Source organism: Glycine max, chromosome 8, assembly GCF_000004515.6.
Source record: "Glycine max cultivar Williams 82 chromosome 8, Glycine_max_v4.0, whole genome shotgun sequence".
Classification (NCBI taxonomy): domain Eukaryota; kingdom Viridiplantae; phylum Streptophyta; class Magnoliopsida; order Fabales; family Fabaceae; genus Glycine; species Glycine max.
In genome coordinates, this window is record NC_038244.2 from 5,109,946 (window position 1) to 5,254,124 (window position 144,179).

General features: G+C 31.3%; 16 protein-coding genes across 30 annotated transcripts; 6 read left to right on the plus strand and 10 right to left on the minus strand.

Moving 5' to 3' along the window:
- Positions 1-1,053: 1,053 nt before the first annotated feature.
- Positions 1,054-4,579, minus strand: LOC100812073 (zinc finger protein 385B). Its single transcript, XM_003530963.5, has 7 exons — positions 4,344-4,579; positions 4,101-4,127; positions 3,838-3,960; positions 2,914-3,160; positions 2,727-2,816; positions 2,520-2,606; positions 1,054-1,744 (listed from the first exon to the last, which is right to left on the minus strand). The coding sequence occupies exons 1-7, from the start codon at positions 4,397-4,399 to the stop codon at positions 1,214-1,216; spliced, it is 1,161 nt and encodes a 386-aa protein (XP_003531011.1). The 5' UTR covers positions 4,400-4,579; the 3' UTR covers positions 1,054-1,213.
- A 3,695-nt stretch (positions 4,580-8,274) lies between these two features.
- UGT78K2 (UDP-glucose:flavonoid 3-O-glucosyltransferase) lies at positions 8,275-9,860 on the minus strand. The gene has a single exon (NM_001253137.2). The coding sequence runs from the start codon at positions 9,782-9,784 to the stop codon at positions 8,441-8,443; it is 1,344 nt and encodes a 447-aa protein (NP_001240066.1). The 5' UTR covers positions 9,785-9,860; the 3' UTR covers positions 8,275-8,440.
- A 9,089-nt stretch (positions 9,861-18,949) lies between these two features.
- Positions 18,950-21,924, plus strand: LOC100813163 (gamma-glutamyl peptidase 5). Its single transcript, XM_014778725.3, has 4 exons — positions 18,950-19,582; positions 20,836-20,991; positions 21,126-21,293; positions 21,548-21,924. The coding sequence occupies exons 1-4, from the start codon at positions 19,274-19,276 to the stop codon at positions 21,647-21,649; spliced, it is 735 nt and encodes a 244-aa protein (XP_014634211.1). The 5' UTR covers positions 18,950-19,273; the 3' UTR covers positions 21,650-21,924.
- An 11,377-nt stretch (positions 21,925-33,301) lies between these two features.
- LOC100500139 (uncharacterized) lies at positions 33,302-36,441 on the minus strand. Its single transcript, NM_001250453.2, is given in 5 exon segments — positions 33,302-33,610; positions 34,376-34,551; positions 34,647-34,727; positions 34,868-34,915; positions 36,346-36,441. Coding segments are annotated over 5 exon segments (426 nt in total). The 5' UTR covers positions 36,368-36,441; the 3' UTR covers positions 33,302-33,511.
- Positions 36,442-38,476: 2,035 nt separating this feature from the next.
- Positions 38,477-47,968, minus strand: LOC100785014 (dynamin-related protein 3A). Its single transcript, XM_003532549.5, has 20 exons — positions 47,419-47,968; positions 47,048-47,330; positions 46,924-46,952; positions 46,724-46,825; positions 46,508-46,576; positions 46,373-46,432; positions 46,067-46,180; positions 45,906-45,954; positions 45,673-45,782; positions 45,112-45,204; positions 44,889-44,981; positions 44,668-44,805; positions 42,794-42,907; positions 42,583-42,678; positions 42,374-42,416; positions 42,055-42,203; positions 41,818-41,964; positions 40,307-40,359; positions 40,096-40,195; positions 38,477-39,171 (listed from the first exon to the last, which is right to left on the minus strand). The coding sequence occupies exons 1-20, from the start codon at positions 47,749-47,751 to the stop codon at positions 38,902-38,904; spliced, it is 2,445 nt and encodes an 814-aa protein (XP_003532597.1). The 5' UTR covers positions 47,752-47,968; the 3' UTR covers positions 38,477-38,901.
- A 2,150-nt stretch (positions 47,969-50,118) lies between these two features.
- On the minus strand, positions 50,119-55,551 carry LOC100785549 (GATA transcription factor 24). Its single transcript, XM_003532550.5, has 11 exons — positions 55,137-55,551; positions 54,285-54,380; positions 54,059-54,192; positions 53,027-53,128; positions 52,792-52,906; positions 51,991-52,047; positions 51,491-51,559; positions 51,069-51,137; positions 50,715-50,795; positions 50,524-50,592; positions 50,119-50,398 (listed from the first exon to the last, which is right to left on the minus strand). Exons 1-11 carry the CDS (start codon positions 55,377-55,379, stop codon positions 50,357-50,359), a joined length of 1,077 nt encoding a protein of 358 aa, XP_003532598.1. The 5' UTR covers positions 55,380-55,551; the 3' UTR covers positions 50,119-50,356.
- Positions 55,552-57,232: 1,681 nt separating this feature from the next.
- Positions 57,233-58,881, plus strand: LOC100813695 (costars family protein). Its single transcript, XM_003530966.5, has 2 exons — positions 57,233-57,431; positions 58,437-58,881. The coding sequence occupies exons 1-2, from the start codon at positions 57,351-57,353 to the stop codon at positions 58,629-58,631; spliced, it is 276 nt and encodes a 91-aa protein (XP_003531014.1). The 5' UTR covers positions 57,233-57,350; the 3' UTR covers positions 58,632-58,881.
- A 565-nt stretch (positions 58,882-59,446) lies between these two features.
- On the minus strand, positions 59,447-65,399 carry LOC100786076 (KH domain-containing protein HEN4). 2 transcript variants are annotated; one of them, XM_003532551.5, is made up of 7 exons: positions 64,842-65,399; positions 62,403-62,867; positions 62,017-62,292; positions 61,184-61,378; positions 61,027-61,109; positions 60,288-60,399; positions 59,447-59,963 (listed from the first exon to the last, which is right to left on the minus strand). In XM_003532551.5, exons 1-7 carry the CDS (start codon positions 65,334-65,336, stop codon positions 59,826-59,828), a joined length of 1,764 nt encoding a protein of 587 aa, XP_003532599.2. In that variant the 5' UTR covers positions 65,337-65,399; the 3' UTR covers positions 59,447-59,825. The 2 variants fall into 2 exon arrangements, with proteins under 2 accessions (XP_003532599.2, XP_006584955.1); XM_006584892.4 differs by lacking the exon at positions 60,288-60,399 and having other exon boundaries at positions 64,842-65,390.
- Positions 65,400-67,088: 1,689 nt separating this feature from the next.
- Positions 67,089-69,797, minus strand: LOC100787135 (fructose-1,6-bisphosphatase, chloroplastic). Its single transcript, XM_003532553.5, has 3 exons — positions 69,282-69,797; positions 68,002-68,398; positions 67,089-67,575 (listed from the first exon to the last, which is right to left on the minus strand). The coding sequence occupies exons 1-3, from the start codon at positions 69,684-69,686 to the stop codon at positions 67,175-67,177; spliced, it is 1,203 nt and encodes a 400-aa protein (XP_003532601.1). The 5' UTR covers positions 69,687-69,797; the 3' UTR covers positions 67,089-67,174.
- A 1,105-nt stretch (positions 69,798-70,902) lies between these two features.
- Positions 70,903-73,691, plus strand: LOC100814228 (cysteine hydrolases superfamily protein). The gene is made up of 5 exons (NM_001255553.2): positions 70,903-71,116; positions 71,426-71,609; positions 72,322-72,455; positions 72,567-72,752; positions 73,060-73,691. Exons 1-5 carry the CDS (start codon positions 70,976-70,978, stop codon positions 73,150-73,152), a joined length of 738 nt encoding a protein of 245 aa, NP_001242482.2. The 5' UTR covers positions 70,903-70,975; the 3' UTR covers positions 73,153-73,691.
- An 842-nt stretch (positions 73,692-74,533) lies between these two features.
- LOC100787668 (protein EXECUTER 1, chloroplastic) lies at positions 74,534-85,386 on the minus strand. Of its 2 annotated transcripts, XR_415405.4 has the most exons (13): positions 82,516-85,385; positions 81,904-82,020; positions 81,701-81,766; positions 81,004-81,110; positions 79,648-79,729; positions 77,842-78,576; positions 77,619-77,742; positions 77,326-77,495; positions 76,172-76,246; positions 75,930-76,022; positions 75,660-75,804; positions 74,919-74,993; positions 74,534-74,804 (listed from the first exon to the last, which is right to left on the minus strand). XR_415405.4 is itself a non-coding variant. In XM_003532554.5 (11 exons), exons 1-11 carry the CDS (start codon positions 82,951-82,953, stop codon positions 75,712-75,714), a joined length of 2,100 nt encoding a protein of 699 aa, XP_003532602.2. In that variant the 5' UTR covers positions 82,954-85,386; the 3' UTR covers positions 75,491-75,711. The 2 variants fall into 2 exon arrangements, 1 of the variants encoding a protein (XP_003532602.2); XM_003532554.5 differs by lacking the exons at positions 74,534-74,804; positions 74,919-74,993 and having other exon boundaries at positions 75,491-75,804; positions 82,516-85,386.
- Positions 85,387-99,538: 14,152 nt separating this feature from the next.
- LOC100306208 (uncharacterized) lies at positions 99,539-104,313 on the plus strand. Of its 2 annotated transcripts, XM_006584425.4 has the most exons (7): positions 99,539-99,905; positions 99,992-100,087; positions 100,177-100,217; positions 101,188-101,305; positions 101,828-101,908; positions 102,485-102,581; positions 103,973-104,313. In XM_006584425.4, the coding sequence occupies exons 1-6, from the start codon at positions 99,711-99,713 to the stop codon at positions 102,539-102,541; spliced, it is 588 nt and encodes a 195-aa protein (XP_006584488.1). In that variant the 5' UTR covers positions 99,539-99,710; the 3' UTR covers positions 102,542-102,581; positions 103,973-104,313. The 2 variants fall into 2 exon arrangements, with proteins under 2 accessions (XP_006584488.1, NP_001235433.2); NM_001248504.2 differs by lacking the exon at positions 103,973-104,313 and having other exon boundaries at positions 99,618-99,905; positions 102,485-102,813.
- A 1,807-nt stretch (positions 104,314-106,120) lies between these two features.
- Positions 106,121-109,567, plus strand: LOC100814758 (ycf20-like protein-like). The gene is given in 3 exon segments (NM_001254213.2): positions 106,121-106,408; positions 108,581-108,794; positions 108,909-109,567. Coding segments are annotated over 2 exon segments (624 nt in total). The 5' UTR covers positions 106,121-106,408; positions 108,581-108,615; the 3' UTR covers positions 109,354-109,567.
- Positions 109,568-110,214: 647 nt separating this feature from the next.
- On the minus strand, positions 110,215-118,543 carry LOC100815284 (guanosine nucleotide diphosphate dissociation inhibitor At5g09550). 4 transcript variants are annotated; one of them, XM_006584900.3, is made up of 14 exons: positions 118,432-118,514; positions 116,712-116,761; positions 115,951-116,013; positions 115,742-115,825; positions 115,033-115,140; positions 114,737-114,909; positions 114,237-114,348; positions 113,434-113,514; positions 113,297-113,359; positions 112,737-112,838; positions 112,444-112,568; positions 111,451-111,661; positions 110,698-110,772; positions 110,215-110,455 (listed from the first exon to the last, which is right to left on the minus strand). In XM_006584900.3, exons 1-14 carry the CDS (start codon positions 118,484-118,486, stop codon positions 110,402-110,404), a joined length of 1,356 nt encoding a protein of 451 aa, XP_006584963.1. In that variant the 5' UTR covers positions 118,487-118,514; the 3' UTR covers positions 110,215-110,401. The 4 variants fall into 4 exon arrangements, with proteins under 4 accessions (XP_006584963.1, XP_006584964.1, XP_003531017.1 ...); XM_006584901.3 differs by lacking the exon at positions 116,712-116,761 and having other exon boundaries at positions 118,432-118,543; XM_003530969.5 differs by lacking the exon at positions 118,432-118,514 and having other exon boundaries at positions 116,712-117,165.
- Positions 118,544-118,556: 13 nt separating this feature from the next.
- On the minus strand, positions 118,557-128,942 carry LOC100815814 (MADS-box protein SVP). 9 transcript variants are annotated; one of them, XM_041017991.1, is made up of 9 exons: positions 128,795-128,942; positions 128,031-128,216; positions 126,583-126,658; positions 123,527-123,588; positions 123,331-123,430; positions 123,050-123,091; positions 120,179-120,217; positions 119,953-120,056; positions 118,557-118,870 (listed from the first exon to the last, which is right to left on the minus strand). In XM_041017991.1, the coding sequence occupies exons 2-9, from the start codon at positions 128,210-128,212 to the stop codon at positions 118,861-118,863; spliced, it is 615 nt and encodes a 204-aa protein (XP_040873925.1). In that variant the 5' UTR covers positions 128,213-128,216; positions 128,795-128,942; the 3' UTR covers positions 118,557-118,860. The 9 variants fall into 9 exon arrangements, with proteins under 9 accessions (XP_040873925.1, XP_006584958.1, XP_040873927.1 ...); XM_006584895.3 differs by having other exon boundaries at positions 120,176-120,217; positions 128,795-128,941; XM_041017993.1 differs by having other exon boundaries at positions 128,827-128,939.
- Positions 128,943-135,943: 7,001 nt separating this feature from the next.
- LOC100788733 (uncharacterized) lies at positions 135,944-139,104 on the plus strand. Its single transcript, XM_003532555.5, has 2 exons — positions 135,944-137,792; positions 138,537-139,104. The coding sequence occupies exons 1-2, from the start codon at positions 136,431-136,433 to the stop codon at positions 138,540-138,542; spliced, it is 1,368 nt and encodes a 455-aa protein (XP_003532603.2). The 5' UTR covers positions 135,944-136,430; the 3' UTR covers positions 138,543-139,104.
- Positions 139,105-144,179: the final 5,075 nt, after the last annotated feature.

Sequence of the window (144,179 nt, forward strand, 5' to 3'; positions counted from 1 at the left end):
TTTTGAGAATAAGAAAGGGTGGTGATGTGCAAAAAAAACTGGTCCATACCGAATAACTTTGTAACTAAACTGAAATTGAATTGGTTTTTATTGGAACCGGATCCAAAAAAATTACTTTGTTTTACAAAAGTGATTTGATTCATCGAATTATTTTTACAAAATTGTTTCGGTGAATCAAATCGGTTTTCACCCAAATCAATTTTTTTCCAAAAATATAAATAGGTGGAAAGTCAATTTAAAATTGGTTTGGTTCTTAAAACTGGTTTAAATCCAGTTTGGTATCGAATTGGTTTACAAAAACACTTTGGCAAATTAGATTTTAAATCGAACTAATTAAAATGACTCAAAATTAATTTAGTTCAGTATACAGAACCGAACCAATTCAAAAACAAAACTGAAAATGATCCAAGAAATCCAAGAAACTGATTACATATCAAAATTGATATATTTTTTTTGGATCTATTTTTCCTGAAACCAAGCAGGTTCGATTTTTGGTTTGAAATTTTGGAACCGAACCGAACCACTAAGTGCTAGTGTATTATGCTGTTGCTGTGTGTGAGTGGCATGTCCAATATACGACACATTGTTTCAAAGAAAACCACACCCACTAAAGAGTCTTTAGTGAGCATCAGACCTCATCCTCAACCTCTCGAGTCGCGTGTGCCTCTACTATCTCCCCCTGAACGCCGAACAGACCACTCTGGTGAATTTGTGATGCCTCATGGTATTAAATCTAAACTTTGTCCTATTTGATATACGCCTCCAACACAGAGGCTCATGGCTTTGAAACCCCACAAGGGCAGCAATAAAAACTAAAACAAAGAGAAATTATACTTATGCAACAAATTGTATAACAAAATATAGCGAAAGAAAAATTGAATGTAACTTGGGTAAAGGGAGATAGACATCATAAATGATGTCATATAAATTGTATGTGTATCACTTCTCCTAAATAAATATACTGCAATGTCCTTGTGAAGCAAAAATGAATGAGTTAATAAAAGATAAAATGTTGAACACCGAACATCCAGTAAAAAGAAAACAAAGTATGTGTGGAAGTAGAGAACGTGCTCAATAATTCACTATCTCCAGCAAAAGTACACTGAACTTGTGAAAAAAAATTTCAAACTAGATACCAAATTAAGCATTCTCTATGTCCAAACTTCCTACCAAATTTCAATGTAAACTCGTATACCTGTTACAAATATACACTTCAGATTGAAGTTTTAATTTTAGCCAAATGCTTCTTCCCATTTTTGTGTGAGGCCAAAGCAATCTCGCAAGGGCAATAGACATTACAGACTTCACACAGAAATTTGGAATTACTCGTCCCAGCAGGTTCATATAGTTTCTTTTGCAGTTTCTGCACCTTATGGTCCATGGCTTCTTTTCCTACCTTCTCTCCACTCTTGGTCTTGGAATTTATCTGATAGATAACGTTCTTTTGCTTCAAATCATCTTTGGACTGATCACTTTTCACCTTATGTGGCACAGGTTGATTTTGTGCTTTCAGAGATTCACAAGTTGCCTTGTGTTTCCTCCCATGAAGGTGGTCAATCAAGGTTTTCTCGCTAGATGTCGTTACATGACATAAAGCGCATGTCCACTCTTTCTGCACTTCCTTATGTGTAGAACTCTCGGGAAGCTCTCCACTAGCTGTGTCTTTCCCCACTAATATTTTAGTTTCCACCATGGCTGGTGAAGCATTCTGACTTGGCACAAGGTTAGGCACAACAGAAATATCCTGCAACATTCAAGATTAGCATAGATTAGAATTTATAAGTACTTATTGTAACCAGAAGAAGATCCAATGTGATTAGAAGAATACGTATTACTGAAAACAAATTACTCCATATATCACTACAGTTGCTCATGCATTTAAGGGAGGGATAATTCAAACTTGACCTCTTTTGAGTTCTGAGAAGAGGTGCAAAAATTATTAAGCTAAACTAAATTATTATCCTTTCATTATCTAAAGATAACCAACCAACTTCAAAAGTGTTGAATGATTTGTAAGTTGCTCACATTTGTCACCACTCGTTTCCTATAATTTACCTTTTCTTTCCAAAAAAAGAAAATGAATAAAAGAAAGCACACTGCACTCAAACATCCAGAGTTAAGAACGAAACAATCATAATCACATTATAATCAATGAAAACGTAGAAGGAAAAACAAAAGAAAATATAACTGATCCATGCATTTTAAAGAAATACCCTCAACTCTCAAGTCCGGGGACACTATGTTTTTACTATGTGAGGACTGAGGAGCGAGTGTTACACACAGAAAGAGATGGATAACTGTTATTTAAATATAAGATTATGACAATATTGTTAAAGGAAAATGCCTAATTTCATCACCGCCAGCAAATATGATTATCAAGATGACCATATCCACATAATTCAAGTGTACTTCATAAGCCAAAATCCTTAACAATGACCTCTTAGCATGGCCTCAAGTCTAAAATTATAACTTGTCCTTGAGAGATTCCTATTTTGAGTGAATATAATAAGAAATCTTACTTGCTTGCCTGCAAGAATTTCTTTTTTCTCAATCACCTCCAAATCTTTGATGGTTTTTTGCTGTGTTTGGAGTTTTGTCTCATTTGTCTGCACAAGATGCTCTTTCAATAATCACTTTCACAAGAAGACTATGATGGGTGTCATATAAGAACTTGTAACAACAATTATATTAATGTCATAACTGCAATAGTAAGATAAAAACTTCACCTGTTGCGTTTCATTATTATCAGTTGCTATAATTGCATTTGTTGCTTCTGCATCAGGTTTATAAGTTGTGTTCTTCAATAGGTTGGTGTTCTTCGTTAGGAGAAAAGGAGAATTAGCTTCAATTTTCAATTTCCAAAGCCAGGCATTTCTTATGGCTACACAAACTTAGAGCAATGTAGATGTTTACCTTGCTAGCAATGAGTTTCTCTAAGGCTTCAGTTCCATTCTCGTTTAGATATCTCTCTACATGCAGTAAAAAGTCATCTTTCTTGACAAAAAACTTCCTCCAGTTATTTAACCTACATATGATTGCTTGTGGATTTAAGGAGATGCAAGTGCGGATAAGGTTATTATAGGCATAAGAAGCTCGTCCAAAGTCTGGCGTGACAAGGCAGAAGATGATCATAAGCTTAATGTAAGGCCAAAACTGGAACCTGATGTTGGACATGGGAATGAAAAAATTAACCAAATTTATGAATTGATTACAAAAAGAATATGAAAATAAAAACCATTTGCTACAACTAACTTTATTTAATATAATAATCACATTGATACAATTCCAACTATAAGGAGCCATTAGATGATAAAAACAGTATAAATATGGTTATGGCTCAATGCAATGAAGAGAAATTTGCTTTGACTAAATTGCACTCTAGGATCAACCAACTCAGATCTCAAATTGCTTACTATTTGCAGAACCGATGTTCTTGGAGTAACAGAGAGAGTAAACTAAAATATAAATGGTTTTTGAAGCAACATTTCATTTCTTAAGGAGCAAAAGCCTGGAAGAGGCAAAACCCATTATGGTAATCTCTACGCCTTGAATGAACTAATCTTCTGCCGTCAATTTAGGAATACCCTTAGAATACACCAATGAAGAAAAAGAAAACAGAGTCCTAGAAGGAATTCCATACCCTATATCTATAATTCTATATTAAAAAAATAGAAAATTTCTATGACACATTGGAAGTGCATTGATTGGTCCTTCCACATTGATCATAGAGTTCAATCAGGTCCTCAATCCCAGTCAAAGAAAAAATTTCAATTCCACTATTGGGAAAGAAGAAAAATAAATTATCTTACCATATTACAAGGTGAAATATTGACTTACCATTGAAGAATCCTCGAAAATGCATACTCAAAGAGGTATATTAACGAGAGAAGTATCCAATACGAGATCAAATCCCTAGTTTCTTTATTGGAATCAGTCTCAATTGCTTGTACGGAAGCACATCTGTTAAATTAAAAACACAGAAAACCATGATCACAAACAACAAAAGCAGCGTCCCAAAACAAAAGCAACAACCTTTTTAGCACCCCAAACACCCAATGAAGCAAAAACATCAATTGAATAAATAGCTCTTAGAAACTTACAGAGGATACCCCAAAGCAAGAAGAGGCCTGTAAAAAAAAAGAAAAAAAGAACAGTTGATTAGCAAGCAATAGCATTGAAATGGAGTCCAGGGGGATCAAGAATAACCACTTTACTTTATAGTATGATACCATTCACAACATTGAACAAGTAATACGAAGAAAAAAAAAGTGAAAGATAAGTTTTTCATGTGTGATCATCAAAGTAATGAAGCAATAAAGAAAAAGCATGCATTGCATAAATACCATGCGAGGTGATCAAGGCATTTGAGGGACAGTTTAAGGAACCAGAGAGAAGACATCGCTTGTGAGAGTCAATTGTTGGTGTTGTGTTTTCTTCTTAGGACAGAGGAAGAGGAAGAAAGAGAGAATATGAGAAAGGTTGGAGCAGAGAAAGAACATGAATCGGTAAAATAAAGATAGAGACGGAAGGAAGTCTTCGTGAGGAAGTCAAGCGCTGGCAAAGTGGAAAACCAAGGGACAAGTCACAACTTAGTACGGTCTCGCAATACTTTAATCATATTTTGGTAACAAAGATTTATTTTTTATTATTTTAATCCTTTGGTTCATTTGAAAAAAAAATAACTTACACTAATTCGAAGTTCCATAGGTAAGTAAAGGCAAAAATTTTGAGGAGTCTTACCAATAATTAACATGGACACCTTCTAACTTTATTTTTTTTATTATTGAAATAATTTAAAAATATACTCTCTTTTTTCTTGCACACTTTCCTTTATTAATTCAAATTCATTAAAAATTATAATTAAATTTATTGAATAAAAAACGAGATTTACGTTATTTTAGAATTTGTGATAAATTAATAAATTTAAAAAGTGAATTAGAAAATATTGTTAACAATTTTCAATAAATAATTTGTTCTCTTTTTTTCCTTTATTTTTTGTTTTTCTTTCCAAAATTAAAGTCGATATTTTTTTTAAAAAAAAATAGTGTTTTTTCAAATTATCATTTTATTGTTTTTTTTACATGAAAAATATTAAAAAAAAGGATTTGATTTCCTCGTATTTCATTCCACGCCTTTTAATTCAAGTTTATTTGTTTTTTCAAAATGGTAATGGATTAGAAATTATTTTGAATATATTTTTAAAAATAGCTATTACAAAATAAATAATTTTATTATATGTTATATTTTATAACTTAACAATAATATACAATATTTTTACATTTGTTGTATATTTTTATTAATTTTTTATATTTATATTATCTTTTAAACTTAATTTATGATTTAAATTGATTTTCTTTATATAACGTATATAAAATTAACATATTAAGTATAATTTTTATTGGTATAAATAAAAATATCGGTAATTACGACTACAAAATTTGATTTATGAAAGGAAAAAGAAACTAGATAAAGTTCTTTTAAGTGTAATTAGTGTTGCTTTTCTATAAGAAGTAGAATTTCATCTTGATAACAGATAATTTGTATGATAAAGATGTGAGATGTCCATTAAAAGATAGATAAATTATTAAGATGAAATTTTAATTCTAATTGGAGTAATACCAAAAATATTCAAGGAATTGTATTTTTTTTGGTGTATTTTTTTTCTCGGGAATAAGGAATTGTATATCTAAGTTTTGTCTAAAACTAATAACATGGTTAACAAATTAGTTTTTAGATTTAACTACAATACATAGTACAAAACTTATATTGAGAAAAAATAAAATAAATAAATACTTAATTTCAATTTTAAATTTGTAAGAATGTGACAGTGTAATTTTTAAAAGATAAAAAATTAAAATTTTATCTTTTGAATTTGAATTTGTAAATAAATTTATTCTACCGTTCATCTGGAAAAAGTACGACTAAAATGTGATATGCAATCTTGGATTTTTACTAACTAATTCATAACCGTTGGATTTATTAATTAACGACTAGATTTGTTTCCTTTCTTTTTTCTTTTTTTTTACTTTTCCATCTCTACCCCTATCTCTTCTCCGAATTCTTATCCTCTCCTTCCTCCTTATCTCCTTCTTGAACCTGTTGCGCTTCAAAAGGTTCTCAAACCTCAGTCGATCAACAGCAACGAACTTCACATCTTGCTTTGATTTCGTCTTTTGGGTTTTAGATTCTACCCCACACTTTGTTTCTAATCTTCTTCTTTTTGCTGCTTTCAGCTACAACATAATAATCACCTAAGCCTCCTCTGTTCATTGCTCAATTGCTTCCCTCACAGTCACATTCTCATTTTAATCTCAACAAAATCTATAATGCGTAGGTTTTTTTTTCTCTGTCACAAGTCACAACAGATCACAATGACTCTGCATGTTTATTGATAAGGGTAACATTCAGATTTTAAGCTAAGACATGACTTATTCTTATAAGATGAAAATTGTCACATACTTATATATTTTAATTTAGAAAGTGCTTTGAAGTGAAAAGAAATGACTTCTTCTCATTTATATTTTACACTCTCAATTTAGTTCTTGTTTACGTCATTTTTATCCTGGTTCCACATGCTCACATGAATGAGAATGAGCAATTTGGAGCAGCGTGAGCTACTTTGAGGACAAGGTTGAAGAGAGACATAACATGGGTGCCAAAGGAGAAAGGAAAGACTGCTACATGTTTATTTTCCATTGAGTTTGACATATAATTGTTGAGGTAAAACTGAGTGGAGAAAGATCAATAAAATCAGTAGAAGGCAAATGTAGACAGAGATTTCTTGTGTTGGTATCCTAGGCTAGACAAAGATTAATCTTTTCATGTACCCAGGTTCATGTAAGAGACTAATTTTTCTTCATATATCTTATTTCATATACACAAATTTGAAAATCAAATCTTTAATAGCATATTTGAAAATATAGTTATCTCTAGACCATACTATTTATGATGATAAATAAGGAAAGATATATTGAAGGATCTTATTTGTATAGGTGATCACGAGATTAACACTGGGGCAATGAGGAAATAAATAGAATGAATGAAATTAAGATAAATAATTGGTTATATTGGGTATCCACGTTGCCTTTAGGACAAAAAAGGGTTAGTTTAGAAAAATGACGATCGTTTACAAATTTCAAGCGTATATCTCTTCTCATCATATAAGCAAGGAAATTAGTCGTGGTGGATCCACTCTCTCCACTTAATTTTCAGACTGTTTCCAAAGTGGTACCAAAAAGAGTAAATTCATTTTGTTCATTAAAGGCGTGTCGAGTTCCTAGCGTTGTATTCTAGTTAGTTGTAGCCACTTCCAAAGCCATCAATTTAATCAAATGCGCAACACCTAGCTGCTGCTAGATTCAACACATACCTTTTATGTCTACGTAAGAAATGGGTCCAATGTTCTAGTCTTCTAGATAGGTATGTATTTTTGCATTCGTTAAATAATAATAATAATAATAATAATAATAATGAGTTTTTTTAAAAAAAAAATAGCAAATGATATTTTTACTAAGTAAAAAAAATATTTGCTTTATGTTTTAATTCATAATTTTGTAAAATTATACTTTAATATTTAAAAATTAGTTGTAGTATGAAATAAGTTAATTCAAACATACTTGTAACCTTACCAAGTTTAATGAAATTACTCATTTTTTATTCATATAAATTAAAAACACTATTAAAGGATTTATATAATCTTATTTATACATTTTATTCAACCAATTAAGTTAAATTATCTTTATAACAAAATTACTTGTTTAAATATTTAATACTCCATTTGGACTAAAATACAAGAAAAAAAGCATGTCATGAACTAAAATATATACAAAATTTAAGCAACTTCCTCCTATTTAATGGCAACACCTCCAAAATTCCTTCATTTAAGTAAAGTTTTATTTCCATCAACCTTTTTTTTTCCTATACAATTAAATTTAAATGGAATTTAGGAACTAATTTTTTTTATCAAGACTATTAAAATTAAATGATATTAGTTTATTTTTTTTAATAAGCATGAATCCTTTTTCTTTTTTTCTTTTTATATTTCAAATGGATTACTTATTTGTTAAAAAATTATTTCTCGATCAATGAATAGTGTCATTATATTTAATCACTACTAATTAAACTAATTAATTCTATGAGTATTTTTTGAATAAAATTTAAATTTATGATAATATTACTTTAAATAAATTAATTTAACTATTTGTATTATACTTGATCAATTTTATATTTGTTTATCTATATATATACAAATGGCCGACTTATTTTAGGTTCTTGTTAGGGAACTAATCGAATCATTCCATTGATATTCATGTGAAAAAACACACACACACACACACAAAACATAAAAGTTAACTACAATAACAACTTACCCGATAATTTATTCAAGTTATACATCATTTTAATATTTTTGAAATAAAATAACCCACGTAAAAAAATATTTTTAAGATCTAGAAATTACTTCCACCAGAGTGTCGAAATCCTGTGCAGCTTGCCCCTCAGGCCTACCTGCATCTTCCACAGTCTTCTTCACCTTAAGAGCATTGTCTCTAATCTTCTTCCCCTCTTGATGCACCAAAATCAAATCCAAGCTTTTCACCAATCCATTTTTTGTGAACACCTTACCTTCCATTATGACACCAATCTCCCAAACATCTTCTATCACTCTTGCAGCCACAACTTGATCCCCAAAGAATGGCTTGCAGATCATAGGAACACCACTGGAAACACTCTCAATAACAGAGTTAGCTCCACAGTGAGTCACAAAGACTCCTACAGAATCATGTGCCAAAACTTGTGTCTGTGGAGCCCAAGACACTATTTTCCCATGCTTTTTGGTTCTCTCAACAAATCCATTTGGCAAAAGACCAATTAGACCTTCCTTCAGTGACCAAAGAAATGGAAATCCACTTTCTTCGAGTGCCTCTGCCACTGCCACAAGCTCGTGTGGAGGAGGTGCCACCACAGTCCCAAAGCAAACATAAGCCACTGATTTAGAATTCTTCGTATCCAACCATGACAAGCATCCACTTGAATCTGTGTCAGATGGTGGCAATAACGTGGAAGGAAGTGGAACAACATAAAGCAAAGATTGCAACTTGGATCTCATGTCTTGAACAAACAAAGGTGGCTCCAACTCCTCAAAGAAATTCATAACTACTACCTTAGCTTGAGGTAGCACCTTACCTAGTGAATTTAGTTCCCTTGCAAAAACTGTTTCTTTTTCTCCCACATCGAGCAGATCCTGTGGCATGTCTTCAACACGCAGCTTCGACAACCCGGGAAGGAAATCCAAGGTTGTGTTCCCAGCATGGTTTGCACAGTGCTGACGTATCAATTCAGTGTAGAAATATAGAGAGAGTGAGCATGAATTGGGAAGCCAAAGTGCAATCCAAGGAACATTGAGGGTCTGAGCCACAAAGAGAGAAGAGGTTACAAAAGCATCTGCAACGATGCATGTGACTCTCTTCTTTGTCTCTGCTTCCGCAAGTTCTATACCTTTGTGCAAGTTCTCAGGACCAGTTTGGAGAAAAAGATTCAACTTTTCAGTTGGGTTTTTGCCTAGGACGTGACCCTCTGGGATTCCATCGCTTATGCTATAGGCCTTGATGTTATTTGGGATGTGGGGTTTTGGGAAAAGGATTGCATTGGATTTGTCTGTGCCAATGAATGAGAATGAACAATTTGGAAGGGAATGAGCTAGTTTGAGGACAAGGTTTAAGAGAGGCATAAGGTGGCTGCCAAAGGGGAAAGCAAAGACTGCTACGTGTTTGTTTTGATGATCCATTTGAGGTTTGGTACACTTTGCAAGGTGAAGGTTAAGATAGAGAAAGATGAAGGCAAATTAATGTTGAAATTGTGGTGTTGGAATTCAACCAAAGGGGGGGATTTTATTTGTTTCTGAAACTGAATCACAGCAACAATTACGAACCTTTGCCCTCATGTACTAACTGACGGTAACGATAAACTAACACTTTTAACCAAAGACTATCTCAATTTTAAATATTTTAAAAGTTATAAAAACCTAATTAAATTTTTATTACAATAATATTATTAAAATAAAACTAAGAAATTACCTAACGGGTAAATCAACTTACATTAGATTATCCTAATTTTTAAGTTAAAGTCCTAGATATAAAAAGAATTTATCAACTTACAGTGATCTCTTAAAACTCAAATATAATTGTTACATGATCTATAAAATAAAGTAAAACTCAAAAAATAATAGTAAAAATATGGAAAGTATTACACATTTTTTATCATAAAAATAGATTTTAAAGATGATATAATTATTTTATATTAAATTTTACTTAATTTAACTTTTTTATAATTTTGACTCAATTTTAATTCTTTAATATACTAGTAATATTTAATTATTAGTATTTGTTTGACTACAGCTCTACAAACGCGAATGAAGAATCATAAATTCGTGGCTTTAAGTAACGCTACGATTAGAACAAAACCATAATGGAACAGTGAATCAGTGAATGCCAACCCTCGCTGAATCGCAGTACTCACCACCGCATGTAGTAGACTTGTACGTCTAACGTGAAACCAACCACCATTCTCACATAAATCACGTTGGATACTTACCTCTCGACGATTTTGTTTGTTAATTAATATTTATTAATTATTTAAATTAAATACTTTAAACTATAAATATAGTTTCCGTAGAGATTATAAATTTAATCATAATATTTGACTAGTTGATAGAATTGTGTAATAACAACTTTTATTTTAAATGACATTATCTAGTTTTTTAATTTTCATGACAAAAGAAACACAAATAAAAAGTATTAGGCTGATAATATAGTTGAGTCCAATTATCAAGTACTCCAAGTTACTTTGGGACTTAAATATAAATAAAAATAATTAATTTTACGTTGATTTAGAAAATTAGTCAATATTATTTAATTTTATTAATCACATTTAAAAATAGTTTTTTTTATTGAAATTTGATATAAAAATAAAAATGATTTATTGCAATTAGAATCACAATAAATTCAAGCTATTTATGGGATGATATCATTAAATAGAACTAAAGGAGTTAAAATTTACTTATATTTAAATAAATTTTTTTTTATTGTTTGCATTAAGGTTGGAAAGTAATATATACTAGTACTATATAAAAAGATCTTTTTATTGCTTAATTTTTCATTAACACGTTGACCTTTTTATTGCTTAATTTTTCATTAACACGTTGACCTTTTTATTGCTTAATTTTTCATTAACACGTTGGTCATGACATATCAATTAAAGTGTCAAAGGAAAAGGATGAGGGTCTGGAAACTAGAAGTTCCACCGTGTTGGGATCCCTTCTTAATTGGAGAGGTTTTAGAAAATTCTAGAACTTTTTAGAAAAATGTAGAATTTTCTAGAATGTTCTAAAGAACTCTAGAGTAGTGGATAACTCTCTAGAAGCTTGTGGAAGAATGTGAAAACCTCTAAAATATTATGGAGATGTGTGGAACCTTCTGAAACCCTATGAAAGAATATGAAAGAGAGGAGAAGAGTGTAGAGACTCCTAGAATGTGTGGAGCATTCTATGATACAAGTAATCTCTACCATTCATTGTGGATGTGAAGTGGTATAAATAAGGGTAGGAGCCTTTATTCCTATCCATCCAAGACAAAAGTGAATCCACTTCTTAGAGTGAAAAAACTAAAAAGTTAGAGAGATTCTTTGAGACAGAAGATAAATAACTTGGAAAGTCTCTATCCTCAAACTTGAGTGAGCCACCATAAAGTGAGTCAATTTTATAAATACATCCTTATAACTCTACTATCATTTTGTATAGTGGAAGAATCTCCATATCGGAGAATTATAATCGTGAGCTCCCATTACTATTTTAAATTACTAAGTGTCTATCTTAAACTTCACTAAGCGAGAAAGTCTAAGTTTTTCCAACACATCAAAAGAAAAAAAAAACTTTCTTTGGTGAATGTGTAGAGGCAAAACCTTCAATGACGTGGGATTGCAGATGTTGGTCTTTGCTTTGTGTGGGTTTTTGCCTAAGGGATGACAAGGGTAATTTTGTGTTCGTTGCAAGTAAATGAAGGAGAGGCGTTGGCTCTCATTGATATGGACATTCAAGATGTATTGTCAGCAGCTGTTTTCGTGTGTTAATAGAAATCATTATAGTTTGATTCTTTATCTACTAAACTTTAAAGTTTGTGCTGTTAGGAGATAAACAAATTTTGTAACTCATAACCTAGCTAGGACTGCAATTGGTCCCCGATTTTTTACTTCTGCACCTCATTGTATTGCTGATCAGATTCCTAAAGAAATAATGAGTCTTCTTCTAATATATATATATATATATATAAAAGAAGACCTTTATTATATTGAGCTAATGAGTTATATCAAGGAGTTTCATCATATATGTGCAAGCAAACCTTAGAGGTCAAAGACAGGACAATCATTCTTACATTGCCAATTTTCCCCATATATCTCTTAAAAAAGAGAACGTTTCTCCTTAACTATATATATAATTTAATCCAAAAGAGCTACTTGAATGAAATAAGACAAACATTTGTATCTAACAAAAAAAGCATACATTCGATACCTCATTCGTTTTTTAGAGTGAGATAAATAAAAGTATTTTAATAAACACTCTCTAAACCTGAATTAAAGATTTTCCTACTTGCACTAGGACATGATTTCCTCTTCTAAATTATCTTCAACAAAGAAAAAAATACACAATTTTAGTATTAATTTTACTTTAATTCATAAGGAAACACTTAAAAAAATGAAAAGGAAGCATATTACACTCCATGTAAGTATCTTATGAATTTCATTTCATATATAGAAAATCAGAGAGTGAACGAATCATAAATTCATAGCTTTACCGAATAACAACCAGTATATCATTGGATTTTATGCATTTATGGTTTCATAAGACAAGTAACTTCACAATTGAATGGGAACATTTAATGGCGAATGTAGAGGAAAGTAGGGCAACGAGGCAACCACCATTTGAAGAGAATGAGTGGGATACTTACCGTAATCAACAACCATTCTCATATGAAACACGTTCGATACTTACCTCTGGACCATACTTCCCATTTCCAACTCCAGATCAAAGAGGTAATTAATAAAAAAGATTAAGCAAAGAAGGAATCACGCCGTCGCCCGCTACTTTCAATAAATCTGCCATAATTGTACATTAATTCTAGATTTTAGATTACCTTAATGACCCACAAGTTGAACTCAGTTAATTAAACAGTGATACCAGTTATTGTAAATCTTTTATATATTCGATCTTTATAAATAAAATAAATTTACCTTAATGGATATTTTTTTTTTGTATAACAAATTAAATTGCCAACATAAAAAATTGTATGATTGCCTAATACATCATATATTTAATTTTGTTAGTGTACAAAATATGCATTACATTATTAATATAAATCTTAAATATTTATATTAACAGTTTAATTTTCCTTTGACGATATTATATTAATAAAGACAATTCTAACATTTAAGTATCTATAGAAAAAGAACAAACTAAATTTTAAAGAATAATATTATTATTCTTATTTCGCATTCATAATAATATTTAAAATAAGTAATATAATTACTAATTAATGAGGATTGGTCTAGCAAAAGATGTTAGTGTCTCATGTGACAGACCAAAGTTCAAAATTTTGCTAGGAAAGCTATCCACATTTAGTACTTTAGTACTTGATTAGTTAATGTGAAAAATAAGGATTATATATATATATATACCGAATAAGGATTGTATGTTTAGACTATATATCAAATCGTATTTGAATGATCATTATTTTTTAAAAATGAACATTACCTTTTTTTCAGTAGTCAAGTGACAATATTATAATATTGATCATCTTAAAGATATGATTGTATAGTCTAAATTGATATTTTTTATTTCTTACAAAAAAAAGAAACAGAAAAGACATTGGACTGAGAATAGTAGTTGGGTCCAATTATCAAATACGTATATTTGCTAAGTATACCTCTCCCTTCCCTTTATATTTTTTATTACCAATTATACCCTTTTATTTATTGAAATACAGTTCTGAAAATTAATTTTCAGAACAAGATATGACAATTCTGAAAAGTAATTTTTGGAATCATGTTTTAACAAATACATAGTTCTAGAATTTACTTTGTAAAACAACATATATCAATTCTAGAAATTAATTTTTGGAATTATGTGTATCTTGTTAAAATATAGTTGTGAAAATTACTTTCCAACACAACATATATAAATTCTGGAAAGTAATTTCTACAACTGATATATATTGTTTTCAAAAGTGATTTTTGGTAGTCATAAACAAACTCAAATATAAGATATCAAACGTATCTCTCATAAATGCTTAAAATCAGTTACTTACTCTCATCCCTAATTCCTTGTAGACAAGGAGGGATAATCACTTCCAACATTTTAGCCAAACAATCAGCGATCTTGTATCTGTTTAAGGCCCAACTCGATCACCATAAGCAACTGAGCGTGGACCATGAACTCACTAAATACTCTATCTTACTTGGGACAATTGCTTCCTGCACCTTCAGACTTGTTTCCTTGGTCACCTTCAGACCAGGAAGCAATTTCCTTGGTCATTATTCCTAGACAAATATATTTACATTTCAAAATATTTGTATATCGGATGACCTTAAACATTGTTCCACTCTAAACCCATAAAATACTAAACTGGTTTTGCCAATTGATAAAATTATCAGGTAATTTGTTTCACATAACTACCTAATGTTTAACCCTTTTTTTTTATGAATCACAGAAAGCATAAAACAAAAGAGAAACTATTGCACTAACACTCTATTTGAAACAACTAAGTTTAGAAGAAAGGATAACAAAAAGAACATAAAACGAGACTTTTTTTTACTTTCTTTCCACGGTTTGAAACACTAGATAAAGTGAAGGAGGACTAAAATATATTAATAGTCCCTTAACTTGTTTTCTTTAAATTAGTTTTATAATTTTTAAAAATTCTAAAAATATAATGTTAGGCTAACAAATAACTTATTTGTCGGCCAACATTATATTTTTGAGATTAATGCCTATGGTGTAAAAACATATATACAGTGCATAATTGTTGAGATGAGTTGTTTATCATAATTTTGTAAGTCTTAGAATTTTATATAAATTTAAACATTCTACATGAAAATTCATTCAAATGTAAAGGTTATTGAAGTGAGTGATTAATTTAATTCTACAGGTCTTATAATACTTAAAAAACATTCTATTTATGATATTAATCTATTAAGCAAAGTCAAGTCATCTCCTCCCGTGGAGAAAAAAATTAAACAATATTGTTTACAAATTAAACACTCATATAAACACTGTCAATGAAGATATTTTAAAATAATTTTATATCGTAATCTATCTATTTTTTTATTATCAACCCTTAATATCTATATTAATAGGATAATTTTATTAGATAAAAGATATCTATAAGATAAACTTTAAACCTAATATGTGATTTTTTTAGTCGAGATATATAATAAATTATTATTGTATATTTATGAGCAAATTAAACTAATCACATTTGAGGTTTTATATACAAACATGATCTATTTTTTAACCATCACAATAACCTTGTAGGCAGTGTTAGCGTGTAATATATAAGAGAATATAAGTGTAAAAACAAAATCACCCGTCTCACTCTTCATGTCTCACTTAGTGTCCACCAATTAAAACTTGCCGCATCAATTAAAAACTACACATGCTTTCACTTGAATTAGTTCTATACAGTGACTTTGGGGGCACCAGCTGCAGTTATCTATCTATCAGTGAAGATAAGGCATTGTTTGTATCCCAAAAGCCTTCTGATTCAGGCATGTGAATGAAGTTCTGCCATTGACATTAATTTGATAATGTAATTCGATATATATAAGATAATTTATTTGACAACGGACAAAACTAAATAGTTAATTTGATGAAAACTTTGCAGAGTTTTGCACAACATTCTTTATCACATCATTATGCCAGGAAAAGACACCAAAGATCATCTATCATCAAAAGGACAAATTTTGTATAAACGGGTTGATGATATCAGGAACCTTGAACTTAATTTCATTTTTTTTTTTTATTTGAAACATTTGTTTGTGTTTCAATGTTTGATGAGAAAAAAACAGAGTAGTCAGTAGGTTTGGGGTTGGAGAAGTTGGAGTCATGGAGGGAGTAGAGGGGAAGAGAGCGACAACAGTACCAGCAGAAGAAATTAGGACAAATGGGATGAGAATGAAAAAGAACAAGTCTTGTGAAAGTCAAGTGTAGATTTTAATTGACAGTAAATGAGAAAGGAAAAGTGAAATTGGTAATTTCGCTAAGTGTTAACATATAAGAAGATGTAAGTGTTTCAAACATAAATGATTTTAGTGTAAGAAATATGAATAGAAAAAACAACAATGTTATATATAATTTGAAAAAAAAAAACTCAAGAGAGGAGAATCGAGTATAATTTATTATATATTTATATATAAAAATCAGAATTTTTATACAATTTTAAAAAAGAGTGTATTTTTTTTGGAAGGAGGGGGCCTGCCTCCCTTGAATCTCCCTTGTCCATGGTATCAAATTCAACCCGGGAGGGATTCGGGAATCTGAAAACAATTGCATTAGGACATCTTCACGTTTATTGCCACTTTTAATTATTTTTTTTTTATGTTTATGTTTATGTTTACTATTTGTTTTTTTTTTAATATTTTGCATATGGTGGAAATAGAATGTAAATTCTTTTGTTAAATAAACTATTTTTACTTATATAAACATAACAGAAACTTATGCTATTATATTAAATCTTTGGACTACAAAACTTTTGCTTTTATTATTACTTCTATTCGGTTAAATTTTGTTTCAATAATGATTGTTAATGAATTATTATACTAATAATCTATTTAAGATGAGATCTCACTCTCCCCAATCCTTAGTTTTGCATATACTTGTCTAGATTCTCTTAATGTTTTGTTAAACATGATTTTTGTAGGTACCTTCGAGTGTAGGTTGTATGTTTCCTAAATGATAAAAAAATAGTAATAGTCTATCTTGTCTTATTTAATAAATATACTAATCGTTATTTTTGTAAAATTAATTAATTCACGTTAAAAAATGTCTTAATTATCCACAAGAAAAATAGGTAAGCTTGACAAATAAATACGTACTCACATACACCATTTTGATTTTGATGCGAGATTACTTTGAGGGAAAATATGAATACAAGTATAGATATTATATGAGATATTTAAGTGAGAATGATATGAGTATCAAAGTATGCACATACTTGTACCCGTCATATTACATTTTTTTTTAACAATATATATATATATATATATATAATTTTATTATTAACATTTTTGAAAATATAAATCAATTAGATTAATAATTAAATAACAAACTTAAAAATATACATTTAACTAAAATATAATTGAATTCTTAATTTTTTTTAACTTTAATTTATTTCTTATACATTATATTTATATATTGTTTGAATTAAAATATAGTTTAAAACTTAATATATAACTTATTTAAAAATATGTAAGTAAAATAAAAGTATAAAAAAAGAACATAATAGATTATCTCCAAGTATACCCAAACCTAATAAAATTGGACAGGTACAAAGATGAGTATTAAAAATTTTAAATTCATCTATTTTATATTAATACTTGTAGTCGTCAAATCAGCTGTCATCCCTACAAATATAGAATCCAAATATCATAAAAAAGTATTTTCATATTTCTTTTGTATCTGTATAAAATGAAATATACAATAAATATAAATTATTGTTTTTTTTAATAAATATGAGATTCTCTCCTTTTATAGAATGATTATAAACTAGCATCATGAATACGAATAAAAAAAATAAAACTATAATCATGAATTATAGGTAGCAGAGATCCTTTTTTTTTTTGGTACGGACAGAGATCCATATTTTCTAAAGCATCATATTAACATTTAATGATGAGTGAGGTTTTATGAGAAAGAAACGAAAAAAGACAAGTACATTTGCTTTAACGCTTTACAAACTTCCTCTAATTCTGCGTTATTGATTTATAGTAGAAATATATCTTTAAAAACCAAAACGTTACCTTAAGTTCTGCCTTTCGTATACTAATGAGATTGTTAATTAATAAATGTATATCACAGCGAGCATCCCCAAGATCATAATAAATTATAGATTTAAATATATTTTTCATACTTAAAAAATAGATTATTTTTATATTAATAATATCTCAAATTTATTTTTCTTGGTCAATTATTTATGGAGTCATGTCGTTATTTAGTTACCCACCCTGTCAGTGAAGTAGCTTGACTCACTCTTTCTATTTCCAAATCACGTTTTCCACGCCACTCTCTTCCTCTCCAGCCGCTGTCTAAATCCACGATCCAATGCAACGCGCTTCTGGGATACACCCTCAACAGGGACCTCAAAGTCTCCGCATCTCGTACCCCGCCCTCACCTCCACCGGTTCATGCATCGCCGCAGCTGACAAGTTTTTTTTTTTTAATTTTATTAGTTAATGAAAATGATGATTTGATTTTAAAAAAAAACATAAATAATAAATGATATCATGATTTTAATTTGAATACGTGTTAAATAATTACGCTTAATTTCAATCTTACACTGAGGTATGACAAATATTAAATTGAAATATAAAATATTTTTTTTCCTAATTGGTCAAAAATAAATTTAAGGTAATAATTTATTTTTGAAGTATGAAAACCTATATAAGTATGCAAGTGTATATTATAATAAAAAGGCAAAAACCGAAAGATTTGTAACTACTTAAAGTTGAAACAGATCGTCATCCAGTTAAGTTAACAACAAATTCCACATTAGCACCATGGAATATTGTTACTAATTCATATCACTTTCATGAACCCATTCATTAGGAATTTTACCCCGTAGGCCAACATTCCGGGTACATTCATTTTTCTATATATTAATGAAACGAAAAAATCTTTCTCCCTAATTTTAGCATTAGCAACTCAGTTTTGCTAAGGAAAAATGAATATAATTGCAAAAGCCACTTTTTGGTCAAAACCAAGGGTCACTTTGTTGTGACAAAATTAGAGGAAGGACAACCTCGTCATGACACAAAAAACGTTGCCACTGTGGTAACCTCCCACCTCCCTTTATTATAAAACCCACCCAAGTTGTTGTTGGTTCCCACAAACTCACTTCACCTGTTTCGTGCAAAAACAAGTTGTCTCTCTACACTCCCTCATTTTCTCTCTCTAGCTTTTTAGAGAGAGAAAGATCATATCCCAGAAGAAGAAGAAGAAGAGTCTGAAAACATGGAGAAGAAGAGATTTGGTGTGTTGATGTGCGCAGAGGATTCAGAGTACGTGAAGAAAGTGTACGGAGGATATTCTGGAGTTTTCGTGAGAATGCTGGCGGAGGAGGGAGAGACATGGGACGTGTACAAGGTGGCGTGTGGGGATTTTCCTGATGAAGATGACTTGGGTCTCTATGATGGCTTTGTGATCACTGGGAGTTGCAGTGATGCACATGGCAACGACACATGGGTGAATGATCTCCTCAACTTGCTCCGCAAACTCGATTCCATGAACAAGAAAATCCTCGGAATTTGCTTCGGCCACCAGGTACGTTCTTCCTGCATGTTTCAATTTAAGTTAAAAGATCTCAATAGTATTTCTATTCTCAAAACAATCATTTTTTTTATCATAATTTTTCTCTTTTTTTTTAGTATTTCTATCAAGATAATCTTATAATTTCTTTCTAATTTTGTATTGAAGTTCATAATTGTGTATTTGAAAAATACTTTTCATGGCCTGCATTATTTTTGTCCAATCGTGGACTTACATCAAACACCAGCATTTTTTAGTTACACGTTTAATTTTGTCATTTTTAGCCTCGATATAATTGGTTTTTTTATATAATAAAGAAAGTTTAATTAGTTAGAAAATTGGAAGCAATGGATGAACATTTTTTAATTTTTTATTTCTCGATTGTTGAGCTGTGCGTACATTGCGCTAAACCTACGGTACAAGTGGTCCACGAGAAATATATATATATATATATGGGGGCTAAACATATATACCGATTTGAACATATGGTTACTGTAAAGTGCTAGGTCTCACTCACCTTAGGCATTTGTGCTGGTATAAATACTTGAGCCTGATATTTAAAGATTCGATTAATAAAATTTCAACTTGTCCATGTTTTCCATACCATAAGTCATAAGAAATCACCCTTTGAAATTAGCTAATTTGCAAGTAGTTATATCATTCGCGTTGCGGCACTAGACTTGGACTTTTGACCCTTTTTTTTCAAGTTATAAATTTTATATTTATGTCAAACTTTTTCTTATACTCATTACATTTATATATTTATTATTCTTCCTGACTCTTTTTTTAAAGGGTGTACAGTACATATATGCCTTGAAATAATGTCAAAAGATCTTATCTGTACAACACTTTTGTCCTGCATTTCACATCCTTACTAGGCGATATCTCATCTATGTAAGATTTAATTTGTATACTAAAAACTGTCCCAATTGATAAAAGTTGATCTATACTTGACCAAAATAAGAAAGAGTTAATTTGAATAAAAAATAGTGACGATGCAGCGGTTGTCGCCTTGTCGGTTTCTATTTATCTCTATTCTTATTAATGGTTTACTATTGTTTATTTCTCTTGAAGAATGTTTTACCACCTTTCGCAACATCAAATTCTCTGAAAAAAGTGTCATACTCAACAGTGGACCACTATGATGCGATTGTCACATGCATCATTTTAAGATTACCATGTGATATGGCATACATCGCATAATTAATTAATTAGGTGCGTGCGTGTATATAATGAAAATAATTAAAGATGATGTTTATTTTGATCAGATACTTGGGCGTGCATTGGGAGGGAAGGTGACTCGTTCTCCTACTGGATGGGACCTTGGTGTCAGAACCATAACACTGTCACCATCTTTGCCATTTGCTTTGATTTCTCTTGATCTTCCATCAAGGCTTTCCATTATCGAATGCCACAGGGATGAGGTGTGTATCATATTATTAATTTCAATTAATTAAAAATGGTTATATATAACTGCCTCACATTTTTTTTTATATATCGTAACATGATTAATAATTAATTAACCGATGATGATTTTTCCATTGTATCATCAAAATAGATCCGAGAGCTACCTGCCAAGGCAGAGGTGATTGCTTGGTCGGATAAGACTGGAATTGAAATGTTTAGGTATGGAGATCACATTATGGGAATCCAAGGTCACCCTGAGTACTCCAAAGACATTCTTTTTCACCTTATTGATCGTCTCATTCAACGCAATTACATCATAGTATGTCCATCTTCCTCTCACTTCTATTAAAAATTAGATATTACTTACTTAACCAGTAGTTACATATAACTTTCAAAATAGTTAAATTTATAAATTTGCATATATAATAATTTATAATTGATTGAGAGTACTAAAGCATTATACATTTGTTATTTCATATACTATTTTTTCTAAAAGTTATACACAATAAAATTAAGTCCCACGTGACATATTATTGGCTAAGTGCTAAGAGTGGGTCATGTTTTGAATGTCAGGATGCTTTCGGTAAGCAAGCAAGGGACAGGGCTGCATTGTGGGAGCCAGATAGGGAAGCTTGGAAGAAACTCTGTGTCACTTTTTTGAAGGGTCGATTGTGACATAAAAATGGCATTGAAAAGAGGAGTTATAGTTCTGCTAAGAAGCGATAATATTAAAAAGTAGTCGTATGGATGAGGGTGATCGATCTATACATAAAAGTTATAGGTTGGTGGCACTAATGTGATCTGGCATATATATGCACGGCTTTGCACTGTTAATTATTAGATGGCTTTGTTAGGTTGCCAGCCATTAAGTGTTGATGGGGCATTCTATCTAAGCTCAACTAAATCAATGATCAAATAATTATATACAGCAATAAAATGTTTCACTTTTCTCCCCCGTTTAATTGAATTGGAATTCTCTTAGTAATATTTTACAAACACGTGGTGGCTGGTCAAAGCAGAAAAACCGTTGTATGTGAATATTATACGATCGACCTGAAATATTATTATCCATAATTTCAATAAAATGATGCTAGATTTGTGAATTGATTATTTGAATAAAGAAGCACTTGGGGAAGCCAAACTAAACCCCATAAAACAAACTATGTAAACCTGTAAGAGAAGTCTTAATTGTCTATACCCAAGAAAACAAACTGTAAAATTTGACTTACCGATTCATTTTTGTAGAAAATTTCACGTGTTCAATATCTTCAATTGTGCATATTATTGTACAGTAGCTAATGGCTTAGTTTCTTTTCTCTCTGTAACAAAAAAAAAAAAAAAGAATGGTTTAGTATCCTATAATTATTTCACTTTCGAATTTCAAGTTTTGCAAACACTGATAATGATTTGTATATATTATTCCTTTGATTTTTATAGTTGTTTTTTTGTTGAATTATGGTTTAGAGCGAGTAAAGCTCCTTTCTGTAACCTTATGGCAAAATGCTAAATTGCAAGTAATTCTCTTTCTCGTCTTGGTGTGGAATGGGGTGCTTTTGTTTTTGGCCGAAAGCTTTTGATGAGTAACCTTTTTTTGAACGATTTATTTGATGATTAACTTTAATATAGTATAGCTTTTAGGGGCACTCAAAAAAAAAAAAAAAAACAGCTTTCAGGTTTTATTGATTTTTACCTTGCAAACAACTAGCTGCCTATTTAGAGAAGCTTTCTTTCGTCGCAATTACGCATTTTATTAAAGGGTAATTTAACTTTTTTTTTAAAATTGCATTAAACGTCAAAGTGTAGCAATAAGAATTTAGTATAAACAGGCTATAAAAAAGTCTAATTCCGTGTCCACTCATGTAATTCTATCTGTTTCATTTTATTCATAAAATTATCTCTGTACTTTCATTTAATAATTTAATTTTTGAGATAATTGGCTTATGATATGATATTATAATTTTTATGACCAAATAATCTAGAATTTTAATTCTTACTCTGGTTTTCTTAAAAAAATAGTAAAATAATGGAATCATAACAAATTATTCATACTTCAAGCTAAATTAAATTCTCGCATCATCAGCGGGATCTAGACAAATTATATATATATATTAGAGAGAGAGAGAAGGGGAAAAAGGATTTTTTTCTTCAATATGTTCATCTTTTGTTTTTGTCTCTTCACAGGAACAAGCATACTTTATTTCATTCTAAATAAGAGCATCAAATTTTTTGTATATCTATCACAAAATTTGGATATTACACTAAATTAACTCTAAAAAAATATGAAAATCCTTTTATATATATATATATATATATATATATATTATTTTTATTATATCACTCAACTTAGTAGCACAATAACAACAAATTGATATCATAAACTTTTGTTTCATATTATTATTTGAGTTTGAACTTAACTTAAAATTTTAGTCAAAAGTAAAACATTATCTTTTAAGTGTACACACTATTTTACTAATAAATACAAAACTTCTAACTCATCAATATGAGATCTATAATACATTCATTTTATTTGGTGAACAAAGTATGAAATTTATAACAATAAAATATATATGCGTCAAATAACAATAATCCAACCATAATTAGTGGCACAATAACAATAAATTATTACAATAAACTTTTATATCATATTAACATTTGAGTTTGAGTTGAACTTCAACTTAAAAATAACTTAAAGGTTAAACATTTTATGAATATATATTATTTTGACGATAAATACAAAATCTTTAATAAGAATTATAATATTGACTTAATTGTAAAGAAAAAAAAAAGAGAAGGAGAAAACATTGATAGTTTAAATTTCTCATTTTAAAAATTAAGGACTAATATTTATTGATTAATTTTTTTTAACAATATAACTGAATTTTAGCAAATACACATTAACATCTCATTAACATCTGATATGTGGGCTATATATGGGCGGGGAAGTGTGCACATATCACTTGCAATATATATATGTCACATACATGTAATCAATCATATCAAATTATTAATTATAGAGTAGAGCTTGTGTTTACTTTATAAATATAACAAATAAATTTCTAGAAACTTCAATGGGTTAATTTTAAAATTAAGAAAAATCTAGATAAGTGAGAAATTGAATGCATTATTCGATGTACCTTATCTAGACAGCTTGCCCTTTTCAGAATGATAATTAGATGCTTTGTAAAATAGTATTTATCGCCCGACGTAACGTGTCTGTCATTAGCATACAGTCATCTCTTTTTTTTTTTAAAAAAAAGCATACAGTCATTTTATTATAATTCACAATCTTTTTTTTATTAGCTAATGGCCAATAATCTTAGCTCAAGTGGTTCTGAAATGTTGTTTAAGATTATTTTATTCTGACAATAAATCCTATCTAAATTGCTTTGCCTCAAGTAGAACTTATATTCTTTTAGACGACGTAACTCAGTTAATAAATGTGTGCGTAAATTATTATAAATTTTTAGATATTTGTGTTTGATTTTTATAAATAAATAATATAAGAAAAAGACTCCGCGTAATCTTACATTTTGTTATAATTAAGTGCTTACATTATCCTTTCAAATTAAAAAATGTACATACATTAGTTATCATGAGATTGCTCTAACTTAATTTGTTTTTCTGAATAACTGTTTTACCTTAATCAATATATAGTTTTGAGTATAAATCTTAAATACATACGGATGTATTAAATATTTTGAAGTAAAATTTAATCACTTGTAATAATGTTGATAAAAATGACCTTTTGTAGAAGATATGTGATCTCAAACCATAAAACAAATTTCTTGTAATCAAAACCTTTTTTCTCGATTGTTAATTTTTTATTCTTTAATTGTGAGAAATTTCATCATAGTTCAAGTTCATTACTTCAACTTATTCTAACACGTAAGGGAGTTATAAAGTTTAAACTTTAAACTATACACGTAGGTGTTATTTATAATTTTTTTATTACATTCTCTTATAATTTTTATAATAAATAAATATATTTTAATTCTTTAACCAATAAGAACTATTTTTAAGGTAATGGTCAGCGTTAGCAAGACCGTATTTTAGAAACCGTGAATTATGATTATAGTCAAATCATTTAATTCTTGTAATATTGGATGATCTTTTTCAGGAGATATTGATTGTACGCATATTATGAGTGTAGCATTAATATAATATTCCAGAAAAGCCTATAAACGAGACTAAAGTGGAAGAGATCAATCAATTGGGAAAAAATAAATAAAGGTGGTTACGTTTTATAGTAGAACGGAGAAGAAGAAAGTATTGGATGACGATATAAAAATATATATTATTAAGAAACATGAACACCAATGAAAACGTGAAAGTAAAGACGTTGAGTGTTTCTAATAAAATGCCCTATAAGAAGCACCAAGACGACACTAAACTCAACAATTCTAAAGCAAGAGTACTCCACACAAAAAGAAAAAAATAATTGAAGGCGAAACAAAACAACCACTTCCAAATCACTACGCATTAGAGTGAAAAGAGAGGTGAAGATGGCCTCTTTTTGGGGTCCTTTACCTTATTGAGTCCATATCATTATTCATTGGCATGTATATGGACACCAATTCAATTTGATGGGTGCTTTCCACTAAACAAGCACTCAATAGAATTGCACGTAATTTGTGAGGCATCTTACGAAATGAAAATCTAATCCTTCAGGCCTGGAAATAAGTTTTTGTGTTAGTTTCGGGCTTAAACAATGCAAATGTAAAGATAATAAGGGAAGGAACCTACACAAGCTACGCTACATAAACCAATCCAAACAAAACTTGGTAATTCTAATTTCTAAAGCATTCTACGTACAACTGTGAAACTCGTAACACACCCCTTCATTTTTTTTATTAATTGTTAAAAAAAAACTACCAATAAATTAATCTTTTAAAAAATTCACTATTTTAATATTTCATATAATTATATTATTCTCAACAAAATCTTTAATTCAATAAAAAAAATCTTTAATTGGTTTTTCAAAATTGTGTATACAATTAAGAATTTTTCACTACTTTAATATTTTTTTATCAAATTTAATATTTCAAATAATTCATTAAAAATTAATTATTTGACCCTTATACCCATGCATACGAGCAAACTTTTGGTCATTTAGTCCATGTGATGAGTTGCACTATAATATTAAATTTCAGTTGATGTGGCCATGTGGGTCAACCCGTGCACCTTGTTGGCATGCTGAGTTGGTTCATAGATTTAATTTCCCATTCGATTCCTATAGTATTTGCCCAAACTAGTGCCTATATGAGTAACTTTTATTCCTCTTAAAAAAAAAGAGTAACTTTTATGCTTTAGTCTCTATCATCAGTTGCTAATCTGTAACTCCTTTAACTTTAGGTTTTATAATACTGCCACAAAATTAAACGACTCTGTAAAACCATTAAAAACTTTCCAGCCGCTGTTAAACCGCCAAAAATTTAAAAATGAAGATGATTGCATCACGTAAATGAAAATGAAGTTGTGCCTGATGCACCATCGTCTTGAAATATCATATTATGTGTTGCTTAATTTAATGTATACGTTTTATTATCACACTTACAGGGAAGTGAACAAATGTGGACCCAATTTTGGTCATGAATATAATTCCCTTTTTCATGTTTTAGATTTTAGTCCCCTCATCTGGCTTCTCTGATCTCAGACGATGCTAGAGGATGTTTTGTAGCGGTGTGATTACGTTTTTTCAGCTTTACATGCTAATATAAATAACAATAGTTTTTTAGCAACATGTATAAAGAATTGATATTATATGTTAAAATATGTGAAATTATATGCTTATCATATATGATATAATGCATAGTATGTCAAACTAATAAGTTAATTTTTGTGCTGTATGTTTGCAAAACATGTGACTTAAAATATGTGAATATATGATATGACTTTATATCTAAATCTTTAACCTCGACTTTGATGATTTAGGCACGCAACGTGTTTGACAAAATAAAAGTTAGAGATTTCTACACTCAGAATAATTAAGGGGTAGAGTATGAATACAGTGGCAGATTTGTTGAGGCTTTGAGATTTTATGGACAATTAAGGGGGTTGTTGATGGGTATAATGAGTTTAGCTTTGCTTAAATATGGTTTTCATGAAACATGGGTGGCGTTGGTGATGAAAATGGTAACTTCTGTCTCTGATCAACATAAAATCAATGGCTTTGTTATTGCCCATCAAATTATGATTGTTATTAAAACATGCTTGTTTGGTTCATATTCAGTTATGCTGCCTTCTGAAATTTTATTCTTCTAACTATTGTGTCTTTATTTGGTTGAATTCTCATGAATACTTATGCTGCTTCAGGGTGGAAAAGGTAGTGCAAATTTGAAATTTTATGATGAAAAGGAGGTATTTGATTTCCCAGACTTCTCTTGGCTAGAACCACATGAATGAAATCTCTACATATGTAAATGGTTTGTAGAATATGATGTATTTAGCTACATAATGTTTTATTTGCTGGATGCTGCTTTGTAAACATACATGTAGGATACAATTCACATGTCTAACTTCAACATATTTTTGGTACAAAAAGTAGGATGAAAGTGGTTTTGCTGTAGGGGATATGTTTAAAATGTTTGTATTACAAGTCATGACTGGACACAATAATTGAAATTAAATACAATGATCCCAAAAGGTGGGAACAAAATGCTGAATGATAGGTAATTTGCAGAGCTATCAAACTGTTCCATATATATTTAAAAGCTTTCTTTCAAACCCCGACACAATTATTCCTTCAAAATGCAGAAGACAACTGATACTATTGTGAGTCTGACACTTCCAATAGCTGGAAACATTTCTTCTGTGAAATTTGGAAAGATTTTGTAGCATCTCAACTTTGATTCTCCAAGGGGTTTGGAGTCCCTTTCTCATATATGAGCCGCTTCATGTTGATGATGATGCTTTTGATTTACCAAACACCTGAATCAAAATAGAAATGATCGACCTTATTAGGAATGAAACATATTAGGAATGAAAGAAATGGAAGATAGATGAAAAGTAGTTTTAGGATTCATTCAATTCATTCATTCATCAAAGTATTACAAAGTTGATATATTTATACAAAGATAGAAAATAACTAACTTGAATAACCAACACTAACTTACTCAAATAACTTCTAGTAACTATAACTTGAGTAACCAACTAATTTACTCAAATAAATTCTAGTAACTAACTAAATTAATTTTATGTCTAATATTCCCCCGCAAGCTGGAATGTGTTGAAAACACTTCTAGCTTGGAGAATATAATACATTAACATTAAAGAAGAAAGAGAAAAGAAAAGAAAAAAAAAATCTGAAAACATGAAATATAGCGAAACATGTCGGAAATACATTGGTCAAAATAAAAACTTCGAGAAATCTTCGACCAACTTCGACGGATTTCAAGAGTCCAAAGCAAGCATCAAAGCTTGTTGGCAAAAACTTTGGTGATGAAGGACAAGAAATTGTAACCGACACGCTCGAAGAGGTACCACAATGCGGTGGCATAAACGAGCACCGCAACCGCTCCACGCCAATTCATCCACAACACCACATCATATTAGCAACTAAGCCTTTGCCGAGAACACGATGAAAGGATGAGAAACTAAGGTAATGCCAAGATTGTCAGAAGAATGATGAAGGAGTTAGAATCATCAATGGCAGCCATGGCCATGAGAGAGAAAAAAAGAATCAACCAGACATCCGAAAGGTCCCCTTAAAAAATGATTCATAAGGGGGTGGTCTATCCAATTATATAAGAACTTAAGCATCAATGACATCCATGGCCATGAGAGAAAAAAAAGAACCAATCAGGCATCTGAAAGGTTCCCTTAAAAAAACCGATGTATAAGGGTGTGGCCTACCCAGTTATACAAGAACTTAATCATCAATGACATCCATGGCCATAAGAGAAAAAAAAAGAACCAACCAGGCATCCGAAAGGTCCCCTTAAAAAAAACGATGCATAAGGGGGGGGGGTGACCTACCCAGTTATATAAAAACTTAATCATCAATGGCATCCATGGCCATGAGAGAAAAAAAAAACCAATCAGGCATCCGAAAGGTCCCCTTAAAAAATGATTCATAAGGGGGTGGTCTACCTAGTTATATAAGAATTGAATCATCCTCATGAACCACCCGATATGGGACTCACTACATGCCCCCTCGATTCAGGGCTCGGCGCCACAAAGCGAAGGCTAACAGCACTATCCACACCACCGGACAGAACCATAAATAGCTTCAATAGGAAGCAAGAGACACAGAAGCAAAAACTTCTGATACCATATTAGGAATGAAACATATTAGGAATGAAAGAAATGGAAGATAGATGAAAAGTAGTTTTATGATTCATTCAATTCATTCATTCATCAAAGTATTACAAAGTTGATATATTTATACAAAGATAGAAAATAACTAACTTGAATAACCAACACTAACTTACTCAAATAACTTCTAGTAACTATAACTTGAGTAACCAACTAATTTACTCAAATAAATTCTAGTAACTAACTAAATTAATTTTATGTCTAATAGACCTGGTTTCTTATATAAAATAGAAGAAAAAACAAAGAACCAAAACGAAAATCATGTGCTTTCTCAAGAAAAAGAACTACAAAAAAAAATGGCGCATACATAATGTTTTGGTCTGTGTTAAAATCACATGTATTAGATACCAAAAAAGATGCATTTTTAGATTCCTTGTTCTTTTTCTCGATTAGTGATGCTTACTGTAAAAAGTTCTCCTTTACCAACTGCTGCATGCATGAGAGCTTTAAATTAATAAGGGAGAAACTATCTAAGGATATGTATGCAATGAAGGTTGATCAAGTTTATCAAACTTGAGAGTTTATTTAGACTCGTAAGAATTCCATAAATTCAACTCGTGGATCCAATTCGTAAACTTATAAGAATCCACTTCATATAAAAATAATAACAAAATATTTATAAATAACATATCAATTAGCATTTCAACAATATAATAAAGTAAAACAGTAAATCATAAATTTCACAATACTTAAATAATCAAGTTTAGTAATGCATTACTATTGGATAATGACTTGCAGATGTAATAATAGTGGTAGAACATCCCCATCGAGGGTTTGATGTTATTAAAAGTGAATTTTTTGATTCGAGAACAATATACTAAATGGAGGTATGTAACACTAAACAGACAGAAAAAAAATTCAAAATAACTTATGTTTTGGTTTAATTTTTTTAATTTACTGATTTATTAGTTTACTTAGAGTTTATCAAATTTATCTAGAATCTACTAAAAAAAGAATTTACACACAAATCAATTCACAAAAGACAAGTGGACTTGTAAGTTCAAAAGCTTAATAACCATGAGTTGGATATGAAGGTGATTGAAAGTATTTGAGTATGGTCCCCGGGCCAACTAATGGGAGCATGTTCATTGTTCATCCATGCTTAGCAATTACAGAATAAAAAGATCAAATCTCCTTTTGTGAATTTGTAAATTGTAAATGTTGAAAGCATTAAAGGTACTCACTCCATTTCATCAACAAGCACATCAAGCAGTCATAGTATTCATGGTGGGTCAAAAAGCCTTTACATTGCTGCTGCAGGTGTGGTTGGAAACATTTGTATCAATGATTGTACAATACTAATCCTAGAATCCATTGCCCGGACATAAATATGGGAAATGTGAGTTATTTTTGGCCAGTACTCACCAGTTTCCTTTTCACATCGCTTGTGTAACTCAAGGCAACCCCAAATACTCAATGTTTTCAGACTGCTAAGGCTTAGGCTCACTGGAAGACACATAAACTCGAAACAGTGATAAATACTCAATTTGTGAAGCAGGTTTCAATAATTTAGCTTTCAGATAGTGTTAGATACGCTTTGAACTCTATTTTTTGGAACATTTACGCAAAAAACATGTCCAGGAAATTAGTTTTCCAATTATTTTTTAAAAAAAATATAAAAGATGCAAAAGATAGTCATAGAAGGTGTATCTTCTAGTACTTGTCTAAAATTTAAGGTTAAATGTAATTTTCTCTTTATTATGTTTTAATGTTATTTCATTTTAATATACTATATTTCATTTTAATTCTTTATATTTTTAAAAGTTTTATTTTTATCTTTTAAGTTTTTAAAAGTTTCAGTTGTAAGTTAAGTTTTAAAAATTTTATTTTGATTTTTTATATTTTTAAAGTTTTATTTCCTAATTTTTGTTAGTAATTGTTAGTGTGTTGTTAATTTCAAATTTTAAAATAACTAATTTAAAATAAATGACAATTAAATTTTTTAAAATGCATTCAACCATTTTTTTTTAAACTTTTGTTATATTGTAAAGCAAAATCTATAACCACCTCAATATAAACACTAAAATCACCGTCCATTCATATCCACAACACAGAACATTACAAGTTTGCGGGAGAACTGTGGGATATCTTATTCACTTTGGAAAGTATAATCACATCCTCATTGAGTCTGAGTCCATGACAATTGTTCGTTTCATTCAGGAAGGCTGTTTGAAAGTATAATCACATCTGGTCTCTCATCCCGTGGCGAAGTATCGTTTGTTGTTCATGCATGATTCCTTTTCTGGAATTATTTGGGACGCCCAGCATTTTTACTTATACACCTAGCAGTTGTCCAAAATACTGAAAATATTCTTATGTGGGTATTTTTGATAACAAATAACATATTAATTTTTTTTCATTTTTACAGCGTCATTTTTTTCATAAAACTGCACTCTCTTAATATAACTTGCTATCATTAATGTTCTTTTGTGAGTGTTTGTTGTCATCAATGATGCATGTGTATTGTTTACATATATACAATAAAGGTCGGTTGATAATTTTTATTTATTGGGAAAAAATAAATGCGTATTAAGAAAATTCAAAACATAAGGATACAGATTGTTAATCTGTATGTTTTGAATTATTTTTTTAAATTATAATTTTTTATACATTATTTTATTTACAAAATTCAATAATTAAATAAATTTGATATTTAATTGCATGTTATATTTAGATGTTTATTATAATAATTAATAGTCAAATAAATTTAATATTTAATTAAATAATATATTTGAATGTTTATTATAATGATTAAAAATTAAAAAAATATGATATTTAATTGAATGATGTATTTAGATGTTTATTATAACAATTAATAATTAAATGAATTTGGTATTATTTTTTACATATGTAAATTTTTATTAAATCTACGATTTTTATTTAAAATTTATATATATAAACAAATTACTTATTAGATAAAAATTAATTATCACAAAATTTATTATGTAAATTTATATGTGTATTAAATTTATATTAAAAATTTTAATATTATATATAATGATATTAATTATTTTTATAACATGATTGATCTGTTAACTCATTTAGTTAAAGTGTTATACTAATAACATGAAAATCAGATATTTAATTCCTGCTTAGACCATTAATTTTAAATTAATTTCAAAATTATAATCCTCATATGGATTTGGGCCTACAAAAGAATAAAACTGACTATTGGCATGTTATGGTGGGTGCTCCTCCTATCAATTCCTTCCTTCTTCTGCGCACTAAGTGCCGTCTTTTTAAGGACTGTTTAGCCTTCCTTATAACCAAAAAAAAAAAAAATAATACCTTGACTGGACTCTAACCTACCACCATCCACTAAACAACACCATCATAAATCAGAAATGACAGGTCTTGACAATGATGAAAAACTTCAGACATTGGTGATGGGTCTTTGCTTCAACTATTTTAAATTAATTATTTTAAAAATTAAAATAACACTAAAGTTTGTCAATTTTTTTTGAAAAATTCAAAATAAAACTAAAAAAAATATAAAGAATCAAAACGATACTTTTAAAATGCCATGAAAGCGTTGTGAATTAGTTGTTTTAATTTCTTAAATTAAAACATTTATACTATTTTTCATATACAATTTTATGGTTACTTATAACAAAATTCAAAATAATAACACTATTAAATATCTATAATAAAATTCAATTCTTCAAAAAAAAATTTATATCACCATCCAAAGCAACAAATTTCTCCATTTTTTCCTTATTTCCATGTATCCGTACACTTTTCTACACTCATTAGGCACTTTTTTTGAAAATGTTACCAAAGAAAATGCTTTCTAAAACTAAAAAAACATATTTTCAGTCTTCTTTTCTATTTCACCGAAAATGAAGACGGAAAACGAGCACAGTAAACACAAACCTTCTATCCTTTCTTGTTATATGCATTTTTCACAACCAATCCAAGGGGGGAGGGTTGATGCAGGGAACGCTTTCCCCAACAATTCAAGCAAATCCGAACAGCAGATGTAAATGAGCCAAAAAAACAGAGGAAAATGGTATATAATCCAAACAGCCGAAATATTCAGATCAAATACGTTACCAATTATAGGTATCAAATAATAAAGTAACAATTGAAAATGACTTTATATTAGTTTGTATGCATCTTCGGGCAAATGGTATTTTATTCAAATGCAATACCTAGCCACATTAACAGTTCAAACCATAGGAGACAGGGCACTGATGCAAACTCCAAAACAGGCAAATGTAGCAGTTACATGCTCAACGTGGCTCCAGAGTTCTTTCTGCATTCTGCAAGCATATCCATGTAAAACTGGCACTTGCTAATGTCATTCCCATAGCCGTTCAGGCACTGCAACCAGATGTCCATGAGCATCAACTACTAATGTTACATTATCTCAACTAGCAAATTCATATAGACAGTGAATCAAAATTTAATCTAAAACAAAACACAAAAAGACACCACAGATTTCAATTCAAAACCGAGTGCCCAGGGTCTGTCAACTATGATGACTACAATAACTGAAGGTATTGATTCAATGAAGGCTCAGAATCCAACAAAACCACAACAATGCCAACATATTACAATGAATCCCACAACCAGAAGGATCAGGAAACAAAATATGGATGAATGTCCATATAATAATTCAAAATATAATAAATTTGAGTACTTAATGGATTGGAATAATCATTTCAAGATCAGTGGCACAGTCGTACACTAGTAATTTTTATAGAAAATCATCAGCAATTTAAAAACCTCAACAGTATCATATTTATATTTATTAATTATTAATTACATTTTTCTCTTTACATTGCACATCCTAATGTGATATGTCATCCACTATAAGAATCAAAATCCAACTTCCACCCTTCCAAAAGAAAGATTATAACAATATTTTGCTTAGCAGATCAGTTAGTCTTGATTAGTTACCCTACCAAAGAAGATAATTTTTACCTCCCACATCTTTCCAAGCACAAAATATATCCTTAGCTATTTGCATTACAATTATAAATGGCATATGTTAACAAAAAATTACACATTAGTCCAACTAATGAATTAAGTGTTGACTAGAAGATACCAAGAACAATATTCAACAATTAAAGGAGAATAACATACATCCTGGAATGCCTTTGTATGAATGCTGCATGCATCGCCACCAAAAGTATTTGCAGTGGGTGCAGGGGCAGCAGCAGCAGCCTCTGTAACAACTGTTTCATGTTGAATGGTACGAGGACCCATGACTGCATCCACAGCCCTGTGTGCCACTGCACTTCCGGTGCCAAAAGCCATACCTGAAAAAAAAACCCAATAGAAACCAGATAAGATGAAAAATTTTCTTACACAGGATTCCATAAGGAAAATGTAACATTCATCTTCCTTCACATACCTTGAGCTATGGTTGAACCAATGCCACCAAGCATAGATCCACCACCACTCTGAGCAGGGGCTGGAGGAGGAGCATGGTGAACTGCATCAAGAAGTCAATGACAATGTTCATTAGAGGAAAAAGAAATTTGTGTCCCACAATCTCTTGTTGAAAGACTAAAAGTGTATCTTCTCAAAGCTTTAAAGTTTAATAAACCATTTCTGTATTGTATTCATGCATACCTGGAGCAGGACGAGGAGCTGCCCGAGGAGCAGGACGGGCAGATCTTCCTACAGTAAACAATGAATCAATAGGGTCAAATAAATAGGAAAAAACATTACAATGCAGAATAAAGTAAATCCAAGCATTAGTTTACCCAAAATAAACATTACCATATTATGATCCATAAAAAAGTATGGCACATGAAAATTAAAATAAATAATAAAATATTTTATCTTGATTGAAATATCAAAATATTTCAGTATTTGTAACAAAAATGTTTATTGATAATAATTTCCCATTTTTCCTTCCTTTCTTAAGCATTAGAGTCCGGGATTTCTAAGGATTTTGGTTTAGTAGGTAGCTATTTTTGCAGAACTGATCCAATCATGAAGCAGTGGATCAGGTTTGAGAGTTTCTTCAACATGACGCCCACCCCAAATCTACATGAGTAGATTGGTTCGGTTAAACTCTTGGCTTACCATATTGTAGCTCAAAAGCTATTATGCATAAATCAAAGTCTCAATTCAAACACTGCTGAACAAGGTACTCAAAACAGGGAAGATCTATTTTTCAATAACTGATTTGGGAAATCAATGGCTATATACTCATTGGTGCTGCACTATGATCTTCACTACCGTAATATCTAGAACCTATAGATAAATGTGTGGGTACACAAGTAGGGTTAGATTGAGTGTGCGACCTAAGCTTTATAAGTCTGATGCTTTCAGACCTAACCCAACCCCACCCATAATCTGAAATCAGCATACTGGCACCATTTGTTGGTTGGGTTAGGATGGTTCACGGATCATCCTCAACCATGAGAACACCCCAACTTATCATTAACAGCAGAACAGAACACTGCCATGTACAAGGCTAAAACATAACGACTACAATAGCATAACCATCTGCAAATACCAACACTGAAAACAAACATCATACATACAAACATACATACATACATATATATATATATATATATATATATATATATAAATTAAAAGAGTTGTGAATTAAAAAAAAAAACATCAACAATTTCCTAACATCTGGGAGAGAAGCATATAAAATTAATTCGATGGGGAAGTTAGTATTTTAAGCTGCGTTATCTCGCGAAAATCAGGTCTTTTCCGCAGCTATCATTTTCTACTATCTAGACAAGTTCTAGCATCAAAACTTCCAAGATAATGTAATGGTTTTCTGATTTGAAAACCCGAGAAGAAGAAAAAACTAACTAAAAAAAAACAAATAACATGAGGGGAAAACACGGTCATGCAGGAATCAAACTATTCACACGTATATAGAGACACAAAGTTAATAAATCAAGGGGAAATAGCAGGAACTGTGAGAGATTTATCCAAATATCCAAAAGAGGAGAACAAAACTCTAGAAATCATCGAAGGCGAAAAATAGAACAGAACCATGTTATATTATGAATAATGAATAAATAGATCCAGAAGATAAAAAAATAAAAGGAAAATAGAATTGAGATAGGAGATTTTACCACCGGAGCTACGGCGAGGCATGGTTGAAATTAGGGCAACAAAAGGGGCAAAACGAATCGTAGGAGACAGAGAGAGAGAGCGCAGAGGTTTACGGCATATACTATATTCGAAGCGTAATGACCAATTTAAACCCTAAAATCCTTTGAAGTCGATGAGACACGTGTCGCGTTTGCGTTGGTTGTTTACTCGTTTCGTTCGAACAGTCTAGAATTGAACCCATACTATTTGTTGTTTGGGTGTTGCTAGGTGCACCAGCACCCAGCATTACTAAAAATACCAAAACTGTCTCTGTTTTTTTTCCTCATTTGTGATGGATGTGCGTGAGATGGTCCATAAATCGTACGGATCAAGTTGATCCGTTGGTTGATACGGATCAAGTTGATCCGTAAGGTTGATATTAAGCATACGGATCAACTTGATCCGTAAGCCTTTTACGGATCAACTTGATCCGTAAGCCTTTTACAGATCAAGTTGATCCGTAAGGCTTCTACGGATAAAGTTGATTCATAAAAGACTTATGGATCAAGTTGATATGTAAGTCTTTTACGGATCAACTTAAAAGGTTTACAAATCAAGGATATTTTTGTCATTTCATCTTAAGTGCTGGGTGCACCAACAATAATGCTGGGTGCACCTAGCAACACCTTGTTGCAAATTTAAAATAACAATTAAAATATTAAAGTTGATAACACAAATGAAGTCTATTAATAATAAAGATAATATAAATAGTAATTAACTAAATTAAAACAAGTTCAATTTTCAATAAACAAAATGAGCAAGAAGTCTAATTTTTTTCAATAAACAAAAAGAATATGAAAAAACCTTTTGCACTCCCATTGTTGTTTCTGTACTTCCATTATTTTTTCTAATGTGCACAATCCAGTTTGAGTTTTTAAAATCGGTAGGATCATCGAATTTCTACAAAATCAATCGGGTTTGATCGGACCATCCCGGATCACATAATGAGTGATCCAATAATAAAATCGAAATGATTATACCACTAGATCCCAATTGGAATGAATCGGATTTCATAACTATGCATTTAACATAATACTAATGACTAATCTTTTGTAATCCCAATCTCAATATTTTTGGAAAAGTGCTGTCAATTTACACCTTTTTATTTATTTGTCAAAATTTATTTTATTGAAAATAATAATTTTTATGATTCTCATATTATATTTATTAATTTTTTCTTTTAATTTTATATTTTCAACAAACTCTACCAAATTAGAGACTGTGTTTCTGGTGCCGCTCATATATTTAATATTTCTTTTACAGTAAAAAAATACTCCTTTGTAATATCTGTAAAAAATACTTTTAGTTTTACAAAAAAATTAAATTATTTTTAATATATTTTCATATTTTAATTTTCTTAATATGTGTTCACGAATATAAATTTAAAAAATTATATAATTATGTAATAAAAATAATCAAATTTAACGAAGCACGGAAGATTATATTAAGGATAATTCTTAAATAATAAATTATATATTTAACAATTTTTAATATTTTTAGTTTTTCAGATTTTATTTTCATTTTTTATTTATATCCTTATGTTAATGTTATTCAACTTATTATTCCCTATTTTTATTATTTATATACTTATATATGTTGCAATAATTATTATTTATGTTCCCCTTATTAAATTGGATTTAATTAATGGAAAAATGTTTAAACATATATTTACTTTAAATCTTAGTCATCAAAGAACTTGTTATGAAATAATGAATTATTTTCTAAATTCATAAAGTTTATATATTTATTATTGTTGCGCTAATGCTAAGATAATGATTATTATTGTATTTTAATTTTTGAAAATGAAATTTTGACAGTAAAATTAATGAATAATTACATATAAGGTAAAAGATGGAAATTTTCTCTTTGCAATTTAACTTTAATTTAACAAAAGGAACTACTTTTAAAAGAGGTAGATATAGATATTAATCAAAACATATTGAAATTTAGGATATTCGTTTAGAAAAGGTTAAGGGAATTTAAGTACTTTCCCTTTATTATTATTATTATTATTAAAAAATAAGAAATCAATTTATAATTTACAAATAAGTTATTGTAACAAAACACCAGTAACAATAATAAAAAAAAAAAACACGAGTAAAGAAACATGACTAAAAAAAATCAATACTGCCAGCCATTACTAGCTGTTTCATACAGTCAACCTGCTAGTTATTGTGGTGAACAAAAATGAAAAAATGCATCAATCTAGAAAATTGCTATGAACAATAGCTGACTAGCCACCAACAAAAATGGTAATAGTAATATACATGAATACAGTGAAAAAATTCTCTCAACTGAAAAATCATCTGCTCCTATTATTCTTTCCGGAGCCTTGGTAAATAACGCTATATGCGAACAAAAGGGAACTTAGATAAAGAAAGCACCCACCAACACTCAGGACCATTTTAATGGGAAAAATAGTAACTGAATGCAGTCCAGCTCCAGGAGGAGTTGCAAACCTCAAAAATTGCATAAGCATAAACAAATAATTAAACGCTGAGTCAAATTTCTTGGACTAACAAGCACAATCAGCGAGTTCATTCACCAGCCATTGGATAACCTGACGTGTATGGCCCTCCATTTCCGTTTGAATCCTGAAATGGAGATTGGAGTTCCCCAGAATGTGAAGACTTTTTATTTTTAGACTTTGTGTTCTTGGGAGAAGCTTCATAATAGTCTCCCGAACTGCTAGTAGAATACATAGATGAAGTTGGCAATCCACGAATTTTAGGTAAGCCGGTAGTAATTTCAGGCAAACTGTATCCCCTTTCAACTGTTTCAGCTTCAAGAGGCAGTTCGTTCAAGTCCTACCAAAGAGGAATAGTATCATTAGAGTCCAACCATAGTTGCAGCCAATGTAGTGATGTAGATAGTTCATTGATTTCAAGATAAAATAAACATATCTTGGACAATATATACATCTGGAAATCATGAGAAGAATTTGATTCCGTAACAATGATGGATCAAATACATGCAAGTAGGAAAGCATCATGTTACAACCCTTGTGAACGACAGCCTAATTATTCACAAAAAAATATGGTTTTTTATAGAAATTCAACAGAAAACCAATTACCACGTGTTTACCATATGAAAAATAAATATCAATAGTCAACAACTAGGATCAAAGAAAACCAAGTTTGTGTATTACAAAATATAAACTCCATAAGTAGCGAGCAGACTGAAAGGGAGACTTGGTGCAGTGTTGTCACGAGAGGTCACAAATTTGGATGGTGGAATTAGTGCATGTTTGAATTAAAGTTTTTAAACTTAAGTTTGGGTTAAACTTAAGTTTGCAAATTCAGTTTGGAAAAGCAACCCAAGTCTTGCTTCTAGAAAACAGAGTTTGCAAATAAAATTTTAATGTGCAAATATATTTTTGAAGGTAACCAAACATGTCATGAAACTAAGTTTACTCTTCAAACTTGGAGCTCCCCAAACCAAAAACAAAATATAACCGTAGGCTTTTGCAAATAAATGCAAGGCAAGGCTGCCTATTATAGACAGTCACAAAGAATCTAACCCTCCCCTGGACCCCATGCATAAAGGGAGTTTTATAGCACAAGGCTGCCCTTTTTTTATAGGTGAGTAGACCAATGTGAGCAACAAAGATCATGAGCATTTCCACAGGAACTCAAAGGCGTAGAACTACCTTTAAAGGAGAACCAAACTTCATATAAAATAATACAGAACTTCAGCTAGACAATGCTGATTAAAGTATTATAAGCACTCACTTTAAAAGCCTGTTGATAAGCTCGGAGCAGTTCTCGACAGTTTTTTCTTTTCTTGGCTACCTCTTCAGGTTCTTGCAACATCTCTTCAAACAGATCCTCTCTAGTTTAAATGTAACATTCACAGAGCAATAAGCAAGCCACATCAGACAATGTATATAATTCCAGAATAAATATGAATCAGTAGGCTACAATCACTGTTACTATATAATACCTGTATAGTTTTTCAATGAAGACATTGTGAAGCTCTCTCTTTGTGTTATTTACCTAGTTATGAAAAGCATGGAAATTCAGGTATGTTCAACCAATCAAGTAGCATAGAGAATATGGTAAGATATAATGAATGTTAACAGTTAGAATATCTAGAGACATCTCGGTCTCGCAATATCATTGTTGTATAAAATATTTTAGAGTATATCTTAAATAATAACTTAGCAGCAGACAGCAGTTTCATATTTCATATATTTCCATAGTTGTTTCCTTATTTGATTTGATTAAGATCAGGAATTCAGTTGATAGTGGGCTAGGCACTGCCTGGTTGCAATGGAAGAGACATCATATTGTGTCTTTGTGAAGTGGCGAGAGTGGCCTAAATAAACTTCATAATGGCAGTTATTCATAGAAAATAACTTATGGCAATTATGTATTAGGATTATATCTAATATTAGGGTGTATAATTAGGCAAGTGTGCTGATATTTGTAGTTTGTGGGCAGAAAATACTTAGTAGGAGACTTTTGTCTCCAAGACAGCAGGTGTATCGCTGTATTATGTATGATTTTTGTGTTCAGGACTTTATTTTATTAGTTTATCAATTGGTGTTCTATCACAGGTCCATCCCACATTGTTTTGGCTCACCATCCCATGACTGTTCTGCTCCATTAGGATCAAAACAGTAGTGACTTTTCTTCCTGTCAATGATCATTTTGATGGTGACTTCTGACTTATATTGGCTACAACGCACACCAACCTTATCTGTCCCTTAAGCTGCCTAGCCCTATCTCCTCCAGTCCTATAGATGCAATCAGGCCCCATTTCAAGTCTTAAATGTTCTAGCCCCATCTAAACTCTCAGACAATGTCATGTGTTACATTTTTAGTTCATTATTTTTTGGTGTGATTAATTGTAATGAGTTTAATGTTTAGTAAGCTTTAACTTGAGCCTAAGTGTAAAAAAAATCTAGAAAATATCTCATAACATCATTATTGTTAGGCAGTGACGGAAAATCCAAAAACTGGGAGATCTTTAGCAATGATCTATGCAACAAACCACAATAGAAGGCTTGATACTACACCTATACCCAAACCCAAAAAACTTACAGTGGAGACTATATGGCTCTTTTCGCTTATATGGCTCTTACTTAACCCACTCCTAACTAGTGTGAGACTTCATCACTCACTTCAATTTCCAGCAATTGATATCACTTCTAACCATGCAATAGAAAAACTTGTAACCTATGAGCATTAGGCCAAAAACAAGTAGTGGGTTCTAAAATTATTTGTCACACTCCCTCTAGTTTCCATAGGTGACTATATGCATCAGATCTATGTATATTGTCATTTATTTAGATTACTGAACAGATCAGGAAATGGAAATATGTATTTTTGCAACCACACGAATACCACTCAATTTGGAAATTGAAAGCAGATTATTTGTCTAATATTCATCATTTGGGGCATCTAATTGAAAAACAATTTAGCAAAGCCTAGAAGAAGAATATAAAGTACCAAGAAGTGCATAATTGCTTTGGGGACAAGATCCTCAACATTTTTCCTGACAATGTCATAGTATGATTTCAAAAGCAACTTTGTTACTGTGATTTCAACAGCTTCGGTCTCTGAATTGCTCTCCAATGGTCTCAAGACAGAAGGGGGCTACAAAAACCAAAGTACACTAAATAAAATATATACCCATACCATAGGACATAGTGATCTAGCTAATGAAGGTGTCAACCATATATATACCTCTCTCAAATGAATTGTAGAGAATGACTGCACATTATGCATTGGTTCAGTAGTATGTGGTTTACTAGCTGTCATTTCCTTCACAGACACACGGTTATCACCTCCACCGAAAATGGATGAGATCCCCCAACTTGATCCACCTGTGTTTCCTGGGATAAAATATCATGCATTAAAGAGTTAATAATGTACAACACGAATGGTGCTGGCTGATACATCCAAGACACTTGATTGAAAACAACCAATAGAAAAACACAAAATTAAATTCCTAATAAAGCATGTGCCTCAACAAACTCAAACATTAAATAGAATAAAAAATTACCAGAGGTCACTACTTTTTCAACATCTGATGTAGCACGAACACCCTGTTTTTTTGTTTTTTAAAATTCATAACATAAGAATTGAAGAGATCAGAACAAGATAATAATTTAATATCCCTTATTTGATTTCTCTGAGGTATAAACCAAGGTACTACATACATATATATTAGAAAATTTTAGTCAACTAAACAGGATAAAATTACATAAATACCTGATCAGCCACTACTCCATTTGCATGTCTTGCAAGAATAGATCGAGACTTCCCACTTCTCTCAGTAGCTGGTCCCTTATCAGATTCCAGTGCATCCTATTATAAATTAAGAAGAGGATTTAAAACAAAAGATAGAAGAGCATAAATTAGCATTCATGTCTAGCATGAAAAACAGAGCATATAACTGGATTAGAGGCCATAATATGTATACCTTCACCCTAGAAACTGGTAAACCAACTCTAGAAGACCTGGTTTGTTGCACTGCAGCTTCTATTGCCTTACTTCCACCAATAAAATTTGGGTGGGAAGTGTTGATGTAGTCCATCTGTAAATTGGTGTAGTTTGAATAAGAAATTATGGACAAGGAATTGAAGTTTTTCATCAGATAGATTGACATCACTATTGACATTAATAAGCCAAGTCTTGATATATTGATGGTTTCTACTTTCTACTAGATTAGTAGATACCACAAAATTCTCAACATTTTCAAGTCTTTATGGATTTACCTTAATTTCAAGAGAAAGGTCTCATTAATACTTAGACACAGAATACAAAGCCAATGTCAACCAAGTTAGCAAGCAGTATATAGAACACATTTCAGTCTTAGATATGAGGGCTTCACATACCAAACAACTGCATTACAAGCAATTGATTCCTTCTGTATGTGTGAGAAGGAATAAAATTTGTGCTCAATAAAAAAGCGCGAGAGACAGATCAAAGACCATAGATGAAATAGGTAAATAGTACACTCTATAAGGCACCGTGTGGACAAGCATCAATAAAATTACGAGAGATATGTCAAAGTATGAAGTGTGAAACTACTATGAGTTGCATTCCAGCATTAGCTTTCAATGTCAGTTGTTTAATGAATCAGGGTAGCAAAAAATACAATATAGCAGCAGAGTGGCGGTGCTACCACAAGGTACTCCAAGGCTTACATTGTGGAGCATTGTTCTGTCATGGTAGTTGCAACCACAATGTGGACCACTATCATTTACAGTGGTGAAGCACCCTACTTTAACCAACCACCCACCCAAAAAAAAAAAAAATCTGAGCAATCAAACCTAATATTTTGTGATTTGACCTCTTTTTACATCTGAAACATATAGATATAGAATCAATAAATTCAGTAAATTGTTCATTGAAAAAAAAAATAAAGGATCTTAATGCTAAAAGAAAAGCAGTTAAAAATTTCAGAGACAAATATTCATTCGAACACAATGTAAATTTGACCTCTGTTTAAATGAAAAAATACGAAGTATAAACTTTATTCATTTGTGACCACTGACCCACTGCTTGTCGATGTCATTCTGATCAACCCAATATTTTTTACAACCTTACTGCTTCTCAGTGTACAGGCATCGCTGTTCAAAGTTTCTGCCTTTCTTCCTTCAGTCTCTGCTCACATCAGGCATCATAGCTCACGCGTCTGTTCTTTTGTTTTTTGGGGGAGTGGTGTTCTTTCTTTACATTTCACTGTTTGTATTTCCCTAATTTGTCTCTGTTCTTTATTCTTTTATCCAACTCCCTTCCCTCCGTCTCTGACTCTCTGTTCGCATGACATGTTTGATTTTTTCTACTAATTCTCTCTTTTTCTTTCTTTTGCTTCATTCCTACATTCTTATTTCTCTTAGCAGTCATGTCATCATCCACTCAACCACAACCACAATGCTATGTTTTTTTAATTGCCTAGTTAATTATGGCTTAGATTGATGCTTATTACCTGTTTAATTTATAACATTGATTAGTACTTATGAATAATTATTAATTTTGGGTAACTTTAGCATTTATATCTATATTGTATAAACTATTGATCTTGTATCTATAATCTTTGTTATAGTAATCATCCTGCTATCCTCTATTCTACCACAGCATTTTGGGAGACAGGTGCTCCACAGTGACCAGGATTGATAACTAAGGCATAAATCATTATTTTGGTAGGGTTTGTATTGTGCAACCAAGTTTAGACTCCATAACCTTAGCATTCAACTATATTTTTCAGCATCTACTTTTAACATAATTGCAGTAGGAGGAGCAAGCATACATTTATACTTAAAATATCAAATAAGCCAAATCTCAGCATACCTCCATTTCTATGACGTGTGTTATCATAGTCTCCGAGGGTTCTAGGCCTTCTCGTAAAAAGTTCCCAATAACTTCATCCATGCGCTTTCTCAAGAAAGGGAACCGCTGCAATTCAGTGACCATACAGTGATGGCTGATCTGAAGAGAAGAGATTTTAATTTAGCACATATTTGCATGGTGGTGAAGTAAAGAAGCAGAAATAGCAAGTCATAAACCCTTACTTTCATTAACTCGTCATATATAAACCTAGCGCACTGAAGACTTGGATCCAATAGTCGAGATATCTGCCTGCGTACAAGCACTTCAAACGGGACCTAAGTGCATGAAAATAATAGATAAGTATTTTTCAGTTGGTCAAATAATTTACAATATGTGGTAGGATAAGAATGTGGGTTTGACTAAGAAAATATCAGGTGTGTGTAATAAGAGGGTGATAAGACCTACTTCAGGAACAAACAGTGCTGATTTAGGTCCAGTTGCATTCTGTATGGCTGTGCGAATATCATCATCAGTCAAATCTTCGCATGGATCCACCTCCTGTTAGATAAAATTTAATTGCATTATATAATAGGACTCAGGAGCTAGCATTGAAGAAATGAACAGAGCAACATGATCATTGGGTGGTTCAATGGAGTGAAAGTGTAAAACATATATATTTTGCCTGTTGCCTAAAAAATCTACATTATAAAAATGCACTCATATAAAATTAATATATGTTTCCATTTCCCTAGAAATCATTCAATTATATTTCAATTTTATATAATTTACAGTTTGCTTGTACAGAGTTAGACCATTAAAACAAGTGAAAAATGAAGTTTTAGTTCAACACTTACAATCAAATGATCATGTGAATTCAAACATAGTATTTAGCTTATCAAAAACTATTCTTTTGATCAAATTATACTTTCTACTTATTAAATATTATTTATAATCATAATTTTAATCAATTCTAAATAATATTGGGTATATATAAATAAAAGAAAACTATCATATATAAGTGTATGCCTCTAAGCTCTTCACAAAGATGGATTGAAAAATGTAATGAATTCTTGCACCCCCAGACAGCTCAGATGTAGACATCTCCTCATTCTTTCCCTCTACCATGGAGGAGAATGCTGTTTTCAACAAGAAAAAAAGATCGCAATCAAATTTGGAAGGTAGTTATATGTGGAATACCAATAAATGAATATGAAATTAAATAACAGATGTAAAAGTTGAAGAGATAAGAAACTAAGTACCATCACAGTATTTTGAAAGAATATTAAGGAGAAGAGCACCCTGTCCAGCCTACAGGAGACAAAGAATCATGGATAAAATAAGGTAAATGACCAGCCAGAGTAGAAATGTGGCAGTTTAACATTAATAAGTTATAGGGACACATCCAAATATTAACACATGCCTTGGACTCTGTGATTTCTCCATAGCTTGCATGTTCCTTTGCAATAGTGACTAGTGAAGCGCTTATACGTGCTCTCAGCCCTGGTAACACAGACTTGATGTGTTGTGCAAGAATCTGCAGAGATATACAAGTAAATAAACATATGACATGCTTAAATTTCAGATACTGGAATCCTATAAGAATTTGTAATGGTAAGATCTTTCAGGGAATTTCTAAGAAAAAGAGTATGCAGAAGATGCATTTAAGGCCAACATTTGAGACAGTAACAAAAGCTAATTTGTGTTTTCAACATTGCAAATTCTTTACCTTGTTCAACTTCTTTGCCAATTGAGGAACACCGCAACTATCTGCTAGGCCACTGTATATCTTGAATAACATAAATTATATCAGTATATAGACGTGAAAAATATTGATTATTACAAAACAATGGTACTTCCTTACAGGATGAGTGCGGAAAAACTTCTCTTCAGCAACAAGAGCATCCTTTATACTTCGGTTCATTAGAATATCCTAATTTGACGTTAAAACAAACAAGTAAATTTCAGCATTACACATACAATCAGCAAGCCAGCCAACCAACCAATTCTTTAAAAAACAGCAAGCCAGCCAACTAATTTTCCAGCAAGCTATTATGAACTGGTAGGATAACATAATTACCTCTTGACTACGATTCACAACACCGACATAACCAAGTCGGAGGGGAATAACTTTTCCTAGCAACAGATTCCGCGCATCAGTGCCTCTATCCATGATATCCAACTAACACAACACACCCCCACACTTGTCAGTAAACAGAAACACCACAACACACTTCACAAAAACGTTCACACATTAAAAACAGTACTACAACATTATACCTTCGTGATGACACCAATCGTTCTGTTCCCTGCAACACAAATGAAAGACAACAAATTAAAACATCCACCAACCAAAGAGACACAAAATGATCATCACTTCAGGCACAAGGAACAAAAAGTCCACCATCAGGATCGGCAATTCCAGCCATCTGAAGAGCATCCGAGTTCGCCAAATCCGAATTCGCCGGCGTCACAGCGAGAATGACACAGGTTGGAGTTTTGATGTAAGACATGATCATGGTTCTGATTCGAGCCTCGATATCCGAAGGCTGGTCGCCAACGGGAACCTTGGTGATGCCAGGGAGATCCACGAGCGTAATGTCGAGAACATTCGGCGAAAAAATCTTCAAACGAATCTGTTTATCAGACACACCTTTGTTCCCTCCAGCTTCCCTATCAGTCTCAACCTACATCAACAAAAATAAAAATAAAAAATAAAAACAGTGATACGGTACTTGAGAGTAAAGTTCAAATTGAAATTCGATTGAAATTCACCTGAATTTCGGCGCGAATTTGGGAGAAGTCGTGGAACTTGCGGCCAGGCAAGTGGAGGAACTCGCCGAACTCATCCTGAGAAGGGGGTTTGGTTTGGACGAGCTGGAGGACGAGGGGGCGGCGCGTGCAGATGTCGTTGCCGCGAGGGAGGAAGTCACGGCCGACGAGGGCTTCGAGGACGCTGGACTTGCCGCTGCTCTGGCTGCCGACCACCGCAACCTGAGGGAGGTCGATGGCGGAGTGGCTCCCCACGCGACTGAAGATGTCCTGGAGCCGGTTCACCAGCGAGATCACCGACGAGCCGAGAGGAGCGGCGCCGCCCGCCACCGCCATCGGAGCTAGAGCTAGCTAGGGTTTCTTCTGAGATTCGAAAGGAAAGTTTGAGATTCTTCAAAGTAACGAACTAAACTATAACTAACTAACTCCGTTTGTAATGAGTTGTGTTGGAAGTGAGTGATGTTTGAATGAAGGAGAATTATATATCAGAAAGGGCTTTTTCTTGCAGAGTAAGGCGGCGGCGGGGAAATCAGAAATTTCCCTAAATCTGAGTTTTTTTTATATGAATAGTAATAATAATAATTTTATTTGTATCATAACATATGTGATTTTAAGGTTTAATTCAATAATAAATTAATAATGTATTATAACTTATAAGTCTCCTCATTTCTATCAAAAGAAAGTCCTAACAGATAGGAGTGGAGGTGCAATCAATTATTATGGGAAGGAAAAAAAAAAAAAAAACAAAGGATCAGTTGTTTCTTGCTTTACGTAAAACATGAATGAAAAAAACGAAATTAGGTGTAAAATACAAATAAAATGAAAGTGAATTAATAAAACGAGTAAATACCCACATTTAATCCTGGTCCAAAATAGTTTTTTTATACTTTAGTTATCTTCTGTCTGAATGAGTCGTGTCTCTTTTTCCAAAAAAATTGAAAGATTAAAACCAAAAAATAAATAAATAAATAAGATAAAATGGCATTTTTACTAACAAAAAGTTTCTGTTAAAGTGAGTTGATTTTTCAAGAGTCATCAGAATTAAAGTAAGTCTTAAGACTCAACATGCTTAAAAAATACTTATTATTCAGTGATGAAATTTCTACATAAAAAATAAGAATTAAATATAAATCCTTGTGAGATACGAGTTTATTTGTTACTGATTGGAACCATTTTTGTTTGATTATATAAGATATCACACATGCAAAACGACATGTAGATGAAACTAATCCGAGCATCCAATCCTCATCACTTCTGTCCCAGCAACTCTCGACAACCCAAGTTGTTCCCATTGTACGATCCCGTAACACGCCAAACTTGACTCCAAAAAACCTTTATCCACGGCCATTGTAGTTTACAATCAATAAAAATTACCTCAAAAAACTGAAAGTGCCTCCATATTTGAAGCCGATACCAAACATATGGAGAAATTGAAGCATTGAAAACTTTGGCAATAGGGAATGAGGATGGACAAAAGGTGGAGCTTTCTCCTTGGAGGCTAATTAAGGCTAGAAGTAGTTCTCTTGATATAGGGGAAAAAAAATTAAGAGTTGTAATACAAAGAAGGAGCATACGATTACGTGCTCCAATTAAGATGACAAGGAGCATTGTAGTATCCCTGTGCTTTTAGAAACCCAACAACTTCAAAATTTTGACAAAGTGATTTTAAGTGATCAAATACGCAATTGAAGATGTATAAATATACAACAAGACATACTTTGAAGCAGACATATAATACATACATAAACATAATGGATTGCCAATAATAGTGATTGTAGCTTATATAATGTTTCATTAGTAAACAATTCTGTAATTTAAGTTGAAAATGAATAATTAGCTATCTCTAACTAATATAGATGCTGTAAAAAAATTAATATGGATTGATTTTAAAATAGCCAAAGGACAAGCAACTCTGAAAATAGCTCAAACTTAATAAAAAACATCTGAATGTGCTATATTGGAGCAATAAATGCTTGATATAGCAACTCAATGTTTTGTTCAATTCTTGTGTACCATATATTTTTAAAGTACATCATTAGTGGGAAGCTCTCCCACCAAGAGACCGAAAAAAAAATTACTGTGTTTGAACCCCTATAATATAGTTTTTTTTTGTCTTTATAAAAATTGTTCTTGAAATATATAAATATTTTTTTAGTTCTTGTCGATTTTTTTCTTCACAAGGGCTAATTCAAAATTAATTTAACATTATAAAAACAAACAGAAAAATAAAAATATTAGAGGCACTAAAATAAAACAAGAACCAAAATGAAAAGAAAATAAATGAAATTTTAGAAGAACCATTTTGACATTATATTATATATTAGAGATACTAAAATAAAACCAAAAAGGTACAGTTTAAGTTATTATCTTAGAATAAAGAATTAATCAAGTTGCTTGAAGTAATTAAAATGATGTAATATCATGAAGTGTACAACTAAATCAATTTCAATAATTCAAGAGACTTGCTGGGATGAAATTGCCCAAAGACTTCATTCTTTTTTATTATTTCACTGAGTTGTCTTATTCTCATTTTTAATGTGCTCATTTCATGTAAGCAACCGTAATGAGTTATTTTTGGTGTAACAGAGAATTTCACTGAGTCTCTAATTCCGCTTTCTCCCATCCAATTATACCTTACATAGCGTTACCGCAAAGAATACAAAATCAACGTTGAATATAACGCAAAAGGTTAAAAACAAAAAAAAAGACAAAACTGAACTATTCACATTATATAAATGAAATCTGGTCCCAAAGGGATGTACAGGAACTCATGTAAGAAAATTGTAAGTCCACAATCATATAATTCACAGGGCTTCCAGAAATAGTTTGTCTATAAAACATAAACTATTTCTAGAAGTCTAATGTTAGTTGAACCAGCAGTGCACATTTGTTTCCATTGTGAACACAAATCATGCTGATTGTGCATAGCAATATCTCTAGATCACAGCCAATAAGTCCTCATATTGGCATCATCAATGTCAACCTGTATTATACCAGTGATATTCATAAACTTCATCAAAAGTAAATGATAGATAAAGGCTAGTAGGATCAGAGAAGGCTTGGTCCCTTATGTTTCAGGAATTGTGACTAGTTAAAACATGTATATACCTGATCATCAAAACCTGCAGGAATCTCAAATTCGGTCCCAGAAGCATCAGCAAGATCCTCAAGAGTATCCTGCAAATCTCAAAATATATCATACCAATTGTCAAACAAGGTCCTATCACCTCAACCCTTTTCATAGCTTTTCCATCTCAAAGGATAACTAATGGTTGATTAGAGGAAAGCAAAAGGAATACCTGCTCATGTAGAATAAGAGCATGATTCTCCAATCGGACGGACAAGTTGTTAGTAACTGATTCAGCAGTTCCAATAATAAACTGTAAAAAAATTAAATTGAAGGACTATGGATAAGCTTTTAAGGTATATTCTTGAAATAACACCCCAAGTTCCCAAATCAAAATGCCACACAAGCTACACAAACACACCAAAGGACTATGGATAAATGTCATAAAACGAACATCATTATCTACAGCGGGCCTAAAACACACAATGAATATCATAGCTTAAGCAACATTTAGTTCCACTAAATTATATTGAAAAAGAAAATAAATACACTAAATCTAATACAAACAAATATAAATAGATAAAACCTGCTCATTTGTCTTCTCAGGTGACCGTCTGGAATCCATTTGCACAGGCTTAGTTTCTTCAGGGCTTCCCTGATAAATAAATAAATAAATAAGAAATAAAGTCCACGTCAATGAAAGAGTGTCAGGTGACAGCATAAGGATCAGTGTTCCATCATGCAAATGGTACTCAAAAGTCAAATATTTGATAATAATCATCATCAGCAGCAAGCCCAAATTTGAAAAACCAAGCATTTGCCTCATATGGACCCTCAAAACAATATACTAATATAAAACCAAGTTAAAAGAGTTTTCATGCACTTTCATAACCCTTGGTCAAAGGAGACAACTACTGTCACAAAAAAATAAAAAGTTAAAGAAACAGTTACAACATCAACAAAATAAATTTTTTATTAATTTGATAAAGAAAATTTCAACAAAAATACCTCCTTGCCCTGCTTAGCATAAGAATGTTTGGCTTCTGTTGTTGAAGGCTTTATATCAGCTGAAGTATCCTTCAAATAAAGAGAATATTATTAGACTTGAAATTCCAAACATCTTTTGAGCACATATCATATCAGAAATTTCAAATTTGAGACTACTAGGAGCGAAATTGCAGAATAAAGCATGTAGTTTCTTCAGGTTTTGAGGGCTAGTAGTCCTAAGAAAAAAGGGTAGGTAATAGATACAAGCTATTTCTCCATAGGATTTATTGTTAAATAATTTCTATTGCTATAGCCAAAATTTTCATGTTGTCATAGCCGTCTAATCAAATATCATTAACAATAAATGTGTGATGTAGACACGCCTCGGAAGAATTTGTTTATATTCTTTAGATGTAATGCAGGAAGACAATATGTTTTAATCTTGGTTATTTACAATAGGAGAAAGTATGACAATGGAAGAAAAGAAATTGTCCAATGACAATATGAAAAATAAAAAATACCAGTTCATTTTGTTCAAAAGCAATCCTTCCTGCTTTGCTGAGATCTCTCAGAGTTCCCTTCAAATCAACGAGGCATGAAAATGAAGATCAGTAATTGGATACTATAAGATTGCCCTAGTTACTTTAGGCAAGATGGGAACGTGAACTTGTTCAGTTGGTGCTTAGTAATAAACTAGTCTCACATGGCCACAACAATTCAAACATGCAAAATAATAATCCTTTACACAATTCCAGGACTATAATAATAACAAATTGATAACTGCAATAGATAAGATGTTGAATATACAGACCATTGTTATTCTTCTGGTTGAAGCAGAAAGACAGAGCATGTTATAAATAATATTCTTCAGGTTGACACAAAAACCCTATTTTCAAATCATAATTCATAAAGCCATCACTTGTCAGTGATGCCAACTCTTAAGTTTTCCTTTCTTTGACTATGAGACAAAATATGACTATAGTTTTTATTATGAGTTATGACCTTAAAGACCCATCAACTGATTATCACATCTGGAATAGAGATAAATAACAAATCACTAAAGATAAATGTCTTGGCATTAAGAGCAGACACTCAAAGACAAAAAAATTAAAAAAGAAATCTTAGAAAATATTTGTTTACTAAAATCTGACAACATTACAAAAAACAACAGCTACTGTGTTTAAGGCATGGGTTCTAGTTACTCTAAAATAAAGCTACAAATGAGAGACCAACATGCCACATCTAATTCTGGACAGTAACACTTACAACAATAAATAACAAGAAACATACTTTCATGCTAGGCTAAAAGAGATATTAATTACCTTATTTGCCCACATGAGCCCACAGGCATTGCACAGAGATCTTGGACCTGCTGGTCCTCGACGCATAGCTGGAGTAGACTTCTCACTAATTCCACAATGCTGGCATCTACGCTCACTTAGCAATGGCAGAGTTGGAACACAACAATAACATATTAGCAACAACACATTAAAGATTAAGGATAAAAATTATTGCATCCTTGAGTTTCAAACAAAGATATATAACTTTGAAACTCACGTAGAGTCTGGGCAAGGAGTACCATTGCTTGAATCCCAATTTTCAGCAGGAGATTTGTAGTCTTCCTTCAATGATGCAAACTGTCCATTCTTACGATGCATCCTATTAGATAACCAAGTATTGTCAATCTCAAGAAAACCAACCTACGTCTAGACTCTAGAGGACAAACAGAACACCAACATACTAGTGTCAAAAAGAAAAACTCCAATTCTTATTTTGAAAACCAGGACATTGGAATGCTTTGCAAGAAACAGAAGCACAATAATCACCAATGTAGACTCTAAACAACATAAACGCTTACATATGAAAGAGAGAAAGAGGGGGGCAGGGAAGGGGAGAGGGAATGTTACTCACGAAGCACAGATGTGAACCAAGTATTCACTCAATCATAAGTCAGCTCATGAGTTTTAACAAAAAAAAAACTCCTAACAAATGGAGAAAATTTACTCTCCACCTTTGAAAAATGTCTAAATTACATTATCCCCTAAGAGAATTATGTGTTAGTCCAATTGTATGTGAATCGGTTACTGGTGGTGAGCAGCTATAAATAAGAGTTAAGGGTATCTTCTAAGGTCATCAGAAACTTTCCTCCACATTTCAAGTGATGTTTTGCATACTCACATTATTGGCTTTGAAACTTTACTTCAAATCTTTATTTAATAGGGATTCAAAATCAGTAGCCAATAATGTTGAGAGTCAAAACAGGAGAAAAAATGACTAAGAGGCCCATTAACATCAAAATGAACTAAATTGTAGCACATATAAATCTCTTATGAGATAAGTGTACCTTTTAAAATAAGAGGAGTTGGCAATATAATTTAAGCATTTGCCATGGAAGGGGAGAGTAATTCACTATAACACATATGCATTTCTTTTTTAACAATTTATAAATGTTTGTACAGCAATTCATTATATAAAATGAGAAACAAAAAGTGTCAATTTTTTTTGGGGGGGGGGGGCGGGGGGGGGGGCGGGGGGGGGGGGAATATGGCACTATACTTCAGAGTTCCCACTTCCCTATCCACATTCTACCTCTGAGCAACCTCTTTACGGCAAGAGTACCGAATTTTCTTCTCAAAACATCTCTCCTTTCGTTTTTCACGAAACCTAACAAGTGATGCAAATCTTCTTGAAAGCTTTGAACTTCGGGAAGGATCATTTATTTCCTGGCACACAAGTTTTAGAACACTTAATAATATGTTAAAAAACAATTATTGATAAAATATATCAAAGAGGAAAGCAATTCCTAAAGAAATACCCGAATGTCCTGATAGTTTTGCTGCAACAAAAAGTCAGAGGTGGGGGCACTATTTGGCATCTCCTGTGCTCCCAAGAGTAATAATACAGCCTGCACCTGCATTTAAGAAGAAAAATAAAAGGATCATCAAACCCAGAAAATGTGCAACCATTTTATAGAAGTTGTGCAAAACAGGAGGCACATCCAATCCAATGGAATAATTTAACAGGTCACAAAAGATCACTTAAAAATTTAAAAGCTTCACAGTGGATCGGGCATAGATGCCATTCACCTACCAGAGAATCACCATCATTTCATAATCAAGCAATCAAAAACCAACCAAAGGGTCATTTACAGAAAGAGGAAGCAATAGCAAGGCATCAAAGGGAGCAAGACTAAAACCTAGAAAAGCAAGAAAGCTACATTCCTAGCGTCCTACTAGCCCAGAACTACATTGAGAAATCACTTGACACAAATTTTACTCTAGCAAAGCCACAGCTAGGGTAACCTACACTCTCAGCAATGTATTCCCAATATATATATTTTTCTATTAATTCAATATAAGAATATCATCACCGGATACCAATACATGAACTAAAAAAAAAAAAAATCCCTATCTAACACAGTTTTGTCTTCTCTATTTCCCTCAAGCGATTTAGCACACTAAATTCAAACACTTCAATTTCAAATTGGGCAGTGAGACAAGAAACCAAATCGACACCGAGTCATGCCTCTACAACAATTGAGATAAAATTGTTTCTTTTTTCTAATAAAAACCAATCTTTAAAAAAAAAAAAAAAGAAGAAAGAAAAACATGTTCTTGGCAGCGAATTTTTTTTTGAATAAAATGAAAAGAGAAAGAGAAAGGGGAACCTTTTCGGGCGTAACGGCTGGGAAAACATAGACTTCGCCTTCGAAGGAAATGGTGAGTTCGCTAGCTCTGGCGCGCATAGCAGAAGAAGCATTGGCGACTGGAGCAGGAACAGCTTCTTCTCCTTCATCGGAACCGTTGGCGTAATGGAACGGTTGGAAGGAATCAAAGACTTGCATGGGAGCCGGCGGCGGTGGCGGGTCTTCGGCGTTGTCGCCGGGATTGTTCAGGGTGCTGTTATCCATTTGGCAAGAAGGAGAAGAGTGTGTGTTGAGATAAGAGAGTGAGCGTAGAAAGAAAGAAAAGAGTAGAAATGAAGGAATATTGAGAGAGAAAGTGGTGTTTCCTAGACACAACACAAGGAGTCAAGTGCAGACTGCCCTTTCCCACTCAATAAAATATGAAACCCCCACGTTCTCAATGTTTATTTTATGCTCTCTTAGAAACAATGTTTATACTGCTATTTCTCCACCCATTCAACAGATTATCAATGATTATGTTGATTTTTTTTATAAAAAAAATCATTCAAAATTAAATACAAATTTTTACATTAAATAAAAGTTAATATCATATTTTAAATAATTCAAATCAATTTTTAGGTTTAATTCACTCTCGGTCTCTATAGTTAAGTTTTATTATTGTGAAATTTTTTATTTTAATTTTTATTTTCACTAGAGTCTTTTAAAAAAAATTTACACATTTAAAGGATCAAAATTATACAATAACAATTTTTAAAAGAATTAAAATTATACAATCATCAAATTATAAGAATTAAAACTAAAAATCCCACTGGGCTTTACCCAGTGGTAGGAAATTGGAATAAAATAAATGAGTTTATAAGTTTAGACTTTATTACCATTATTATACACCATAACAAACTTAAATTTAAGGTGGGAGGAATGACAACCAAAAGCAAGAAAAATCTTCAAACTTGAAAAAAAAAACTTACACTTACCTCAAGTGATTCTAATTTTTTTAATGCCTCTGATTGGTATTTTAATTCGGTCAAATATCTCAAACAATATTTTTGACCGGGCTTGATTGTTTCAAATATTCTTAATTAATACCACTAGTTGTTATTTTAATTAGGTCAAAATTTTCAAATTAATTTTGAATTCAAAGCTTAATTGTTTCATACAAATTTTATTAATACAACTAATTGTTATTTTAATTCGGTCAAAATTTTCAAATTCTTTTTTAAATAAAAATAATCTTAATTGGATTTTTTATTCTCGTAATTTAATGCAATTTTAACTGTTTAGATTCAATCTTTTATAGTTTTCTAAGAATTCGAGTCTCTCATCTTAAAAAGTTCATCCAATGATTAATAGAAATGTAACAGAAATGTGAGGTGTGATTGATTTATAAAATAAAAAAGAAAATAAATAAATATAGCAAAAGTATTTTTTATACAATTATGTAAGTTTATTAGTTTTTATAATAATTAAAAATCATATGTAAAATGATTTTTGTCTGGTAGACAATAGAAAAATTACACTCACCATGAAACTTAAATTATTTACGTTATTCATCAACATTAGCTAAGGGGGATTTGGCTTCTCTAAGCAGAGCATGGATAAAGTGAGTAATTTGATGTTTTATTTGAATAGATTTCTCAATAAGCATAAATATGAAGAAAAAAAAAATTAAAGGGTTTAGTTAGATTGATTGAACAACATTGTATGAATGTTATCAATTTTTTTAGTACCGTTTTCTTATTGTTACAGATAAAAAATATGAAAATAAAATAAAAGGTAAAATGAATTGATTGTTTCTGATAAGCTAAAATTAAATTATGCACTTAGTACTATAATCGTATAATTATTAAAACATTGGTCTTGAGTAACATTGAACTCAATCACTTAAATAAAGTCCCAATTTAAACCTTTTGAGTAAAAAAAATATATTAAAAGAGAAAAATCTCGCTAAAAATAATAAGTCAATTTACCTATAAATTATTACTCATTCACAAAATCAATATAGTTTATAGCCAGTAGCAATAATATAATAAAAGAAATATAAAAATCAATAAATTTAATGCTTGTAATCGGATGGTAATGTCCGTGCATTATTTATTACTTATTCATACTTTGAAAGGTACAAATCTGCAAATCCAAATATAAAAGTGGTGTTGGAACACTTCACCCCGGGGAACTGGGGAAGGATATTTTCTTCTTTTTTGGTGGTTCTAGTTGTTAAGGGAAGATATTGTAACCATGAATGTTGAAGAAGAGGTTCAGCGTCTCAGCCAAGAAATCAAGAGGCTTGGTAAGGTCCAAGCAGATGGTTCTTACAAGGTATAAATTACAAAAACACTCCTCTTTCTTTCTCTTCTTTTTATCATGTTCCTATGAATCTACACGCACACTAATATATGGTGGTTGCGTCATTCTTATAGATCTAGATCATGAAATCATTAATGGGATCCTGGGTCGTTATCAAAATCGGATCTCAACTTTGTTAACAGGGATCTTACTTTATCTTTGTATATCCGACCCAGGATCTAGGCCTAACTATCAAGTCTAGGATTGAAAACTTAGGGTGAGATAATTGAGTTTTGGTTATGCAATTTGCATATAACCAATTTGTCTTTGCTATGTCAATTGAGTTTTGGTAACCCCAGAAGGAAAATCGTTCCTTTCCTAGAAAAAACTGTGATTCCAATCACCTTGAAGTTTTGCATAGATTAGGATGAATGAAACTTAAGCACCAACATCTGTTATACGGGTGAAATTTCATCAGAAACATTTTTTTATTACCTATATCAGTAGATATAGGCAATTAAAAATTAGAGAGGAGAGATAGTATGTGGGAAACCTTCAAAATACAAAATTGATCAGGACAGTGAAACAGAAGATGGTTGCCCTTTTCAATGTGATGGAAGCATTGAAGTAACAATAACAACCTGTCTAAATTTGTGATTCGAGAGCATCATAAAAATTAAACTTTGGCTATGATGTTCAGATTGTTCAAGGAGGCAGCAAGTAAAATCCGCTGGATCACTGTAATAATGTGTTTGCAGGAAGCTGAGATAGTTTGTTTTGTTCTGTTCACATGCCTTAATATACTTACAAGTACTATAGTAGGAAAACCTATCAATCAAATAGTGCATTGTATTTTTTTTGCTAAGATCTCCATTTAAGTTATGGCAAGTAAATAATTTATTTGCTTGTCCATGAGCATCTGGGTGCAATTTTTAGTTTTCTTCTTTAATCGTCAGGTGGAGTTCTTTTTGCTGATCTTTTATGGCCCTAATAGCTTTTCTTGAATTGATGAACAAAATGTCTTCTTGTATTGCGAAGGTAACATTTGGAACACTATTTAACGATGATGAATGCGCAAATATATTTGAAGCACTTGTTGGAACACTAAGAGCAGCGAAAAAGCGTAAAGTACTGACATACGAGGGTGAGCTACTGCTGCAAGGAGTCCATGATAATGTGGAAATCACTCTTAATCCTGCCCCTGCTGAAGCAGCCGCAGCAGCTGCCAACTGATACAATGGTTACATGCCACACTGTATCCTGTGCAACTTGAACCACCAACTAGTTTTTATGATCCGTGTAATACTATTGTATTATGCATGAATATTATATATATATATATATATATATATATATATATATATATATATATATATGTGTGTGTGTGTGTGAAGACTTCAGAATTTATCTCCTCGTGTCACCATTTGGTTTGAGGTAAATGTTAAAGTATGAACCAGGATTCCTGAGTTGAGGTTTTTATGAATCGTTTTTTCATTGAGTAAAAGCAATTACCTTTGTTTTATTCTCATTACGATGTAGATCCATGCCAATTGAAATTATGCATTATCTAACTGATTTATTTCTTAAGTGTTTCACATATGTTCATGACGGACAATAAAATGTACGTATTTAAAGCGAGTTCATCTAAAATCATATGAAATAGAAATACACCAGTAGTTGAATTAACCTGTCATACAATAGGGTAATTACAGTCTACTGCATCTGACTGTCTAAGAACAAACTGATTTTTGAAGATTATCAATTTTTTGTAATAGAAATTATTAGCAAAATTAAGTTTCTTATATATAGACAAGCGCACTTGTTACATTTGTTTTAACATCTTGATATAAGTCTTCTTGTATTAAGGAGATTTTTTATTTTCTCTAGCTGCGAGGTATGTCCTATTTATTATTGTATCATTTTGGATTTAATATAATTTACATTTTTTCCAAAAAAAGACCTGTCATACGTATCAGGGTAATATTCAAAAAGGAACTAATTGGTAACAAAAATGCTAAAGCTGTTGAACTTAACTTGCTATTACAGTATACCCAAAAGAATCAAGTGACTATTGTTAAATCAGTACACTGTCGTTCTCGTTCTCAGTGAACAACCTATGGAGTGAATTGATTTACCAGTCCATTAAAGGAATGTCTATTGCAACTCTTGCATGCCTGTTGTCACCCACATGTAAATAACTTTTTGTCTACAACAATCTATTTTGTTAGAGAATTTTTCTGAAATTTAAATAAATAAGAGTGACAATGACACATTAGAGTGACAGTAGACACCAAGATTACTAACAGGGAATGGCAAATGGTGTGGATATTTTCCTATATTGTACATGCTTTCAGGTAGGACAAAAAGGATTTTAAAAAATGGTAAAAACTAGTTGAGAATTAATGGGTCATCAGTGAGAGGATATTGTCACGATGATCCAGCAAGAATAAATGCTTGGAGAAGGCTCTGTGCTGCTCGAGTTTCATCGGGTGTACCGGATATGATAATAGTCCTATCACTTGTTCCAGGACGAGGTTCGTGGACAATAACCTTAGCCCCTGATATCTGACAATGTAAACAGAATGAAGTTAAAAGGGAGGATAATAGAGTCTTCCACAGTATTTTTGTAACAAGTTCCATTGTTCATCATAACAATGCCACATATCCAAAAAACAATACAGGAGCACGAGATACTATAATGATTCCAAAGTACCAAGTAACTTCAACATCATCACATAGTTAATTTCTAGTAACAGACATGTGAAAAAATAAACTGATTATGGAATTATATTAGTCAACACACAAGCAAGATCACACAAAAGATTAATGCGAGGAGACTTAAGCAACTAAACAAAGCATATGTACATAAACTTATCCTAGATTGCGTACTTGTCTCAGGCGAGCCAGATTGCTACCATTTTCCCCATATACAGAGCCAATAACATCATCAGGAACCACAATTTGCACAGTTGTATTAGTAACAATGGCAGTTTTACTCCCACTGCAGACCAAAAAGAGTAATAATAAGAACTCAACAGTTTATGACATCTTGCTATATATGCTAGAGTGACTATTTCCACCGCTCATTAAGAAACAAGTTTTTTTCTTCAGGTTTTTGGGGTGGTGAAGAATTTAATAGGGATTACATATTGTTTACTAATAGGACTATAGGAGACTCCTAGATATGAACTCAGGTTATGCAATTGTTAAGGGGAGGAAAGTTAACTAGGTGAACCAAGCCTTGTTGACATCAGAAACCATGTCATAGTAGTCTCAAGACTTCACTCAATGTCAGGGCTCCAAATAATAGCAAATAAACAATGATCCCCATGAAGGTCAATGTTGAATAAACAAAAGATGCCAGCCAAGTGTAATGATCTTCCACCAAACGGCAGAATAATTGGTACAACAGAAATAATTCTCTGTAAGAAAATGTGACAATATGAGTTCGGCACCAACAAGCAATGCCACAAAAATCAACATTGGTTACCAAATCATAAGTAGCATTCCTAGTTATCCAAGTCTTTGATCCTGTAATAGTGCAATACTAAGAAAACCTAAAGTTTGTTTCTCATAAAATCATTGATCTGCATTAAAGCAAGTGTAATTTATTTTGCATATCACCAACCTGATAAGTTCTAAGCCACCTTTTCGAGAAATCAATCCCCGACTAACACCATTGGTGCCTCTGGAATTTATCCCAGCCACTGTCTGCAACCAAATTTAATTACTAGATAGGGAAAACTTGGAAAGGAAAACCAGCAAGCAGAGAGAAAGCAGTATACCTGTGGTGCCTGTAATCCTGGCAAAGAATGTCTATTGAGACTATGAGAAATAGCAAGAGTTGGTTGGCCTCCAGCTAGAACAGAGGAAAGGCTCCTTGCTCCACCACTGTTTTGCGTACTGACAAAAAGATGATCTCGCAGTCTACCAGTTGCATTATGTATTGCAGCTTGAACATTTGAAAACACTCCTGATATCTGAGGTAAAAGTGAACAATGATAGTCATTAATAAATGCCTAAACATCATTGCAAGACTTATCTTGATGACTTAATAAACAAACGTAACGAACTACATATACAAGGAGTTTATGACCTAAATAGACATCCTCTAGGAAATAAGATGTATCTTGTCAACTCTAATCAGTGCATAGGGGTCAGAGTAAATGCTGGGTTCAACAAGAAATAAGGGTTGAATATCATTTGTTATAACCACTATACAAATCATCAAGAAGATCAAGCAAATCATCTTTGGCTAGTCTGAAGATTAGATTTCCAGATCAAACAAACACACGAAGGAAAATTGAGCAGCCCCAACATTGTCTTAATTACTATCATAGGGATAACAGATATTTTTGCAGAATATACCAGGATGAGAGTAGACTTATTATATATTCTTAAAATAACGCCAAATGTCACATGATGAAAAAGGTTGGTGATATTTGCAGAAAAGAAAAGAGGACAGCTGGCACCATTAAACGAGCAAATGGAATGAAAAAACTTTTATAATTTATAATCAATGGGGGAAAAGGTTTCAGATTTGCAGCATAAACAAAATAGATTGTAAAAAAGGCAGCATCTTTTAATTGTAAAAACAAATAAAGAGTAATCTCCACACCTGTACCAATTGGTCATTATCTGATACACACATTGGAACCTGATCATTCCCAATTACTCTTATGTTAGCCCCTGTGGCTTTCCGCATTTCTGAGACTATTGCCCCTCCTTTCCCTAACAAACAACCCACTTGGTTTGATGGGACTACAAGTCGTGCAGTAACATATGGCTCCTTTTTTGATCCCAACTCTAGCCCCTTCTCAACACCAGCCTCAACAGACTTGGAGAAAACAAGCACAACAGCCTTCTGTGCAGGGGAATATGTTGATTCAGGATTCTGCCAAAAATGAAGCCACAAGCCAAAGAAAAATTAATAGTACTAATACATTCATACAAGATGTAGAAGGTAGAACAGAAGTAAAAGCAAAAGGACTACATTTAACAAACCTCTGAAGCAGTAATAGTAACTAGTCGATCCTCGCACTCAACTAATGAAGGACCAACACTTATAATAGCCCCTGATTCGTTCTGAAGAGCTCTTACAATACTGCCACCTTTTCCAATTACGGCACCAACCCTATCATTGGAACAAATAATTCTAAAGGTAACTTCCTGCTGATATGCTTTTGGATCCAGGGCTGAGACTCTATTAACTTCAGCTGATAATTTATGAGCTCCAGAGGCATTGCCATTAGACCTATTGGATAAAGTGGATAATGTAGAGCTCCTTTGCAGATGATGATCTATATGCAGATTAGTTAAAGACTCAAGTGGAACTGAAAATGTCTCAGACTGAACCACTTCATAATGTCTGCTTCCTGTCATCTTTGTTCTATCAGGAGGAGGACAATCTTGAAGCCGATGAGAGACAGCAATGAGTGCCTTCTTTACAGATGTCAGCTGGCCTTCTATCTGATACAACTCCAAACAATCCTTTCTCAGCATTAAAAAAAAAAAAACTTCGTGCCCCATTGCCCAGAGGCTCTTCGCTATGCGAAGGTATGGGGGAGGGATGTTGTACGCAGCCCTTACCCTTGCATATGCAAAGAGGCTGTTTCCGGATTCGAACCCATGACCAACAAGTCACCAAGGCACAACTTTACCGCTGCACCAGGGCTCGCCCTCTTTCTCAGCATTAAAAAAAGAAAAAAAAAAAAAAAAAAAAAAATATATATATATATATATATATATATATATATATATATATATATATATATATATATATATATATATATATTGAACAGAACAAATAAATAGAAGTCCATTTATCATATTCACATGTGCCATAATCATGAGTAGGAAAATGTTCGCAACCTTAAGCATGAAATTCCAGTCTTTTCTTGCATTGCATCCAAGGTATGAAGGTAGTCAAAGGCAAAAGGTTCCCTAACAGCTAAGGCTAAGCAAAATGCACAATAAAGGTCCAGAACGTGTTAGATTGGGGGCCACTTGGAGGACCACATACATAATAAGATATGGGTATGATATGATACAAATATAGGGATATGTGAAATTTTAAAAAAAAACAAGATACAAAATGGCCAAGATACGTTAATGGAAATGTATATACACTATATGTAAGAGACATTCATATTACTAATTCTCATTAATACATAAAATATCAATAGTCAATGATGAACACATTTTACAAAAAAGATACTTGTGATCATAACAAGCATAGTTGCATATCTTTCCCCCACCATATCAAAATATATTTTGTTTAGTGTGAAACATGTCACAAAAATTATACAATTTCCCTGCCCAAGTTAGAATGTCACAAGAAAGTGAAAAACATCATTAGTCAAATCTAAAAGAAGCTTTAATCTAAGAATGACAAGCCCCCTAAGTCATTGTTTGAAAGAGAGATGGTCCATTTTTAACCAAAGACACTATAAATGCCTTTTAACAATAAAAAGCTAAGGTAACTACAGTCTCACTTAGCTACAAGCTCTAATAGTAGTTTGTAAGAGCTATTCAGTACTTGATATTATGCTATAATTCACATCTGTATCCATGGAGTATCACTGTACCAGAGCCATATCAGTCAACTTATTTTTAAACAACAAGAAAAATGGATACTTTATGGATTTGTATCTGACGCTATACTTGTTAGACACCAATAATTTATTTTTTTATTTTTTGAGTATCTCAGTTTCACAGGGGCCCAGGCTAACAGTACAAATTTTTCCTTTAACCAATGAATCTATCTATTTTGTGAAGGCCCAAACATAAAAAAATTCACCCGAGCAGTGCAGACGGCCAACATAGCCAATCATTGTTAGCACATGACGTGGCAGGATTACACACTTGTGAACGACTGGACAAGAAACAAGAAATTATCAGACTGCTAATCGTTGATTTATTCTATTACTTGCCTTTACAACACAGTCTGTTTGGACTCGAGAATTTGTTGGAAAACCTCCACATTTACCATTTTATGCGTTCTTATTCGACCAACTAATCAATGCTCACTCTCTTTCTCTGCTTCCATTTGCATTGAAAGTCAAATTTACCATCTCTATTATAGTCTTTCACGTACGACCATCTTCTGTTTCTCATAACATTTCATTAGCCAGAAAAAAGCAGGGAAGGAAAATACAGCAAGACAATAACCCTTTATTAACTAATGCTATTTCCTCAAAAACCCTTCCACTTCAACTCTATCAACTAAATTGTGAGTAGTTTCACAAATGGATTGACATAATTAATATATGTACAAGTTCAATATAATTTCCATCCAATAAATCAACTTTTCAACTTCAACGTCCAATGCCAAAACCCTAACAACTAGTCCACAGACTAAAACTATCACTATTCACTAACACGGCAGAAATCCAAAGCACCATGCCAGAACGTGAAAAGTTTAAACAAAAAATCTTAACTGACCTCAACGATTTCATCGGAGGGAGCAGTGCCGGCCGGCAAACCTTCATTCAAAACCCTAATCTTACATCCGGTGTCCATCCTGATCTTCTCCACGACCTTCCCGGCCTTGCCGATGACGGCGCCGACCTGCGAAGTTTCGGCCAGAAGCCGGCAAGAGACCACGAGGTCGCCGACTTCGGTGCCGGCGGCGACGTCGAGAACCCGGTCGAAGACCTTGAGCAGCGCCTCCTGCGCCGTGGAGAGCTCACCGTCTTCGGTGACGGAGGGGGCGCTAACGAGGATGACTCGGTCAGGGGAGTCCGGCGGCGCGTCCACGATCCGTATCTTGGCGCCGGTGGCCTCCTGGAGCGACTTGATGAGCACGCCGGACTTGCCGATGATGGCGCCCACGCGCGACGCGTGACAGAGGAGACGGAAGGTCACGTGAGTGGTGTAGTGTCTGGAACGGTTCACGTGAGCGTTAGAGTGGTTAGGATTGGAGTTTGGATCGGCCATGGAAGTGGAATGCTTCAGAGGAAGTTTGTGGTGCTTCTTCCCATAACGCGCGCTTATAAAGATAATTAAATATAAATGCTCCACTCTCCCCACTAATTACTTTTATTATAACTTTTATCTATCTCTCACTTACTTTTACCGTAATGTCAATCTCATATCTTCATTTATTTATGAGTTTAATATAAATAGATAAATATATTATGAATTAAAATAAAAATATTATAAAACATTTTATATTTAATTATATATTTATAAAAGGTATTATTTTTAATTATTATTATTATTCATAACATGTACTATGATAACTAAATTAAAAGATATTATAACATAATTTCTTAATTTATATCTTTAAATTTCAGTTTATTTTTTTGTGTAGTATTATGATATACATAATAATTAATTTTTAGTTAAATAAAAATATTGGGTGAGTCCAAGGTTTACCACTAATCCTTCTGAATATTAGATTTATTTTAAGGATTAATTTTTTTCAAATATTTTTATATAAATACAAAATAGAATTAAGTTCCGATCACATCTTTAAGCTTTAAGGAAAAATGTTATTTATGAATTTTAAACTCAACTACACATTAAATAAAATATTATATATTATTTTAAACTCAACTGCATATCTATAAATAATTACTTTTAATTATTATTAGATTGCGGACACATGTGGTGGAGAGTAATTTTTTTATATACAAATAAATACATTGACAACTTAATTTCTTTTATTGTTGAAAAAACAAAACAAAAAACAGTTAAATTTTTTTGTAGTAAGGAACTTAATTGACTATATTACTATAGAGTCATTGCATATTTTAAAAGAGATATCGTGTTTAAATTTTACATGACCAAACAAAAAAATGCAAATCACATCTTGATAGTCATGTACTTAGAGATGAAATATTATTTTTGTATTCAACTTCATCTTTATTATCCCCGTCATTATCCTATCCACATTTGCAAACTTGTTAATGACGATAAGTTGAATGATTAACTACACAACATGCAAAAAAAAGTTAAGTTTATAAATGCAATCAAATGATGCGTCTTAAACTGAATCATGTGACTCCTTTTCAGCAGACACGTTATCATCAATAGTACATATAAATCTGTCTGGTCGCCAAAAGATTACACATGTCAAGAAGTGATTTTTTTTTTGGTTTTTCATTTCTTTTATCTTTTACATTTTAAAAGAGACACGGAGCATTTTTTTTTACTTTTTGTGGGTGTGCCAATTTTGGTCATTATTTATGGGGCCAATCCCAAAAATGCATCAGAAAACTATATTTGCTTCAGATCAATTTTATCAACTATAAGAAGAAACATCCACAAATCTTAAAAAAGATAGAGTGGATGGAAGCACTTGATAAACATCAACTTATCAGATTTATCAGCGCTTGAAAAGTATTTTTGTTTCATCGGCCAATGTTAGTTTGCTAGTTGTTAATTTTTTGTTAGTATAACTTGAAAAGTATTCAGAATAACAGATTTATTAGAGGATTCAGAGCATAAGATTTTTCAGATATATTGTATTGAGTTAAAAGAATTTTTGCAATGGTTATTCAAAAAACTAATACAGGGCAGCAGCTGAAAAGAATGCGGACTTTTATCAGAGCAAAATCATTTGTATCCATTTTCTCATACAATCTTATCGACATAGAATTTTATTTATATCAGAGCACAAGTATGATCAGAGAATTAAAGCTACGTCAACACAGATGATGGGTAATGCAGTACATAAAACACAAGTGAAGAAGAACACTGAAACAATTAATCAGGCACCATAATGGTTTGAATATTCAAAATTTGTATGCATGAGGCTATACAAAGCAGCATCAAACCTCATAACCAGGATTAACTTTTTGTTGGATATCCCCATAACTTTCTAACTCTTCCATGTCTTCCAAGCTTCCCAAAAATAGAGGAAGTCTTTGGTGAAGTTTAACTGGTTGAAGGGAAAGAATCCTATTTTTGCCATCAGACCCTCTCCCACCAGCCTGCTCTACAATGAAACTAAGAGGGTTTGCTTCATAAACAAGACGAAGATGGTCCCTTGGATTCATTGCCACACCACCATACAACAAAGTCCTGTGGAGATCTGCCACCAGAGAACATATATACCTGGCTGAGTACTTCTTGGGGTATCTACCTTTCCCTTGTCTAACAGTGTCTATATATTGCCTTAAACCTTCAGGCCAGTCAAAATATCGTGCATCATTTACTGAATAAATTTGACCTGACCACACAAGAGAGCAGTCAACAGCATAAACCACAGCTATATACATTCAGAACTAAGTTAACAATGACAATAACCAACTAAAGAAAATTAACCCACTGTAAGATGCTTCCAATCTGGGGTACGTATAGAACAGAAAGATATGTGATATAATGTGTCTACCAGATTAGTTAGGTTAATGTTAAATTTGCAAACATTTAAATTAGAATAAACAATACATGCCCTAACAATATAAAGTTTTTATACTGTTATCCAATCACAAACTTTCATGTATGGTAAGTTTGTTGACTTTTTATAATAACTACTTCAAAATTCATACCAATAATGATTTTTGATTCGCTGACAGTGTGAAGACTCTTACATTGACAATGCATGTCTATTAAACTCTTTAAATTATGTATGGAAAAAGTAAACTGCATATTTTACCACGGGGAGGAATTTTGATGCTTGGATTTGTGAGAATAAAGTCTCCTGTTGAATGATCAAGAGTGAATGCCTGTGTTCCAGAACCAAAGGTGATGCAGAGTATAGTTGCAGAAGAATAGAGAACATAAGCAGCAGCAATCAGCCTACTTCCACTCTGGAGTGAATTCAGCATAGCTTTGTCCTCTGTGGGTAGATCATCTAGTTCCTCAAGGCGCTTATAAATACCAAAAATCGTGCCTGTTGGAATGGATGCATCAATATTTCGAGAACCATCTAGGGGATCTGTTACAACCACATATGGACCATCGTCACTTATCCAAGTCGGTGCGTCATTTTCTTCTGAAGCCATGACAGCAACTCTTCCGGATTTTCGGAGTGATGACAAGATAATTTCATTCTGCAAAGATGCATGATGGGAAGAATGGATTAATCACATGCTCTTTCCAATTAATATTTATGTTGTCCTGCTAATAAAGGAAATTATACAGCCTTTTACCAGAAATGATGGCAAGAAAGAACTTAGATAGGGCACTCGACCTTCAGGTATTGATTTTAAAAATAAGACCAATTTTGCTATTTGGTCAACGTTAGTTAAACAATCAATCCATTTAATAACTTTCATAGAACTGCTTGTCACTATGGCATTATAGGTTTTATCTCCAGCAAGACTTGCTTACATTTGTTTGAGTCAAGAGGATAATCAGCTTCAATGACAACACACTCTAAAAGCTTGTTATAATACCAATTAACATCAGAGGTTTAAAGGATTTAAGTAAACATCACCATCAGCAGTCAAAAGAAAGGTTGTTTCCTATACCCGTTATTTAGTTGCTAATCTCCTGTTATTGCTCTACAACTTATTTCGATATACGGGGCTAAATTATATCAATTTTCCCCGAGTGGTTCAAGTTCAACAAATGCACATGGCAATAGGCATGAAATAAAACCCTCGAATTCCCAATTGGCAAGAGATATAGAAACAAAGATGGTAGAAAATCATTCTATTTGCATTTTGCACTCCAAAAAATTCACTTTCAACTCAATTTGGAATGAATTATTTTTTTCATTAAGAGAAGAAATGAAAATGGTGGTCACTCCATTCTCATTCCATCCTTTCTTTACTTCTCTCATTTACAACCACACAATTTCCATCCCAATTGAGCACACACTCACACAATGGAAAGCACTTTCCACCAAGACAAATTCATCACACATGAAAAGGATAGTAGGTTAAAACAACACTCAATTTTAATATCTTCAAAGAGGAAAAAAAAACATACCGAGACAATATCAAGAGGCTTTGGAGCATCCCTATCAGAACCAACAGAACCAAGAGCAGTTTGTTTGCCAAGGCTGTAATTGAAAGGAGAAGCCACAAGTGCTGCAATTTTCTTGCAAGCATACTGAATATGATCAAGCAACACCACCAAATCATCTTTCACATTCATTCCTTCCTTCCCCACATACTCTGTCAGTGTGACAAATCCATCATCACTTGATGCAGAAGATGAAGAAGAAACACTCACAGCCCTCAGGGGTTTCAGCCCAAACCCAGAAATTGAAGCCATTTCTAGTCTGCAGAAAGGGGTCCCTAAGGGGCAAAGTTGAGATTTTGAAGGGAAAGTTTGAAGCTTTGGCTTGAAGCTCACAAGTTGATAGAGTGGTGGTGCTGCTGTTGACTGCATAATGTGAAAAGTTATCTAATGATGATCAGAATGTTTTCATTTCAGACAATTTCAGTGGCAGATAGATACTTCACAAGTACTTTTAAAACAGTCAAACGATGTTTTTTTCTTTCTTTTTTTTTTAAGAATAATAATAATAATAATAATAATAATAATAATAATAATAATAATAATAATAATAATACAAGAATTCCTTTTTCTACTTATATTACTTTTTATTAATTAAACACATGTCTGATTTTAGTTTTATCATTTAAACATTGAAAAATTAATACCATATATAACATAATATACAATTATTTTTTTTTATTTTATTTATATTATCTTTTTTATACATGCACAAAAAATATTCTTTAAAAGTAAAGGAAAAATTGTTAATTTTAAAGTTATATTCGAAAACATTTTTTTTTCATTTCAGATAATTATATCCTTTATCTTTTAAGGGCTATTTTGTAATTAATACATTAAAACAATCACAAATTTCAAAATCAAATTAAAAGAAAAGTAATTAATACATTTTCAAATCTCATTTATGTACAATTAATAAATATAAAAGAAAAATAATAGGTGAAAAATTTTGTTCAAATATTACTCCTACGATTAGGAGAAAGAAAAAGATAATTGCATGTAGATGGATAAATATTTATTTTGGTTCCTAAAGTGATGATAAATTAATTTTTGAAAAATAAAAAATTTAAATTTAATTTTTAAATATGGATAAAAAAACAAACAGTAAAAATACACAAAAGAAGTTCATTTTAATTATAAAAGTAATTAAATTTACTATTCATACACTTTATAATTAGATGATACATAAAACCCTCATAAAAAAATGATAGCATAAATTATTTTTTTATATAGAGTGAAAAAAAAAATACACTGTAAATGCATATACTATTTATTAAAAGTAACCCCTCTGTTTTTGTCACGCTTTCACTTAACACGTTTCGCATAGGTAAGCTGATCGTGTACCAAGTATATTATCAGAAGAGTTTTGGTCATTGATGAAAATCAAATGTATAGTTTTCTTCCTCCTAAGAAAATAATAAAATAACGTGTATTAGATAATTTGTAGCGGTGAGTTGAAAAAATCTACGTCATTATCCTAGTATAGAAGCCTTTTTTGACTTTTCTACTGAACTGAGTCACGGATAACATTTGGCTGATCATGATCCCCCACTTTATATGCTTTTCTGCATTATAAAAATAAAGATACAACTATATGTGTGACATTGAATACATAATTGCTAGGCATCTCTGAAATCAGGCAAGTGAAAACCAAAAATAAAATGGTCTCACAGACAGTTGAACTCTTAAAGAATGAGATTCCTCTGGAGCAGGAATCAGTGGTTTTAGCTGAAGATGCTGTAAATGGTCTCGTTCTTGTGGACATCATAAATGGCTTTTGCACAGTTGGTGCTGGAAATCTGGTATCTGCTTTAGATTCCTTTTATATAGTCTCGCGTTTTTTTCTTATCAGTAGGTATCAAAAACAGATATGAGGAGGTTGATTCTTCAACCAACTAAGTTAGACCCGCTTGATATAGCCTCTTGTGTCCGTGTGTGTGTTTTTTAATGCTTTTCAATTTTGATAAAATAGAATATTCTTTTGTGATGACTTTGTAGCAGTGTGATAGGGATTTATTTTTTCTTCTCTCTAGAGTAGAGTCTTTGTAGATTTTCTGCTTTGACCCTTGTAGTGAATCAAAGCTTAAGAGATAGATGGATGATATTTTCAGGCTCCAAGAGAATCCAATACGCAGATTTCGGGAATGATCAGTGAATCAGCAAGGCTGGCTAGAGTGTTCTGTGAGAAGAATTTGCCGGTTATGGCTTTCCTGGATTCTCACCATCCTAACAAGCCAGAGGACCCTTATCCCCCTCACTGTATTGTTGGCTCTGATGAATCAAATCTGGTTCCAGGTGACCAATTATTGACATTTTATTTTTTCTCTCAAGATGCATGATATTTATCAGAACGATTACTGCTAAATTGCAACATATAAAACTGCCTGCTAATATGTACTTATCATGTTAGTTGGAAATTAATTATCCCTGCAATAACTTGGTCCTTTATGACTTCATGCATACATGTTAAAGATCTCACCTAAAGAAAGTCTTAAATGGATTTCCTTTGAGTTGAAAATAATGATAATAATAACCCAGTTTTGCAAAGTGAAAATACCTATAATTTTTTTAGTTGAAACTTGAAACAGAATGAAAAGATTTTGTCTTGAGACCAGTAAGGGAATCACAACCTCTCTTCAACTATTAAGCAATAAGTATAAAGGGAAATATTGGCAATACACTACACATTTTCTTAACACACTTCTTATTATTGACTGAAATTTATTAAAAATAGATAACACTTCTTATTTGACAATAATCAACTGTAATTTTGTTATTTTCAATGAATTTCAGTCAACTGTAAAGTGTATTAGAAAAAACTTGTTGAAGAGTATATTACTAATGCTCCTCTAAGTATAAATGTTGTGTCAATCGAATGCATACAATAGTGGCTAACCATACAACATTTTGAATTTCTACTGCTATTTGTTCAACTCTTTTCAAAACCCTCTAGCCCTAATTCACCCTCTCAGTTCATGCCTTGTCTTGTTTTTCTTGCCTCACACAGCATTAAGATGGCTAGAGAATGAACCTAATGTAACAATCAGGCGAAAGGATTGTTTTGATGGATATTTGGGCTCAATACAAGAAGATGGTTCAAATGTTTTTGTAGATTGGGTGAAGAAGAATAAGATAACAACTGTGAGTATTTACATATTCCAAATTGAGTTTGTTCTTGATGCGTACTTGGGTATGAAATTCTGAACTGGCCTTCTTATTAAAACTATTCATTTATTGCTTGTCTTGGTGAAGCTGCTGGTAGTAGGTGTGTGCACAGATATCTGCGTTCTAGATTTTGTATGCTCCACAATGTCAGCTAAAAACCGTGGTTTTCTGGAGCCTCTAGAAAATGTGGTGGTGTATTCCCGTGCCTGTGCTACCTTTAATGTCCCTCTGGAGGTAGCCAGAAATACCAAAGGAGCTTTGGCACATCCTCAGGTACATATATAAACTAATTATAAGAGTGCATTTTCATAAGTAAATATTGGTCGTACTGTCAACAAAGGTTGATCTGGTTTATAAGAATCGAACTCATATTTTCCTACTAATGTGAGGGTCTTGTTAATGTGTGATTTGTAATTACTTTGTAAGCACTTTTTGAGAGTTCCGGGACTCTACTCATCTAAACTTTTTCATACCAAAAAAGAGTGGCCGTACTTACTATCTTTCTTCCAGAAGTCATCTCAGTGTGCAAGTTAAGGACATATGTTTAATGCATTCTAGTGATGTACTGTGTTATTTGCAGGAGTTTATGCATCATGTAGGCCTATATATGGCCAAAGAACGTGGAGCCAAGATAGCAAATGAAGTATTGTTTGGTGCAGCAGGGAAGGTTTAATAAACCGTGTTGTGTGGCCCTTCTGAATAAGCTATCTAAACATACTTATGTAAGGTTGGTCCAATAAGGTGCAAATGGTCATGTCACATGTGGTGGCAACCCCCCATAGGACTACATATCATATGTATTCACAAACACAAAAAAAGAAAAGAACACCGTATCATCATATGTAGAGTATAATCATGTCCAAGTTAGACAAGGTTTATAGCTAAATAAGTCGAGATTTTTTTCAAAACTTTATTTAATTAAAAAAAATTCTAAGTCGTTTAAAAAATCTTAGGTTTAATAAGTCAATCTATATTTAAATAAACAAACAATATAACCATAATAATATCATGGTTGATATTATTTTAATTGGTCTAATTACACTTTTATGCTTTTTTACCGTAGTTTCTCAAATTTGATCTCTTTATTTTTGTAAATTTGACCTTCCAGTATTTGATAGAAATGTTAATGTAATTCTGACATGAATGTGACTGATGTGGACGTCTGCAACTTTATTTAATATGTTTGTAACCTAATTTAATAGACCTTATTATAAAGTATATATTTAAGTAGACTTTTAAATCATTTCAAGGTTTTAGAAAGGTCAAGTCAAACATTGAAACAATCCTATCAAGAACATGTCAAGTTGATGCCTTTGATTTGGAAAATAGAATCAAGCTTAGACCGTTTCCCACATGATTCTTGTGGTCATTTACATTTTCAAATTATTTTACATTATTGAAAAAAGTGACAATGGTAATCATAATTAATCCGTGTTTAGATGTCAATTTGTTTACACATTTGGATGTTTTTTCTTATTCACCGATAAATCCATTAATCGGACCTATGTTTTTACAAACAATTCGATCCACCAATTTGTTGCGGTAAGTGTTGAATCTCAGGCGTGTCTTAAAATTTATTATGGTTCAATTTCAGTAAGTGCATTAACCGTACACTTATGTTTTGTATTTCTCCCTTTTTTAAATATGTAGACTAATTTTATGATAATTAAAGGCCAAACTTATCCTCATTTTCTTTTCCTCAACATCTTCAGTTTTCCAAACAAGAACTTTCCCCCAATTTTCATTCCCACAAGATTTTCTCTTTCCCGAAGAAAGTTTAATTATGTGTCAAGGGATGAACTTGCTGGCCATACTCCTCCCAAGTCCCAAGCTCATCCGTATGTCATGCAGGGGTTGAAAAAAGGCAACTGCGGGTGTCATCAAATCAAATCTGTATTCAAAATTTTGGCTTGACACTTTGGGGGGAGATTCAATTGTTGACTGTATAGAGTTAATGAGGAAGCTAATACTAAAGACCTCTAAATACTATCCAAAGTAAGAAGACAATTGTGATGAAAATTTCATCATAACAGAAAGAACGATGATATCATGAATTTTATGATACATGGGAATTTTTCTTATAAATTAGGAACAATGTACAAAGTTGATGAAGATACCCTGAACACTACACCTCCATAAAATGTCGAATGAAGAGACTAGTACATTGTGCTTTAGTGCTGATATTATGAATCCCTCTTCAATCTATAGTTAGTCAAGCTACAGCTACCAAGCTTAAGATACCTCGGTCATTTGAGTTCTAGACAAGCAGCCAAATGCTCAACCTATGCTACTCGGCAGAAAGCTAGTAGTGAAGATCTTTTAAAGCTGTACATCAGAATCGGAGAGAGAGAAACAAGAAAATCAACAATCAGAGAAAATTGATGTTCACTGAAAGAACCATGAAGCAGCTATATGTAGTTAAAGTTAGACACTGGATACCTCAAATGGAAACCCTGTATTGATTGGTGATATCTTCCATTGAAGCACAATTTAGCATTCAACAAAACCTAGAACCTATTGAAAATTGAAAAATCTTCAATCACATATTAAAGAAGCTTGCAACATGAAACCTTTACCATTTTAAATATTTAGAATCACCCATACACTTCATGACAAAAAGATACAGGGAAAAAAAACTTAGCATTTAGCAACCCAGCAATTGAAATTTGAAACAAGAATTTCCATTTTTATAAATAGATCTTTGATGGTTTCTTTTGCCAAACTTAAAGATTCGTATTAAAAATGAGTAAATACTTACTGATTATTTTTATAGGCTAAGTTACTTTCTATTCATAGCAGTACAGCTGAAACATGATGCAATAAGGACTTGGGTATTATAGTTGATTATTATGGTTTTACAAATTAAACCCAAGCCATAAACAAAATTCTTGCATCGTTATATATTACATAAATTGTAAAAAATTATAAGTTATAAATAGACTGGCATGTTAGGCTAATAGGCCTTCTTAAAAACCTAAACCTGGGCTCGATAATAAATAGGGTAGACCAAATTTCGGGTCAACTTTATTCTACTATAAATACAAGTATTTTGTTTCACATTTACTCACTGACCATACTAACAATATGATTTTCTAGCTGGCAAGGAAAAAAAAATTATGCAGCAGACAAATTTCATCAGTTACTACTTCCACGCCACATGGATCTTTAATGAGAACTTACGCTGAGAATCTGAAGAAAGAATTTACAAGTCTCTGATATTATGAACAAAACCCTACTGTTGAAGCCTAAGCCGATTGAAGAAGACCAAAAAATGATACCCAGGGGCCCAATACACAAATCCAACAACCGGCCCTGCTTTTAGGTGCTGCAAGAATCAACAAAGGCATGTTGCAATCAGAAACATTTGCATGAAAGAAAGAAAGATAATTTCAAGTTAAAATTACAACAGCAAAAGGATTAAATAAGTGGGCAAGATTGAACAATACTAACCTTCCCATCAAGAATCACAAGCTCACCATCAACCCATCGGGCATTCTGAAACCCTGGCTCAGCCAGCCTCCCTTCACCTTTATAGCGAGCAATCTGAAATTGCAACAATATCAGAGTAGAATAAAGAAAAAATAATAATCTCTTCTTTATAGTGAATTAACACCAATTTACTAAAGATTTGGGGGAGGCGAGGAATAGAGAGCAATGAGACTGAGTTAAGACCCTCAAGAAAAATTCCATACCACGCCAAACTCTTCAGGTATTATCCCTTTATGAGGCAATTGATACCTCTTTCCAATTTTTGCACGAAATGCCACCTAAGGTCAAGGAACATAAACAATGAGATCTATGATACAGACTGCATGATGAGAAACTTAGTAGCAGAAAGAGAACACAAGTTCATTGCAGAAAAAAATACAAGAAATATCTTGCTTTATGTTAAACGAAGACAATAATATATTGATATAAGTTTCCCAAAGAAAAAAATTATTCAAAATAAAAATACAATAATCTTAGTTTCCAAAGTTTGATCCATTTAACTATTAAATAAGACAGTTAAAAATGGTTGTGCACAGAAGAACACATGTATTCATGTATAGCAGACATACCTAGTAAATCCATGTCATAGAATACCCTCAAATTATGTATGGGATGGCACTTATAGCCAGATATACATGCTAACACAATGCATAGAACCATTCAAAATAGTTAATCAATCATGGCATCCAACATGCTACAAGGCTTGCTACCCCATGTTCCGAAAACATTATTTTGGTTCTAAGTATGTTATGACTGTACTTAAGTTGGAACACTATTTCTGAGTAAACATACAGGAGTTCCATTTTCATCTTGTATATTCTGTCCAAGGGTTGTTTCAAGCTTAACAACACATTAAAGGCAGGAAAACATGAACAAAACATTTGAAGGCAAAAAAAGGTCTCTCTAGAGTCGAGATCTCTACATAATTGATAGCAAAGCTATTTGAACTCATCTTTCTACTACACAAGGATGACCCAAGTCATCAATTTACAGTGTGGGTACAGGTCTTCTCAGTGTTTTTAACTTCAACTTATATACACTGGTTTCCATATATTTATCAATCAAATTATCAATACTATTTCATTTGAGAAAGAAAAAATTAAATAATATTTAGCTTATGTCATAGTTAGAGTTGACTTTAAATAATCATTTATGACCTTCAAATTTATTCAAATAGTATTAATTATTCTTAGTGTGTGTATATATATAAGGTATCCTGCAATTACTCATAACGAAGGTAGATAAACTATTGCTTCAAGCTCGCAGCATATTTCTCAACACCAACAACATCCTCACATGTAATAAAAGATGGAGATGAAGAAACGAATCATGGTTTAAATAAAGTTTACAATATTACCTGGCCAGCTGGTACATAAGGATCCCCAGTTAGCTTCAAAGCTTCTACATACTCATAAAACTCAATATTTGAAGGCTCCTTAGCCCCATTGTCCTCTTGCCACTGACCAAATCTACGTCTTAGATGAATAACTTCAGAGGAGTAAAGCCCATGTGCACCAATGTATAGACCTGATGAAAATGAAAATATGTTACTTGGTTTACACTGCACTACAGATTAAAAACATCCTACATTCAGCAGTCAATATTCAGCACCTCATAATAATCAAATTGACAAATTCTTTAAAAAATCACCATTTAAAGGATCAAACGAAGCTGGTATTTCGATGCGATTGAAAATTGTTGAGCCAGATAATTGGTGATGGCTCTGAGCCTGACTTAGAGTGAGATTTATCAATTCTCCCACTTCTTTCAGCACCTAAAAGATTGAAGCAAAGCACTATAGTCTAAGTAACTCATGGATAGATTAAACAAGGATATTTAATTTTGCAATATATATTCAACTACTTAGACCTACCTTTGAGGGTATCTTTCCCCTGCCAATGAATTTTGCAAGGTCAAAAATAACATGATCAACTCTGCGTCGACCTTGAAACTTAGTTGATTTATCAGATGAAGATTTTCCTTTGTCAAGACCAACCTGCTGATTGACTTCTTTTTCAACAGTAAAGGAAAATGAACCACGCCCCTTCATCTCCAGCATAGCAGGGACTCGAAGCAAATCTCTAGAGGATAGATTACCAGAAAGTTTCTGAACAAGACCACCAATGGCAATTTTGACAGCAAACTCATTCTGGTCTTCACGTTCAAAAGTTCCCAGACCAGCATTTATTTCAATCTCATCATCTCCCTCCTGGTCAGTCTCAGACTTAATCTCTTCCAGTTCTAGACTTTCTGCATCATTTTCCATCTCTTCATCTTCGTCTTCGTCTCCGTCTTCGTCCTCAATTATCTTCTCAATCACATTAGATAGATCCTTGTCTACTTTCTCTGGAGTTATCACCTTGAATACCTTCACCTTTACCCCAGGAATCATATCTTTCAAGACATTCTGAAATCCAGGCATTCCCTCAGCAGGATCAGAGCCATCATTCCTATCATTACCATTTTCTGGATCTTCAGTACTCACAACAAACAGCTCACTTTTGTCTTCAGTAGACTCCACTGAACTCAGTCTCCCAGCAGCATCCAATGTTTTAGAGGAGGTTGTTGGGGGTCCATGGAAGGCCCCTCTTTGCTTTAAGTACACAGCCTGAAAAATAAAAGAACATCATATTGCAGTATTGCTATTGGACAATAGATTATGACCGAGTTATGTATTATTGTTATATATTTTTTTTTTGAAATATAATTATTATAGTTGATAGTCAACAATACAAAGGCTATTGGACTATAACTTTAAAATGTGGTGTGTATGTGTGTGCGTGCAGACATATTACTACTCACCTTCAAGTGTAGGTTGGCACCCTTCATACTTTAATTGGAGAAAACAAACCATCTTTATTTCTTCTTACTCAACTTCAGGGACCATGTCAATTTAAGTAATTAAAAATTTAATAATCAAATTAATAACTATCTTTCTCCAGATAATAACTGTCCTCATAAATTATTCTCTCTTAATAACTACCAACTAAACCTTTAAACCTTCATATCTCCTGAAATTTTTTTATCAACTAAAATATATTAATCTTATTTATACAATAATCCAATTTTAGATGATTTTAAACATCAATGATGATATAAAATTACATGCCATGAATTATACATGCTTGACCTATATTATTATTAATTTTAAATGATAGAGAAAAATTTAAGGTATTTTTGTTACAATTTTAAAAACAATTCATTATGGTTTTTTTTTAAGTAAATTACTGTATTTTAAATTTTTATAAAATAATAATGAGAGAAAAGTTCAAGGGTTGCATATATGGAGAACCATTTATATGGTTGGTAATTATTAGTATGGAAGACAAACAATTACTTATTTAACTGCCAGTTTTTAATTACTGAAATGGAGAGCATTTAACAAGCAATATGCTTCATTCAACTATGTAATTGCAGTTCCTCCTCCATCATCATGCATGGGTTTTTTAAACAAAATAATTAGCAGAATACTTGTGATAGTAAACATAGAAGATGATCCTTAGCACACCCATATATTCAGATTTCAATTTTGAATGGGGGAAAAGAATCCAGAATTCCAGATTCAGTACAATAAGTTTTTTGACTTTTGTCTATGAAAACATGTAATTTAGCTCAAATTTAAGAGAAGATTGCTGCCCAGCAGAAGTAAGAAATTATGGGTTCAGCCAAGAAGAGGTACCTGTGACTTGAATTCACCTTTTTTATCCATTGTAAGAAAAAATTCAAAAAGAGGAATGCCAGCAGCAGAAGTTGCAAGTTGCCTAGAAAAATAAGGTAAAAGGGTCAACACCAGAAATCACACAAGGTAGTGGCAGGCTCACCTAAAATATCTAATGTGCAGAAATTCCTTGAAACACGTCAAAAAGTGGGAAGTTGTTTCCAAGGCAAGCAAATAATTTAATTAATTCCATAAGAAAGATTACATGCGAAGAAAACAGATGGCACTGAAAATACTTGTACCCTTAAACCTATACAGAGAATGAGAATAGACAGCTTTGTCTAATGACAATCTGAGCATATAACAACCAGATTCAAACAATTCACCACTAAGATTCCCCATAATAATAATAATAATAATAATAATAATTGTTTCAAATTTGACCCCAATGTATCTAGGATAAACTCTGATACCATTTTAGAATTTGGGCTTAAGACCTAAGTCACCTAACTTTCCAACACACCCACTCAAGCCCAAGACTACGGGCCTAAACTAGAGCATGGCAATGCAGATGGCCCAACAATGGATCTAAAATAGACTCAGATACCATTTTAGGATTTGGGGTTAAGGCCTAACTCAACCCCACAAAACTGGCTTGTAAGGTGAGGACTGGACTATGCAAGCTATATAAGAACTACTTAGGCCATATCTCTATCAATTTTCTCCCCAAGAAAATGACAATATATTTGAATATGCCCATTGCTGAATTAGACAAAATATGCATAGCTGATTGACTATGATACATTAATCTGACTGGGGAGCAGTTGGCTAATGCAATTTCACACCATCTCGAATGCATATATATATAAGCCACCTACCACAGCAAGGGGAAAAAATAGGTTGAGGCAGAAATCTAACTAGTAACCAGAAATCTAACTAGGTTGAGGCAGAAATAGGTTAAGCATAAAAGAACTAGGACTTTAAGAATATAAGCACATAAGCTAAGACTGATTAGCCCAAAGTTATTTGAGTTTGTATGCTGCTGCAATAGACATTTATGAATTATGAAGCGTTTTGAGGCTTTGGTCATGCCCTAAAAAAAGATCACACGGTTCCTAAAAGTTTCACGTTGGGTTACTTGGGTATAATTTGAAATGATTGGCAATCACAAAATAAATAACTTATTCTTAAAAAAAGATGGAGGAACTCTAAACACAAATATTTTACACACATTCAGACAAGCCATTCCTCAATAGTACAATGCAAAAGAGGTGGAGCATCTCCTTTAGTCCTTTGCCAAAATAAGCTTTCTATTTACAATTCATGAAAGAGGCAAAGAGCCTACCACACTTCCTATACTCAGCATAAAGAAATTACCTTGGACTATAACTCCTCGCCACATATCTTCCATGCTCAGGAGTTATGCGAATAATTAGACCATGTGGATCATTTACACCTTCTGAAATACCAGACCACCAACCCACCTGCAAGAGCCATTACATGTCCATTTTAAAGAATTTTTATTGAATGTTGATAAGTCAAGAGATAAAATAATAAAATTACGAGCCAAAATCAGATGTTAAAATAAAAGCAGTGCAATTTATTGGCAGGGCATAAAATACTAAAATGACACATCAAGGCATTAATCCATTTGAAAAATAAATAAATAAAGTATACAATCTGCCAACTCAAATGCAAATGAATTAGAATCATAACTAAACCAAAGTAATAAAAAAATGCACCCTAAAATCTAAAAACACAATAATAAGCAAACCCAACATGCTCATAAATCTATTTTTATTTTCTATCTTCTAATATGACTGTCATTAGATTCCACAGCCAATTGCAAGCTCTAAGAGTAAATTCAATCAAAAAACAGCTCTTAATGATGAATAAAGTAGTGAGGAAAGTCGTATCTTGATGGTGCAAACAAATTTTCAACTAAGTAACAGCGATTTAAGCAGGCTTCAAGTATTACTAGGGTTACCCTTTGACATTGCATCTGGCATTCTATTCCACCACAATGCAAAGATATTCACGCAAGTTGCATTAAACAAATTCTATCAGAACTCACAAGTCCAGCGCCAGCTTTATCTCTTAAGAAAGCTGCATCACCATACCGCTCCTCTTTTATGGCTCTCTGAAAGTTAGGAAAATGTACATATAGATTAAAAATGTATATAGGAATGGGATTGTGAAAAAGAGAGCAGGAAATTTGGTGGCCAGTATAAAAAAGCTTTGGTTATCAGAGAAGCATCGAGTAGTCAAAATTCCTACATTGAGATAAGACATCACTCTTCCAACACTGTCGTTGTTAGCTGTAGCTGCAAATGCAACCTTAAGCCTGGCAGCATCTTCATAATTCTCCAAATACACGGCACGGCTTAACTGAGACTGTCAAGCACAAAATAATGTCAGTAATTAATTCTCACTAAACTAAAAGGTCAGCCAATGATTTTACTTACATAAACGTTCAAAGAAATCCTACTTAAAGCGTGGCATAAAATTTACCATGGACATGCAAAGTAAGTTTGATAGCATCAACAATAGTTTTCTTCATGTAACATTAAGAACTTGTCAATTGCCATTAAACTTTGACAAAAACTCCTTCAAAACTATTAACTGTTAACTGAAATCGAGCATACTAACGATTTCCATTCATTAATTAAAAGAAATATCAAAGCATAGGAGAAACACACTCTTTCCTATTTTAAGCGAAACAGTGTCATAAGTATAACATGCAAGAGTTCCACATATGAAAACTCCTCAGAAACACTAATAAATTGAATTCTTTTTTCGACGAATAAAGAAACGCAATGACATCGATTCAGAATTTCACAAAAACATCGGTAAAAGCACGCGAGAAGACGCAAATTGAAATCCGTGTACCTTGAAAATCGAGAGGAGGCGCTCTTGCTCGTCGATTTCCTCGAAATGCCGGCGCCAGCGATCCCAATCCCAATCCTCGTCGCCACCGACGACGCGGACGCGATCGTCAGCGGCGGCGTTCCCGAGGGACTTCCAGTAGGAATCGACTCGCTTGGCGACCTCGGAGAACTGGTGCAGCACGGAGTCCCAGCCGCTGCGTTTGGCGCCGGAACAGCGGTCGTCGGAGGAGGCAGAGGCGAGGCAGCGGCAGGGGGGTTGCGATGGGAACGGGAGGAGCGAGGGCGTCCGGGGCGCGGGGAACGGAACGGCAAGCTTCTGCGTCGGGAAGGTGAGCGTTGGTGCGGAAATGGAAGAAGAAGCCATGAGAGAGAATGGATATGTGTGTTGTTGAAGAAGAAGGATGTGTGCTGTGAATGTGAAGTGAAGGGGATGGAACATGAGGCTGTGAAAATTGCCTCAATAGATTTTTATTTTTTCTAGCCACGAGGGGATAAGGATGAAATCAAAATTGTTATTCTTACCTTACCTTTCCTTTGATGGGTTTGGGTTGCCATTCAAAAAGGTCAAAGTTTTGGCAATAGTTAGGCTAAGCCACACTGCTATTAAGTAAAAATATACTACTAAGGCAAAATGATAACCACTGCTTGCTCTATTTATTGTCATTTTTATGTTTTTAATTATTTAACTAATATTTTAATATTTCGAGGACATTGATTAACAACATCTTATTATTAATACCTAATGATGTATCTCAATTGATAATAAACATCCAGATCATAAAATGAAAAAAAAAAACTTAAGTTTGATTTTTATATAATCTCATAATTGATCCAAACATGAAACTTGAAAAAATACTCTAAAGTCTTATTGGTAAAAAACAACTTAATTTGATTTTAATTAACTATTATACTAAGAGTTAGTAAAAAAAAAAACAAAATACTGTAAATTAATAAAAAAAAGTACCTCGAGCATAAATTTTAAAATAATTATTATAAATTTCAAATAAATTGATCATGTATTAGTCTATAATTTAATGATATAATGTAAAAAAATTATATTTTCAGTAAGTTCTAATTAAATTTTATATATAATTATACATGCATATTTCACTTAGGTTGTTGAAATAATATTTTTAATCATATTTAAAATATTTTTGGATGTACACATTAAATATAAAATTAAAATTAATAATTAGAACCAAGTTTCAGTTCCAATATATACAAATTTGGAATTTTATATACTACAGCGAAAGAAAATTTTAATACATGATATGACGAAAAAAAAAAGACATTTGTTTTTGTTATAATCTTGATTAGAAAAGGTGTGTAGATGAGGATCAGATGAACACATATCTGACCTTAGCCCAAATAAATGTTGGATGAAAACGCATTTCAAATGTACAAAGCATGAAAGAACTTTATTTAAGGTTGTTTCCATTGGGCATCCCACACCACAGACCAGAATCTGAACCACAAGATATTAATACCAACACTTGATAGCATAGTTCAGGAGGACTTGTGGCTCAAAGTCTGGTTTTTATCGACCAGAAATATAACACAAATAGATGTTGGAATTTCTATACAGAAGAAAGATGTTATGGTTAGTCAAAGGGCTAAACTAAAATCATATCATTTAACCAGCAAGAGTTAATAGATTCCAACAATGATTCAACAGACAACAGCCAAACAAGAAAAGAAAGATTAGTTGTTCCCCTGCTCATAATCCATATAGTGTGCTCGGAAGGAGTGAAAATAGGAGAAATTAAATGACAGCATTTTTCTGCAAGGTATGCTTGAATGCATCCTTATATTCATCTCTTCCCTTTTTACTGCTGCAAAGTACACCCTTAAACCCTAGCCCCTAGGATGTGGACTTTGCATAGGTATAAATAAAAACAACTCATCTAGATAATTGAATAGAAACAATGCCTAGAAACATATCGAATCAAGGTGCAATTCACTTTGTAAAATGTTTAATGTTCATAATAAAGAAAAGGCCAAGAAACCAAATTTTCTTTCATATACGTATGTCATAGAACCATGTCAAAAATCGCCAAAAGCAAATTGCAAATTCATTTGACAGAGATATACCCAACATTTGAACATAAGGAAACAAAAAAATTCATGATCTAGAAGGCATAGTAAAGACACATTCTTGGGGTACCTAGACATTTGCTTCAGAAACATACTTTCGGAATTTAAACACAAATTCCATGATCAAGAAAGTTTGCTTAATCTTTTTTGGGTGGAAATAACCACCTTTTTCTTTGAAGAAGTTGTCAAAAGTAAAAAAAAAAAAAAAACAAGTATTTCTTAAAAAAACAAAATTGATTCACATCATCACATGTTTTTGTTTTGTTTCGTTGCGTGCTGTTTTGTAATCGAACCATTATTATTAATGAATCACAAAGTGATTGTCGAATCTGGATTCAATCGCCAACAAACGCATGATGTTCTAATAGCCAAACACGCCTATTAAAGTTCATTTTATAGAGAGAAAAAACTTATAATTTATTTGTTTCTGGACATGCATCCTATAAATTTTTCGCAACCCATGTGATGTTCGTTTTGTATCACACATCAACGCACACACATATACGAAGATACGACATATTGAAATACTTCGTAACGTAAATGTTACGTAACAAGAAGATTATAAAATAATTGAGTGAAAAGAGAGAAGGATACGATTATGAATCTCAATAACATGGTCTCAATAAAATTATTAGTATTATCACTGAAGTTCTTAGACTAGGAACTAAAATGAGAAAAAAAAATTATTAATTTTAGGAACTCAAATCAAACATTAAAAAATCTTGGACACTTAGTTTTTCTTACTACCAAAAGCCATTGCCCAAGTTTAAAATTTAAAAGTGTACAAAAGAATAAAATCTTATCTCTTAAATAAAATTTGACAAAACAAGTGACTGGATAACTAAAAGATATTTTCTAATTATATGATTTTTAAAAGAGATATGATAAATGTATAATAATTCTTATAACAATTTATACAATATTATTGTATGGATTTATTTCTTTATCATATCATTTATTATATATATATATGTGTGTGAAGATGAAATAAATTATACTAATATAATTTTAATAATTATGTTTATATTAAGTTGATTTTAATATATATGAATTAGATATCAACTAATTTTAGATTAATATAAATTGGTGAATATGTGATTGATGTAAAAGGAACTTTTAGTCTAATGATAAAGTTTGAGAAAATATTATTCAATTGAAAATTATATATACGTATAATAATTATCAAAATTACATTGATATAGATTAATCTTTCTTTTTTATATACACGTTACACACCCGTTGATCTAATTTTTAAAATAACTATTATAAAAGTTAATAAATTTATCATCATTTTTATTATACTTGTTAAATAATTTATGATATATATAATAGAGGATAATTTTATAATTATGTGAAAGAGAAGAAGAGAAAAAAAAAACAACTATGATAGAATAGATCATATATATTATAACAACAACTGGTCTCCACTAGTCCAGGTATATGAAAAAGTGCAAAGGAAGATTGAAAAGAAAACAAGCATGTGTAACAGAAGAAAATGAACAAGACATATGTGAAAAAAGATCACTTATTGAAAGCAACACTAGCAACAGGAACTGAATGAAAATGGAGAGTGGAGATGAGTGATTATTTATGTATCCAAATCCAAGTGCTTAGGGGACGATATTATTCCAATGACTACTGCATGCATGCATGTCCTTTTATATACAAATATTTCTAAGCTCATCATGTCATTCCCATTTCCCTCATTAAGCCTACACCATGTTAAGGTTTCAATAATTCAACACCCTAATTTATTACTTATTATGGTTAATTTACTGGTTGTACCTCTTTGCCAAATCCTATACGCTAGGGAAGCCACCCCATACTAACTAAAGTCATCCTAAGTTTAATTTACCATCAAGTAATTAATATTTATAATTACAACAAAAATAAACCTGTGCATATATAATTTTATTTTAATTATAACAAAAATAAACCTAGTATTTTATTACTTATTATTGTGGATTTTAACGTGTTTGGCAATCCAACCTTGCCCAATCCGGAAGGCAACACACTAGGCAGCGGGCACACTTTAACCTTACTATGATGCCCGTTAAAAGTTGAATTTATCGTGAATTAATTAATAATTGTATTGTTAGATGAGAATTACCTAAGCTTCAAGCATATCTCTTCTAGATAATTGTGTTAAAATTAAAAAAAAATCATTATAATTGAAAAATATTTAAAATAATATATTATTATTAATTACATAAATATAAATTATAGAGATGCTAAAAATGAAAAAAATAGTGAAATATCATTGTAATCACTAACGAATTATAAAATAAGTTATGGAAATCAGACAATAAACTATAACAAATTAATGCTAATAATCAGAAAGAAGAAATAAAATAATATTATAAAATTATTACAAAAGACATTCTTCCAACATAAATCCTATCCGAAAAAAATAAAATTCTAAGAAAATACAAATTAAATCATCAATATTGACATAGATATAAGTTATCAAGATACTAAAATATATATAAAAAAATATCATTGTAATCTTTAAAAAATCATACAAGAATTTATCAAAGTCAGACAAAAAATATATAACAAATAAAAGTTAATAATCAGAAAACAAAAATAAAATAACATTATAAAATAGAAACTATAGCAAAAAATATATTTAAATATTATTTTTTTAACATTATAAAATCAACTTAATATTATTTTTTATATATTTAAATATATTTTTTTAAAATTTTTTATTTAAAAAAAATAAAATCATAAACATTATTAAATTAAAAAAACAAATTTAAAAAAAAAGGTTAACAAGTTAAAAACAGGCTGCAAATAATAAAACAACATTTTTTTTTTAAAAAAGAGAGGTTACGACTTCAAAGTCGTGTACCTCAAAAAAAATTAAAAGAAAAATACCGTTCTACAACTTTAAAGTCATAAAACAAAATACGACTTTGGTTTTTTTTATAAAAAAATATAATTTTAAAGTCGTAAAAAAATTATATTTACAATGAAGTCGTAAATATTTTTACGACTTCAGTTAAAAAATAAAAAAATTAAAAAGTTATAATACGTGTTACGACTTCAGAAGTGGTAACAAACGACTTACTTCATTTTAGATAATTTTTTGAAATATACCATCAAATGAGAAATTTTGAATTTTTTTAGGCCCGATTAGTAAAAAAGCCTTATTTGTGTATCCAAATCCAAGTGCTTAGGGGATGGGAAGAATATTTGGTGGAGGGAAGACGTCAGGGCCGCCAGGCAAGTCAATAGGTAAGTCATTAATTGACAAGTTTGTCTGGGGGAGGAGATTCCTTGCTGCGAATGCCATGTCCATATGCATGCTTGAGAACGAAATAGCAATCAACAAACCCAAAATCATCCAACTTTCACACTTAGAGGCCATGGCTATATAGCTTCTTCTCTAGATATTATTCCAATGACTACTGCATGCATGCATGCCCTTTTATATACAAATATTTCTAAGCTCATCATGCCTACACCATCTTAAGCTTTCACTAATTCAACTCCCTAATTTATTACTTATTATGGTTAATTAATTAATTTACTAAATCCAATTTATTATTTCCCCTACGCCAGGGAAGCCACCCCATACTAACTAAAGTCATCCTAACCATCATCTACTAATTAATATTTATGATTACAACAAAAATAAACCTGTGCATATATAATTTTATTTTAATTATAACAAAAAATAAACCTAGTATTTTATTACTTATTATTGTGGATTTTAACGTGTTTGTCAATCCAACCTTGCCCAATCGGGGATCCAACACACTAGGCAGCGGACAAATTAAATTATCAATATTGACATAGATATAAGTTAGTATGGGGTGGCTTCCCTGGCGTAGGATTTGGCAAAGAGGTACAACTAGTAAATTAACCATAATAAGTAATAAATTAGGATGTTGAATTATTGAAACCTTAACATGGTGTAGGCTTAATGAGGGAAATGGGAATGACATGATGAGCTTAGAAATATTTGTATATAAAAGGGCATGCATGCATGCAGTAGTCATTGGAATAATATCTAGAGAAGAAGCTATATAGCCATGGCCTCTAAGTGTGAAAGTTGGATGATTTTGGGTTTGTTGATTGCTATTTCGTTCTCAAGCATGCATATGGACATGGCATTCGCAGCAAGGAATCTCCTGCAGACAGAATTGATACCTGAGCTGCAGCCAGTAGTGCCACCTGTCATACAGCCTAGAGAGATAGACATCTCTGACTTGCCGCCACTGCTACCAGTACCATCACCACCAATTACCCTTCCCATCCCCTAAGCACTTGGATTTGGATTCATAAATAATCACTCATCTCCACTCTCCATTTTCATTCAGTTCCCTGTTGTTATTGTTGCTTTCAATAAGTGATCTTTTTTCACATCTGTCTTGTTCAATTTCTTCTGTTACACATGCTTGTTTTCTTTTCAATCTTCCTTTGCACTTTTTCATGTACCTGGACTAGTGGAGACCAGTTGTTGTTATAATATATACAATCTATTCTATCTTAATTGTTTTTTTTCTCTTCTTCTCTTTCACATAATTATAAAATTATCCATTATCATAAATTTATTCACTTTTATAATAACCCTCGCGTAAGCATATGATCATGTATGAATTTGTGTGTGAGATGCTCGACTCCTCACTATTTTAAAAATCATATAATTAGAATAAATTTTTTGGTTATTAAAAATGACTAAAAAAATATTTTGAAGATAGATTATGTACTCGGAAAGTAAATCAAGATTGTACTATGATTCAATAAAATCATCATATATGATAAATTATTCAATAAGTATACAAATATGATTAAAGTTATTATTTGTGTGGATATGAAATTAATTATTATTATTTTTTTTAAATATAAGTATGAGTACGGGTACTATAGTATCCTATCCCGATCCTATATATCATCATTCCTATTCGGGTCAGTGATTAAAAACTAAAATGATTTTTACTAGGATCAATGCATAAATTGAGTTATTCATAACTTATTTTACTTTTTCTTGTGATTTTAATTAAAAATATTTACTTTTTATGTTCAGACTTAAATTTAAAATTATGTTGATTCTTTTTTATAAGACCAATTTATAATGTTTCTTGCATACTTATTTTTAAACTAAAAATATATTTTAGAAAAAAATATATTGACAAACTATTAAAAAAGAAAAAAAATATTAATGATAAGTATAAATTATAAAAAATTATAAATTTAAAATAAATTTATCCCAATCATCTAAATTAATTAATTTTTAATGAATTAAATAATTAATTCTTACTTAAATAATATTATTTTTAAATTCTTAATCAAGTAGACTTATCAGAACCCTAAAACAATTTAGGCTGTAAACTTAAAAAGGGGGTGTGAGAATAAGAAAGCATTTCTTAGGAGTGAGAGAGGGTTAATTCCAATGTTTCAACAGCCACGTGTTGTTTTCCCACTGGAATCTCAGACACAGATATCGAAGCAGAGAAAAGCAAAAGCGAATGCGATTAAAAAAAAAGATTCCCGTTCCCATTCTCCACCCTCAACCTTGTGTTACCTCCGATAGTAATAACCAGCGTTCATCCACAAAATGTCTCGAAACGACGACGTAGTGGAACAGAACGCGGCCACCACCACCACCACGTCGTCGACCACTATAAGAAACAGAGCAGACCCGTTCCTGGTAGCGTGCAGATGCTTCAGCTTCCTCACCTCTCTCGCCGCCATTCTCTGCATCGCCGTCAATGGAGCTTCATCATAAAGTTCTCCAAGGTTCCGTTTTCGCTTAGTTGTTAACACTCACGTGCTGTTTCGCGTCACTAAATATAATTATTTTGTCGGATAAGTTAGGCTAAGCCACACTAGTATTAAGTCAAAATATACCACTAAGGCAAAATGATAACGAGCGGTTGCTCTATTTATTGTGAAGATGGTGTCAAAAAATAATCCACATTGTAATTCTATCATATCTTAATAATTTTTTATGTTTTCAATTATTTAACTAATATTTTAAGGATATTATTATCAAATAATAATGAGAGAAAAGTTCAAGGGTCACATATATGGAGAACCATTTATATGGTTGGTAATTATTAGTATGAAAGATAAACAATTACTTATTTAACTGCCAGTTTTTAATTACTGAAATGGAGAGCATTTAACAAGCAATATGCTTCATTCAACTATGTAATTGCAGTTCCTCATCCATCATCATGCATGGGTTTTTTAAACAAAATAATTAGCAGAATACTTGTGAAAGTAAACATGGAAGATGATTCTTAGCACACCCATATATTCAGATTTCAATTTTGAATGGGGAAAAGAATCCAGAATTTCATATTCAGTATAATAAGGGGGTGTTTAGTTTGGTTGTTTTCTGTCTTCATTTTCACTGAAAACAAAAAATGGTGATGAAAATATGTTTGGTTTGATTTCTGAAAATATTTTCAGTGAAAATGAAAACAAGAAACGACTAGAAAATTAAAATAATTTTCATTTTCAGTGTTTTCAGCTTAGAACAGAAACCTCATTTCGGTTAAAATGAAATTGTGGTGACAATAAATGTAGTTTTAAACAAATTTAAAAATACAAAAAGACAAAAAGTCAATATATCATAAAGTTTCAGTATTTTCATTTCATGAAAACAGAAAACAAGAAATCAAACCAAACATGTTTTCAGAATTCAAATCTTTTGAAAAAAAAAAACAGTTTTCAGAAAATGAAAACAGAAAATGAAAATGCAAATCAAATACACCTTAAGTTTTTTTACTTTTGTAAATGAAAACATGTAATTTAGCTCAAATTTAAGAGAAGATTGCTGCGTGTTTATACTAATGATTTCAGGAGAAGTAAGAAATTATGGGTTCAGCCAATAAGAGGTACCTGTGACTTGAATTCACCTTTTTTATCCATTGTAAGAATAATGACTTTCACAAAAACATCGGTAAAAGCATGCGAGAAGACGCAAATTGAAATCCGTATACTTTGAAAATCGAGAGGAGACGCTCTTGCTTGTCGATTTCCTCAAAATGTCGGCGCCAACGATCCCAATCCTTGTTGCCACCGCTGACGCGGACGTGATCGTCAACGACGGCGTTCCCGAGAGACTTCCAGTAGGAATCGATCGACTTGGCGATGAATATAATTTTAAGCAAATCAAAAAATACAATAAGTCAATATATCATATATTTTTAATATTTTATTTCATGAAAATAGAAAAAATTAAACCACATGTTTTCAAAATTATAATCTTTTGAAAATAAAAATAATTTTTTAAAAATGAAATTAGACAATGAAAATACAAATCAAATACAATCATTTTTTATTTTTTCTAGCCACCAGGGGATAAGGATGAAATGAATTTTTTTTTTCTTACCTTCTCTTTATGAATCAATGTCATGTAACCTCCTTTTATTTTTATTGATGGGTTTGGGTTGCCATTCAAAAAGGTGAAATAGAAGGCAAAATGATAACGACCGGTTGCTCTATTTATTGTGAAGATGGTGTCAAAAAATAATCCACATTGTAATTTTATCATATCTTTATGTTTTCAATTATTTAACTAACATTTTAAGGATATTATTATCCATACCTAATGATGTATCTCAATTGATAATAGACATTGAAATCATAAAATGAAAAAAAAAAGTTTAATTTTTATATAATCTCATAATTGATCCAAAGATTTCAAACTTGAAAAATACTCTAAAGTCTTATTGGTAGAAAACAACTTGAGTTTAATTTTAATTAGCTATTATACTAAGAGTTAGTAAAAAACAAAATACTGTAAATTAATAAAAAAATTATCTTGAACATAAATTTTAAAATAATTATTATAAATTTCAAATAAATTAATCATGCATGAAGTATTAGTCTATAATTTAATGATAATGTAAAAAAATTATATTTTCAGTACGTTCTAATTAAATTTTATATATAATTATACATGCAATAATTATCATGCATATTTCACTTAAGATGTTGAAAAAATATTTTTAATATTATTTAAAATATTTTTGGATGTACACACTAAATATGAAATTAAACTTAATAATTAGAACCAAGTTTCAGTTCTAATACATACAAATTTGGAATTTTATATACTATAGCGAAAGAAAATTTTAATACATGATGTGACGAAAAAAAAAGACATTTGTTTTTGTTAATTATAATCTTGATGAGAAATGATGTGTAGATCAGGATCAGATGAACACACATATCTGACCTTTAGCCCAATAAATATTTGATGAAAACGCATTTCAAATGTAATAAGAGCACTCCTAAGTCCTAATCATTGTCCGTGAGGACAAATGCACTCCTAAGCCTTTAGCCACTAGCATACTCTGGAGTCTTATCGGTTAAAAAAAACTTGAGTTTAATTTAAATTAAATAACTTACAACATGTAAGGGGTGATTTTAATTAACTATTATACTAAGAGTTAGTAAAAAAAATCAAAATACTGTAAATTAATAAAAAAAAGTATCTTGAGCATAAATTTCAAATTTTAAATTTTAAAATAATTTTTTCCTATACGATTTGGTCTTACCGAAAATCCTATGTGTAACCAATAATTAGAAGAAAATCATTTGGACATGTTGAATTACTTTTTATTTCACGAAAGAGTTTAATTTATACACAACAAATTGATGATGATAGTAGTATTAGATTTAGTTTCCTAGAATAAGATTTTATAGATATTGTTCTTCAATAACAAAACTCTTAGATATTATTTTATCAATAATATGACAATAAAAAAAGATTTTAATTTATATTATTTTAACTACATTCTTTAAAAGAATATTTTTACAGTTTTCTTAAAGAGCCTTAAATTTGAAAACAAAAATAAGTAGTTCTCCTAAAGTAAAACAGGACCAAATCAACCAAGCGTGCACGGTGAAGCATTGACAACAGAATTTAATATCTTACATTTCATGCTTTCTTGATTTCGGATCTGCCCTCTGTCCTGTTCATTTTCCCGCGTGTCTGTTATTTGGATTCATAACAACATAGGGAAAAGCTGGTATTGAATGGAGTCTAATGTCCTTCTGTTCTTGCATTGGTAAAAAGAAAACTGGTCATAATTTATTGATTTTAGACTAAATAGGAGTTCAACTTCAATACACCCATATGGACTTGGTGCTTGATGTTATGTTTGAAGGTTTGAGTAAATTATGATTAAGTTAGCAATTGTATATAACTTGTAAGTATGGGGTTTACAAACTAACATTTGACATCCATATTAAACTAAATTGTTTGATCATTTGGTTGCACACTCATTATTAGTGTGTTGATTTTGATTGAGTGTTAAGTGGATTCAATGAAAATAATGAGAAAAAAGTAGTTATTGTATTTTTTAAATCAACCAAGAGTAGTTATGGTATATATATTCTGTTTTTTGTCATTTTTTTTATGCTATTATGAATGCGTCAATTGTTATTATAAGTAAAAGAAAAAAAACAGGGAAAGGGAGAAAAAATATGAATAATGATCTAACTGATTCTCAATCAAATCATAATTTTACTACTAAAACAATATATTAGAACCACCGGTGCCTATGCATGGGTTGATGGCTAGTTATTATTAATGAATCACAAAGTGATTGTCGAATCTGGATTCAATCGCCAACAAACGCATGATGTTCTAAATAAATAATATTAACAGTAATTGGCTAATTGCAACTTTGCGAGTTCTATCCCTGTGCAAGTTTTTTCTTCAAAAAAGAAAAGTTCGCAAGTTTTGTTATTTTTTAAATGTTTATTTTACTTGACGCGTGTAGATTGAGAAATAATGAAATATAATTAATATTTTTATTTATTCTAAACGTATTTTAATTTTCATTATACTACTATACTGTACTTATACTAATAGCCAAACACGCCAATTAAAGCTTATTTTATAGAGAAAAAAAAACTTTTAATTTATTTGTTTTTGGACATGCACCCTATAAATTTTTCGCAAGCCATGTGATGTTCCTTTTGCATCACACATCAACGCCCACACATTTACGAAGATACGACATATTGAAATACTTCGTAAATGTTACGTAACAAGAAGATTCTAAAAATACTAACGCATATTAATTAATTATATTATAAAATAATTAAGTGAAAAGAGAGAAGGATACGATTATGAATCTCAATAACATGGTCTCAATAAAATTATTAGTATTATCACTTAAGTTATTATCACTTAAGCTCTTAGACTAGAAACTAAAATGAGAAAAGAATGATTAATTTTAGAAACTTAAATCAAACTTTAAAAAATCTTGGACACTTATATGAGTTTTTCTTACTACCAGAGATTAAAAAGTAATAAAAATTTAGGAATTAATAAATTGATCATTAACTCGTTATAATAAGGTTAACTCAAAAAAATGGGTCACAACAAAGCCCATTTGCCCATATTTAAAATTTAAAGTGTACAAAAGAATAAAATCTTATCTCTTAAATAAAATTTGACAAAAAAAAGTGATTGAATAAGTAATAGAATTTTTCTAATTATATGATTGTTAAAAGAGATATGATAAATGTATAATGATTCTTATAATAATTTATACAATATTATTTTATGGAATTATTTCTTTATCATATCCTTTATTATATTTCAAAATTTTCTCTCTCTTTTCACTTTTCTCTTCTCTTTGTTTACTAGTATAATCCTTCTTCTTTATATACACATGCATCACACACACCCTTATTATAATTTTTAAAATAATTATTATAAAAGTTAATAAACTTATCATTCTTATACTTGTTAAGTAATTTATGATAGAAGATAATTTTATAATTATGTAAAAGAGAAGAAGAGAAAAAAAAAAACAACTATGATAGAATAGATGGTAGATATATTATAACAAGCGACTGGTCTCCACTAGTGCAGGTACATGAAAAAGTGCATGTGTAACAGAAGAAAATGAACAAGACATATGTGAAAAAGATCACTTATTGAAAGCAGCAACAGCAATAGGGAACTGAATGAAAATGGAGAGTGGAGACGAGTGATTATTTATGTATGGAAATCCAAGTGCTTTTTTTTAGGGGATGGGAAGAATATTTGGTGGGAAGACGTCAGGCAAGTCATTCATTGACAAAGGCTTCTCATTCAAACAAAATGGGGGAACCGGGAGATACACGCACTCAGAAAAGTTTGTCTGGGGGAGGAGATTCCTTGCTGCGAATGCCATGTCCATATGCATGCTTGAGAACGAAATAGCAATCAACAAACCCAAAATCATCCAACTTTCACACTTAGAGGCCATGGCTATATAGCTTCTTCTCTAGATATTATTCCAATGACTACTGCATGCATGCATGCCCTTTTATATACTAATATTTCTAAGCTCATCATGCCTACACCATCTTAAGCTTTCACTAATTCAACTCCCTAATTTATTACTTATTATGGTTAATTAATTAATTTACTAAATCCAATTTATTATTTCCCCTACGCCAGGGAAGCCACCCCATACTAACTAAAGTCATCCTAACCATCATCTACTAATTAATATTTACGATTACAACAAAAATAAACCTGTGCATATATAATTTTATTTTAATTATAACAAAAAATAAACCTAGTATTTTATTACTTATTATTGTGGATTTTAACGTGTTTGTCAATCCAACCTTGCCCAATCGGGGATCCAACACACTAGGCAGCGGACAAATTAAATTATCAATATTGACATAGATATAAGTTATCAAGATACTAAAATATAAAAAAAAAAATATCATTGTAATCTTTAAAAAATCATACAAGAATTTATCAAAGTCAGACAATATTTTTGAATTATTGTAAAAAAATATTTAATGATAATGATAATGTGAAAACATTATATTTTCAGTACGTTCTAATTAAATTTTATATATAATTATGCATGCTATAATTATATTGCACTTATGATGTTGAAATAATATTTTTAATCTTATTTAAAATATTTTTGGATGTACACACTAAATATAAAATTAAACTTAATAATTAGAACCAGGTTTAAGTTCTAATATATACAAATTTGGAATTTTATATACTATAGGGAAAGAAAATTTTAATACATGATATGACGGAAAAAAAAAGACATTTGTTTTTGTTATAATCTTGATTAGAAATGGTGTGCAGATCAGGATCAGATGAACACATATCTGACCTTAGCCCAAATAAATTTTGGATGAAAACGCATTTCAAACGTAATAAGAGCACTCCTAATCATTGACCTTGAGGACAAATGCACTTCCAAGCCTTTAGCCACTAGCATACTTTGGAGTCTTATCGGTTAAAAAAAAACTTGAGTTTAATTTAAATTAAATAACTTACAACATGTAAGGGGGTAATTTTAATTAACTATTACACTAAGAGTTAGTAAAAAAGCAAAGTACTGTAAATTAATAAAAAATTATCTTGAGCATAAATTTTAAATTTTAAAATAATTTCTCCATGTAATTTGATTGGACCGAAAATCCCTATTCGAAACCAATAATTAGAAGAAAATTATTTGGACAACGTTGAATTACTTTTTTGTAAATTTGTTTTTTTTAATTTAATAATGTTTACGATTTTATTTTTTAAAAATAAAAAAGTTAAAAAAATATATTTAAATATATAATATAATAATTTGTCATGATGCAAGAAAATCAACACATTGCTACTTGACATTATGTTCGCATGTATGTTCGAGAAATATGGCAGTTTGAGGTTCAAGAAATTGCAAATACGTGACTTGGTCGACGAGCAATGACATGCACGGTCAAATTGAATGAATGGTTGTGTGATTGTAGACAATTTCAAGCACTTTGACTACCTTGCTCACATGCAATTGCAGCGTGTGCTTTTTACAATTTAAATTATGATGACTTTGTTGACCCTGTATACAAGTTGAAAAATATTTTCAAAGTTTATCAACATCATTTTCATTCCCTTGGAATTGAAGACACATGACCTCAATATTTAGGTCTGCATTTTATGTCTGATCCTTCGAAACGACGACAGACATCAGGCAAGTCGACCACTACTCGAATACATAATGAGATGGATGAACCAATTTCAAATAGGCCTAAGAAATGCTCATTATGTAGAATTGAATGACATAATCAGAGTAATTGTCCATATAAACAAGTATATGACTAAAATAACTTGTAATATTAAGTTAATTTTATTATTATATTTTTTATGATTTTATTTGATATGTTATTATTTTATTTTAATTTTTAATTATTTAAAACATGTTATATATATTTTTAATATAGTTTACTTTAAATATTTTGAATAAAATCAACTTAATATTATTTATTATATATTTAAATATATTTTTTTAACTTTTTTATTTTTAAAAAATAAAATCATAAACATTATTAAATTTTAAAAAAAAATTACAAAAAAAAGGTTAACAAAATAAAAACAAACTGCAAATAGTAAAATAATGTTTTTTTTAAGAAAAGGAAGTTACCACTTTGAAGTCGTATACCTCAAAAAGTTTTAAAAAAAAGATAGTTTTACCACTTTAAAATCGTAAAATAAAATACGACTTTGGTTTTTTATTTTAAATACGACTTTAAAATCGTAAAAAAAGTTATATTTACACTGAAGTCGTAAATATTTTTACAACTTCAGTTAAAAAAATAAAAAAAATTTATGATTTCTGAAGTTAAAAGTCGTAATAACGATTACGACTTACCTCATTTTGAATAATTTTTTTAAATATATTTCCGAATGAAAAATTCCGAATTTTTTTACCCCCAATTGGTAAAAAAGCCCATAAATAATCACTCATCTTCACTCTCCATTTTCATTCAGTTCCCTATTGTTATTGTTGCTTTCAATAAGTGATCTTTTTTCACATATGTCTTGTTCATTTTCTTCTGTTACACATGCTTTTTTTTCTTTTCAATCTTCGCTTGCACTTTTTCATGTACCTGGACTAGTGGAGACCAGTTGTTGTTGTAATATATATACCATCTATTCTATCAGAGTTGTTTACATAAATATAAAATTATTCTCTATCATAAATTTATTCACTTTTATAACAATCATCGCATAAGCATATGATCAAGTATGAATTTATGTGTGAGATGTCCGAATTCCTCATTATTTTAAAAATCATATAATTAGAATAAATCTTTTGGTTATTAAAAATGACTAAAAAATATTTTGAAGATAGATCACGTACTCAAAGAGTAAACCAAGATTATACTGTGATTCAATGATAAATCATCATGTATGATAAATTATTCAACAAGTACAAAAATATAAAATGATTAAAATTATCATGTGTGGATATGAAACTAATTATTAGTATTTTTTTTCAAATATAAATATGAGGATGGATATGAGTGGTGGACTTTGAGGGGTGCATGTGCACCTCCTCATTTTTTAATATTCATTAAATTTATAAATAAAATTTTATATTTTTATATTTTATTTCATCTATATTTATATAATTGAACCCACTAATTTTATTTTTTATAATTTGACCCTACTTATTTAATATCCTATCCTATATATTGTCATTTCTATTCGGGTCAATGATTAAAAACTAAAAAGATTTTTACTAGGATGCATAAATTGAGTTATTCATAACTGATTTTACTTTTTCTTGTGATTTTAATTAAAAGTATTTACTCATGTTCCTATTTATAAGAACTAAATTTAAAATTATGTTGATTCTTTTTTATAAGATGAATTTATAATGTTTTTTGCATTACTTGTTTTTAAACTACAAATATTTTTCAGAAAAAAAAATATATAGACAACCTATTAAAAAAGAAAAAAATATTAATGATAATTATAAATTTAAAATAAATTTATCCCTATCAACTAAATTAATTAATTTTTAATGAATTAAATAATTAATTCTTACTTAAATAATATTATTTTTAAATTCTTAATTCTTAATCAAGTAGACTTATCAGAACCCTAAAACAATTTATTTAGGCATTTCTTAGGAGTGAGAGAGGGTTAATTCCAATGTTTCAACAGCCACGTGTTGTTTTCCCACTGGAATGAAAACTCAGACACAGATATCGAAGCAGAGAAAATCAAAAGCGAATGCGATTAAAAAAAAAGATTCCCGTTCCCATTCTCCACCCTCAACCTTGTGTTACCTCCGATAGTAATAACCAGCGTTCATCCACAAAATGTCTCGAAACGACGACGTAGTGGAACAGAACGCGGCCACCACCACCACCACGTCGTCGACCACTATAAGAAACAGAGCAGACCCGTTCCTGGTAGCGTGCAGATGCTTCAGCTTCCTCACCTCTCTCGCCGCCATTCTCTGCATCGCCGTCAATGTCCTCTCCGCCGTCCGTTCCTTCAAACACGCATCTGACGTAACATCTCTCTCTCTCTCTCTCTCTCCAAATCTTCGATCTCCGCTCCTCACTTTCCGTTACCGTCTAATATTTATTGGTTTCAGATTTTCGACGGCATATTCCGGTGCTACGCCGTTCTTATAGCGGCTTTCGTGGTCCTCGCCGAGACCGAATGGAGTTTCATCATAAAGTTCTCGAAGGTTCCGTTTTCGCTTAGTTGTTAACACTCACGTGCTGTTTCGCGTGCTCTGTTATGACTTGTGACCTAAATTGAATGTTCCTTTAGCAGGTTTTGGAGTATTGGGCTGCCAGGGGTATGCTGCAGATCTTGTACGTGTTCCTTTCGATTTTCTCTAAATTATGATGCTTACTTCCACTACGTTCTAATTTAACTTATCTGTTAAATCATGCGATCTCATAATCACATGATAAAAAATGTTAATAGTGCGTTCCTAGCATATGGATAAAAAAATGTACCTTATTAAGTGCGTGTTTGGATGAGTTTCGACAAAATTGATTTTGAATGGAGTTGATTTTGGTTAAAATTGATTTTGGAATAATGTGATTTATGTTTAAATTTTTATTATAAAATAAAGTTAAAGGTAAATCTCAATATGAAATTTAGGAGGAAATATGGCCTCTATCTAAGGCAGAGAGAGTTTCTGAGCTCAAAGAGAATGCATTCACATTTACCTTATCCAAGGAAACAAGTAGGGGTTCAAATGATTTTTCAGATGCCAGCCCTATCTTGCTCACGCAACCAACTCCTTGGGGGTTATTAAATACTTTTCCTTACTTAACTAAATACACACTACTAATATTGTGTTTGGATAGCTACCAGAATCAATTTCGGCACCTAAAACAATGGTGAAAAATTGAAAAAGTGGAAGCAAGTAACAACTATTTGTTTCTTTGACTGGAGAAATGGAATTGAAATTGATTGTGTGAAAATTGAATCTAATCTAAACACATCATAAATGTCTCTTTTTTCTTTCCTTAACTGGAGCCCTTGGTCAATGCTTAGCAAAACTGCAAAATCAGTTTTAATGTTAGATGTTTAGTTGTAAAGTTCAAACAGAAATAGTGTTAGCTACTTAGTTTAATTGCATGTCGTAGGGTATAGGGTAAGGGAAGCAATGACCACTAGGAAATGCTCGTAGTGCGTTGTTAATTGGGATTGGGAACTAGTATTTAGAATAAAACGAAATGTTGTAAGTAAACTATTTAGTATGGTTTTTGTTTTCTTCATGATGCATAAACTTTGTTGTTTGATTTCTGAATGGTGGTTTTGTTTGTGCAGTGCTGCAGTCATGACAAGGGCATTTCCTGGCTATATTGGGGACCGGAGGGACCTTTTTCTTCTACAGAGCATAGCAAGTTATTTGCTACTTGCCTGTGGTGTTGTTTATGTTGTTTCAGTAAGATCATTGAAGAGAACAAACTATTTAGTCATATAATGCCTTTACTCTTTATTAATTCAATTTAAATGTTATGTACAAAAAAAGTATGTTCATAGCTATAGATAATAATAATTCTGGACAATTTGATTTTTCTTTCCATTCCTTATGCAAGTATATTAACTTAAAAATTTATTCTTTTTCTGTCATCTTGGCAAAGTATTGGGTAGTTTATACAATATTATCAGAGTGAGGTCATATGACTTAAACAATTCCTTGGTCATATGACTTATACAATCAAAATCATTTTTTTCCCTAAATACTTTTCATTCTAGGATATCTTAACTTGCTTATAGTGTTCTATTGCCCAACAAACTTGGTATTTTATTTCAGTTCCCATTCCCCACTGTCTGTGTTTGATATGCATCTTGTTGGACACAGTTAAAATGATTTTCTAATAGATTATTCTCACTCTGGGTATTGAATGACAAGCTGACATTCTTTTTGCTTTCATTGTATTAATTTCTTCTCTCCTCCATGAAGGGTATCCTTTGCATTGGTTTTCTTAAACGTGCCCGCCAGAAGCAAGAGATTACAAGAGAGCAAGCCACCAAGGATCTAGAGGTATGCTGCTATGTTCAAATGTTATGATTTAATCTGATTCACGTCTATTATTTGTGGTTCCTTTGTTGCAAATGACATAATGAGGATCTAATTTTGACATGATGCTTGATCTTGGTAGCATGCTTTGCATGATTGGAAAAACTCACATATTGACGAGCTATAGAGATCTTAGATTTTCTTATGATATATCAATCCTGGTAATTGAAGATGGATTAATATTATCAGTCTGAATTGGATGTTGGTATTTTCAAATTCTGGAAGGCTGTGAACAGTGACTGTATGATTTGAAAATGTGAAGGACTGTATCTAACTCAAAACTTAAGTCTCAAAATAAATAATGCACGAGAGGTTTGCATCTTTTCATGTTAGATTGTTGTAGTCATATTGCAATAGTGCTTCTCCTTTTCATGTACATCATCATTGGTGGAGATTGGATACAAAGATCAATAGCATGGGCTTGTTTTCAATCTTAACCGAGAGGATTAAGACTCTTATTTCCAGCTGATCTTGTCGACAATACATTTTTTTTAATCAAGAAAACCTGCTTTATTTACTTGCTTTTATGGACGCATCCAGGAGTTGGAACGCCGCAGAGAGGAACTTGAACAACTACTCCTTGCTGAGAGAGTTTAAAACATTTTGAACGTAGTGCTGAAATTAATCTGTAGTGAAGGTAAGTCTACTGCAAGCCTATGAATCTCTGTTTATGTTAGTAATGCTTACAGAATTGCTAGTTCATTCTTTGTATATTGGGTTATGTTCTTAGATGTAGGCCATTAAAGGTTGGCTATTCGGCCTGTCTCTGTAAATATATAAAATAATGTTTAAAATTGTCTCAGATTTTATAGAGGCTTGGATCCAATTATAAATGACGATATTTAATTAAATCTTCAGTTTGTAAGAGCAGTTTCTGTTGTAAAAGTTAAAATTTGATTCTGTGATTAGTTCAAGGTATTTTGAACGTATATCATATTAATTCACTAATGCTACAATAAGAGCGTCTCCTCCGATGGGAGTTTTTAAAGGCTTTAGTAAGTGAAGAAACTATTTTTTTTACCGTTTTTTTCCCATTGAAACAAGAGAGAATTTTTTCAAAATAAGATTTGTATCTTCTAAAAAAACTGTTTCTTTGTAATAAAAAATAATATTTATTTGACATATAACAACATTATAATTAAATCATAATTAAATGAAAATACAAAAATAAAAAAAGTTAGTTTTTTAAAATTTCTTAGATTTTCTTTTTATTTAAATAAAATCATGTATGGATTTCTTATAATTACATTGATAGGGAAAAAAAAAAAAAACCTTAATGGTATTAGAGTCTGATTATAGATTTTTGTGTTGAGTTGCCATTATCATTCAGTTTTTTTGTTCTTTTTTATTGTCTTGGAGTACCTATAACCTATTAACTGAATAAGTACCAAACTAATCTCTCAACATGTGATCAACTAAAGTGAAGGTTCTTCCCAACAATTTTTTTCCTTTCATACGCTTGAATCTCAAAATTGAACTCACGACAGGAAAATACTCTTGAAAAAATCATCTTTAATTTAATTCAAGAACAAATGCATATTGCATTTTCTTGTTAATAACTTTATCCTTAGCTATTCTACGAGGGAAAAGTGCAGTGTGCCAATAAGAGAAAAAAGTGGATTTCTACCTTAAGGGAAATCGTTGGAAATTTTCAATCATGTCTTATAGATAATCATCTATGGATAATGTTGAAATCTCACATACATAAGAGATATGATCAATATAGTCCTTATAAGGTTTGTGCAATTCTTATAGCCAATTTTGTGAGTTTGACTTAAGCTCTAAATCAAATTCTAAGATAAAAACATGCATCTTTATTTGTGCACTTTTACAGTAAACCAAATTGTCTGGATATTTGTTTACTCAGTTGAAATATAAACACCCAGCCTCAATCAATCATTAAATCTTATGTATCATATTTGGCTTCTCGTAGTACTATGTAATCCATTTCTGCTTGCTTGCTTTGTTAGCATTGAGATTCTTATTAAAGTAGATATACATTTAATTTTCATATTAAAAATGCTCCAGGTACACTTTAATTTTCCTCCTGGGAATTGGGAGTAATAGAGGCAACATATTTGAAATCGTCAATCGATGTGGCTCTGAATAAATGCACATAGAGAAATTTCAGTACGATATTCAATTTCAGCATCACCGCTGAGAGTATATTCCTTCAGAGAGTATTAGTTGGGCCTTTTCTGTTTGTTCTTCTTTGATGCATTCCTGTTTTGAGAAAATTTTGTGAGGCCTTCTCTGAATGCTCCAAGATATACCCCATTTGTAACCAAAATGCTTGATGAGGCCTGTGATTGCCACTACAAATCATGTTACATATATATAATAAATTGATAATTCTTCTTCCGACCAAAGAAGGTAAAATTCACACTAATATAATCCAACCGTCCAATTAAGAACCCAGTTGAAAATGTGGAAGCAATTATTGGCAAGAAAATTTAAGAAAATTAAAATATATAAAAAAATCGACTGGCGCACACTTAATTACCCCTGGAATGTTATTATAGTCGTCGTCAAAGAAGAGCATATAGTTATAAGGGGACCCCAGTCTTTGAATGAATTCTCCGAAAATGCTCAGTTTTGTCCTTCCAGGTGTAAAATATTTCCTGAACAATCAGAAAGATGAATTAAATTTGGTCAACACATTAACCTGATTACAATCATTTACCGTAAAAGAGTAGTATGTAAATGTTTCATCCGCAAAATTCAACACAGGAACTTTGAATGATTTTAAAGACAATCACATTCACAGGGTTTTCTTTTCTTACTGCCCTGCAATATATTCTCTTTATCATGATATCTCTTGTAAAACATCACAGGGCTATTCTGTTTTGGCACAAATTTAACTTCTCCCTCGAGTTTCCTTTTAGGCTTTGGCTTACAAGAATAGGACCCACCCAACCATAAGCCAGGTCTAAAACAAATTTTACAAGAGATATTTTACTTTAAATATGTTGGACCTTTTTACTAATATATGTGAAACTAATATATGTGATGTTTTTATCAATATATGAGACTTTTTTTTCTTACTTTATAAATACTAATAGTAAATATTTTTTTCTGGTGGACCTAAAGCACAAATTTTAATTGCTTTATCCTTGGTTCGTCCTTATCAAATAACAAGATATACTCGATGCTGTTTCTGTCATGCTTTTGAGGAACCAGGGATCACCTATTTCTTTAGTGTGATTTTGCTCAAATTTTATTGCATACTATTATAGTGACTTAACTAATTGGCAACACTGCTTCCTCTTGGCTAAGCAAAAAAAGTAAAATAAAAAAAATAGAGATATCTTTCTCATGCATGTCACAGCTTTATGCTCAATGATGTATGCAAATTGGAGGTGTAGGAGATTATTGATTTTTCAAAATGAAAAGAAAGATCCTGATTTATGTAGGCAGGTCATTAGAGATATTAAGATTTGTTGGAAATAAGTTGACAGTTTTAAATATAAGAAAGAAAGAAAAAAATAATTCATACCACCTTAAAAAGTTGGTTAAGAGACACTAATTTCAATTAAAATATAAGTTATTTTTCTAAATTGTTATCAGTTGAAATTTGATATTAAGAATAAAAAAAATTGAAATTAAATCCCTATTCAATGAAGGATGCTTTGGAGATGGTCTCTTTATGAACTAAAATTAACTAAAATTTGTCGATATTTAAAACCATCACTCAAGACATTTTTCTTCTTCTTGTATACGAAATCAAAGCCAGTATATTTTACTTGTCACAGTATTAGTTAGTTAATCTCCTTTTGAAGGATAAAAACATGGCACAACCACGACATGAAAAAAAAAACTAGTATATTTTATTTATTTTAATATAAAAAGAGTTGTGATTGAAAAAACTCAACAGAGCTCGGCAGCAAACATTGACCTGATGCTGAGTTGGTGACTTGGAAGCAATGGCAACATCTATCCTCTCCTGTTTGAGCGCATGCAATGTGGAAACAGAGCTGAAATTAATTAATCAAACAGCATAGACTAAATTATTATATAAGATTGGTGAAATAATAAAATTATAAAGTTAACTTAATGGTTAAAGAATTTTTTTTTATGAGTTTGAATCTCTTCTAATAATAAAAAGATAAAAAAAATTTGGTGAATTAATAAAACATGAATATGATGAATGTACGGCCAGAGAGTGTAATCGAAAATACTCCCATTATTTGCAGTGCATCCACGTCCTCCATTCATTGTTTTCTCTTCAACTGGATGATGGGTTAAAGGTTCTTAAATATTCATTCAATGAAATCATATCAGCATTTTGATTGAACAGGGTTTCTTTTTTAAATTCAGATTTCTCTGACCCGATATCAGTGGTTCGGTTCGGATAAGTGGTTTGACCCGAATTGAGAGTGGCATCGGATAATAAAGAAAAGGTTTTTGTTTGCGATTCTACAGGCTCCGCTCACGTGCGTGTGTTGCTGGGTTCTCTTGATTAAGGTAACACTAACCTCTTTACTTCATTTGACCTATTTTTTTTTTTCTGGGTAGTAATAAGTAATGTTGCATGATTTTTAGTAACGTGTTATTCTGTTTGCACTATAACAGAGAATCAACCATAATTTCTGTAGATGGATCCACAGGGGTCTTGAAATTGCCTGCAATTGCTTTAACATTTTACTGTCCAACAGAGGGGGCTTGACTGTTGTTGTTTTAACATATTTTTTGTTTCTTGAGCAACTGATGCTTAAGTATAGATAAAGCTCCCCTCCAGTTTGCCTTTAAAGTGCACACGGGTGTATCTTGTATACTTACCCTTGAATTTTAGTTGTGGGTTTAGATCACTGGTTTGTGATGTACTCTTAAATTAATGGAGCGTGGATATACATACCCTTAGGAGCTTTTTAGGGTGAATATAGTTGTTTCTTTGCGTGTAATTACTGTTTTCAATTGTGGCTTTTGCAAATTCTTGACTAGGCCACGTTTTATTCCACTCTATTTACATCGCTGCATGGGAATTTTGTGTAACTAAATGCATGTTTTTACCCAACTGGATTTAAGGAACTGGGGTTGCTTGCTTTCTTTTCTATTTTATTCACTTAATTGTTGAATGCTTCCAGACTGTTTATAAACTATTCACTTGCCTCGTATTGGCAGTTTCTAAAAGTTCTCATATGTAAGTGTGCTTTCAAATAAACTATGCTTGTAACTGTTTTACAATAACATATCCTGAAGTGAACTGCTTATGTGTTTGCGATTTTTTTTTTTAGCTTATCTTCATAATCTGCACTTGAGCTTACAAAAACAAATGCAAACATCTCATCATTCATAAGATGATCCAGAATCTAGATACAGTTTTGGACTTAGAAATTTCAATACTTTAAAGTTTAGAAAATTATATAATGCACATTGATTTTGCTAACTTAAAAGTTGAAACCTGACCACCTGTAAACATGATGATTCCTAATTATCCTCTCGTTATACTCAGTACTAATCTAAGACTATCACAACAGTCCTCTTGAAACCTAGACAATCTTCTGAATTGTAGAAACCTGCAACAATTATTCTCCTAAGTTTTTGCTTCTGTCATGATAAATATACAAGATGATAGTGCTTTGTTGATCACTGCCTATGAGAATCTCTTCTTGTTCAATGCCTTGAACCAACCCGGCCAAATCCTCCCAAAACATTTATTTCAAAAGTGCTTCTTATCCTACTTGTGGACTTGTGGTGCATAAACACTGATGATATTGATAGTCTCTTGTGTAACCATTAACCATTAAGTTTAAAGATAAGATTTTGTCCCCTATCCATTATACATCCACCACATTTTTCTTCCAATTCCTGTCCACAATATACCCACTCCATTCTTTCTTCTAACCTTTATGGCATACCAAAGTTTAATCCTTGTATTGTCTAGCTCAGTTTTTTCTCCAGCCCATTTAGTTTCTTGAAGATAAATGATGTTAGTTCTTCTCCTTCTGATGACGTTCACCATCTCTAAAGACTTGTCAAAGTATCAATAATCAAAGGACTAAACTTAATCAAGCATTCTTGAACTAGCTTCTTTACTTACATCGATACAGAAAAATGTGAGGACCTTGTTCATTTAACACTGCATCTGAACGCTGATACATTGACTAGCTCATTTAACACTGTGTTTGAGCCATACAATGCATTACTTCCGAGTAACAGCCTAGTATTAGTATGAATCTGTTGTGAGTGATCCATAGTTGAGGTTTTGGCAAGTTTTATGTTGGTTGTCAAGGAGCCTAACTCAAATCTTTTCCTTTACCTGGGCTAGGGGCTGACTATGAGCCCATAGGCGGTTTTAGTGTAACATATATAGCAATTAAAAAAAGAGTTAGTGTGTCATATTAGTAATTAAAAAAAAAATGCAAAGATATTTTTAGGTTCCTCTGGCCCCTTAGAAGTTCCGTCATTTTCTATGTACATGATTTTTTTATATGCAATTTCCTTGTTTTATAACCACCATTAATAAAAGTCAAGAGGTCTGATTGCCAATCTCAACCCTCTCAGTATTATGCCTTAAAACTCATCCAATACATTCTAGTTTTAAGTTTTAACTCATGTTGATTTGTGGTTCAATGGTTGATGCATTCATTATATGAAGCTCGGCATATAACTTCTTGAGATTTCGAACCTGTGCAGATTAGGAGCCTGAGAGCACTATATCTTCTTAATCCATGGCTTGTCAAATGGGATCTACGATTCTGAAATGGAGATTATCAATTACAGATTATAAAAGCTCTGAAAATTCATGTATAGCCCTTGCAACTTCCAGAATCCACTGTTGTTGCTGTGAGACAAATTTTAACAGGCTAACTCTAAATGGCACAAAGTCTTCACCTTTTTCTCAGAGCTGGTAATTGAACTTATTCTAATATTTTGTCCCTTGGTCCAAGATTATGGTGATTTTTCATCAGTTTATTTCCATGCAATGATGCAATATCAATTGTTTTTCATTACCTTGGTTCAGTTTCTTGGGAAGAAGAGCTGGGTGGAAAATAGCTTTTGCCTTGAACACAGGTGGAGTGTCTGGAAATGGTGACCAACAAAGCTTCAACGAAGCCAGTTCCAATCTTGGTGGTACTCGATTGGGTAGGATACTGAGTGCGGGTGGCAGACAACTTCTAGAAAAGCTGAACGCAGCTAGAAAGAATATCCCTTTGAAAGTATTCCTGCTACTTTTGGGTTTCTACACGGCAAATGCACTAGCTACAATCCTTGGACAAACTGGTGACTGGGATGTTCTGGTTGCTGGTGTTGTGGTAGCTGCAATTGAGGGGATCGGCATGCTAATATATAGAAAGCCGCCTACTGAGAAGACTGGGAGGTTGCAGTCTTTTCTAGTGCTGGTGAACTACTGGAAAGCTGGCATATGTTTAGGTCTCTTTGTAGATGCTTTTAAGTTAGGCAGCTAAGAACTCAAAATCTTGTGCTTCTTGCTTTCTCTTTTCAATTTTTTGATGTATGTCATAAAACTCTGCTAAGCCATAATTTTGACCGTGGTCTTCTTCTATTGCTATCTTATAGTGGTGTACATGTAATTGTAATATGTGAATAGTATATATGACGATTGTTTAATGACTTTATGGCTCTGTGCACGGTGCACCATTTTGCATGTGCTTGGTGAAAGAGAAACTGTTATATTCATTTGTTTGTAAATTTGTACTGGTGGCTGAGTTTCACTGTTGAAAAGGGAAAAAATTTATTGGGAGTCACTGGAGCTACTTAAATTATACTAATGCAGGGTTATAAGTACAAAGTAGTATAAGTAGTATCTCTATATTTGTTTTTTCTTAATTTATGTGAGCAGATGCTATTGATTCATTGAAGTAGTGCTGGTAAGTTTTATTTTATGCAATGTGAAGCAACAGTACGAAATTTTAGGATTCAATTCCTGGTGACCTGATTGGAAACTAGAATATTGAAGATCGCATGATGCCTTTGCTAAACTTCAATCGATTATATAACTGAACATGATTTTTGTGCGAAAGTATTATGTTAATAAAGCTCTTACTATCAATTTTCAATGAATAAATAGACAAATGACTAATCTATGATTTTAAAACAAATAAGCTTGATGCATAAAATCCATGACTTTCAATGCATAAGCTTGATGCATAAAATCTATATAGTTTTCTTGGAAGGTAAATTATTACTGCACATTACCGTCTTATTTTTACCATGATCTAACGGTATGTCACAATCACATCCTTTTAACTAATATGCTAAAAAATGGATTTAGAGATGGAAGGAAAATGATCACAACAATTATATTGACTAATAAACAGTTTGTCTGAATTAAAGAATGCAGTCATAAATGGTACATAAAAATTCCATCGAGCAAAAGGAACAAGGATGTGTTCTCTTCCCATTCAATCATCTAAAAACACAAGCATATGAAATTAAATAAATAAATAAAGCTTTCTTTCAAAACTGGGGCTTGTTTTATAATTTCAAGCAATCTCATTCTTCAGTTGCAGCACTTGCAGCACTCAAGTCCACCGAAAGATCAAGAACCTGAAACAAATGAAGAAAAAGATGTTATGATCAAGAAAAAAAAATCCAGACTTCATTCCCTTTTCCTCCCCTTTGATATGATATTCTATTTAGGAAACATTATATTTAGAGCATAAATGTTTCCGTGCATGCAGATGCAGGAGTTCCAAGAAAATATGGAAAATCATCCTATTCAGATTCACAGAAGATATAGAAATTCTATGTTATGCGAAGGTTGGAACTTGGAACAAGTAGAGATGTACCTTTCCAGTGATCTTACTGTACAGCTCAACCACATCTTTTACTGTGGTTTCAAAGTGTGTGGTAGCATCATAGCTCTGCAAGGATTTAATTTCGGGTTATTTCAACTGATTTTTGAAAATAAAAATAACGAGGAAAGAAGTGAGATAAGATTTCATATTTATCATGAAGGAAAACAGAGAACTTTTTTTTTTTACATAAAATTAGGACAAAACTTAGATACAGTATTTTAGGTGTTTGTGTTGCTCTACAAACAAAATTGGAGTTTTACCTCCATAATCCACGTAATAATAGCATTAAAGGATTATGCAAATTACTGAAGTAAAACTCCAATTCTGACTGGAGAATAGAAAAACAACACATAAGGTATTGTATCTAAGTTTTCTCCAATTTTAAAATCATAGCCAACCTTAGGTTTCTAAGTTGTGAACCTTACATAACATGAGATCTTAATTACTTTATTTAAACCAGAGGAATATTTCATTCTTCTTTCTTACCTCATATCCTGCCCCTGTTCATTAGTGATAGACTTTGGATATTTTACATCAATCAAATAAGACAAGCAACTTTTTAATGCATTGTTGTGCCAGTGCTATCTCTCTCTCTCTCTCTCTCTCTCTCTCTTTATATATATATATATATATATATATATATATATTATAAACATGCCAGTGCCACTTCACAATGGTTAGGAAATAAGAAAACAACAAAAGAAAAATAAAATATGCATATCAGAGATTCTACTCAATACTTACTGTAGAGATGAAGCAACCATCAGCTTCATGATCATTGCAGGGTTCAAACCTGTCATAAGTGTCATAGAATATCTCATCTACAGGTCCAAGAAGGTCAATACCAGGCTTCAATTCCACCTCAGGGTTGTCAGTCTCTGCTTCTGTTGTAACAAAAGCAATATATTTTCCTTTGGCTGCTACATTGTGAGCATAAGAGCAGCAGAAGAGATACCTGCAATACCAAGGGAAATGAGCAAACATAACCTACAAAGTTGGAAGAAAGAATATTCACATGTAAGAGTTAGTTTGAATCCACTTCTCAACAAGTACTCTGGAAAACAAAATATAATGAATCAAACTTGTTGCACAAGTTAAAATCAACTAATACACCTCAATTCTTTCACCTAACTTCCATATAAGCATTTGCATACTTAACAATAACTCTACATTCTTGCCTTGAAAAAATATTAATAGAACAGTTTTACATTTAAAAACTCCCAAAAGTTAGAAGCTAATCGAACAAGGCCAAAGTCCATTCTTCTACTCTTTAATTTCATAATTTCTAAGTCATAACTGAACCAAATTAATGGATAACAATGCATTGTTAGTCAGTAGTTCTTCTCCCCTGGCACAGGAAACCATTTTTTTTTCCTTTGCTTTTGGGATTTTTAAAATTGTAATTTGAATTGAACTTTCCATTTTATAAGCAATTTTGCCATATAACAAAATAATATCTGTCCGTTACAAACACTTTCTGTGATTACAAAGCTCAACACTCAACAGTCATGTATTTAAAGTAAGCCAAGTTTGGTTCTACAAGGATTCCAATCTCTTTTCCTCAAGAACCTGAACAAGACATTTTTTCTTTAAGAGGAAAAGACAAACAACTAATTGCAGGATTTGACAGCCCCTCACAGGAAATGTCTGTTCCTTTGTGCATTTGCTTATGGTTTGTTCTTTTCATGTGCATTTAGTAAAATGTGAAAGCATCGCAGTAGATCAAAGAAAACTTACATATCTGACTTGCGACCAAGCTGCTTCTGTGGCAGAATGACTTGCGCTGAGTGAGAGTCTTTGGTGTCTGGAATAGGATGACTCATAATACATATTGCACGAGCAACCTTTCCAACCTTCTGAACCTGTGGGATGAATAAAATAGTGTCAGATGGAGTGAAGATCACTCTTTGCTGCAATTCATGTTTTTAGACTTTTAGATATTCATGTAATTGTAAACTATGATGTCCAATAACTAAATAGAACACTTGAGAAAACCTAGCTCACAGTCCTTGTAATCATAGAAATCTAACCTTATCAGACAGATACGATGGATCACACACAATTTTCTTGCATTTGGCTGTTTCTCCTTCTGAAGTCACACCAATGGCTTTCCCATTTTCGTCAAATTCCACCTGTGCACCACAAGATTAAATGTGAAGTGAAATATAGAGGAAGGGACTTGGGAGTAACTTTACATATACTCCCTCTGCTCTCAAATATAAAAAAAAAATGTCACACTAGCTATGAAAGTTAGTTAACCACATTTGATTGCATTAAGTTCAATTAAAAATTATTTTTTTTCTTATCCTTCATTGGAACTTAGTATCAATGATAAGAAAGAGTCATTGAAACTAACACCTCAATTAAATGAAGGTTATTTTAAAATTAATAGTATTAAATAAGGTAAAGTTAATTGAAATTTTCTTATATTTGTGACCAAGAAAAATTTCTTCTTATATTTGAGACCAGAAAAAGTATTGGTTAAGGAACACTTAATATAAGTATCTTCCACAAGATACAAGTTTCCTACCACAAGTAATCACAGTGCAACTTATTTTCCTGAATATAGAAAGTATCTTCACAAACTTACCTTGCATTCTGGTTTGTTCAGCATGTAAGTTCCACCATACACAGCACTCAGACGTGCAAATGCCTTAAGGAAATAAATGAAACCAAAGTTAGTTCCTGAAGTTTTCCAAGTTTAAAAAGGAAATAGATATAGAGAACCTGAGGCAACTCTCCCAGTCCATAGAGTGGATATATGTAAGGTGAACCTCCTTGAAAGCGTGCTAGGGACTCCGCATAAATCTGTACCAAGCAAACAACAGATTACACGCTAATAATGTTTAACAAGTGATGCTATGTATGCAAAATATCAATGTAATAAACTAAAATGCACATGACAAAAATTTCCACGAGGAAGATAAATCGTATACAGTACTAAACGACCGTATGGAGCAGAAACAGGATAGCGACACATTTAAACTGATATTTATGGTGGCATTGCAGATGGTAAATTCTGACTCATAGTAGAAGCTTTTTAACTATCATCTAGTTTTCTCTCTGTCAATGGTGTTGTCGTTATAACATAATGCATTAAGGATTTAGTTTCGGGTACAAATCAATAATCATTTATCCTCGCTAGTCTTTAGGGTGCTTCTATGGTACCAAGACAAGGTGTATTAGTTCAATGTAATGAAGGCACCGACAAATAGAAACTGAAATGTGTTTGACATAGAAGAAATTCGATGCATCCTTTGGTCACAACTCTTACTATTTTTCATGCATTTATAAAGACTAAGAAAGAAAATCCATGTAACTTCTAGGACTTTTAAGTCCTTCAGAAATAAGAATTATAAGATCATATTGATTAGTGGCTCTCTGATTTCAACTACGTATCTCTGATATTTTTCATATATTTACACCATCTCAAGTAAACAGCAATTGACTTTGAGATCTATATTCAGGTGGCATATGATTATAGTTTTGGTACTGTACAAAAGCTTACGGAATAATTTGTAAATAAGTACCTTAACTCTGTCTACAAAATCCTTGGCTGGCTCATCCAAGTAATTATCATCACGATGAAGTGCCAAGGCATGACCAATAAAGTCAACTGTATCATCTTCCAATCCATATTTCCTACATTTGGAGAAAGCAATGAACATGTAGTAAAGTTGATTTAATCAAAACTAATATTAAACTAGATTAAAATCATGTGCAGCTTTCTATAGGAACAAGGGTATATAGATTGACCAAGTGCTGCAAAATCTAAATTAATGCCATACAAAATAGACGTAAATTAAAAATATATCTTAGTAACATCTCATCTTGTTTTCTCCTGTATCATTAATGCCATACAAAGTATAATGTGCTCAAATTTTCTATCTGATGATAAAACTTCATTTTGTAAAAGATAAATTCATAGACCATAGTATCATTTCTTTTTGTTTACAGTGATTGAAATCAAATTTAAAGGGATGCAAAATCAAGTAATGAGAGAGGAAAAGAAAGGAATTAAAATACATACGAAATCAGCTGCCTTGCTGTAACTTGGTTTAAATCTAGTCCTTCGTGAGATTTGGGATCATTTGTTTCATAATCTTGGACATAAATGAAGAACTTTCGAGCACGGCGCTTCTCAAACAGTCCCATTAATGGTGACTTCAGTGCTTCAACATCTGTTGCTGGAACTTTGTAAATCTAAAAATAAATAAAGATATTATGTCAATATGCAAGAGGTTTTGTGAAATTTAAGTTTGCAATATAAAAAAAGTAGCAATTGTGTACAAAAGAAATAAAGAACATGGTGAATATGCTGCCTACCTTTCCCTTGTTATACACAAAGCTTCCATCTACAGCTTTAAAGTTCAAATACTTTGTAACATTTGTGTGAATCAGAACACGGACCAAAGCTCCATTGGCCATCATAAACTACAAAAAAATAGATGAAAAGTTGGTTTTTGTCATAAATTAATAGAAAAATGGAAACTGTATAAGTAAAAAGTAGAGTCCATATGATGGAGAATCCGAGAAAAGGCAAAAATAAAAGCCATTTGATGCATGGAAGAGAACTCAAGGCAACTTTCTTGGTTTTTCCACATTGAAGATTGTTTTACACAAGTTGTACGCTAAAAAAGAAACCGACCTAAGAATTTGGTCTACATAGCCTAACACTTAAGAGCAAGAATGGAGATATGAAGTTGCTTGGATTGTTAAGAAAGAAAACAAGGAAAGAAAGATCACAGATTCGATCCCTCTTGCTAACAAAAAACTATTAATTAACATTTGCTGATAAAAAATAAAAACTCAAGAGCAAGAACCAATAAATATTGACACATAATTAGCACGGGCCTATTGCCTACCAAAATTTAGAAGGTAAATTTAAATAAGAACAAACAAGAGTAGGAATTCATAATGTAGAGATACAATACAACATGCATCAATGTTTCAACCTTCAACTTTCAACTACAAAATGTATATACTTTTCTAGTTTTATGTTGATCCACAGGTCAAGACATATGAGAGCAGTTACCTTAGGTATCATATCAACATTGTATTCTCTGCTGGATCCCAAGTTCTCTGCCGGTGTGTCATCTCCCCTAAATCGCTTCCATAGCTAAACACCAGAAGAAGAAAAAAAAAACAACGAAAAATGAGGTTTTAGCATGAAAAGAAAACAAAAATAAAATGAAAAGGTGATATTTTACATGCTTCTATTGCAAATCTGCATAAGTGAGTGACCTGTGTAAGATTGAGAGATGTAGAAGCCCCTCCATAGTAGTCATTTCTATCCATGTGCAACACCTGATTCAAGTGGATAGTAATATAGTCAAATTACTTGTATTTAAAATTTATTCATTCATAGTCTTTAAAAATTATTGAAATTATATGATTTTAATCTCTCCGGAAGAAGTTAAAACACATCATAAGTTTTTTTTTTATAAATTAAAACACAGTATATTTATCAGTATAAGAACTGAAATGATAAAATAGAAATGTTATATTTTTTAAATAAAAATAAGTCAAAATATTATATAAGTAATACATAATTGATATTAATAAATATTACATAAATTACTTGGCCAAATATGACTATGCAATTAATTCTACAGCTCAATGATCTCATCAAACTCTATCCAAAACTAAATTCTCATTTTGATCAGCAAAGTCCTTTTTCTTTGTCATATTCTACTTCTATTTTTTTTTAATCAGAGCTTGTGATATTTCTACTGTTTTTGTTTTCCGCTAGAACTTTCATAAACTAGTTTATCTCATCTTCTAATAATTTGAAGAGTATTAACTTTTTTTTCCTATATATTGATTCACTTTCTTGAATAAAAGTATAACATTTTTTCCCAATATATAATTGGAAAACAGATTCTTAAAATCAATGAATGAAAACACGACATTCTTAAATGATACATGTACAACCAAATAGAAAACCAATCTAACATTAAGAAAAGAAGTGTTAGAGAAAAAGTCCAACTAAATAGAAAAACAACCTTGAGGCCATCAACTGAGAGAAGGCCACTGAGGATGCATTCCTTGAGACCTGTGCCCAACACAATTACATCGTACTCTTCATCCATAGTGGATTGATTGATCGAGTTTCAGAGAATAATAAACAAAAAAGAGATTGAAATGAAATGAAGACACAAAAGGAAGGAAAAGAGCTTTTGAATTTGATGATATGAGATGAGAGGAACGAGGGAGGGTTGTGTTTAAGCGTCTACGTTTCTGTGTATTTGTCAAAGAGATTTGAAGCAGAACACGTCTTTAGCGCCAAGTAACGAGACTGACCCCAAAATAACTCTCTCTCACAATGCATACACGTGTTTTCTGTTATGGAACCATATCTTAATGCTATTTATTTATTTATTTTAAAATCAAATAATAATAATAATTTTGATTTCTGATATATAATAGATTTAATTGCACATTTTTCTATTTAACTATCACCATTTTGCAAATTTTATCGCATATATTTTTTAATTTTATTATTTAAATTTTTAATTTGTGTTTTTGTTTTTTACTTTTGTGCATTTTATATCATAAAACATTGGTTTTTAACTTTTTTTAGTGACACATCTTCGGTAAAATGTGTAAGAATTTAAAACTTGAGTACTAAATTTCTGAAATAATAATAGTTGAATGTTAAAATATACAATTAAGTTAATATAATATGGATGTTAAATTTTATCTATTTTGATACATTCAGAAAGAAAGGCAAAAAAACAAAAACGAAAACAGAAACAACTAGGATCTAATTAAGATGCATGACTCTCATAATGTCTCCAAGCATAAAAGGATAAAGTTGAGACTGGTTGAGGAAGATATCTTCATTAGCTTTCCCGAGAGTGTGTCGCAATTCAACATTCAAATCCATTTGGATGTTAAAGATTAAAGATTTCTTCTTCTTCTGAGTTTTAAAGATTTAAGACTACTTACACGACTTCATAAAAATATAAAATATTATATATATATATATATATATATATATATATATATATATATATATATATATATATATATATATATATATATATTGTAATTTTGATTATTCATAATAAAACATAGTCACTTTTTTTTTATTAAGGGAAAGGATTACAAAATACTATATATTATTTTTTTGACTGATACAGAAATACTATTATATTCATTTTTAGACTTTAGTTAAAGTTACAATATACCTTAAATTAAATTAAATAAAAAACAATGAGATCTAAATTAATTGATTGAATATGATAAAGGAATTATTATAAATTTCTTAATTTTTTTTATCCATAAAAGTTGAATATAATATAAAAAAATTTATGACACTTACATATTCTACTCGATCAAGACTCCCTTTAACAAATATTATTGTAAATCTCCCGATTAATGTCTGGTTTCAATTACTACAAATAAAAAATATATATACCATATATCCAACTAATAGTTTTATAGTCCAATTTATCACATCTCGCTGCTTAATTGGTGAAATTATAAATTGAGGCCATTGATTTTATTTTTTTTATACTTTTGGACGTACTATAAGGCATGCTGACTAGGGAAGGAAAAGTCTCAATTTGATCATATTATTTTGCTTAAAAGTCTCAATTTAATCATCTATGTTTGAGAATGAATCTAAAATAATTTTTTCATTCATTAAATGATAATGTGATAATTTTATTATTATTTTTACTACGTTTATATTCTGAATTTAATTAAATTGTTTAATACCTATTATTACTCTCCATATTTGCCCGCATTGAATTTTTTTTCCTCCCTTCTCCATCCTTCCATTAATTGAACTCCCTGTTATTTTCTCCTTTCAACCAAAAACAACAAAAAGAAATTCAGACATATAGGTAAGAATAATTTTTTTATGATGACAAAGTATAGAAAGTAAGAAACGGCCAAAGCATTGACCATTAACTCGGGCATATATAACACTTCCTATGAATCAATCTACGAAAAGAAAATAGAATACGAATTCAAGTACATGCAATTCTGCCTGCAGAACCTCATCCCTAGGATTTACTTACTTTGCAGGAGTTGTTTTTAAACAGCAAACATCACTGGACTCAACTGGTTTTGAGTGAAACACTTAAAACATATATAAAGGAAGCGAACCCGGTCACTTCTAATAATCTACATTTTGTTGAATACTTAAGGTAACCTGTATCCCAAAAAAGAGACATGAATTCAAATGAGTAACCTTCAACAACTATGGATAACACAATAGTACTCCAATTTCTAAGAACATCAATTGGTATTTCTAAGAACATATGATTAAAGCTTCAAAAACCAAGAAAATATATGTCAAATAAATTAAAGAATAAACTGTAAAATGAATTAGTTATATAAAAAAATAGTTTAAGACTATGGTTGACAAAACTAACTAAATAATTAATTAAAATTTAAAAAAGCTAACTGATAATTAAAAGTTAGAAGCTGAAAACTAAAAAATTAATTTATTAAATTAAAAGTGTTTAGTAAAACTAATTATTGAAATAACTGGAAAATATAAAATAACAGAAAATAATAATATTATAATTTATTTTAAAAAGATAATAAAAAAATGAATAAATATATTAAAAATAAAAGTAAAAAAATATAAAATAATAAAAGTTAGAAACTAATATTTTAAAGGCACTATTTCAAGTAGCATTTCAATAAACACTAGAAATTACTAAAAAAAAAACTTACTTATCAAACAATCAAATTAGTTTTTCAGTTAGTAAAAAAATTAAAAATTATCTTTGTCAAACATAACTAATATAGTTACTAACATATATTGTAATAGAATTATGGCATTTTTACACATTAAAATCAATTATACAATATTAACGGTTAATTTTATGTTAAAAAACATTACTTTCACTTCTAAAATCAAGTCCAGTTTACATAAGAATCAACTTTTAAAAATTTCAAATATATTCATGAGCTCATGGTTTTGGACCTTTCATAATCTAAATTAGGCATGACAAAAATCTTCCGATTGTTGAGGAGTATTTGGGAGTTGTAAGGTCAAAGAAATAAAAAGAAAACATAGGAGGAAACAAAATAGGTGTTTTGAAAGATTAAGGCATGAACTTTCTTTCATTGCTTAGATATCTAAAATCCTCTACAGTCCTCCTGCTTAGAAGAACTTTAAGATCTTCATAAAAATTACGTAATAAATTAAAGCCCAAACCCTCAATATATAGGGCATACTGCCACTCACACATAAGCTTCAAGTGATAGTTACAGTAAACTAACCCCAACTTGAGAGATGTGTCGCTACCACCATCTTCAGGAAGGTTAGATGAATTGCTAAGAATGGATTCCGATGATTGCCTATGTACATGGATAAGGCTCGGTACCTAAAATTTACATGTATTAATTCCATTACGATACTCAGAATATATATTTCCCTCTTGAGCACATGTATAGTTGTCTACAAATACTATTAAATAAGCACGAGTTAATTTGAAAAGCTTACCACCTGTTTCAGTCTTTGGTTTTCCTCCATTAGTTCCACTCCCTGTATGGGCAACATAATCAAACATTGTAACAGATCAGTGCTAAGTTAATAAAAAGAATGCAGCAACAGGTTGTATCTTCTCTTTAACTTCATTATATACAAAAATAAAATAAAAATTCACTCATTTGGGTATTATATCTCAGATAAATTATGAGAGCCACCTACCAATTGGCCTATTTTCTTTCACAACATTCCTTATTATTTAATCAGAACTACATAAATTCATTGAAACTAGACCCCGACCCACATAATGTAGACATAAATAAATGAAATATTTTAGGTTTAATTAGTTTTGTTAGTATGCTAGAAAAATAAATTCTTCCAGCACTTGATATATCAGCTTTTCTTTGGATTATACAATGCTATACAACAAGTTCCTTGGATCTTCACGATGAAACAATTATATCAAACATATGCAGCACTACTTCTTCCATGCATAGATCTTTTATGTCTGTTGATAGAATCTCTCTTAAGCATGCATGTTATTTCTTATTAGAATTAACATTTGAATGGGCAATACTTTGTTCATGTAAGAATATATTCTCAATTCTCACACATAAAACTATATATCTAGTTAAATCTATACTTAAAAAAACTGTTTATCATGTCATTAATCATTATATTCAGGGATGACACCTGAATTCAAATATGATGTTGTTGTAACATGGATAATGCATGTTAAATCTGCTATTTTTTTTTTTTTTTGATAAAAATGTTCGTAGGAAAACTCTACAGACATTTTTTTTTATGTAAGAGGTTTTGGTTACTGAAAATAGGAGGAGAAACAAACACAAAGATCAAGGGTAAGATAGTAAAGGAAGAGGCCAAAATAGAAGCAAATTCACGTCCTTACAAAAAAATCTTGAATGCAATCATTGTGATAACAGAAAGACACGTTAATTATGAAGTATTCTATCATTTGAAAAAGGAGAACAAGAGCAAGCAAAAGAAAGATATAATGATAATAAGATCGTGTTACCACCGCTACTACAAAAAGATTTTGTCATTGTTTGTGATGAGAATACTATATGTATGTTGTGTCTGTTGAGTCTAGTTTGGTTGTTGACAGTAGTACTACTGTCTTTTCATGTTAAATTTAGAAAGAATTTATTTACATCAAACAATTTGTGATATGTCTATAAGCTATGTTTAATTTACTTCAACAACCGTTTATATGATATACACTTATTTAATGAATGTTTTTATAGTATATTTTTCAATAATTCTTATATTTACTATTTCATTGAAATATTTAAATCAATTTATAATTATATTCTATTTTTTTACGTTATAACTACACATAAAATTTATCACTCTCACCAATATATTATACATTGAACTAATTAATCACCTGTAAAACACTTAGTTACATGTAAAACTCCTCAATACTCTCACTAATGTATTATATAGAAATTAAATTTAAGTTCTGTCATACAAACTTTAATGGTTCCTTTGGTAGGAGAGAAAATGAGAAGAAAGAAATCACGGTTAACAAAACATTTTCTTCTACTTATTTGAAAAGAAAATGAAAGAAAAAATTATTTTTGTAAATGCAAAAATTTAAATTTTTTCTTCCTGTTATTTTCTTTCCAATTTAACTTTTAAACTTTTTCTTCTTTTCCTATTTTTCTTCCATCCAATCAAACATAACATTTATGTTGTAAATTGAACTACATTTATTAACTGCAGTCTAATTCTTTTATAAAGAAAAATATTATTCTATCGCCCTATTTATGTAATTAATAATTAAAAAAATTGTATTTTACTTTTAGAAGACAAATAATTAGTTGAAAATATATGTTTCTTTTTTCAACATCAATTTGACGCATTTGATATGATCTGTGCACATATGTTGGGTTCGAGACAGACAAAACGTATGACAGCTGACAATTCAGCAGCTACGGTTGACATTCTTTTTCTTTGTTTGGATAATAATTATCTTCCTATACAAATCTATAGTATTTTACTATAAAAATATAAATATATTTAATATTAATTTATTTGAAAATCAATAAAAAAATTTCAAGAAGTGCATTCCAAGAGATGTATCTTGACTGCCAAATGTTATTTTTTAAGAAAGTTATGAACCTTTGTTATAGAAAGAAGAAGTCATCATCTAGCTTAGAGACACAAATTATACTTATTATTCAAAAGATATTGTAAGGAGATATAGAATTATTTGTTTCATATATAAGAAAATGGCTTAGTATAAATATAAACTAGTTTTCCATCTCATTTCAAGCATTAATCCTCTCTTTTCTTTCCAAGCTTCAAGCTTTTCTCTTTAGCTAAAATTAGGACCAATGGTTGTATTATCTCTCCTTTATTATACAATGATCAATCAATTGGCTCAGATCTCACAGGATTTTGGCTACATGAAAATTTTGCTAGAGTGATCTGTGAAATCCTAATCATCTCTTCTACTCCATTTTTTTTAATCTCTCTTTCTTTCCTATCATATTTCACTTATTATATTTATCATTTACTTTCTTTATCTTTTTTTCCTTCTTTTTTCCTCTCCAATCAGCACCAAAATTTGGTTGAGGTTTAGTATTAAAATTAAAAATTTCCAATAAGAAAAGAAAGCTGGACCGCCATAATCCAGCAACAAGAAGTTGGATACAAACTGACACATAGAAGAACAGCAAAAACAACAAAAAACTATGGTATCAATGGATGAATTTCATTAAACCGTAAATATAATAATAATAATAATAATAATAACCCTTTCAAAAAAATAAAATAATAATAATAACTGCCTTTTAAAAAATAATAATATGATAACGACAGAGTATATGAGATTTTAAATGTGAGATTTAGTTTAGTTTTTACCTTTCTCTTAAGCGTGCTGATCTCTTGCATAAGTTTTTCATCCTAAAACACATAATAGTATGTCGATCAGAAGCATATAAGTATTCTTTCCCCACAATCATAACTGATCAAAAGGAGAAGGTTGCAACATTGCATGCATAGGTTCTAGTTCTAGATTTAATCCCTTGTGAGAAATGAACTACTACACAATAGTAATATATATCTTCATTTTGCCCTCTAAAAAAATGGCAAAAGGAAATAAACTACTGAACTGTGAGCATCATTGGTCATAGGGCACAAACCTTTACTTTTGAAACATTGATCAAACCTCTTTTAAGGTGTTCCTCTAGTTTATGCAGTTCTTGTAATGTCAATCCTTGCAGATCTTCCCCATTCATCTGCCTGTGTTAAATGTGGAAAAACCACGTCTTAGTGATATAGTAGTATTTTTTATTATGCAACATATGAAAGTGCTAGCTTTGTGCAGTGCATGTATACCTCAGCTCACGGTTCTTATCTTCTACTTTCTTGCGCAGGATTTCATTGGAGTCATTCTCAATCTGTGCATAAATTTCAAAATAATCATTAACTGTTATGACTTTCCATTTGTTATTATACAATTAATGACAGTTAACACATACTTTCTTTTTGTATTTTTCCATTTTTTAATTGCATGCGGTCATGAGATAATTAGATTATTTTTTTAATTTATAAGAATTAAAAACAGATAACAGCTTATAATAACTCACACATCTTATCCAATCAACTGAATTAGACTTTCTTGATATAATTAGATCAATTTGAGCTGAGTCTAAAAGGAAACACCATCCATGCCATAACTAGAATATTAGTATGACAACTGCAGTTTCAACCAAAGTCTCCTTTTTCTTCATCAAGCTCTCCAACCATGTATCCCTCTCTTTTTTTCTCAACCCTCAGGATCATTCTCAAGTTTGTCAACACTTCCAAGCTCACACTCTAAAGATTGTGCTGGCTGTACGAATGATGAGTACCTCTAACCTCTTGTACTCCCAGCCAATTAACTATAGCATTTTTGCTGTTCAAAACACAATATCGTGTGTAAGTTTGTTTTTGGATTTATGTATTAGGCTATTGGCTTTTAATGTAAAACTATGCTAGAATAGAACATACATGTACGTCATTATTGTCAATTCACTTAATTTAATGATAATAAAGTATTTTGCTTATTTAAATCACCATGGTAAATTAATTAGTAGATTAGTATCCCTTTTGTATGTAAAAATTGGTCATGGGTGTAAACTTATTTTCAACCTAATTAGTGTGATTGTAGTTGAAAACTATGCTTGGGTACTAGTCTTGTTAAAAAAATGGAATCGTGAGTTCCCTTGCTTTCTAGTTGGTGAAATAGAATTTTGGTTTTATAACAATTTTAGGGAATTATTTGTTAAGAGAAATTAACTATATGGAAACTTTTTTATTTGTAAACAAAATTACTTTATTTGATTTTAGTAATTAATTTATTTCTTTACTTTTTTTTTCTTTCTTTTCAGCTTCCTTTTTTTACATATATTTGGACTAAGTTATTTATTTGTTAAATTCTTTTTTTTTTCTATAAAATCTACTGTTTTTCTGCCATTACGTTTCCAAGATTCTTTTTGTACCTTTGATTGTCAGATATTTTTCTTTTATTTCATCCTTTAATTAGTGGTAGCAATAAACATTCATTTACCTTAATTTCTATTGCAAGATCACTTTGTATACATACATATATATATATATATATATATATAGAAAGTTATCGAAACCACTTAACATAACATGATATGTAGATGAAAAGATTTTAGATGACAATTAAGCTTTCACCTTACATATTCTGCACTGTAGTGGGAAAATTGATCACAAGTACCATGATTTAAGTCAGAACCAAGAAATTTATGCCTTATACTCATTATAATATTTTGACAGAATGAACCTAGCTACATGGTCTCTGAAGCTACTTCCATAGTACTTAGCCAGTGATTTTGGTGATTTATAATTTGCAATAACCATGTTGAAACACAACCTTAGGATATTGTCTATTAGCTTTTTGGCACAAAAAACCGAGAAACAATCCAAATCACTTGACTTCTTTAATTGAAATTTTGAATTACATGAAGGAGACAAGTATAGATACATCATTGTATTAATGAATTTGATTAGGTACAACCGGAACAGAAAGGGTTAACCAATTGGTCCCAACATAGCAAAACTTGTTAGTGACACTGGAATCTTTGTTTGTCAAAGTTAGCCAATGACCAAAAATAATTTGAAGTGACGAGTCCTTTCAAAAGCAACATTTAGGAAGATGAAAGTTATCATACATTTTAGTTTCTCTTTCATCTTATTTTCATCCTTTTTTTTCCCATGTCTTTATTTCTCATTTATTACGTTTATCACTTTTTCTCATTTTTTTTTATCTCTTTCTTCCATCTACCCTTACACCCAAAAATGGAGTATAAGATCATCATTTTCCTAGGCAGATATAGAGTATGCAAATAACATGATTTCTCTAAAAAAAAATTAGTGACAACATAATTGCACTGACAATATGTTGTTTTACAGTTGGTTTTTAAAAGTGATAAGTTACCTTTTTCAATATGATATTTGTAATTAAAGAAAGCTAAGTTCCTACAGAGTTCAGAACTTTCCAAGATAAACATAGAGCAAAAGGAGATATTGAGCATCAGTCAAAAGGACATGTAGGCAATATAACCCGAGCCGGAAGATTGGAGGACATTTTTAGATAAATGTGTGGATCAGTGGATGTGAAAACTCAAAACTCAAGGTAAAATTATAATATTGTATAATTTGAAGCTATCTTTATATTTGATTGTTTTTTGTACGTAATTAATGTGCATTCCTAAGATAACTATTTCTTTAAATAGAAATTAAGCTAGAAAAATTAGTGTACTAGTCCTTAATTTGGATTCACAAAAAATGCAGCGAGCATATATAGCTTTGTCTTATATATTAATGTATTAGTCTTTTGGATTGTATAAACCAAGGTCTTTAGGAGGTTTTCGGTCTATACTTCCCTTTATGCTTCTCTTAATCTATTTTGGCTTATCAAATTAAAAAAAATAATCTAATTCGACCCCTAAAAAGTTTACCGGTGAACACGTTAAAAATCCCATTTTAATCTTTCAAATTCGAAAAGGCAAGCTATATATATTAGTCCCTTTTAGTAACTAATGTGTCCCGTTTTTTTTAAAAAAAAGACTTATATTAGTGATTTTTCCAATGTAGACTTTTTTATCATCAAGGATTCGATTAATTAATATACCCTATGTTAAATTTATCATAAAATTGGGTATTTGCTTCAAAGAAATTCCTAATATATCAGCTTTTGCCTACCTGCACATCTTGTGTTATTTATTTACAGCTAAAAGCCTAAAACCAACCACACGAGGTAGTTAACTTTTGTTTTAGTGTCTATAGAGACGTAAGAGTGAATGCTATATAGAAACTTTTCACTCAATAACACATCAATCAATTTATATATAAAATAGCAAGTTGAAGTTATTATCGCTAACCTGCAGCTCAATTGAGGGGCGATCCAGTCTATTCATTGCTGAATGGCTATCGCGCCTTTCAATTACTTGATGCATACTGAAAACAAAAAACACATTGTACTTAGATTTAAATTATTCAATTTTTCTTCTGCTTTCCTTTGAATCAATGATGCTCATAAAATTTAAAACTTCATATCATTGCTGTTATATAGCTCATTTTTAGGTGATCAACAATATTAATATCTATAAGAACTTCATATATATATATATATATATATATTGCCTAGAAACCATTGACCCTTGTATTAAAACCAGTCAATCAAATTTGATTTTTCTTGATTGAAGAAGATTACATAAATTATATAAGCATTCATTTTATTTCGTATTATGTGTCTACTTCGTTCATAAGATAAATAAAATCATGAAAGTTTGAATCCTAATCAGTTGAAGGGAGTAGAATGTGATAAAAAGGGAATTAATATTTTATTCTATCAAAGGTCACTCTATCAAACCAAACACGTCCTTACGGTTTATATCAAGCCTAGCTAATGTGTTGCCTTTAGATAAAGATCGAACTAAAGCCTGAGAAGTGAAATGCTATAAAATATAAGTATTATTAAGTGTTAACGTCAGGTATTCTGCGTAAAAAAGCAAGTGTGTGATACAATTTGGAAAATATCATGCATGTTGCATGATTTGATAAAAGTAGTCAATCTTACAGAGTACTTAAAGGATTTCTCATATTACTTTCTTTGGTCAAGCATTTCAGGAGAGATAGTCATGAAATCAAAGTACATTTGAAATATTTCCAATAAGATTACTCTTTAGACCTTGGTCGATCATGTTGATAGAAAGCTAATTTCTAAACGCGCATGCATTTTGCTTTAAAGTAAAAATGTTGAGAAATGCAAGCAAAATGCAGAATGGAGTTTCAACTTTTGCAGCATAAAGTTCCTTGCAGAAGTTTTTCACACCTATTGCTCAAATATTAACTAGTTTAAGAAAACAGAAAGTTGCACAAATACTATTTACAACAGTGTATATGGAGAATCCATTTTGACAAATTTTAATGTTTAAAGAGATAGTACTCCACTGTTGTAAAGAGAGAGAAATTTGTTGGTACCACTATCATTACCAACACCAACAATTTAAATATAAAAAAGAATTTGAAAATATAGAAAATCATAAATGAAAATAGTAGCATATAGACATGGGCAATGAGTTCAGAAAAATCCATGACTCTCTCCTGAACTCCTGAGTCAGTCAGTCAGTCATTATTATCATGCATATACATTAAATCAGTCTTTTCTCTTTCCATTTTAGTCCATAAAATAAGGAATTAAGGAAAGACAAAGAAGCATAATAATAATTAACACTTGAATAAAAAGACCTGGGCATCAGGTTATAAGTTTCCTTCCACAGAAGAAAATACAGAAAAGAAAGGAAGATAGTGATATGAAAATATATACCTTGAACTGGCATACTCAAAGAGCTTGCTAGTTGCAGAAAAAACAATGAGAGCTATGTCTGCATCACAAAGGGTTGACAATTCCTGAGCCTTCTTGAAAAGCCCTTTCCTTCTCTTGGAGAAAGTCACTTGCCTGGAACTGATGTTGTCGATTTTCTTGATCTGTATCCTCTTTCTAGTCATCTCCCTATTTCAACAAAAATCATCATCCAAACCATTGCATCTAAGAAATAAAGAAAAGAAGGGCAATTTCTCCAGATATATATACATTATATGAAGTAAATCCAACAGATTTAACATGAAATAGAGAAAATTAACATTGATAATTCTTAACGACATAGATCAAGATGAAATCATGTACGACTAGGATGCTCCAGGAAGAAGGAATTAACTAGTGAACAAATTTAGACCACTCCATAGCTTCTTAAACAAAATGAGATAAAAAAAAAAAAAAAAAAAACATGACCAGTTATTTTTCGTCAGTACCTAAAACTGCACTCACCTAGGAATCTAATTTGCTTTTGTTAAAAGAAAAAAAATATTTCATATATATCATATGTATATATGGAAAGTGGGAGGTATATATAGAGAGAGAGAACAAAAAAAAAAAGAACCAACCAGTTTCTCGAAATAGCAAAAGAAAATAAGAAATAGGTCTCTTGGAAAAGAATCTGGGACCAAGGAGTCGTTGGGTATAGCAGAAAATGGAAAACTTGAAGATAACGCAGTTGTTCTAAAACGAAAAAGGTTGAAAGCGGAACTTACAATAATAATAATAATAAAGGGTAAGAACCCACCAATGCCTGGGCTTCCTGAAATGGGTGTTAGGAATGCACAAGTGAGCGAGATAGATATATATCGGATACAATTTGATGTGGATGTGGGGTAACACGCTTATGCCTTTTATGGTCAAGTTGCTGCCCCTCTGTACTACAACTATTAAATTTCTGTTTCCTCTCTTTTGTTATTATTTTCTTTTATTGCCATGTGTATCTTATGAGCTGCCACCTCTCCTTTAGAGAACTAAAATTGATTATTCCATGGGATAGAACTCTTACTTAATGCAAATATATACTCAAAATTTAAACTCAAAGTAAAACTTTTTATCCAGTATTTGAGACGATTATGTAACTCAAACTTCAAATTAAGATCACCAACTGAATGTTTGAATTCCCTTTTATTGGGGTTATACACACATACATCACCCAAGCAACAGATAGTTATTTTGGACGTGCCATTGAATGTGGATTACAAATAAGAATCCAAACACGTATTAACTAATGATAAATAATAATCAATATTTTTAGGATATTAATTAAGAAATTTAAAATATTTTTTTAATGGATGTACACAATTGTTTTTCGCATAATTTCTTTTTTTACATTTTAGTATGATTTACATATTATTTTTTTAAAATTTCTTAACTAGTGTTCTAAGAATATTTGTTAACAAGTCCTTTTAACTAATAACATATTTGACGATTTATATACAATTTTTTTTATATTTTAGATGCAATTTTTAAATAATTTTTATGTATTAAACATGATTTCTTTATTCTCAATTTTCTTTTTCTGAATATACTGCAAATTGTAGTAATAACTTTGTGTAACTTGAATCACACAGTAACAACATAATCTTATTCAACCAGCTAAGATAGAGTATAGCAATACAACTTGACAGTAAAAAATCATAATTTAACATGAGATTTTTTTAATGATATCCTTTTTAGCCTCCATGTTTTCTTTTTCATAATACTAAAAATGACATTATTATTAATATATTATGGTCGGGAAAAGTAAAAGTAAATGATATTAGTATTATTTTCCTAAAGTAGAACCGATTTATTTAATTGGTTTTAGTCTTTTTGATTTCCCACAAGCCTCGTTGATTGGTGTCCGTACAGGTAGCCATCTAGAGTCGAGGCCACGATAATGACAACTGAATACTGATGTACCCTCGTACTCACTACCCTACCCTCGTACTACCTTTCTCACTCGCCCTGGTCCCCTATGCAGGTTTTCATTCGTAGCAGACCCTATACCCACAAGTTTTTTATTCATTAATTAATTCCAAATTATCATAATTATAACTTTTTATAAATTTATTTGCCCTATGCTATTCAATAAAAATGTAATTTTTTCATATACTTTACTTTATGTTTTACTAAAGAAATAAGAATGAGTTTATGTTTTAATAATTAACTTTTATGTTTTAATTAAATTCATTAAAAATAATGACTATTTAACGTTATGTTGTTACTTTATGAATTAGTTTACTCATATTTACTAATAAAAATATAACACATAAGAATGACCTTCATATTGGATGAAGTAAATTTTACCTTTTTATAATATATCCTTTTTATTTTTATAAATTTACAGTTTTTATATTTTATTAAATATATGCTTTCTGAATCTAAATTTATTCTTAACCTATCATTTGTTTCTAATGATTAAGAATGTATCCAGTGACACTAATTATTATCTAAAATATTATAAACATAATGTTATAAAAAAAAGAGCAGCAGTGTTTTATTCAATTAAATTTATATATTTTATGGAAAAGAAATAAGATCATTTGGCATTACAATACCATGTAAAAACCCCACTTCCCATGCTTAGTCTCAAATTGAGTACCACTGAACAACCTTACTTTGGTGTCACTTCGTTTAAATTAACAATTAATTAAGTGATGTTGATGCTAGCCCAGTTCTCAGTGATATGTACGTGTTGAATACAGTCATTCCGCTACACGATATTTTGTGATGACTAGATATTGAGACATTTTTTATACACTGCTCTAGCGGTGGATTCAAAAAAATTCAGTGGGATAAAAAATAATTTAATATTTTCTCAAATAAAAGATTATACAAATTTTATCAAAAATATGATAAAAATTTAAAATAATAATACGAGTAAAATTAGTATTAATTTATTTTTTTATATGTTATAAATCTTATTAAAAAATTATGTTGTGAGAACAATATTTATTTTTTTATGAAAGAAAAAAATATTTATTCAAGTAAAATAATTAACTTTTTGAAAAAAATTATCTGCATTACCATGTATATACAGCCACTACACTACTCTATGATGGGAATCAAGGGAATGTTCTATGCACAATCGTATAGGCTTGAGCCGAAGGTACATATATCTCAAGGAATTTGAAGGTTATTGAGTAAACGAATAATTGACTCGTTCAAAATGTAGTATTAAATAAGATTGGACAAACCCAAGAGTGGGGGAAGGGTGTGTCATGCAATTAAGCCTAAAATTTAAAGCCAGATTTTGACATTATTTTGTAGTTGACGTAAAAATTTTATGCATATATTAGGTTGACAGACGAAGAAGATCGAAGGGATACAAAATTGCTTAAATAATTTATTTTAAGATCATTAGTGGCATGGACTCATGGGCAAGGATGGTTATCATAATATTTGTTCTGATAAGATCATTATTTCAGGGTTTTAAATAAAACTATCTATAAGTATACATTAATTAATTTTGAAATTTATAAAACTGTTTGATTATTTAAAAAAATATTACTATATAAATAAACAATACATGTAATAATAGTGTAAAAACATTATATTGTCATTCACTCATAAAATAAATGACATATTTGTTAATTTTTATAATAAATATTTTAAAAATTATACAAAAGATATTTTTTAATTGGTTGACTTTATTAATAAAGCTTTTACATTTTTGATAATCCATGCCTATTAAACTCAGAATATATATTTTATCAATAACAAAAAAATATGTTTATTCTTGCTTGCTCTACTTTTTTTCGTATAGGAGCTGCAAGGGAATCTTTATTTTTTTGGTAGGCTGTGCATACACTGTCTAATTGCATCATAATTCATACAAATGTTTTCGTGGTGCTGTGTTTATAGATTAGATAATCCTTATTTTTTTTCATCTATCTAATGATATCGATCACAAAATTTATAACATTTATGCATCATACTCAACTAACTAAATCAACCCTTCTAGGTATAAGTTGATACTCATTATATCATATATTATATATCCTCTGTTTTCTTGGATTCTAAAAAAATAAGAATAAGAATAAGAATATATATATATCGGTTAAAAGAATAAAAATAAAATAAAACATATTCACATATTAAGTTTAATTGCATCATTTTCCTATAATCATAATATTTTAATAATTAAATAAATTCACCAATGATAGTAAAATATAAACTATATTTTGCTATATATAGATATTAAAAGGGATAAAAAAAATAAAAAGTAACCATTTAGAATATCACATTTTCATATAAAAAATGTGTAGACCACTCACTAACTCACTTTCACCAATTTACTAAAACTCTTAATTAAACCTCTTCTTAATGATAAGCATTTAATTTATCAAGCATACATTGTTTCTCACAATCCTTTTCTCCCCTTAAGAAATATAGGATGTGATATGGAACTATAAAGAGAATATATAAGAGCTTCAATCCAAAGACTTCATAGTTTTAATTTTACTTTCTATTAAAGATGTTGGGACACTCTTAAGAAAGGGATATGAAGTGGTTCGTGAATTGTCTTGGTGCCTGTTCTGGAATGATATATCGAAATAACTAAGATAAGTTAGACCAAAAACTCGTATATTAGTCGGTCTATCTAGACTATAACAACTCACGTCCACACCAAGTGCGGGACACGAAACCCCAAGAACAAGTCACAAGGGATGCGTTACCATAATTGCCTTGTCTAGCTGACTTTTCTACCCAAACTTTCATATACATAAATATGAGTCTCAAGTATGAAATCTAACTATCTCTCTCTCCTCTTAATCACTGATAAGTATTCCATTACAATTAATTGATATATCCACCCAATAATGCCTATAAAAGGACAATCCAATGACTGTCTTTGAGTTTATACGTATATTTTATATATATTGAAGATTTCAGCTACTCGGATAAAAAGAAGGTTCTTAATTAGTTATGTGATATAACTTAATTTTCAGTATTTAACATTCAAACTCAAATCTTTTTATTAAACTAAAACAATTTTACGCCAATTACTCCTAACTCAAATTCTAAAACCTTCTTCCTATTTCTTTTCACTCCATTTCTACCCAAATAAACAAACATCAATAAAATAACGATTTTTTTAACATGTGAGTTTTAAATAGACATAATAATTTGTGGACATTAAATGTTGGTCGTAGTAGTTTTGTTTTTTGGTACGAGAGTTATGAAATACTCTGATATTGTTGCATTATAACTTCAATTGAATACCCGTTTAACACGTGAAGTTTTCTAATTCAACTCCTTTATGTTTCCATTTTTATTTCTTGGAAGTTTTCATGTAAACTTCCTAACTCTTCCCACCTAACTTATCCTTTTATTCTGAGAAGCAAAGCCCCACCTTAGCAATCTATGACTGAAATTTTACCCGTACGTGAGCCTTATCGCTATGCACGCATCATGACTGAAACTTTGTCCTTCAACTTACTCCTCCTGCCAAGTCTCGCAACTATTCACGAGAGTCGAGGTGTGTAAAACATAGTCTAATAATAGCATGTATATACAGGAATTAGCTTGTGCCTAAATAAATGTTTTTATATAAAAATAAATTAGTCCGTACACAGGCATAGCACAATAATTAAAGTTTGCAAATCTGTTCAGCTGGGAAAATTGTAGGGGATATATTCTTCTTTTCTAATTCTTTTTATCCAAAAATTGAACTCAGATATGAAAAATTTTATAACTTATATATGCATTCGGTTTAACTAACCGACTTAAACTCGGTTAATGCATTCTTCTTTTTTCTTAATTTTGCTGAAAACTTTTGATCATAATATGAAATAAGAAGTGGCCAATAATATATATACTGGGAAGGTGGTCTCTTTCTGATTGTGAAACTACTAAGTTGGTCCGTACGTAAATGGCTTACTTGAATGGAGAGAGAAGATATTACATTATAGCTTGTTTATATGGCTGTATGGGCAGGGTATCATATTTCCTTTTTCATAATGAAATATTATTTTGCTGACAAAAAAAAAGGAGAGTAAATAATAAACACATAGTAAGGTAAATAAAAGAAGGTGTATTAAATATTTATTGGACAATAACAGATTATGTAAGTTTATGTTTATCTCATAAGTAATCAAGACACGGGGAGTGAAATTATTATAATAGAGTTTTTTTTTAAAAAAACAACTATTATACAGAGTTGGTCGCTTAATTAAGTTTATTTTAATAAGGTTTAAAAAATATATTTTGATTAGTTTAACCTAAAAATCTAGTAAAACGAGTTGAATTAAAGAAAATAATAAACTGGTATGCTTGATTAAATATATAGATCATTTTTAGTTTAAGTATTTATTCATTTTTGTTTAAGTATTTGTATATCAAGGTTAATAAGTTTTATACAAACTCTCTGGCTGATTTTTTTAGGATATTTGGCTGTGTTTTAAAGAAAGTTAAAACTTGAATACAATTTTTAAAACTATTTTTGTTGTTGCTCTATAATTAGAATTAGTATTTCACGTTAGAAGCCTAACATTTGTCATACCGGTTACCGTGATAAATTTCTAATCATAACTAATTGAAAAGTAACACAAGAAATATGTAGATAATAATAATTTCCAAGTTTTATTCTTTATAAAGAAAAAGCATATATTTATTATTTTCTAAAAATAGCGGTTCCCAAGTCCATGCATCGTTCAGATTCAGAATGACACACTGCGAAAATCAGAAAATGTTGGTACGGAATAGAATCTTCATAGGATATGTATGATTTCAGATTTTCAGTGAATTTTAAACCTTACTGGGACGGGTAGTCTTCGTTATAGTTTTTGTGTGATTTGGCGGAACTATGGATGTTTTTTTTTAAGGAGAAAAATAATATATATGATAAATTTTGTATTTTATTTTGAGGGATCTATATTTATTATATTATATTTTTATTTTATTTTTTATTTCTTTTTATTTATTTATTTCCTCTAAATCAAACAAACTCTAATCATGAGAAAATGGATTATGCAATTACACAGAGGAAAATAATTTGAAATTAGAAATAGGTAAGAAGGACAATGAGGAAATAATATTGAAATAGGAAAAAAAGGAGGTACATTTACAAAATAGACAGGTGTAATTAACTCTGGCCTTCAGATTTCCTTTTGTAGATAGATAGGGAAAAAATGACATTTCCTCGGGCATTTATATTCTCACTCTCCATTTATCTCTTCTCACTCCCCTTTTTCTTTTAGTATCTAAAAAGACCAAAATATCCCACCCTTTCCCCTACCCTCCTTTCTCCTTCAAAAATTTTCCCTACCCCTTCTCCCTCTCATTTGCTCCCATTTTTACATCCTCACTACAGGTTCAAGCTCCATTTCAATTATTATTAAGCTCCACTGCAAGTTTGAGAACTTTTTTTTTTCTTGTACTCCATGATGCAAAGAGAACTTGTTTTTACTGTGTATTTAGGAGTAATACACAACCAAAACAACTTTTCATTGTGTATTAAAATTTTATTTTTATAAAAATAAAATTATTTTTCATATTTATTAAATTCTTGTGTATCAAAATTTCATCTTTATGAAAATGGGAGTGTATTTAGTAATAGTAGAGGCAATATAGCAATTGTCATCACTAAGCTATAGTTGGTAAAATTGCTTTTGTTTGTTTTGGTATGTTTGAGCCCGTTTCAAAGCTATGTGGACTGCAGGCCCTAACTTGGTGTTGAATTCCATGTTTACTCCGTAGCAGGTAAGTCCATAGTCTTGACATGTTTCCTAAGTACTGTATTTTTCTTAAGTACAAACTTTTAGGTTTCATAAATCAGGTGCTTTTATTAATTCTTAACTGTGATAAAAAAAAATGTTTAGGAATCCCCTTTTAAAACAAATAGATAAGTAAAAAAAAAATACCAAGAAAGTATCACTGAATTTATTAAACAGGATGTATGAAATATTATAAATTCACTTTAACATAACACACATGAGGTGAAAATGAGAGATCATATATAATGTTGGAAAAAATGTTACTAATGTAATGTTTTGGCACAAAAGGCAGGTGATTGTTTGGGGCTTGCCAAAAAGTGACAGACAGAGGTAAAGCAGCTATAGAAATGGAACACAAGACAAGTCTCCAAGCATCCTAAAGTATGATGGAGTGGATTTTTGTTGAAGGATATGATTAGAGAATCCCTGTTGTATAGAAAACTTTTGTGTGGATTGGAACTGAAACACCTATGATCTCTAATTCAGAAAAAAATAAAATCAAAACATAGGCGATGCCTCAGCACAAACGTGAAACAGCATGAAATGAACTGTGACTACCATGTCATGTCAGCAGCACTCTCCCGAGAGATTATTCATATGACCAAACTGCCCTCGTTCCCCTAATCCGTTTTCGAGAGTTACAACCACCATGGACGGCGGGAACCGACCGGAGGCGGAGCGCTGGCTATACACCGCCAACAAGCTCCTGAGCGCGCGTGACCTGCACGGTGCGCGCTCCTTCGCCATCCGCGCGCGTGAGTCGGACCCGACCTACGATGCCTCGGAGCACCTCCTGACGGTCATCGACACGCTCCTCGCCGGCGAGTCGCGGATCAACGACCACCACCGCGACTGGTACGGGATCCTCCAGATTCTCCGCTACGCCACCAACATGGACCACATCGCCGCCCAGTATCGCCGCCTCGCGCTCCTCCTCGACCCTCACCGCAACATGTTCGCCTTCGCCAGCCACGCCTTCTCCCTCGTCAACGACGCCTGGTCCGTTCTCTCCAATTCCGCCAAGAAAGCCATGTACGACAGCGAGCTCCGCTTGCTCACCGCTCCGGCGCCGCCGCAACATCATCCTCTTCCCCCGCAGCCTCAACCCACGCCGAGGCGAAACCCTAGATCGAGGGACGAGCCGAATCCTAACCGTCCCGAGTCGGCTGAGTCGAGTCGGCAGACTCGGACCGTGGAAACTGATACAGGAACAAGTTTCTGGACCTCGTGTCCTTATTGTTATGTGCTGTATGAATATCCCAAGGTTTATGAGGAGTGTACCTTACGGTGCCAGAGTTGTCGGAGAGGGTTTCATGCGGTGGTGATACGGTCGCCGCCGCCGTTGAGTGGGAAAGACGGTTCTTATTGTAGTTGGGGGTTTTTCCCGTTAGGGTTTTCTGGGAATTCGAAGGATGTGAACGGGCATGCCTCGAATTGGAACCCGTTTTCGCCTTTGTTTCCTTGCCCCTTGAAGGGGTCGTCCAAAAGGAGGCCTCAGAGGAACTGGGCTTACTATGACGACGATGCTGCGGCCGCGTTTATAGAGTTGTCGGACCCGAGTGACGACGATTCCGGTGATGGGGACTGGAGGGTTGGGAAGAATAGGGGGAGGAAGAGGACTAGAGGGAAGAAAAATTCTGGTGATGGTAGGAGGGAGCCTGTGGAGAGAACTAGGAGGGGTGCTCATGTAGGAAATGATAATGTGGGTTCTGGTGCTAGTGGTAATGTTAATGCTAATGCTGCCTCTGCTGTGCTGGCTGGTGCGAGGGGGGAGTCTAGTAAGAAGGCTGCATTGGGTGGTTTGAGGAGGCGGGGGGCAGGAAACTTGGGGAAGTTGGATTTGAATGTGGAGTTTAGCAATGAGGTGGAGGAGCCTTCCCGTGGAGTGCACAACCGCGAAGGGAATGCTGCTGGACATGCTGAGGATAATATTGAAGGGATTGGGTTTTTTGAAGGCCTTGATGAGTTCCTCAGTAGCTTGCCCATTCTCAATGTTGTGGCAGATGATAAGGTTAAGGGTCGTTAGTCTTGTATATGTTTTTCTTTTTTCCTTTTTGTTGTAGAATTTAGATGTTGTTACATTTATGTTTGTACTCAATGCACAAAATGATGCTGAGCTATTGAAAATTCTTGTCATTGTTAAATTATATAATAATTTGTGGCAATAATCTCCTTACTTTGGTTTTGAACTATTTGAGGAGGATTACTTCATTTTGTGTAGTTTGTTGTTGTATGATTGAGGAAGGAATATATATTGCTGATTGTTGTTTTGATCACGACACACACACTGATGAATAGAGCATGGGAGAGCTTGCTTTGGACTTTCGCATAGTCCTTAAACTCCAGACTGTATGTATGACAATCCAGATGCATAAACATAGGTGTTATCTGTTGGTGCCCTGACCATTTTTTTTAGCAATTATGTTGTATAGAAAACATTTCTTTAATGCTTTTAAGTGTTTTATTTTACTGTTGAATTTTTGTTCTTTTGGTTTTAGTGCTGTTGTTTACTTCTGGGGTGTTGTTGGGCTTTGCTCTCTAGTTTTGTAGAGAAACATGGATATGTTACCATTTTGTCAGTTGCTTCTTTTAGTTTAACGTGTTCAAATGTTTTGAGAATGAAATATGTTGACAGAAGCTCAAGAAACATTTATCCTAGAGTTTAAGTTGAGTTTACCCTGTGTTATGTTGCACTGCATATGTTCTAGTATTCTTTTCCTTTCATCACATTCTTATTATAGTGTATTTGATCCAGGCTTAAAAACATCTTTAAATGGCAATATCTGGGATGTGGCGATACCTGTTAGGTCCTTGGTACTGTGAAACTACTCATGTAGTTTCATGTCACTCATGATTGAAAAGAGAAACATGCTTTAGTATGGTTTGATTTGTGTACCCGACTCAGCATTTTCAAAGTTCTAACTAACTGGAATCTGCCCAAGCTCACTAGCTCAGCATGGTATTTGGTATTTTCATTTTGTTGTGAATTTTGCAGTTTCTACTCGCAATTCTCCCCTTTTCAACTCGTGCATTGATTCCCTTTAGAAGTAAGTTTAATCTGTGCTGCAAAACTTTTAGTGGTGGGTACTGGGTAATGGTTTCTAAAGCTTACATTTGGTTCTGGATCCTGATAAAGCATCTTGCCAGGTGCTAATAGGCATTATTTTTAGTTTTTTTTTTCTTGATCTTAATTGTAAATCTGATCAGCATAAGTCGTACTTTCTTTCACCATTTCAGACATAAGGAGTAGTCTACAAAATAAATAGTCATGAACAGGGATAAGAGAGGTGCTTAATGAATTTTGAAAGAATGGTTTTTCTTTATAAGCTTGTTTTGTTGATTGTCTACTTGTTACTTGTCACATTTGTTAGATGTCACCGGTTATAGGATTTAACAGATGAATGCAAGTCCATTTGCCTTTACCAAATTGAAAGAAGTAATAACTGATAGAATAATGACCGTTCTTTCTTGTATTGTTGACATTGCATAACTGTGTTTAAATTCACAGCATTTAACAGATGAAGTATGTCTATGATCACTAGTATGCAGTGGTATATCCATAATCGATTAAAACAACACCAAACTGAACACAACTTACTAAGGTTCAAAATATTAGCTAGAATACCGAGACTATCAGTCTCAAGTACCCACAACATATTATACAACAAAGGAAATTAACATAAACCATGTATCACATCCATCAAACAACATGAACTAGGCACTGGAACCCAGCAAGTTATGTTCCGGTGGTTGGAAATATTTTAGGAAGTTCAGGAACTTTAGGAGGAATTCTGGGACCTTAGGGATCTAAGATACATTAGGCAACTCAGGTTAGACAATTTAGGGACTCAGGGACCATAAGGAGCTCTGGTTTTGAGAATATTCAAAGTTCTTAGGCAGGAATGGGTCCAGGAGTGTATCAAATTAAGGAAGGATTATAAGTGCCTAAGAACAATGTTGCATTAAATTTTAATTTGGAACTAATGATAATTGATCCTAAGAACTATTAGATGTGTGAGTGCATGTGCCAAGATGCATGCATCTCTTCTTACATAAGTGTATTTCTACTCTTCCCTGAAATACAAATACTATAGACATCAAGGTTATCTTATATTAATGTTTTATGCACACTAGATATGAAAAAATGATGAGAATCTCAACCTAAGACAAAATCCAAATGCTTTTTCAAAAGTAGTTGTTTAGGTGTCCTCAGCCCATCCTAACATTTTAGGGGTCGAAGATAGAATAACAAGGGATCTTTTTTTAATTATATACAAATATTCAAAGATATAAATATATTTTACATAAAAAATAAATAACCAATTTCATTAAAAGGATATGTTTTATGGCACTAAGTGAATTAATAGCAAGATTTTTATGAATCTCTAAAGGATTTATTGCATTTTTTCATTCAATTTACTGATATCTTATCATTTATCATTTAATTTACGCTTCCAAAAAAAATACTATATATATATATATAAGGACACCCCTATGAAATAAAGAAATATACACAATATGTATATTTTTTTATAATGATTTTATATAATTTTATTTTTCATAACTTCTTTATTTTTTAATTTAGATCTCACATTTTCTCTCTCTCCTCTTGATGTTTCTCTTACCATGCATGGAAGATGATACACCTCTCAAAAAATATACAACCATTATTTTCAGTAATTTTGTAGACGTACCTTTCTATTTTTTCCTACATGTGTTTTAATAAACAAAGAGTTAAAGGAACATCATTCTATTGTTTTAAGTAGAGAATATATTATTCTTAGGATAAAAGATGATAAAATTTTCTTTAATAAAAATTGAGGGTCAATTAGGCTTTTAAAACCTTAAACATGATATCTAAATAAAATAAAATAAAATATATCATTAAAATTGTTATCATGCTTTTTATAAACTACATCTTTTTTCTCCAACTTTAATTCTACAGTCTTGTATTTTTTGTTTAATTTACATAAATTTGGTTTTTATGGTATTTGGCCAATTCTTATGATTATCTTAGTTGTTGGATAAATTTAATATATTAATTTTAAAATTATAATTTAATTTTTATATTTCACCCTTAAAAAATGCTTAGCTCTATTCGTGTCATTTATTATCTACAAAATATCATTATTTTAAATTAAAACTTACATATATTTATGTTCTTTATTAATATACTAATTTTTAATTTTAATTTATTTATAATTTAATTTTTAATTTGTGTTTCTTATCTTTTTAAAAATGAAAACACATCTAATATTAAAGATCTATTACATGTTGATACGTCATAATTAGTTAAAAATTTATTTAACATTGGTTTATAAATATAGCCATTAGAAGAAATAAAAACTAACAACTAAAAGAAGAATACTTTTTAATCACATGCATATCATATTTTTATTTGAAAAAAAAATATAAATAAAATAATAATTTTAATTCATTTACAAAATTAATATAGAATTTTGTTATTACATACTTATCTTTAAAATAAAAATAAAAATTGAGCCCCTCTTCATCATGAGTCCTGGGCCATCACGTCTCAAATCAAGGCACGCGGCTGACTCTGAATGTCCCTTAAGACCATGAAGACATACTTTATTCAACACAATCAAATTTCTGAAATTAAAAATGAATACAAGAAACACGTATACCTTAAACACTCAGTCCAATTTGTTTGTGAACTGGTTTTCACACTCAGTTTGAAACTGTATTAATTAAAAATAAAATTGTTAGTATAACTTCTTTTGGGTTAAAACTTTTATACCATTTGGTTTTGGAGAAAAAGTTGGTTAACTTCAATGGAAAATACAATTCATCTTATTTAAATTTTTTAAAATTATATTATTCACTTAATTAATAAAACATAAGTTATGTTTATATTTTGGAATACTTATATATAAAAGCCTTACTTTATAATTTCGTCTCAAACTCATAAAATATGAAGATCGATCCTGAATTCGTCACAACTCCAATAAAATAATATATTGTTTGTCCTTAAGCAAGGATTTATTGCAACCAGGGGATGGAGCGAATCCCATGCATCAACTCTTTAATATTAATTCAACCATTTTCGATGTCTTTAATTAACAAATAGTTACATATGCCTAATATATGATCTCACTCATTCTTAGGAATCATACTCCCTTTATAATATGTAAGTTAACGAACCCTCAGAATTAATTAATTAGCTACTCATGGGACTGATCCACAAAGTTTAGACTATTTTAGCACCTTTACCATCTATATAAAATGATTTTTTTTTCTTCTTAATTCATTTTATTCCTATGATTTTATATAATGTTACTAAGTGTCTTAATATGGTTATGTTTGTTATGTAATTTTTTTAACATATTTTGAGAAAATAAACTAATGAGATATATAAAGCGATAACTATAAAAAATAGTAAATAAAATAAATATTTAGTCATTAAAAAAAGAAATATTTTTACCTTTTATTAATATAAAATTAAAAAAATCCTATAATTAAAATAGACAATAATTAGAGATAAAAACTTAAAAAATATATAATAATTTTAATCGGATTGGCCAAAATAAATTTCAAAACCTACACCAAGCCAAATCAATTAAATAAGATTGGTTCGGATTTGATTTTATCCCAAACTTAAATCAATCCAACCGTGAATACCCTAATAATAATATATAATCATTTTATATTATTAATAACTTGATTTTAGTTTTTTAATTCACGCTTGCATAATGATAATAATGTAACTTTTTTTAATTTATATATATATATATATATATATATATATATATATATTGTTGTATATCAACTCGTAGTAAGTTACTACTTATTAAGATAGAGATAATTTATAAAGCATCATATAAAGGGTGTAAAAATTTTATAATGATAGTGGTCCGAAAGTATTATTATTCACGGCAAATTAATCCAAGTTTGCGATAGCTGAGAATTAAGCGCAAGCTCAGCAACATTAATAATATTTTTGCAAATTGAGTGAGATTAGTTTCTATGCAGCTGATATTTTAGGAAATGGCGAGGATAATTAAGGCTGTCTCTAATTAAAATGATCTCGTTTCCCCAAAGATTAGAACTATCTTTTCTCTCATGTAACAAAAAAAAAAAAAAAAAACATTAGAGCTATTAATTGCTTCAAGATAAATTCAACTTTTTACACAAATCCTCGTATGATTAAAGGTTGAGTTAGTGTGTGACTTCCCAGCAGCCACCGGCAAGCTAGCTTGTCAAACATGCATAAAAGAAACTATTAATGCATTTCACTTATTCATTATTTTAGGAAATGGCGAGGATAATTAAGGCTGTCTCTAATTAAAATGATCTCGTTTCCCCAAAGATTAGAACTATCTTTTCTCTTATGTAACAAAAAAAAAAAAAAAAACATTAGAGCTATTAATTGCTTCAAGATAAATTCAACTTTTTACACAAATCCTCGTATGATTAAAGGTTGAGTTAGTGTGTGACTTCCCAGCAGCCACCGGCAAGCTAGCTTGTCAAACATGCATAAAAGAAACTATTAATGCATTTCACTTATTCATTATTTTTCATTTCCACTAACTCGTGCAATGTATGGGACATTTATATTACATCTGCAAATAAAAGTAATATTATAAGTTTCCTTTTAAATTGTATTTTATAATATATTTATTTGAATAATTATTATTAAGAAAATGAGTAAGAACGAAAAGAATGTCTCAAAATTATCAAAAGCCTTCGTAATTAAAATTTGCATAAAAAAAGATATAAAATAATGAGCATAAATTTATACCTAAACCTAATGCTTGTAATAATAACTAACTTGGTTTAGTATCACATCGCTTTCTGATTTTCTTGAAAGAATTAAGTGGTAAAAAAAGGAAATCCTTACATATAACTATATAAGACTTTCCACCCCCCACAAGTATGCTTTAGGACCATTTTTTCATCCCTCTATTTGCAAAAGATTGATTTTCAAAGGAACCGACATTATTTTAAAAAACTTATTGGGAATAAAATGGTTGCATTGAATTAAGTAAAACTTTTCACTTTACAGACAAATAAATAATTCAAATAGAAAATGGGATACAAACCATAATCTTACCTCAATTATTAAGTAAGACGTATGAGAGTACATAAGAGAGTGTTTGATACAGGAAATATTTAGTTTTTTTTTTAGAATTTTATGTTGGAAATATTTGTTTTAAATGTTTTATTTGTCTTTTGAAAAAATAACATTATTAGAAAATAATGTTTCTTGAAACAAAATTGGGTCCATTTTTATAAAAATATTCCCTTGATAGATGTGAGAACCAAACTTTTTCAAATTAAAAAATAAATTTTATTACAATTAAAATGTCATGTTATATAAAGATATCTTATAAAAAAAAACGGTTCAAGACCTCTTTACTGTACGTTTGAATATGTA

Coding starts and splice junctions, on each gene's coding strand:
- LOC100813695 (XM_003530966.5), top strand. CDS start 57,351: ATGAATGTTGAAGAAGAGGTTCAGCGTCTCAGCCAAGAAATCAAGAGG. Junction 57,432..58,436: donor AAGCAGATGGTTCTTACAAG/GTATAAATTACA, acceptor TGTATTGCGAAG/GTAACATTTGGAACACTATT.
- LOC100306208 (XM_006584425.4), top strand. CDS start 99,711: ATGTCTCGAAACGACGACGTAGTGGAACAGAACGCGGCCACCACCACC. Junction 100,218..101,187: donor AGGGGTATGCTGCAGATCTT/GTACGTGTTCCT, acceptor TTGTTTGTGCAG/TGCTGCAGTCATGACAAGGG. Junction 101,306..101,827: donor GTGTTGTTTATGTTGTTTCA/GTAAGATCATTG, acceptor TCCTCCATGAAG/GGTATCCTTTGCATTGGTTT.
- LOC100785014 (XM_003532549.5), bottom strand. CDS start 47,751: ATGGCGGTGGCGGGCGGCGCCGCTCCTCTCGGCTCGTCGGTGATCTCG. Junction 46,181..46,372: donor TGGCAAAGAAGTTGAACAAG/GTAAAGAATTTG, acceptor ATATCTCTGCAG/ATTCTTGCACAACACATCAA. Junction 42,204..42,373: donor TGAAAAAGTAGTGACCTCTG/GTAATTTTTTAT, acceptor ATTTTATCCCAG/GAAACACAGGTGGATCAAGT.
- LOC100814228 (NM_001255553.2), top strand. CDS start 70,976: ATGGTCTCACAGACAGTTGAACTCTTAAAGAATGAGATTCCTCTGGAG. Junction 71,610..72,321: donor TGAATCAAATCTGGTTCCAG/GTGACCAATTAT, acceptor TGCCTCACACAG/CATTAAGATGGCTAGAGAAT. Junction 72,456..72,566: donor AGAAGAATAAGATAACAACT/GTGAGTATTTAC, acceptor GTCTTGGTGAAG/CTGCTGGTAGTAGGTGTGTG.
- LOC100787668 (XM_003532554.5), bottom strand. CDS start 82,953: ATGTTCCATCCCCTTCACTTCACATTCACAGCACACATCCTTCTTCTT. Junction 78,577..79,647: donor AAGGTGAATTCAAGTCACAG/GTACCTCTTCTT, acceptor TTTATTTTTCAG/GCTGTGTACTTAAAGCAAAG. Junction 76,023..76,171: donor TACCTGAAGAGTTTGGCGTG/GTATGGAATTTT, acceptor TTGCAATTTCAG/ATTGCTCGCTATAAAGGTGA.
- LOC100787135 (XM_003532553.5), bottom strand. CDS start 69,686: ATGCAGTCAACAGCAGCACCACCACTCTATCAACTTGTGAGCTTCAAG. Junction 68,399..69,281: donor AGCCTCTTGATATTGTCTCG/GTATGTTTTTTT, acceptor GCATCTTTGCAG/AATGAAATTATCTTGTCATC. Junction 67,576..68,001: donor CATCAAAATTCCTCCCCGTG/GTAAAATATGCA, acceptor TTGTGTGGTCAG/GTCAAATTTATTCAGTAAAT.
- LOC100815814 (XM_006584893.4), bottom strand. Junction 123,092..123,330: donor TCAATGTTTCAAAAGTAAAG/GTTTGTGCCCTA, acceptor TATGTGTTTTAG/GATGAAAAACTTATGCAAGA. Junction 120,057..120,175: donor ACCAAAGACTGAAACAGGTG/GTAAGCTTTTCA, acceptor TGTAAATTTTAG/GTACCGAGCCTTATCCATGT.
- LOC100786076 (XM_003532551.5), bottom strand. CDS start 65,336: ATGGCCGATCCAAACTCCAATCCTAACCACTCTAACGCTCACGTGAAC. Junction 62,868..64,841: donor CCTCCGATGAAATCGTTGAG/GTCAGTTAAGAT, acceptor GAGTTGTATCAG/ATAGAAGGCCAGCTGACATC. Junction 60,400..61,026: donor GGTGGCTTAGAACTTATCAG/GTTGGTGATATG, acceptor TTTGGTCTGCAG/TGGGAGTAAAACTGCCATTG.
- LOC100812073 (XM_003530963.5), bottom strand. CDS start 4,399: ATGTCTTCTCTCTGGTTCCTTAAACTGTCCCTCAAATGCCTTGATCAC. Junction 2,817..2,913: donor AGAAACTCATTGCTAGCAAG/GTAAACATCTAC, acceptor CTCCTAACGAAG/AACACCAACCTATTGAAGAA. Junction 1,745..2,519: donor AAATTCTTGCAGGCAAGCAA/GTAAGATTTCTT, acceptor TGAATGTTGCAG/GATATTTCTGTTGTGCCTAA.
- LOC100788733 (XM_003532555.5), top strand. CDS start 136,431: ATGGACGGCGGGAACCGACCGGAGGCGGAGCGCTGGCTATACACCGCC.
- UGT78K2 (NM_001253137.2), bottom strand. CDS start 9,784: ATGGATCATCAAAACAAACACGTAGCAGTCTTTGCTTTCCCCTTTGGC.
- LOC100785549 (XM_003532550.5), bottom strand. CDS start 55,379: ATGGATAACAGCACCCTGAACAATCCCGGCGACAACGCCGAAGACCCG. Junction 54,193..54,284: donor AAAACTATCAGGACATTCGG/GTATTTCTTTAG, acceptor CTTGTGTGCCAG/GAAATAAATGATCCTTCCCG. Junction 53,129..54,058: donor CGTAAAGAGGTTGCTCAGAG/GTAGAATGTGGA, acceptor GTTATCTAATAG/GATGCATCGTAAGAATGGAC.
- LOC100815284 (XM_006584900.3), bottom strand. CDS start 118,486: ATGGAGAAGGGAGGAAAAAAAATTCAATGCGGGCAAATATGGAGAGTA. Junction 116,014..116,711: donor TCTCAGTTGATGGCCTCAAG/GTTGTTTTTCTA, acceptor CACTTGAATCAG/GTGTTGCACATGGATAGAAA. Junction 113,360..113,433: donor GACTGGGAGAGTTGCCTCAG/GTTCTCTATATC, acceptor TATTTCCTTAAG/GCATTTGCACGTCTGAGTGC.
- LOC100813163 (XM_014778725.3), top strand. CDS start 19,274: ATGGAGAAGAAGAGATTTGGTGTGTTGATGTGCGCAGAGGATTCAGAG. Junction 19,583..20,835: donor GAATTTGCTTCGGCCACCAG/GTACGTTCTTCC, acceptor TATTTTGATCAG/ATACTTGGGCGTGCATTGGG. Junction 21,294..21,547: donor TTCAACGCAATTACATCATA/GTATGTCCATCT, acceptor TTTGAATGTCAG/GATGCTTTCGGTAAGCAAGC.